At 37.2% G+C, this 144,179-nt stretch overlaps 3 protein-coding genes and 1 pseudogene across 4 annotated transcripts; 2 read left to right on the top strand and 2 right to left on the bottom strand.

Annotated features, from left to right (window-relative positions):
* The first annotated feature begins 20,528 nt into the window (after nt 1–20,528).
* On the top strand, nt 20,529–21,347 carry LOC122013666 (annotated as a pseudogene).
* A 20,456-nt stretch (nt 21,348–41,803) lies between these two features.
* On the bottom strand, nt 41,804–45,414 carry LOC122015378. Its single transcript, XM_042572238.1, has 2 exons — nt 45,297–45,414; nt 41,804–45,070 (listed from the first exon to the last, which is right to left on the bottom strand). Exon 2 carries the CDS (start codon nt 44,963–44,965, stop codon nt 42,137–42,139), a length of 2,829 nt encoding a protein of 942 aa, XP_042428172.1. The 5' UTR covers nt 44,966–45,070; nt 45,297–45,414; the 3' UTR covers nt 41,804–42,136.
* Nucleotides 45,415–60,659: 15,245 nt separating this feature from the next.
* LOC122016227 (tRNA dimethylallyltransferase 2-like) lies at nt 60,660–65,285 on the top strand. 2 transcript variants are annotated; one of them, XM_042573459.1, is made up of 10 exons: nt 60,660–60,980; nt 61,085–61,164; nt 61,248–61,316; nt 61,393–61,465; nt 61,568–61,662; nt 62,819–62,893; nt 63,118–63,480; nt 63,598–63,673; nt 63,762–63,925; nt 65,061–65,285. In XM_042573459.1, exons 1-10 carry the CDS (start codon nt 60,704–60,706, stop codon nt 65,190–65,192), a joined length of 1,404 nt encoding a protein of 467 aa, XP_042429393.1. In that variant the 5' UTR covers nt 60,660–60,703; the 3' UTR covers nt 65,193–65,285. The 2 variants fall into 2 exon arrangements, with proteins under 2 accessions (XP_042429393.1, XP_042429394.1); XM_042573460.1 differs by lacking the exon at nt 65,061–65,285 and adding an exon at nt 64,585–64,986.
* Nucleotides 65,286–73,908: 8,623 nt separating this feature from the next.
* LOC122013665 (tyrosine decarboxylase 2) lies at nt 73,909–136,323 on the bottom strand. Its single transcript, XM_042569905.1, has 17 exons — nt 135,911–136,323; nt 115,654–115,781; nt 115,473–115,591; nt 113,234–113,311; nt 107,072–107,132; nt 106,684–106,703; nt 102,672–102,744; nt 102,267–102,497; nt 96,780–96,943; nt 91,557–91,697; nt 91,086–91,145; nt 90,831–90,995; nt 89,671–89,727; nt 82,112–82,176; nt 81,327–81,450; nt 74,304–74,441; nt 73,909–74,224 (listed from the first exon to the last, which is right to left on the bottom strand). The coding sequence occupies exons 1-17, from the start codon at nt 136,321–136,323 to the stop codon at nt 74,102–74,104; spliced, it is 2,160 nt and encodes a 719-aa protein (XP_042425839.1). The 3' UTR covers nt 73,909–74,101.
* Between the last annotated feature and the right edge of the window lie 7,856 nt (nt 136,324–144,179).

Here is a 144,179-nt window from a genome sequence, read left to right as displayed (position 1 = left end):
GAATCGTTGCAACTTCTTCCATCTCTATGTTTTAGATTCAGACGAAAGTTCCCATAGATTGTGCTAAATTTGATCCTGTCTGAAAGCTGTAGAGATGGCGTGCTGGGTAGGTGGCATTGTTGTTGACTAGGAGAAGACTTCGAACTGGAGAAAAGGCTGTGAATTGGAGCAAAAAAGTTAGGTCCTATTAATATTTAACCTCTGTGTCTAAGTGTGTAGAAACTTAGGAGCACAAGAAGTCGAGCGAAAGATGCAGCTAGTGAGAAGGACAACACGGGAGAGAGCCGACGGCTTGGTGTGTTCGAGGTACGAGGTACTGTAGAAAAGTACGTGGACGAACGAGAAGGAGGCACATGGCATTTCCGAGGGACTAGAAACTGGAGCGGAAGTTTGCTCGAAAGCTGGAAGTTGTGTTCGGGGTGAGTCCTATTCTGGATGGCTGAGATCACCCAAGCAGAGTCGGAGCCAGAGCGGAAGACCCGGACCCAAGCAAGCAGAGCCAGAGTGGAAGAACCCAGACCAAATAGTTAACATGATCTAACTTGGGTCCGAGCGCCCGAAGCAAGCTTTTATCTAGAACACGATGTGACGTGTTCCGTTATGACAGGGATAAAAGTTTATCCCCTCTCAAGTGCCTGGAACCCTTCCAAACGCCCTGACCAGGGCTATAAATACAGTCTTGGTTCCAGAAGGTCAAAACAATACTTGTAATTAATTTCTTTTCAATCTTGTTCTATAACTGAGTGTTTTAATTGTTGTAAAGAGGTTTCTCTGCCTAAAAGAAAGTTTAGTGCGCTTTCATCTTCCTTCGATTAACAACCTCCCCAGTTGTAACCAAGTAAATTCATTGTGCCTCTTATTTTTAATCTCTTATTTTTGTTTATGCAAGTGTTAAGTATAATTAAGTCAAATTATTAATTATTAAAGTTTTTTTCAAAATCTTAATCTTAAGTTTCAAATCATAATTAAATTTCAAATTATTAATTATTAAATTCCTTTTCAAAATCTTAATCTTAAGTTTCAAATAATAATTAATTTTCAAATCATATTCAATCTTCAAAATCTAAATGTAATTATGTTCAAAATATATTTAATATTTAAAATTTTAAATGATAATCAATTTTCAAAATCATATTATCAAAATCTTAATTAAATCTTTAAATCATGTTTTCAAGCTATAAATTTCATGATCTTCATAATTTTAAATGTTTACTCATTTGAAATTTAAAATCAAACTTATTTTAAATATCAATTTCAATATTGATAAAATTAAAATAAAGACAACTCCATCGCACACTCACTCATAAGCTGAACATGCTTGATAACATAGAATGGGTGAGATGGAAAATTAGGAAAATATAAAATAACCTTTACGTTTTTTTTTATGCTTGGACTCTAGGACCCTAAGAATTTATTAAGACATTAATCAAGGGGGAGTGAAGGGAGTCGAGCTAAGTTACTTTTAAAGAAAAATAAATTATCCAAAAAAAACTAAATATTTGTTCAAGTATTTTTCAAATCACTTAGTTAAGTATTTTTACAAGAAAATATTTTTAAGTTAAGTTTTTAACTTTAAATCTAAGAGTCTATCAATTTTTTTTAAAAGCTAAAGATTTTTATCAAAATCGGTTTTAAGTTGAGTAATTATTTTCAAAATCTTAAGTGTTTGTCAAAATCTTTTTAAGTGTTTGTCAAAATCTTTTTAAGCTAAATTTTTAAAATAGCAATTATTTTCAAAAGCTTAAGTTTAGCTAATTGTTTTAAAATTGAGCTAAGTATTTTTCAAAAGCATTTCAAATTTAGCCAAGTATTTTTCAAAAGCAATTAAAATTTTGCTAAATATTTTTCAAAAGCATTTAGCTACGTATTTTTCGAATCATTTTTTTAAATTTAGCTAAGTATTTTTCTAAGCAATTATTTTCAAATGCTAAGTTTTGCTCAGTTTTTGTTGAAAGCGCTAAGTATTTTCCAAAGCATTTTCAAATTTAAGTGTTTTTCAAAATAATTCTTTTTGAAACGCTAAGTCATTTTCAACTGCTAAAAAAAATTGATAAAGTGCTACTCTTCAGGGGGAGCTTAAAATTACACAGAATATTTTTCCTATTTTTCTCTCCACTTATTCTTTTTGATTTATGTCAAAGGGGGAGAGAAAAGTCAAAGTTAAAGAAAATTAAGAATTAAGAATTTAAACATAAGGAGGAGCATAAAGGGGGAGATTGTTTTTACATTCATGCTCATGTTTAAATTTCTTGTTTATTGTCATATTTTTTACTTAACTTTAAACCGTATTGTCATAATCAAAAAGGAGGAGATTGTTGGTGCAGGAAGCATCCGACAATTGAACCTATGTTTTGATTATGTCAAATGATTCAAGTTAAGTTGTTTTGTTATCTGATATGTGTGAATGAGTTTGCAGGAAAGTCCTAGCTGTGGTTAAGCAGGTGGAAAAATCCTAAGGGGTGGTAACCCTAGGTCCTAGGGAGTGGTAACCCTAGGTGGTGGAAAATCCTAAGGGTCGATAACCTTAGGTCCTAGGGGGGTAACCCTAGGTGGTGGAAAATCCTAAGGAGCGGTAACCTTAGGTCCTAGGGGTGGTAACCCTAGGTGAAGGAAAACACTAAGGAGTGGTAACCTTAAGTCCTAGGGGGTGGTAACCCAAAGTGGAGGAAAACCCTAAGGGCAGTAACCTTAGATCCTAGGGGAAGGTAACCCTAGGTGGCAGAAACCCCTAGGAGGTGGTAACCCTAGGCAGAAAGTCCAATCGGTCTGGAGGACCGATATGGCATCAGGTATGCTCTCTTGAGTGGAGTAGGTGAGGATGTGTTCTTCACTGAGGGAATATTAGGCGTCAGTTCGACCTAGAGTTTTCGGTCGGAAATCCGAAGTTAGAACCGGGCAACCCGGTAACTGTCAGATGTTCTTGTTCATGATATTTATATGTTAACTTTATTTTACAGGATATATTGTTGTTTTGTGGACTAACCTATCTTGCAGGGACAAAAGAGCACATTATGGCTTGGGTGCAAGGCAGAAGCTGCGCAGGAAAGCCACATTGGAGGCGCCCTCATAGAGGCTTGAAGCGCCTCGACGGCAGGCTGGAGGCACCCTCATGGTGGCTTGAGGCGCCTCGAACAACATTGGAGGCGCCATCAAGGTGTATGGAGGCGCCTTCAAGAGGATAGGCGAAGACTTCTTCTCATCTTATCCACATGCGGCTGACTCGGCGAATGGAGGCACCTTCAAGGGACTTTGAGGCGCCTCCAACAGCCTTTATATGAAGGTTTCGACCAGTAGCTCAGAAAATTCAATTTCAAGCGATTCTTCTTCCGTGTGCTGCTCAAGAAACGATCCAGAAGTGTTGTAGCAACACCCCGACAACCAGGAGCTTCAAATCTAGTATTTCTATTGTTGGTATAATTTAGTTATTGTTGTACTTATACTTCATACTTGTAACTTTGCGCTATTATAGTTTTTGCCCAAAGTAAACGCTCAACGAGCGTGGGCCTTGGAGTAGGAGTCGCCCTAGGCTTCGAACCAAGTAAATATTGGTGTGCTTCTGCATGTGTGTGTTTTGTTTTAATTTTCGTTGGTTAACTCGATACGTTTTCGAATACGATAAATGAAAGCCACGAGCGTTATTCACCCTCCCCCCTAGCGCTTCTCGATCCAACAACAGGTGGGAATACTCACATTATGGTGCTATAGCCTTCTTGATGGACCATTAAAAAAACATGCACGCATAAAAAAAATAGAACTGTTCCAAGACTTGGTCTTGGGTTTAGTTGTGCGGGAAGAAAAAGTAATAAGAAAATAACTCGAGTGGTATTGCACCAATTTTAAGCATCTAAAAAAATCTCGAACGAAAAGGAACTATCAAAAGGGGTGATTGCACCGATTATAATTAATTACAAAAAATTAAAAAAAAATAAAAATATTGCTCTTATGGTGGTTACAACAATTCAAAGCACTCCTGCTTTAATACTAATTATAGGATTGAGAAACGGTGCTAAGGGGGGAGGTAAATAGCGCTGGTGACTTTTTCACTTTTTCATAAAATCTCGGAGTAAATGCAACAGAAATTAAAGATAGAAAAGTAAACAATGCTAATAGTTTTGGTTTTATTTGGTTCAGAGCTGATGATCCTACTCCAAGGCTCACGATCTACGATCACTTTCATTGAGTAATCCACTATCAGTTCAAATGTTACACAATTTGAGTGTGAAAATATAAGTATTGCTCTAAAGTAAAAAATACTGACAATTATAAATTTTTGGTGAAGAGTATGGTTGTCAGAGCAGCGTCATAGCATAGTAGCATTGGAAATCAGAGTAGTGCGGTGAGCTTTTGAGCTTTGTATTGATCGAAGAAGTGTGTACAATGCACTGTTCGCGCTCTGCTTATAAAGGGCAATCCAAGAGCCTCTATGCCATTGAGGCACTTGGACCAAAGATGATCGACTCCAAACTCATCGTGCCTTATCCTTATTCAAATGCTTCAATCCCTTTGAGACGCCTGGATTGATGTCATGGCGAGCACTGAGTGGAGTTCCTCCTGGTCATCTCTATCTTGTCATATGCGCCTCGATCTCTTTGAGGTGCCTAGATCTGATGTGCACTAACCAATCAAAAGCTGACACCTCGCCTTGCTCTGCGCGCCGAGGTGACCGAGGTGATAGAGGTGACTAAACAACTTTCAAACTCCTATATCTTAAGGCACTTGGATCTATCCAGGGGCATGTATCAGCTGATCCAAACTTAGTTAACTCTGTAAAATTGAGTTAGTATAAACAAATATATAATTTAAAATAAGAACATCTTGACAATCTCGGACTATCTAGTCCTGACTTTTAGGTTTCTAATGAAACTCTAGGTCGAATCGACATCTACTGTTCCCTCACCGAGGAACTCATCCTCACCTACTTCTCTCAGAAGAGATTACCTTTGCCAAACACCTATTTAGACTTTTGCTCAACTCTGATCTTAACCTTCAGGACTTCCACTAGACATCCAATCCTTGACTCACCTAGACTTACTCCTGGTGTCCATGATCCCTAGGACTTCTATCCAATGTCTTCGATCTGCCTAGTTCACCCGACCAGGACTTCATGCTCAATCCCTTAACTAGGTCTTCATGTCCAATCCTCTCGATCAAGACTTCATGCGCAATCCTCTTGACCATGACTTTGTGCCCAATCCTCTCGACCAGGACTTCAAGCTCAATCCCTTGATCAAGATTTCTTACCTAACCTCAACTAGGACTTTCCTACATACTTAGTTAACCTTGTTAGATCATAAATAAGTTTAACTTTAAACCCTTTATCATTATCAAAACCAAGTTCGATTAGCTAGTACTTCCAGTACCAACACAAGTGGATCAAGGAGAATCTCACATTGGTAAAGGAAAGCCCTAACTATGGCTAGGCAAGGAAAAATCCTAACTGAGATTAGGCAAAGTGAAAGTCTATCGAGTGACTAGTCCTAACTAAGGTTAGACAAAAGAATGTCTAAGTGGATCAAGGAGGATTGCACGTTGACTAAGGAAGACCCTAACTATGATTAGACAAGGAAAATCCCTAACTGAGATTAGGTAGGGTGGAAGTCTACCGAGTGACTAATCCTAACTCGAGGTTAGACAAGAGAAAAATTCAAGTGGGTCAATGAGAACCGCACTTAATGATCAAAAGTCCAACAAAAAATTGGCAAAAAAAAAAGAGCCCAAGTTGGACACTTGGTGACTGGAAGTCTAACGGAAGTTGGCAAGGGAAAGTCCAAGTGGATCACGGAGGACCGGACACTTGGTGAAGAAGTCTTGGTAGGTCAAGGTTGATTGGATACTAGACAAGAGGAATTCCCAACAGGTTACAGTTGACCGGATGTTAGGTAAGGGAGCCCTAGATTTGGATCAAATAAGGAAGAATCATGTGTCACCCCTATAAGTAAAGAAGGTATAAGAATTTTAATTTATAAAAATAAAAATTATATCATATACTTTGAGTGTAGACAGTATGGATACTACAAGAGTAAGTGTCCAAAATTGGTCAAGAAAAAGGTTCAAGTGGCACCCAAGGTCAAGGAATTAAATCAAAAGAGGTTGGAACCTTAGTACAGAAGGGCAAAGAGCACATCGTGTATTTCTTGTATAATCACAAGGGACATTATCAGAATTAATGTCCAAAGAGGAGGTTCTCAACTAAGAACAAAGAAGGAAGCTCAAATCAAGGGGAAACTTCTAAGGGTAAAACAAAAATATCATTAATTATTTAAATCTTGCTAAAATGCACGATAGAAATAACTTTCATCATTTTATTACTATTTATTATGAAAATGGAAAGCATAAAAAATCTAGGAAAAATTATAAGTCCTTTCATGCTAAAACTACCTTACCTAAGTATATGAAGGTATAAAATCAATTAGGCAAGAACTCTAAGAAAATTAGTTATATGCCTAAAAGGAAAAAAATATTAAATTCCATTAAAAAAATCAAAAGTTGAGGATTTAATGATGAAAAATCAAGTCTTAAGGTCAAAGACTTGATAAATTTAAAAAGACCCTTAAAAATGATAAATAATATCAAAGGGTCTAAGAAATAAAATTATGAAGGTTTAGACACAAAGTAGATAATATTATATAATTATTAAGATATTTAAATTCTTTTGGTTCTAACAAATAGTACTAGAGTTATGGTCCAAACCAGATGTCCTATGGGGTTGCCTTGAACAAAGTTGAGGGGAGACCCGAAGCAGGTAAAGAGTGACTAGATATTTATGGAGAGACCCGAAGTAGGTCAAGAATGATTGAATACTTGTAAGGAGGTCAAAAGTAACTGAATATTTGCGAGAATGTCCGGAGCAAGGTCAAGAGTGACTAGATGCTTGCAGAAAAAGCCCGGAGTATATCAAGAGTGACCAGATGCTTGCGGGAATGCCCGAGATAAGTCAAAAGTGATCGGATGCTTAGACGAAAGTCTGAAGTAGATTAAGAGTGACTGAATACTTGCGGGGAGTCTTGGACATGAGAGTAATGGTAGTCTTCGTTTGATAGGAGGATTGTTAAGAATACAATTAAAGTCTCACATTGAAAATGTTGGTGCAATATCCTTCAGGTCAAGGTTGACCTGGTTAACCAAGATGAGTCTTGGTTTGGGTTTAGATGTTTGACAATAAGATACTGATTGAAGGAGAGTCAAGTAGGTCAAGGTTGACCGGATACTTGACTGGGAAGTCCTGACTGGGATGTTAGGCAGAAGGAAATCCTGGTGAGTGAAGCCAGGTGAAAGTCCTGACTGGGATGTTAGGCAGAAGGAAATCCTGGTGAGTGAAGCCAGGTGAAAGTCCTGACTGGGATGTTAGGCAGAAGAAAATCCTGGTGAGTGAAGCCAGGTGAAAGTCCTGACTGGGATGTTAGGCAGAAGGAAATCCTGGTGAGTGAAGCCAGGTGAAAGTCCTGACTGGGATGTTAGGCGGAAGAAAATCCTGGTGAGTGAAGCCAGGTGAAAGTCCTGACTGGGATGTTAGGCAGAAGGAAATCCTGGTGAGTGAAGCCAGGTGAAAGTCCTGACTGGGATGTTAGGCAGAAGAAAATCCTGGTGAGTGAAGCCAGGTGAAAGTCCTGACTGGGATGTTAGGCAGAAGGAAATCCTGGTGAGTGAAGCCAGGTGAAAGTCCTGACTGGGATGTTAGGCAGATGAAAATCCTAGTGAGTGAAGCTAGGTGAAAGTCCTGGTGAGTGAAGCCAGGCAAGGGAAATCCAGATGGATCATGGATGATCGGACATCTGGTGTTGGGAAGTCCAAGTAGGTCAAGAGAGTGACCGGATACTTGGCATGAAAGAAAAGTCCAAGTAGGTCAAGAGAGTGACCGGATACTTGGCATGAAAGAAAAGTACAAGTGGGTCAAAGGGATTGACCGGACACTTGTTGGGGAGTCCTGGCAGGTCAAGGGAGTGACCAGATGCTAGGCATGATGTACCAACAAGTCAAGGTTGACCGGATGTTGGTTTGGGAGGTTCGGGACTTGGTTTTGGGCAAAAACCAAGTGCTGGATCGATCAGTGGATCGATCCAGGCTCTGGATCGATCAGTGGATCGATCCAGATCTTTCCCAGCGAACAGAGAGCCTCTGGATCGATCGGTGGATCGATCCAGAGGTCCCAATCGATCAGCCGATCGATTGGGACGCTGCTGCTTCGCGCGATAAGCGCTGGATCGATCCGTGGATCGATCCAGGCGTTTTCCCAGAGCACAGAGACGCTCTGGATCGATCCGTGGATCGATCCAAAGTCTCCCCGATCGATTGGGAACATTCGAATCGATCGGGATCCGACCGTTGGCATCGATAAAGGCCGCAGGCGCACGATTCCTTCGGCATATCTTCTCCGATTCACTCCAGATCTTTCGCCAACTTCTCCACAGCGCTCTCAAAGATCAGATCGCCAGTTCTTGAAGGATCTTGGAAGCTTTCCAAGTCAAGAGGCGGATCAAAGACAAGAAGAGAAGCTAGGGTTAGGGTTTTCTGTACTCATTGTAAGCTTTGCGCTTGTATTTAGTTTCCCTTTCCTTTCTTCTTGTACTGAGAGTCTTGTAGGGCTTCTCCGCCCTCGGTAGTTACCGAAAAGGAGTGTTTTCATAGTGGAGGGTGCGTGCGTGGTGTGGATCCTTGGACTAGTCACCTCTTGTGAGGTGGATACCAAGTAAACCAACCTTGTTAGCGTTGTGTGATTGTTTCTGTTATTTTCCGCTGCATATCCTTGAAGAAACAAGCAACGCCGAGCAACGAGCGAGCAACGAGCTATTCACCCCCCCCCCTCTAGCTACTTTTGGTCCTAACAAGTGGTATCAGAGCGAGGCCGCTCTTCACCGGAATCATCGCCGGAAGGGTCAAGCATATCAAGAAAAGCTAGAGGGTGAAGAAGTTGGAGCAAATTCTTCAAGTTCAAGACTTTATCAAGCTCAACTTCAAGATGCAATTCCAAGATGGGCTTGGATTTGACACAAGGGTGGCTCCACCATACACTTCTACGAGTTTCGATTCTTGGAAATCAAGAATCGAAAATTTTCTTATGATGGAGATAGAGCAATGGTTTGCTCTAATGGAAGGCTTCAAGGCTCCAAGAAATTCAAAGGGTAAAGTTCTCAAGAGGAGCAAGTGGAGCCAAGAGCAAGTCCAAAGGTGCGAGGCTAATGACAAAGTGACCAAGCTTTTGGTCAATTTATTGCCAAGCACCATCCTTTGCAAAATTGGAGAATTTGAAGATGCAAAGGAGCTATGGAGCAAATTGGACAAGCTTCATAAAGAGATCCCCTCCACTGTACAAGATCATGAAGAATCCAGAGAGGGTGACTCTTTGGAGCAAGATCAAGAGGAGGACTCCGAGGTTGAGAGATGCTCAACCTCCGAAGAAGAGGAAATCCAAGAAGCTTCATCCTCAAGGGAATGCAACGAAGGGAACAAGGAGGGAGCATACTCCTTGTTTCATGTTCAAGATGATGAAGCCTCCACCTCTAGGATTGAGGGGGAGCAATCCTTGGTGACGCCGGATCAAGAAGAAGGAGAAGCTTCTACATCCGGGTCAAGTGAAGAAGAAGAAGATGGTGCCACCTCCGAAATTCAAGAAATAGCAAATGGAGGAGCAAGTGCCATCCCTACACAAGAAGGTATAAATGTTTCAATTAAAAATAAAAATCATATAATATGTTTTGAGTGTAGGGAAAGTGGGCACTACAAGAGCAAGTGTCCCAACTTGGCCAAGAAGAAGGGTCAAGTGACGCAAAAGGGCAAGGAGAAGCCCGAGGAGACCATTCCCGGAACAAAGAAGAGCAAGGAGCATATCATATGCTTCTCTTGCAATCAAAAGGGGCATTATCGGAGTCAATGCCCTAAGGGGAAGAAGATGGTCAAGGCTCAAGGAGGAAGCTCAAGTCAAGGGGGAGCCTCTAAGGTAAAAAGGAAGGTAACATTTATTGAGCCTACCCCTTTACATTATGGTAAAAAGCATGATAGTTCTAACTTTTATCATTTTAATGCAATTTACCATAAGAATAGGAAGCATGAGGGCTTTAAGGAAAAGCATGTGGCCCTACATGCCAAAACTACTACACCTAAGGCTAGGAATGTAGGTAAAAGTCTAGGCAAGAACTCTAAGGATTGTAGCTACAAGCCTAGAAACAAAAATGCTCATGAACTTAATGGAAAAACAAAAACTAAGGACTTAGTGATGGAAAATCAAGTCTTGAGGTCAAGACTTGATAAAATGGAAAAGACCCTAAAAAGGATGGAAAATATCCTATTAGGGCAAAAAGAGCATAACCTAGGTTTAGGGGTACAAAAGCCATCCAATGGCCATAAAGGTTTGGGATACAAACCAAAGGCTAAGAAGGATGTGCCCACTTACCATAGAGTTCCATATAGTTATGGAACAAACCCTAGGTCTAGTGGTCAAGCCAAAAATACTAGGGAAGTCATCCCTAAGAGTATTTTTGCAATAAATGTAACTAAGGCTTCTAAGAAGTCTAAGAAAGTCACAAACAAGGTCACAAGGGAGGCTATCCCTAGAGTTGACCTAGAAAGTGTGACCAAGGCCTCCAAGAAGCCAAACAAGGTCACTAGGAAGGTATCTAGGGAAGTTATCCCTAGTAAATACCTAGAGCATCCAAGGAGCACCAATAGGTGTTGGGTTCCTAGGAGCATCTTTTCTACCCCATAGATGGGTTAGAGAGTGTCAACTCCGATTAGAAGGGTAGTTAACCCAACTTTGAGGAAATTGACACTCAAGGAGCATTTTCAAGGTTTTTGTTAACCTTTGAAAATGAAATGGAAGTATTATTTACTCCTTGAAAGAGTAAAATGTGCCTAATGGTGGAAAATTGATTTTATCTTAAAAAGGCATAAATTGGGAAAACCTAGAGAAATACCAAGTTGGGATTTTGGTATTCTCTTATAAATTTTAAGGCACTCCGGGTCTTGATTTATGTGATTACTCTTGAGGAAAAATGGAATATGCCAACATTTGAGGATAAGCTTAATTTCAATTGGCATAAATTAATCAAGAGAATTAGAAATGCCCATTTAGGTTTTGGCACTCTCTTGAAGCACTTTGGGCAATCTAGGGTTTAAGTTTTAGGATTAGCTAAGATTAACGATACTTAGGTAGGTAATCTAGGTATATTTTATTTATGCTAAACCTTGCCATGATTGTTTGCTCATAATATGCCATGACATCATATTTTATCTTATTTGTATTTTGCATTCATGACTTATCATGAAAAATATAAAAATACCATGTCATGTCATACATACATCATGTAGTTATAGGAATCTTTCTTTTGAAAGCTATTTTATTTTGATGTATGCCATAACATTATCATGCATTATGTTTATTTCCTTAAAATTAAGGACATATGGCATTAGTTAAACAAGTGGCATTTGTTTACAACAAGTGGAATAAACAAGTGACATTTGTTTAACAAGTAAATCAACAAGTAACATCCTTTGTGGATGTCTACCTCTCAAAATGCCTAGATAGATATGCATGATCCCTAGAATAGGGCAAAACCAAAATCTTACATCTCACAAAGACCTATAAGATGACTTGTATGTGTTTCAGTGCACATTAGATACAAGTGAGATGTTAGGATGATGAACAAAACTCAAGATGTTGATTTAGTGCATTCTTTTGAGTTTTAAGTTCATCAAAACACATAGTTATGTGTTTTCCCATCATTGGGAAAGCTAATGTACAAGTCATGTGCATTATGCCCAAGGAACATGATGGGATATTGGTTTTGAAAATGTTTTTAAAATATTTTTGGAAAACTTTAGTGAAGGCTATCTTTTGATAGTAATCACCATTGAATAGTTAGACACAAACTTGAAGAAAACGCTAAAGTTTTTGCAAGTTTTCAAGTTTGTGTCAATATTTGAAAATATAAAGTATTTTCATAGAAAGCTATTTTCCATGATTAAGTATGCCTAAATAATGTCTACACGAAATTTCATGATTTTTAGATTTTGTAGAATTTTCTAGGGGTTTCGGTGACTGAAATGGAATTTCAGCAACTATCGAGAACTCGATCGATCCATGGATCGATTGGGTTCTGAATCGATCCGTGGATCGATTCGGAAGGTAAATCTTGCGAGAGGCGCGCTAGATCGATCGTGGATCGATCCACACATACTTGATCGATCAGTGGATCGATTCGGTTGGTTCAATCGATTGGATCCCAACTCCAATCGATCCAAGTTGCTGATTTTGGCTGGGAAGGCCTGACTTCAGCATCTTTGAACCATGGTTAGTCTATGTAACCATTCCAAACCCTTAAAATACATTTGTATACATAAAAAGGGTGTTTTCGTGTTGAAAACAAGGATGGAATGGTAAAGGAAGGCTAAGTTGAAGTTTAGGTTGAGGTTTGTTTCAAACTTTGAACATTTGAACCTCAAAACTTCTAAATTTGGGTTTCCTAAAGGTTTAGGGATTCCAAGTCATTGTTGGTGCAATGACAGAAGTTACCACCATGTCTTTAGGGGGAGGGACTCTTTAAAGGCATGAAAATTATTTTTCATGAACCTTGGAAGGTGGTTAACCTTTTTTAAAGAAAATGCTCATGGACGAGCTTTTGAACTTGAAATGGGGAGTGGATATCCTCATTATTTCAAGTAGAAACTCAAGTGGTTAGAAAATGCTCAAGGTTGGGTATTTGTCTACATTGAGGGTGAAGTTAAGGATAAATGAAGGGTATGGGACCTTCATTGTCGTGTTGATCACAACGAGTGATGTTGTGAACAACGATGAGCAACTCTTCAGGGGGAGAGTTGTCAACAAATGGATTTGTTGATGTATACCCAAAATTGGGGCATGGGTTGATGTATACCCAAAATTGGGGCATGGGTTGATGTGTGCCCAAAGATGGGTTGATGTGTTTTATCAGTAGGGGGTTGATGTGTGCCAATAGGGGGAGAATGAAAGGAAGTAAGGTAGGTTTTCATTACCTAGAGGGAGTTTGCCCTCTTAAGGGGAGAATGAAAAGCTTAACTTATGTGTTCATTACCTAGTGGCATGAAGAAGGAGGCTATAGGATTAGCCTAACTTACATGTGGGATTGTAAGTGTTATTGTGGTATTGTCAAACATCAAAAAGGGGGAGATTGTTGGTGCAATATCCTTCAGGTCAAGGTTGACCTGGTTAACCAAGCTGAGTCTTGGTTTGGGTTTAGATGTTTGACAATAAGATACTAATTGAAGGAGAGTCAAGTAGGTCAAGGTTGACCGGATACTTGACTGGGAAGTCCTGACTGGGATGTTAGGCAGAAGGAATTCCTGGTGAGTGAAGCCAGGTGAAAGTCCTGACTGGGATGTTAGGCAGAAGGAAATCCTGGTGAGTGAAGCCAGGTGAAAGTCCTGACTGGGATGTTAGGCAGAAGGAAATCCTGGTGAGTGAAGCCAGGTGAAAGTCCTGACTGGGATGTTAGGCAGAAGGAAATCCTGGTGAGTGAAGCCAGGTGAAAGTCCTGACTGGGATGTTAGGCAGATGAAAATCCTAGTGAGTGAAGCTAGGTGAAAGTCCTGGTGAGTGAAGCCAGGCAAGGGAAATCCAGATGGATCAAGGATGATCGGACATCTGGTGTTGGGAAGTCCAAGTAGGTCAAGAGAGTGACCGGATACTTGGCATGAAAGAAAAGTCCAAGTAGGTCAAGAGAGTGACCGGATACTTGGCATGAAAGAAAAGTACAAGTGGGTCAAAGGGATTGACCGGACACTTGTTGGGGAGTCCTGGCAGGTCAAGGGAGTGACCAGATGCTAGGCATGATGTACCAACAAGTCAAGGTTGACCGGATGTTGGTTTGGGAGGTTCGGGACTTGGTTTTGGGCAAAAACCAAGTGCTGGATCGATCAGTGGATCGATCCAGGCTCTGGATCGATCAGTGGATCGATCCAGATCTTTCCCAGCGAACAGAGAGCCTCTGGATCGATCGGTGGATCGATCCAGAGGTCCCAATCGATCAGCCGATCGATTGGGACGCTGCTGCTTCGCGCGATAAGCGCTGGATCGATCCGTGGATCGATCCAGGCGTTTTCCCAGAGCACAGAGACGCTCTGGATCGATCCGTGGATCGATCCAAAGTCTCCCCGATCGATTGGGAACATTCGAATCGATCGGGATCCGACCGTTGGCGTCGATAAAGGCCGCAGGCGCACGATTCCTTCGGCATCTCTTCTCCGATTCACTCCAGATCTTTCGCCAACTTCTCCACAGCGCTCTCAAAGATCAGATCGCCAGTTCTTGAAGGATCTTGGAAGCTTTCCAAGTCAAGAGGCGGATCAAAGACAAGAAGAGAAGCTAGGGTTAGGGTTTTCTGTACTCATTGTAAGCTTTGCGCTTGTATTTAGTTTCCCTTTCCTTTCTTCTTGTACTGAGAGTCTTGTAGGGCTTCTCCGCCCTCGGTAGTTACCGAAAAGGAGTGTTTTCATAGTGGAGGGTGCGTGCGTGGTGTGGATCCTTGGACTAGTCACCTCTTGTGAGGTGGATACCAAGTAAACCAACCTTGTTAGCGTTGTGTGATTGTTTCTGTTATTTTCCGCTGCATATCCTTGAAGAAACAAGCAACGCCGAGCAACGAGCGAGCAACGAGCTATTCCCCCCCCCCCCCCCTCTAGCTACTTTTGGTCCTAACAGAAAACACATGGAAAAGATCATAGGTTTTAAAGGATAAAGATATCTCTATTGGTATAAGGTATTTTGAATAAAATCTAAAAATAAAACCATAAACGCTTAGGTCCAAAATGGACAATATCATACTATTGTAGAGATATATAAATTTTTTTGACACAACATTTACTTGGCATCTCGATCTTAATTATCAAACATATTGATTAAATATCAAAATCTAATAATCTCTCTAACTCCAACTTAATTAACTTTAATTAGAGGTCGATTGCATCATAAAGAATTGCTCAATAGAATCTAGCTTCTTAAGTCATAATCATGGTTGGACAATAACAATTCCTACTCAACTATAATATATGTATTTCTTTATACTTGCTTTATTTTGAAATATAGAATATATATTGAACAAATTGTAGGAATCTATCAATTACAAATAAAGCTATTTACTTCAAAGTTGGTCAACTAGATGCTGATAAGTGGACAAATTAAATTATACAGAATTGGTCAACTACATGATTATCTATGGGATAGCTCAGTCAACAATTGACGTGACCAAGGAAAATGATAACTATTAAGATTCACTCTCAGAGGTTATCTAGGTTGGTCAACCACATCAACAAGAGTGGTCGGCCATATGATGATTCAGCCGTTGACAAAGTTGAAAGATAAACTTTGATTTTATTTATCTAGTACTAGTCAACCAGAGATAACGCAGTCAACAACCGATCCAAATGTTATGGAATACATGGCATTCAATCGGATGGATTGGTCAACTAAAATGACAAAGTGGTTGTCTAGAATCATGATAATGGTCTCGATGGATAGAGATCGGATCCTTCGGTCTAATCGACCAGAGCAACCAAATTAATCGACTAGAATATGACTTTTTTTTATAAGGTAAATTATATCAAGAATCAAGTAAGAATGTATAATTTAGGTAAATTTGTATGTACTCTCCATTGGTAAACATAACTTTACATGTAGTCCCCATCCATGAAAAACTTTCTTTTCACTCCCTAGTCAAACATATTTACCTAATTGCTCATGATATTTTTAAGTACAAAAAGTCCAAAAATCAGTATAAATTTTCTTAAATTCAGTATATTAAATTAGAATCTAGTATATTTTCTATTAAATTGAGTACGATTCTTTTTTCACCTCAAAATATACTCGATTTTAGTTTAATGTGCTGAATTTAATAGAAAATATACTCGATTTTTAATATAAAGTACTGATTTTAAGAAAAATTATACTCATTTTCGGACTTTTTGTACTCAATTTTTGACTTTTTGTACCTAAAAAATATGGGGTAATTTCAATAAAAATATACTCGATCCTAGTATAGAGTACTAGATTATAGTGTAAAGTGCTGAATTTAACAGGAATTATACTTATTTTTAGACTTTTTATACCTAAAAAATAAGAGAGATAATTTTGATAGAAAATATACTCAATTTTTAATATAAAGTACTGACTTTAAGAAGAATTATACTCGTTTTCAGACTTTTTGTACTCAATTTTAAATTTTTTGTACCTAAAAAATTTGAAGGGCAATTTAGGTATCAATATTTGCATGAGGGAGTTGAAACAAGTAATACTTTGCAGGTAGGGAGTGGAAACAAAGTTTTTTAGGTATGGGGATTGCATGTAAAGTTATGATTACCATTGGGAGTTTTTCTCTAATTTATCGATAATTAATTTAGATGTTTAAATTATAAACATATGTATTTGGATCTTTATGAATTTAGGAATTTAAAATAAATCTTTATCTATTAGATTTATCAAAAATTTATGTGAAATTAATTTTTATTTATTTTTATAATTTGACCTTTATGATTCCTAATATACTAGTTAAGCATTTATAATTTATTAAACTTAGAATAGCAGAATTTGAATATGTAAAATTTTTAAAAATTTCTTTTTGTTCTTTTAATTTTTATTTTTATCAAATTTTTCTAGTGGGTATGCTTTATCTAAGATGGTTTTCAAATCCATATTATCCTTTTTCAATTTAATATTCTTAGATCTAAGTTTACATAAAGATTTAGACATGAGTTTAATACCTTTATATAATTGGTGAGGTGGTAGAAGACATATCTTACCATATTTGATTCGAAGTTGGATTCTCCCTTTTCATAGATGTTGTCTTCTATCCTTTCATCAATGCTTTCTTCTGTGGTTTCTTTATCATCTAATTTGTTGTGACTTGCCATTAGCGCAAGTTCGGTGTAAGCTTCGGCTTCAGATTTTGATGAAGACATTTCGTCCCATGCTACCTTGAGATTTATGTGCTTTAATCATTTTGGCCCTCCGTCTTTCTCCTTTACTTTGCTTTTTAGCTTTGGGCAACCTTCTTCTTGACAGTTGTAACACCGAACATTTCGTTTGCTCTAAATAAGCTTCTTAACCTGCGACTTATGAAAATTGTTAGATTTTAAAAAACCTTTTGAGTTTTCTTACCATGTACGCTTCTTTATTTTCATCGAGTGAAGAGTTTGATTCCAGTTCATCCTTCTTGTTAGCTTTCATTGCTAAGTTCTGACTCAACTCCTTTTTCTTTTACATCTGCACATCTAGACTCATGTAATTGTAATATAGAAAATAAATCTTTTAAAGTACTTATCTCTAGATCTTTTGAGATGTAGTAGACATCTACTATTGATGTCCACTCTGGAGTTCTCAAAAAAGCATTAAGTGCATAATGAACTAAGTCCCGATTTGTTACCGATTCACTGAGGTTGATAAGTCATGTGATTAGCTCCTTGATCTTCACGTGTAATTAAGCCATCATCTCTCATTTTTCCCATTCGGAGGTTTGTTAACTTACTTCGTAGGATATCCCGTTTTGCTAGTTTTGCTTTCGATTGGTCTTCATGAAGATGCAGAAAAACTTCTCCCAAAGTTCTTTGGCCGAGTTGTAGCTTCCGATGTGGTTGACTTCCTGATGTAGTAGTGCGGTCAACAGATGAAATTATGTTTTTTCGTTGGCCACGAAGCCGGCCTACTCCTTTTTGCTCCAAAGGTGTTCTTTCTCGTTACCGTATTAATCTCTAGGTGTTACAAAACCATATTTTATTATTAATAAAATTTCAAAATTTATTTCCAAAAAATACCTCTATCTTTTTTTCCCAAATCGTGAAATCCCCCTCAAACTTTGGTGGATGTATACGCGCTCTAGTCACCTCGTTGCATCAGTTGGCGATTAGTCCTTCTGAGATGGTTGTGCTCTTATACCACTTTAGGTCCCATTGAGGCCAACTAGAGTGAGTGAATAGTCCTGAAAGAAAGTTAGTACTTCTCACTCTTTCAAAACTTAACAAGGAACATATTTTAGTTTAACAATAATAAAAACATAAAAACAAAGTGAGAGACAGAAGAATTTACTTGATTTGCAACGTGGGAGGTTGCTAATCTAAGACAATAGAAGCTAACTAGAAAATCTCCTTCGATGAAGGCAGACTAGCCTCTTATAGACGTTAAGCTCAAACAAAAACAAAGAACGAATTTGAAAATGAAAATATAATGTGTGTTATCTAACTAAGAGGACCAGAGCTCTATTTATAACTCACTATTCAAAAGTAGTCGTTTGCTGACGTGGTAGATTCCATATGCCTGGACTAGGTCCGAGTGACTCCATTGGTCGCTTTGATCCACTTCGCAAAGGCTTCATGGTAAGATCCTTATCGGTACCCAAGCACCTGGACCGATTCGAGTGCCTGGAGGCTGCTAACATGGATTCCAAATCTGATCCTCACTCCAGCGGTAAAAAACTATAATTGTTACATTCGCATTCCAACAATGTAATTTTTTTTTACCAAACCCAATAAATAAGTTTTTGAAATACTCAAATCATGTACCATAGTTTCAAAATTAGCAAATCATATACCCACTTTCCATTTTGCCCTTGTCCTCAAATCAATTCGACTAGGAAAAAAATCAGTCAACTGATTTTTTCAGTCGAATTAATTTCTTTCTATATGTTTGAAAAATCTATCAGTCAATTTCGGCCAAAATCGACTAATGGACCTAGATACCTCGGAATGACATGAAATCAATTCAGTCGTCTAGTTCTCTTGATTGTAAAAATACTATCAAATATCAATTTGACCCAATATATTAAGAGCGGTGATTTTTTGAACATGAATTAGTTTTTCGAAGACATTCATATTTAAAAAATCACTACTCTTATATCTTAGGTGAAATTGATGTTTGATATCATTTTTACAATTAGGGGAACTAGACGAATATATAGGAACTAGTTTCATGTCATTTCGAGATCTCTAGATTCATCAACAGTTTCAGCTAAAATCGGTTGATGGACCTAGAGACCTTGAAATGATATGAAATTAGTTCCTATGTGTTTGTCTAGTTCTCCTAATTGTAAAAATACTATCAAATTTTAATTTGACTTAATATATAGAGTAGTGATTTTTTAAACATGAATTAATTTTTTAAATATATTTGTGTTTAAAAAATCATTGCTCTCAATATATTAGGTTAATTTGATGTTTGAGGATATGAATATAATCATAAGAACTAAAAGAACTCAAAGGATCATGTTTCACTTCATTCCGAGCTCTTTAGGTCCATCAACTGATTTTGCTTGAATTAACATAAATTGATTTTATTTAGGTTCATTCAGCCATAGTTTCAAAAAATTCATTGTTCAAAATATATTTGGTAAAATTGATATTTGATAGTATTTTTATAATCAGGAGAACGAGACAAATATATATTAACTAATTTTATGTCATTCTAAGATCTCTAGGTCTATTAGTCGATTTTGATCGAAATTGACTGATGAGTTTTTTTAACAAAAAGAAATCAATCCGATTGAAAAAAAATTGATTTTTTACAATCGAATTATTTTAAAGACGAGGGTAAAATGGAAAGTGAATATATGATTTGATAATTTTAAAATTATGATATATGATTTAGATATTTTAAAAATTTATTTACTGATTTAGGTAAAAATAGTTGATTTTTCTTATAAAGCACACGGCGTAGGAGGTACGATACCTAGGCAACGCTATAACACAGTACCACCACTCCAGTGGGGGGCGCCTGCCCAGGCCGCCCCAACTGACCGACCACCGTCAACTCCCCCGCCTGCCCAAACGCCATCACAACCACAGCAGTCATGGCACCCCCTCCAGGGACCGACGAGGCCCACACCCGCGAGAACTTTGCCAAGTTCTTCAAGTGCTGGATCGCGGAGCAGGAGCGCGATCTCCAGAACCTCCGCTCCGCCTTCACCTCTATCGCCGTCGACTCACCTGCCGACTAAGGATATATATCTTCACAATGACATGATATTATCTACTTTGGGCCTAGGCTCTCATGGCTTTGCTCTTAGGCTCTCCCAAAAAGGCTGCATGTCAATGGAAATATCCTACATCCTTTTAAACCCATGATCTTTACTAGATCTTTCCAATGTGAGACTTTGATTAAAGTCTAACAATCCTCCTCTCAAACAAGGACCACAATTACTCTCATGGTTTGAGCCTCCCCGTGAGCATCTGGTCATCCTGACCTGCTCTGGACATCCCCGTGAGCATCCATATCTGGTCACTCTTGATCTGCTCCGGGCCTACCTCCAACTTCGTTCAAGGCCACCTCACATGGGTTTGGTCTAGACTATGACTCTAATACCATTTGTTGTGTAAAACGATATCCACATATCTCCATAATGATATGATATTATCTATTTTGAGACTAGACCCTCATGACTTTACTCTTAGCCTCTTACTAAAAGATCTCATGTCAATGAAAATATCCTATATTCTTTTAAACTAATGATCTTTATCAAATATTTTTAATATGAAACTTTAAATCAACATCAACAACCTTCCACAATTGCAGTTGATCAAATCGCGTCCTCGGGCACTACGAATACTATTACCGCGCCAAGCCCTGTCTGCCCGCGCCGACGTCGCCTCCATGTTCTCCCCATCCTGGATCTCCTCCACCGAGAACCTGTTTCTCTGGGTGGGCGGCTGGCGCCCCACCCTCTTCTTCCACCTCCTCTATTCCAAATCGGGCCTCCAGCTCGAATCCCACCTCGACGACATCCTCGGCGGCGGCGGCCGCATGGGGCAGCTCGGCGACCTCGCCGTGGTTACGCACTATCAGCTCCTGCGCGTCGATCGGCTCCACCAGCGAACCGTGCGCCGCGAGCGGGAGATCTCGGAGGAGGCAGCGCGCGCGCAGGAGACCGTGGCCGACGCGGAGATGGTGGGCCTATCGTCGACGGTGGCTGCCGAAGGGGAGGAAGGAGTAAGGAACGAGGCGGAGATGGAGGCCTATCGTCGAGATGCTGCGTCCGGCACAGGCCGTGCAATTCATGATTTCTGCTGCGGAGCTGCATCTCAAAGTGCACGAGTTCGGGAAGAACAAGGACGCCGCCGACGGCCGTATCGCCGCCGTCGCCTAGTTGCAGAACTCAATCCAGCTATGCTCTTCCCACCCTTTTCGAGGCAAATCGACCGAACAATTGAAGTTTCAGAGCTTTATATATCCTAATACTTATCAATAATTTTGTAGTTGTAGTACTGGTAACCTTTAACTTCTGTCCTCTTTCATTCATCGTCCATGGCGATGATGTCTGTGAACTCAGCGCATCTCTTTTCTCATCTGCAAAAAGCCTTGTTTCCAACCATAAACAGAGAGAAGATCGAGGCATCTCTTGGACCTTCAGGAAGCTTAGAACACTAAAAAGAGGTTAGATATCTTCGCTGGATTGGGGAATAATCGCTAGAAAATGTTTTTAATTTGTCAAACTCCTTGGAATTGTCCTTTAAATTTAATTTCGAGTGAGTAGTGTTCATCCCTGCCGTGCCCTGGTAAGAAGCAATCTTTCATCCGCTTGATTTGACTAAGCCTAAGGAATCATAGGCGATGCGGATCCGTGTCGAAGTGAAATGTAGCGATAGAATACGCCAATCGTCAAAAGCTACCTATAAACTTGTTTACGATTAGAAATAGGGTTGGCCGCCCTATTTGAACCAGGCCTATACAAGAGCATGCTTTAGGATTTACCTGGTAGGATTAATTGGATGCTCAATAATTGGATTCAAAAAAAGAAGGGATTGTCAATAGATGAAATCATTAAAATGATCAACGTATCTCTATTTTTGAATAAGAGGAGTAAATTTTAGAGTATTTTAGTTGAATCAAACATTAAGATACTAAATTTATCCTAAAATTTCTATAATTTTCTTATAAATAATTTCCAATCCACCCCTTTTTCAATAATACAAACAATTCTTAATTCTTTCATCTCATACTCTCAACTCAATCTGTAATTCTCATTCTTTAAATTCGTATTTCGTCTAATTTTCTCTTTTAATATTGGTTATAGTTTGGATTTAATTTGATATATCTAAGGTCAAAAGTAAATTTTGATCAAACTCGGTGATAGTTAACCCAGATCCAGATTCAAACAAATTTGATAATAATTAGAGTTAGAAAAGTCCTAAAAATATAGGAGTATTGTTGTTAAGTGAATATGATAGGTGTAAGTGCATGCGTCCTAAATTTCTCAATGATGTTTTTTTTTTTTTTAAGAAATTCACAAGAGGCTGACTAGGATGTAGAATCAAGATTGATGGAAACGGTTATACTTGGGAAAATTCCTAAAAGGCATGGTGACCAAAATTCTGATTTGGATATGGTTTGGATTGAATTTGATAATCCAATTCCATTAATAAAGTTTTGGTTAAAAATTCATTGATGGTATAAGATTCAAAATCAAAGTTAGATCATGGTTAAGAGTTATAAATACATAAACACTGTTATTGATCAATTATGATAAGTCTAATTCCAATAAACACTTTGTGACCAAGATTGGAATTACTTAAGACGGTATTTTTTTTTTTCAAAATTCAAAGAATGCTCACTAGGGTGTGCAACCAAGATTGGTGGGCTTTGTTCCACTAAAGCGATTCCCTAGAAGACATTGGTCCTAATTTGGTTTGAATCTAATGTGCCTATGGTCATCATTGAGTTTTAGCTAATAACTCATGGCTGATTCTGAATGTTTGAACATAGTAAAAGAGTCCTAGGAACTCATAGGTTTTTTTGTTTATTGAATATAATAGGTTAAAGTCCAACATTGTCTTTGTATCGGAAATTCTCACTAAATTTTTTTCAAAGATCCACAAGAGGCTAACTAGGCTGTGGAACCAAGGTTGGTGGGCATTATTACACTCAAAGAAATCCCTAGAAGACATTAGTCGCAGTTTGAATTGAATCTAATGTGTTTAAGTCCATTAATGAGTTTTACCACAAATCATTAATGGTTGACCAGGGTGGAGATTCAAGAGGTTTGACCATAGTTAAAGTTAGGAGACTCTCATAAATATAGGTATTGTTGTTAAATGAATAGTCTAAGTGTATTAGTAAATATGTGTTATCAAAACTTGACAAGGTTGAAGTTTTTTCAAAAATTCATAGAAGGTTGACTAGGATGGGTAACCAAGGTTGGTAGGCATGGTTACACTAGGATAGTCTTTATAAGACATTGGTCCTAATTTGGATTAGATTTTTTGTGTATAAGATCATTAATGAATTTTGACTAAAACTCATTGATAGTTGATCAGGTACAAATTTAGAATGTTTAAGCTAATTTTAGTCATTAGGAGAGTCCTAGGAATGTGCAAGTGTTGTTATTGAATGAATATCATAAGATTATACACACCACTAAGTATGTGCAAAAACTTCACATAGCATGGGTGGAGCTTACATGGGCCCGTGTGGGCAACTATCCACATTAGGCTTAACAAAGCTCTGCCGATCAGCCCATGAGACTGATTTTAGGGTTTAGGTGTTGTCTCACCTATTCTATGCTCATCACGTAGAAAATTACAATTTATCTAGGCATCATTGATCATCTTAGCTAACATTTCCATGTGTTTTTTTTTTTAGAGTTGACGCCATATTTATGGTAAAAAAATCCACCAATTCAATTGATAATAAACGATTACATTGGTGGTTTTTAAGAAACACACCAATTAGTCAATTGAGCAAATAACGAATTTAAATTGTTAGATAATTAATAATCAATTTAATCAATGAAAATTCATGTGGTCGAAAACCGCTTCAAGATCCAATTCAAATGATAAAAACATTAAGATCAAAATAAATTGAACGATGAAAAATAATAAACGGAGTAGAAGTTTTCTACTACTCTATGAAAATTTTATAGTTAGATCTAAGATTTAATGTCATCGATCAGGGGTGGATCCAGTGAGGGACGGTATCAGCGGTCACCCCCTTTTCTTTGTCGACGGTGAAACCCTTAATATTATGAGGTTTCATCGGTGGAGATAAAGAATATCATCCTTTGTTTCATGTAAAAATCATCCCTCCATATTTAAATTTCTGGATCCGTCATTATCATCAATCAAACATCTTTTTACTCATCGTAAGATAAATGACGTGAACTGAGATTTGGGTCTCTTCTAGCACCCATTAGAAGCGGCGACGGCGGCATTACAGATGAGGCAAATGCCTCAGCCTGCAGGAACCCAGGTCGGATCCCACCGCCAAATCTGGGAGTAAGTGTGGACGTCACCCCCTCGAAAAAAAAAACACTAGTGCCTCCATCCCTTTCCCATGTTAGTCCACTCGCTGAGTTGTAAATTTAAACATGGCATTAATATTTGATGTATCATTTTTATTGTTTTACAAATAATTTTTTATTAATGTTATTATATTTATATATTAACTAATTAAATATATTAATATTATTAAACTGATTTAATTTTTATCTAAATCTAAACTTCTTACTCATCTTCTTCCCACTCAACAAAGAATTCTGCTCAAAGGTAATCCTAATTTTTTTTCTTATTCAACAAAAAAAGATACAAGGCAGTGACATGGTTGCTCGCACTGCCCGACAAAGTAGCGACATGACAGTCTTCCGAGTGACCGCTGCCCCCACAAAGCAATGACGCAGTCATTGTCCCACTAGATAACAACATTGTCGCTCGCGAAGTGGGTGTTGCCCTGTCAATTGCAACAGTAGAAGAGTGTTTTTGCCATGATAATTATGAAAAATAGATTGTGAAATTGAATGAGTGATAATTGGATAAATGATAATTTTATTGTCTATATAAAGAAAGATATATTTCTAATAATTGATAATGAAATTAAAAGGTTTCAAAATATGAAGACTTAAAAAATAATAATTGTAAGGTAATATTTTAAGATTATAAGATTTTATATTTTTTTTATTTTATTAATTATATTATAGTGTAGAAGGAGAGTTTTAGTGCAATAGTAAAATTATTATCATATGACTTAGAGGTCAGAGGTTTGAGTCTTGAAAATAATCTCTTGTAAAATAGGATAAAATTGTGCACAATAGACTCTTCCCAGGGACCTCGCGCTAGTGAGAGTTTCATTCATAGGATTATCCTTATTAATTATATTATATTATTATCTACACTGAATCAAAATCCTAACTCCACTCCTACACATGATGCATGTAGGATGTGGAACCAACTTTAAATTTGTGCCCTCGGGACTATGGTGCAGCGGCAAGGTATCCAGGTTTTCACCCAGGTATTCGCGGTTCGAGCCTCAACTATGACAAATTTGTAGGAATTTTTTTTCCAAGTGGGGCACATAACTAATGGATGTTGGGCTCATGGACTGCTTCCTGATTTACCCTAATGACTGATGAGAAACTTCCGTGGGGTTAAGCTGATCATCCTGACTCAATGTTACCCAACCTGATTAATCATATAGGACGTGAAACTAAAGTTAATGAACATGGTTACATTCAAGATAGTTCCTAAAAGATTTGAATTCAATCTGATGCGCTTAAGGTCAACAACAAATTTTAGTCAAAAATCATGAAAGACTTACCTAGCCTAAGATTTAAAAAATTTAAGCAATATTGTCAAAGTGTGGAGAGTCCTGAGAATACATACGTGTTATTGTTGACTAAATAGGATAAAGTCTAACTACACCAATAGTGAGTATATGATAAAACTTCACAAGGTTGATTCTTCTTTTCAAAAACTTAAAAGAGGTTAACTAGGATGAGGTACGGGCATGCTCGAACTTAGGATATTCCCTAAAAGACAGTGATCCAAGTTGGATTGAATTTGATGTGATATTCAGTGTGTTTTAAACACTGATCCAAGATTCAGAAAGTTCAAGAATGGTTAGAGTAAAGAGAGTCCAAGCAATACATAACTCTTTTTGTTCAATGAATAAGATAAACCTAAATACAATAGTGAGTATGTGCCAAAACTTCACAAGGCATAATGAACCAAGGTTGGTGGACATTATTACACTCAAGATAGTACCTAAAAGACATTGATCCTAATTTGGATTGAATTTGATGTGCCTAAGGTCATTGTCAGGGTTGAAGTTTAGAAATATTGAGCATGGTCCTAATAAGGAGAGTCTTAATAATACATTGATGTTGTTGTTGAGTGAATATGTATGTCCAAGTCCAACAAGGTCATTATTTTTTTTTCAAAAACTCACAAAAGGCTAACTAAAGTATGGAACTAAGGTTGGTGAACATGATCACCCTTAAGAAAGTCCAAACCAAAATTTACTAATGGTTAACCAAGGTCTAGATTAAGAATGTTTGAGCATGATTAGAGTCAAGAGAGTACCAAAAATATATACGTGTGCTGTTGTTGAATGAATAGGATAAGCCTATGTGCACCAATGAGTTTATATAAAAATTTCATAAAGTTGATTTTTTTTTTTTTAAGAGTCTCATAGGAGACTAATTATGATATGGAACGAAGGTCGGTGGATATGGTTAGCCTCAGGATAGTCCCTAGAAGACATTGTCCTAGTTTAAACTGAATCTAATGTGCATAAGTCATTAGTCAGTCTTGGCTAAAATTATTGATATCTAGGCAAAGTTTAAAAAAAGTTTAGGCATGATTAGAGTCAGGAAAGTATCATAAATACATAGGTGTTATTGTTAAATGAATATAATAAGCCTAAGTGCACCAGTATGTGTCAAAACTTCACAAGGATAAATATTTTTAAAAAATTTAGAAGAGGCAAATTAAGTTGTGGAACTAAGGTTGGTGGGCATGTTTGCGCCCAAGATATTCCCTAGAAGACATAGGTACTTGTTTGGATTAAATTTGATAACACTAAATTCATCAATAAATTTTAACCATAACTCATTGGTATGATCAGAGTTGGGAAAATTTCAGGAACACACAAGTGTCCTTGTCGATTGAATGTGATAGACTCATGTCCAATAATAACTCTATGCTAAAATTACTCAAGAGTGGAATTCTTTTAGAAACTCACAAAGAGTTAATAAGGGTGTCGAACCAAAGTTGGTGGACATGGTTATGCTCAAGGAGACATTGGTCTTATTTTTGATTAAATTTCATATATCTAAGACTATTAATGAGTTTTGATCAAAACTTATTGATAGCTACCTTGGTCCAGATTTAGAAAGTCTGAGAATAGTAGATAGATAGGAGAGTTCCAATAATACATAGATATTTTTAAATGGATTTTATAAGCGTAATGCACTAGTGAGTATGTGGCAAAACTTCGTAAGGCTATTTTTTAAAAAACTCTTGAGGGTCTAATTAGGTTGCGAAATCAATGTTGGTGGACATGATTAGACTGAGGATAGTCTCAGAATACATTGGTTTTAGTTTGGATTGAATTTGATAACTCAAAATTAATTAGTGAGTTTTAATCAAAACCCAATAATAGTTGACTAGTGTCCAAATTAAAAATGTTTGAGTATTGTCAAGTTAAGGGAGTCCCTAGAATACATAAGTGATATTATTGAGTAAATATGATAAGCTTAAGTTCTCTAGTGAGTATGTGCCAAAGTTTCACAAGGTTTGGGGCGCATAGTTATATCCTTCTTTGAATTGAATCACATAATACTAAGTTCATTAGTAAGTTTTGTCCAAAAATCATTGATGGTTGTACATGGTCTAAAATCATAGAGTTTTGAGCATGACTAGTGTCAAAAAATTCCTAGGAACACATAGGCATTGTTATTGGTTGAATATGATAAGCTTAAGTCCAACAATGATTGTACCAAGATTACTTAATGTTCTTTTTTTTCCAAAACCTCCCAAAAAATTAACTAGGGTATAGAACCAAGGTTAGTGGGAATAATTACATACAAGCGAATCCATAGAAGACATTGATCCTAATTTGGATTGAATCATACAACCCAAAGTCCATTTGTGAGTTTTGACTAAAATTTGCTAATGATTGATTATTGTCCAAATTTAAAATGTTTGAGTATGGTCAGAGTTACAAGAGTCTTAGTAATACATAAGTGTTATTATTGAGTGAATATAATAAACCTAAATGCATGGTGAATTTGTGCTGAAACTTCACAAGGTTAAATTTTACCAAAAACTTATAGGAGGCTAACTAGGATGTGGAACCAGAGTTGGTGGATATGGTTACACTCAACATAGTCCTTAGAAGACTGGTTCTAGTTTGGATTGAATGAGATAAGTCAAAGTCCATTAATAAGCTTTGGCCAAGATTCACTATTAGCTGAATATATAAGTGTTACTGAGTGAATATGATAAATCTAATTAATTCCATTAGTGACTTTTGATAAAATTACACAACATTGAATATTTTGAAAAACTTACAAAAAGGCTAGATAGAGTTCAAAACCAAAGTTGATGCACGTGATCATTTTTAATATTCTCTAGAAGATATGGTTTTGATTTCAATTGAATATGATAAATCTAAGTCTATTAATAAATTTTAGACAAAATTCACTTATGACTAACTAGTATTTAGAATTGATCCGGCAGTAAGAACAGGGGACCCTCGTTCTGGGGAGTCAACGCCACGTGGAAGTCAAAATGCCAGGTGGCCGACCGGAGAAGGGTGGCCCGACCGGAAGTCCAAGCAAAGGGTGGATCGATAGGCCGGCCGGAGAAGGGTAGACCAACCGTCCGGCCGGTCGACCGGTGTCTGACTGATGACAAAAGGCGCCCCGGCAGGAGTCGGGGTTCTGACGCTCATTGAACAGGATCGCAGGGCCGAGAGGATGTCACGCTCGGCCAAAGACGTAAGGTAGCATACTTCTAACAGTCTCCACAGAACACGTTATCAAGAATCCCCCAAGTAGACCACTATATATCACCGGCCGGACGTAAGGCGAATGCTGGCCGGTCGGACGCCCGGCAAGGAGTAAGGAGAAAAGGACAAGGGACATCTTCTGACAGCGGACATGCTCTATAATTCGGCCATACTCCAAATCTTACGACCAGGGGTTCCGCTGTTCCATCGAAGACGTGCTTGGACTGTAGCAGTATGGGGTCAGGTAAGCTCACTGACAGGCCTTTACTTGGGTATGGGCTGAGGACACGTGTACACCTCGGTATGAGTGCACCCGCTCCTCCACAGCCCTATATAAAGGCTCTCATCCTTCGACGGAGGTACACATTCTACGATTCTTGTAGCCACTTCCTTGTTGAGCTTTGCCTGACTTGAGCGTCGGAGGGTTGCCGCCGAGAACCCCTTCCCGGCCCGACTTCTGTGCAGGTTCGCCGGAGGACCGTACTACCGGTCGGAGATCCACGTCAGTGACTCGGAGAGCGCCACGTGCCCAGCGTCCGTTGGTTCATCTTTCGGACAGGATCAATTTGGCGCCGTCTGTGAGAATCCTCCTGCATCCGGACGGAAGCAATGGACGAGGCTGGACGACAGCACACGGTGACGCTTTCCACGGAGAACTTGACGCTCTGATCGAGTTGAGAGCCGCTAAGTTGGTGGAACAAAAACAGAAGGCACCAGCCGAACGGCCTGAGCAGCAAGCAACGTCAGCGTCTGGTGGCCGAGCGGAGGCACCACCAACCTCAGTTCCATTCCATCGAGCTCTCTTCCGCACTCCTCTTGAAGCTACAGCAGCTAATCGAGACAGAGGCTCTTCGTCAGATGAAGTGCCAATGTGGGATAACAGAAAAGGCAAAGCCCCCCGATCGGACGCCTCGCCCGAGCGGGTCAATCGTCAGTTCTCAGAGGTCATCTTGAAGGACCCTCTACCAAAGCACTATGTGCCCCCGGCGATCGGTGAATACAATGGGACCACCGATCCGGATGATCATTTGGGTAAGTTCGACAATACCACTACCCTTCATCAATACACAGACGGGGTTAAGTGTCGAATTTTTCTTACCACCCTCTCGGGATCGGCTCAACGGTGGTTTCGGAGGTTGCCGGACGGATCCATCACAAGCTTCAAAGACTTCCGTACGGCCTTCCTCCACCACTTTGCCAGCAGTCGGCGTTATCAAAAGACGAGTGTCAGCTTGTTCGCCATCAAGCAAGAGCCAAGAGAGCCGCTCAGAGCTTATATTCAGCGGTTCAACCAGGTGGCCATGGACATTCCAACAGTCACCTCAGAGACAATGATGAACGCATTCACACAAGGCCTCGTGGACGGGGACTTCTTCCGCTCGCTCGTTCGGAAGCCGCCCTGAGATTACGATCATATGCTGCACCGGGCCAACGAATACATCAACGTGGAGGAAGCCCAAGCGGCCCGGAAAAAAGAAACTCCAACCGAGCGGGCTCCTCCTACCGAACGGAAGCCGCACGTTGCTCATCAGCCACCCAGAGGACCAAGGTCCGAAGCCATCCGCTCCCCCCATGCTAGGTCCCATGTCCAAGAAGTTGCAGCCGAGCGGACGCCAAAAAAGAAGTGGACCCCCATGTTCTGCTCCTTCCACCGGACGAATACGCACAACACAAGGGATTGTCGAAGTCTTCCCTTGATTGCTCATCCCGTTCCCCGAAGTGGTGGTCGACGATCGCCCTCATCCGATAGGCGACAGAGAACTCATGAAGCCGATCAGACGCAAGCTGACAGGCGAAAACAACAGACTCCCGATCGGCATCGCTCTCCGAGGCGGGAGAATCGCCGAATGTCTAGAGAACGGTCCCGACCGTCCGCTCGGGAAGAAAAAAATAGAAGTAATACTTCCCGAGGCGAGATCAACATTATTGCTGGCGGGCCGACCGGAGGCAACTCTAACCGAGCAAGGAAGGCGAGCGTCCGACAGCTCCAGATCCATGCGGTCGGCTGCAGCCAGGAACGGCCAAGTGGACCCGAAATCAATTTCGGGCCCCGGGACTTGGAAGGAGTTGAAGTCCCCCACGACGACGCTCTTCTCATCAAAGCGGTAATAGCCAATTAAACTATTTACTGCGTTTTTATTGACACAGGAAGCTCGGTCAATATCATATTCAAAAAGGCATTCGATCAACTGCAAATTGATCGAGCCGAGCTGCTGCCCATGACAACCCCCCTTTACGGGTTTACGGGCAATGAAGTTCAGCCGGTCGGACAGATCCAGCTGGCCATATCACTGGGAGAGGAGCCGCTCAGAAGGACGCGTACTGCAAACTTCGTCGTGGTGGATTCTCCGTCGGCATACAACGTCATATTGGGGCGACCAACTCTCAGTGAATTTCGAGCGATCGTTTCCACCTTCCACCAGAAGATCAAGTTCCCCGTCGAGGACAAAGTGGGAGAAGTACGAGGAGATCAACTAGCAGCTCGGCGATGCTACATCGAGATGGTCCGAGCAGAAGCCAATTCTGCTCGGAAGTTGCCACGGATCGAGGTGAACGCTATAACTGAAAAGCCTCCCTCTTTAGTTTATGAAGAAAAAGAGGAAGTGCAGATTCACCCGACCCGATCGGAGGCCACAACGTTCGTTGCGGCCGATCTGGAGGAAAGCCGGAAAAAGAAAGTGATCAAATGCCTCCAGAGAAACTGTGATGTCTTCGTCTGGTCGACGCACGAACTGCCCGGAATTTCGCCGAGTGTAGCGCAGCACGAGCTACATGTCCGACCGAACGCTCGGCCGGTGAAGCAGAGAAAAAGGGATTTCAGCGCTGAACAGAATGCCATCATCCGGGTGGAGGTTGAGAAGCTTCTGGAGGCCGGCCATATACGCGAGGTTCAGTTCCCGAGCTGGCTGGCGAACGTGGTGTTAGTCTCCAAGCCGGGCAACAAGTGGAGAGTGTGCATAGATTTTCGGGATCTCAACAAAGCTTGCCCGAAAGATTTTTATCCTTTGCCCCGGATCGATCAATTGGTGGACTTCACAGCTGGCTGCGAGCTGATATGTATGCTCGACGCTTACCAGGACTATCATCAAGTGCCGCTCGCCCGTGAAGACCAAGAAAAGGTTAGCTTCGTCACCGCCGACGGCACATATTGTTATAATGTGATGCCGTTCGGATTGAAAAACGCGAGAGCCACATATCAGCGCCTGATGAACAAAGTGTTCAAAGAGCAGATCGGGCGAAACCTAGAAGTATACGTGGACGACATTCTCATCAAGTCCGTCCGAGCGGCCGATCTCTTCGAAGATATGGAGGAAACTTTCCGAACGCTACGAAAATATGGAATCAAGCTAAACCCTCAGAAGTGCCTGTTCGGAGCAAAAGGAGGGCGTTTCTTGGGTTACATAGTGACCGAGCGGGGTATCGAAGCAAATCCCAGCAAGGTGAAAACTCTACAAGATATGTCGCCTCCAAGAAATCTGAGGGAAGTGCAGCGATTGACCAGTCGGATAACTGCTCTATCCAGGTTCATCTCCAAAACCGCCGACCGGAGCCTACATTTCTTCAAAATCTTGCGCAAAGCCAACAAGTTTCATTGGGACGAAGAATGTGATCGGGCGTTAGAAGATTTGAAGACATATTTGAATTCTCTCCCGGTACTAGCCAAGCCAGCTGCGGGTGAGCCGCTTTGTATCTACTTGTCTTCAACCGAGCAAGCAGTCGGCTCGGCACTAGTGACGGCGAGTGGAGAGCAGCCTGTATATTTTCTGAGCCACATTTTAAAAGATGCTGAATCTCGCTACACCGGGCTCGAGAAGTTGGCTTTCGCTCTGGTCCTCGCCGCTCGGCGTCTTCGCCCATATTTCTTGGCTCATACCATCATCGTCCGGACGAATAGTCCACTGGGAAGAGTTCTGCTGAATCCAGAAGTGTCCGGACGGCTCATCAAATGGACTACAGAGTTGAGCGAATTCGACATTCAATACCAGCCCCGTTCGGCGATAAAAGCGCAGTCCTTGGCGAATTTTGTCACCGAGGTACAAAGGCAAGAGCCCGAAGCCATGTGGAAGATATTTGTGGACGGATCGTCCACTCGGCTCGGGAGTGATGTTGGTGTATTATTGCTGTCTCCCCAAGAAGAGAAAATGCATCTATCCGTCCGGCTTGACTATAGAGCTACGAATAATGAGGCAGAGTATGAAGCCCTTATAGCCAGCTTACAGGCCGCCCGACATGTAGGGGCCGGACGGGTGATGCTACATTCAGACTCTCAATTGGCCGCTCAGCAGCTCACAGGTACCTTTGAGATTAACAACGCTCGGCTCAAACTCTATGCCGAAGCCTTTGAAAAACTCAAGGCCGACTTCCGAGAGGTTATTATCCAAAAGATACCCCGAGTAGAGAATCAAGCGGCCGATGAGTTAGCAAAACTTGCAAGCTCAATAACACCGGTCGCCATCCAGCATCCAATTGAACAAGTATCTTTGGTGGCGCACGTCGATCGGATGGAAGGCCTCACGTTTCCGAGCGACTGGAGGACACCCATCACAGAGTTTTTGCGCTCGGGCGCCACACCGTCCGATCGGAATGAAGCCCAGCTGTTAAGAAGGAGAGCCGGTCGGTTCAGACTCATCGGCGATCAACTCTACAAGAAAGCTTTCTCTCGCCCGCTGTTGAAATGCGTGAGCTCGGAAGACTCGGCTTACATCCTCCAAGAAGTACATCAAGGATCATGCGGAGGGCATCCGGGCGGACGATCGCTGGCTAAGAAGATCCTGCTGGCCGGATACTTCTGGCCAACCTTACAGGCAGACGCCGCTCGGACCGTGTCGACGTGCCTTTCTTGCCAAAAGTATCATAACTTCTCCCACCGACCGGCGGAGGAGATGAAGGCATCCACGGTCGCCTGCCCGTTCGATCAGTGGGGAATGGATATTGTTGGTCCATTTCCTATGGCGACCGGGCAGCGGAAATTTTTACTGGTGGCAGTCGATTATTTTTCCAAGTGGGTGGAGGCCGAGCCGCTAGCCAAGATCACCGAGCAGATGGTCAAAAAGTTCATCTGGCAACACATCATCTGTCGGTTCGGCATCCCTCGCCGACTTGTCTCCGACAACGGGCGGCAATTCGCGGGAAAGTTGCTCGAAGATTGATGCAAAAGCTATGGCATCGAGCAACACTTCACGTCCGTGGCGTATCCCCAAAGTAACGGTCAAGCCGAAGTAGCCAATCGGAAAATTCTTCGTATTTTGCGCGCTCGGCTCGACCATTTGGGAGGAAGTTGGGTGGATGAAGTGCCGGGCGTTCTGTGGGCCATCCGGACTACCCTAAAGGAAGGAACGGGCGTCACGCATTTCCATTTGGTGTACGGCGGCGAAGTGGTTATTCCTGTTGAAGTCGGCGTCGAGTCCGCCCGGATCCAGAATTATGATGATGGCAACGCCGAGCGGAGGAACATGGAGCTAGATTTGGTTGACGAGGAGCGAGCCAAGGCGTCCGTCCGGCTGATGGCGTACCGGCAACGGGTGAAGCAAAACTACAACCGGCGTGTCATCCCCAGATTTTTCCAGGTCGGCGACCTTGTCTGGAAGAAAGTGAAGCCGGTCGGCGACGTCGGCAAGCTAGAAGCCCCTGGGGCGGGCCCCTTTAAAATCATCGAAAAGCTCCGCTCGGGCGCTTATTATTTGGAAGACGAAGATGGGCGGCAGCTGTATCGGCCGTGGAGCGCGAATCATCTTCAGCCATACCGAGCTGGGTAAGAGGTGCGCTGATGTAATTTCGTATACGTTTCGGTTGCCCATGTGCCTGTAATGCAGGTAGCTAAAATAATTGAAGGATGGCAAATAGCTTCGCCGAACGGCTGTGTCGAGTTAGCCTTAAAGGCCGTCGAGCTCCGACGTTAAATATCGAGAGACGAGCCGGCGTCTATAAATCCTCCGAGCGGAAGATCGTCGAGCTCTGACGTTAAATATCGAGAGACGAGCCGGCATCTATAAATCCTCCGAGCGGAAGACTGTCGAGCTCCGACGTTAAATATCGAGAGACGAGCCGGCGTCTATAAATCCTCCGAGCGGAAGATCGTCGAGCTCCGACGTTAAATATCGAGAGACGAGCCGGCATCTATAAATCCTCCGAGCGGAAGACCGTCGAGCTCCGACGTTAAATATCGAGAGACGAGCCGGCGTCTATAAATCCTCCAAGCGGAAGACCGTCGAGCTCCGACGTTAAATATCGAGAGACGAGCCGGCATCTATAAATCCTCCGAGCGGAAGAACGTCGAGCTCCGACGTTAAATATCGAGAGACGAGCCGGCGTCTATAAATCCTCCGAGCGGAAGACCGTCGAGCTCCGACGTTAAATATCGAGAGACGAGCCGGCGTCTATAAATCCTCCGAGCGGAAGACCGTCGAGCTCCGACGTTAAATATCGAGAGACGAGCCGGCGTCTATAAATCCTCCAAGCGGAAGACCGTCGAGCTCCGACGTTAAATATCGAGAGACGAGCCGGCGTCTATAAATCCTCCGAGCGGAAGACCGTCGAGCTCCGACATTAAATATCGAGAGACGAGCCAGCGTCTATAAATCCTCCGAGCGGAAGACCGTCGAGCTCCGACGTTAAAAATCGAGAGACGAGCCGGCATCTATAAATCCTCCGAGCAGAATACCGTCGAGCTCCGACGTTAAATATCGAGAGACGAGCCGGCGTCTATGAATCATCCGAGCGGAAGACCGTCGAGCTCCGACGTTAAATATCGAGAGACGAGCCGGCGTCTATGAATCATCCGAGCGGAAGACCGTCGAGCTCCGACGTTAAATATCGAGAGACGAGCCGACGTCTATGAATCATCCGAGCGGAAGACCGTCGAGCTCCGACGTTAAATATCGAGAGACGAGTCGGCGTCTATAAATCCTCCGAGCGGAAGACCGTCGAGCTCCGACGTTAAATATCGAGAGACGAGCCGGCGTCTATAAATCCTCCGAGCGGAAGACCGTCGAGCTCCGACGTTAAATATCGAGAGACGAGCCGGCGTCTATAAATTCTCCGAGCGGAAGACCGTCGAGCTCCGACGTTAAATATCGAGAGACGAGCCGGCGTCTATAAATCCTCCGAGCGGAAGACCGTCGAGCTCCGACGTTAAATATCGAGAGACGAGCCGGCGTCTATAAATCCTCCGAGCGGAAGACCGTCGAGCTCCGACGTTAAATATCGAGAGACAAGCGTGTCCATAAATCCTCCGAGCCGAAGACCGTCGAGCTCCGACGTTAAAAATCGAGAGACGAGCCGGCGTCTATAAATCCTCCGAGCAGAAGACCGTCGAGCTCCGACGTTAAATATCGAGAGACGAGCCGGCGTCTATGAATCATCCGAGCGGAAGACCGTCGAGCTACGACGTTAAATATCGAGAGACGAGTCGGCGTCTATAAATCCTCCGCTCCGACGTTAAATATCGAGAGACAAGCCGACGTCTATAAATAATCCGAGCGGAAGACCGTCGAGCTCCAACGTTAAATATCGAGAGACGAGCCGGCGTCTATAAATCATCCGAGCGGAAGACCGTCGAGCTCCGACGTTAAATATCGAGAGACGAGCCGGCGTCTATAAATCCTCCGAGCGGAAGACCGTCGAGATCCGACATTAAATATCGAGAGACGAGCCGGCGTCTATAAATTCTCCGAGCGTAAGACCGTCGAGTTCCGACGTTAAATATCGAGAGACGAGCCGGTGTCTATAAATCCTCCGAGCGGAAGACCGTCGAGCTCCGACGTTAAATATCGAGAGACGAGCCGGCGTCTATAAATCATCCGAGCGGAAGACCGTCGAGCTCCGACGTTAAATATCGAGAGACGAGCCGGCGTCTATAAATCATCCGAGCGGAAGACCGTCGAGCTCCGACGTTAAATATCGAGAGACTAGCCGGCGTCTATAAATCATCCGAGCGGAGGAGGGCAATAAAAAGGATGCGAGTGTCCAAGGAATTCGCCGTCAGTATTGTTCGACCGTCTCTGCGTTTCGCTCGGCTCAGTACCCAAAGGTACTTCATCAGCATCTAACGAATGATCTCTGCTATCAAAGCGGAATGTTACGTATCTGGAGTATTACATATTTAGCCGAGCGGAAGGGTCACGCCAATTACTTCGTAAAAATCCCTTTTGGATACTAGAGGTGTGATAAGAGACGAGCGGACAACACACATTGACTAGCAAGAGGACAAAGTACGCGAAAGGAAAGCATTGCATTAAAAATAAAACTTTAGGCCGAGCAGCCTAAGTACAAAAAAGGATCATTTTTGGCCGAGCGGTCGTGTTACATACAAAAATATCTACTCTATGTAATCATAAAGATCCTTGGGAATGTTGTCCAGGAGCGCCACTTGATCGCCGGCCGGAATAGTAGTGGACTCCGGAAGAAGACCCTTAGACTTCAGATACGTAGTGGTGGCGGTCATAGCCAAGTCGAAGGCTGTGTACATCCGCTCGCAGATTTTCTCCGAGAATTCAGGCGACCGGATGTAGCTCTGTCTTAAGGCAACGACCCGACTCGGCTCGGCCTCTTGATATTCTTTGAAGGCCGCCTGGGACGCAGTAAGGGAATCCTTCAGATTTTGAAGCTTGTCCGCGTCGGCCGAACGGCCCGCCCTCTCTCTATCAAGCTGCTCCGTCAGCTCCTTTACCTTCAACTCCAGGCCCCGAGCCTCCACATTCTTCTTCTCCAAGTCGGAAATGGTCGTGTTTTTTCGAGTGGTGGCCAAGGTTATTTTTGTGTCGAGCGACTTGACTTGTCGCTCGGACTCGGCCAAGGCATGGGCCTGATCGGCTGTCTTTTTCTGCTCGGCCGCCAGTAAATCTTGAGCTCTCTTCAACTCCTTTTGCAGCTCAGAATAGGAGGGGCCTTTAGAGCCGGACGGACCGACGGCCGCCTTCAGTTGCCTTAGTTCTTCATCTACCAAGGTCAGACGGTTGGAGATAGCAATCTCCTCCACCCATCTCTGACAAAAGAAATAAGAAGTTGTTATTAGCCGATCGGAAGGAATGCATACAAAACACAAAAAAAAGAGAAAATAAACTTACCCCCGTGGCTTGCTGCATATGGCTATTGGCCAAATTTCGGAGGGGGATTAACGCGACGCTTGCCCGAGCGTCGGCCCACATCTCAGCTAGTGGACCCTTCAAAGTGATGGTATGCTCGGGCGTTGTTGGTTGGTCAGCCTCTGGCAGTAGTTCTTCCGTGAGAAGATGAAGACTGACTCGTATTGTACGACCATGACCTTGGGTCGTCCGACCGGCTTCCGGAAGAGGATCAGAGGCCGGCGCCGAAAATTGAGAGTGGATGGTTGAACGCCTAACTGGTTGAGGGGGCGGAAGGGTGCTGACCGGAATAGCCTCAATAGGGACCTCCGGCTCGTCCCATTCCGAAGGAGTCCGATAGGATGAAATGGCTTCAATCTCTGGAGCCTTTCCGCGAGCATTTGCAGTGGCTCGGGCGGAGGGTTGAACAGCAGATGTGGCTGAGCGGACTGGAGTCTCCACTCGGCGCCTTTTCGGATGAGGCTGCTCTTCTTCTGGAGCTGAGCCGTCACCCCGAGCGGAGGGCTCCTGGATGAGGGTTGCCCCAGCCGCTGGCTCTGGGAGAGAAGCCTGAGCGGCCGACTCCCCAGCATGTGTCCCGCTCTCTTCTTCGTGCGAGCCGACCGGCTGGATGCCGAGCGTCTCCATTTCCTTGGCTGCCGCGGCTTCGAGCGCCGCCGCTTTTCTCTTCAAAATGCCGACCATTACCGACTCCATGACGATGCACGCTGTATAGGAAAGAAGAAAAATCAGTTGGCAATCAAAGTATATGCCCAAGTTAAATTCTTACCGAAGCTGCTCGGAAGGGGAGTCCGCATGGGACTCAGACCGAAGATGTACATCACTCCTTCGTGAAGAAGCTTATTGATGTCGAGCCGTAGACCGGCTAGCATATTTGCAGCATGGAGGTAGTCCGGTCGGGTCTTGAATTTCTTCAGCTCAGGAGTGGGGGGTAGGTCGACCTGCCACTTGGTCCGGAAGTTGGCCTGCTCGGGCATACGGATATAGAAAAAATACTCCTTCCAATGTTTATTGGAAGAAGGCAGTTTGTTAAAGAAGACTAGGTCGGGCCGAGCTTGGAACATGAAGGTGCCCGGCTCGGACTGCTTGGGGTAATAGAAATAAAAAAGACGTCCGGTCGGAGGGGAATGTTGTGGATTTTGAACAAAACAACAACCCCGCAGAGGAGGCGGAAAGTGTTGGGTACTAGACTGCCGAGCGGAACACCGAAAAAGTTACAAACATCTATAATGAAAGGATGTACAGGGAAACGCAGACCAGCGGTAAACTGATCGCGGAAGACACAGAAAGCTCCGCGCGGCGGCCTGTGTGGCCGAGCGGAGGGACCGGCTAAAAGAAGTTCAAAATTACCAGGGATGTCAAAATTGTCTGTCAAAACATCAAAATCACGCTGGTCGAATCGGGACTGCATGGTGGTGTACCATGGGCCGAGGGACTGGTCTTCAGGATGAGAAGAACTAGCCATGATCCGATCGGGAGAAATAAAAAAGGCAGAAAGGTTGAAGAAAGACGACAGCAAGTGAAAAGAGGCCCCAAGGATTGAAACCGGGGAAAGAAATGAGGAGCAAACACCGGAAATAAGGAAGAAAAGATATAGAACCTTACTGCGAGGAAAAGGATCAAGGAAGAGGCGCCGGAGAGCATCGGAGAGCAGGAATGGAATCGCCGGAGCACCGAAACACCAGGGACGAAGGTAGAAGTCGCGAAAGCAAATGAGGAGAATAGGGGAGAACGAAGATTTTATATGGCGGAGGCCGAGCGGCCTCCACCGTTGAATCCAGGTCACGGGAATCAAAGCACACATCACGCCGTCCATTTTGAACCGCCTCGATCCCATCAAAGTACCACGCCGCCGCCGTACGATGACGACAGTACGCCACGTGGCATTCAGCCATTCGAGACATTTAATGAGCGCATGCTTAGCCTTAATGTCGAAGATTAGCGCAGATTACGAGGAGATTCGAGGAAGGTTGCTGTTGACTAACCTTACGACCATCCCTGCGGAAAGCCGAGCGGAGGAGGAGTGCCTGAAGGAGCCGCCCGGCTAGGCTAGCAGTCCAGTTAGTCGGACTAATCGCCTCCTTCGACTAGACTTGAAGGGGAGGCAAGTGATCCGGTGGTAAGAACAGGGGACCCCCGTTCTGGGGAGTCAATGCCACGTGGAAGTCAAAAGGCCAGGTGGCCGACCGGAGAAGGGTGGCCCGACCGAAAGTCCAAGCAAAGGGTGGATCGATAGGCCGGCCGGAGAAGGGTGGACCGACCGTCCGGCCGGTCGACCGGTGTCTGACTGATGACAAAAGGCGCCCCGGCAGGAGTCGGGGTTCTGACGCTCATTGAACAGGATCGCAGGGCCGAGCGGATGTCACGCTCGGCCAAAGACGTAAGGTAGCATACTGCTAACAGTCTCCACAGAACACGTTATCAAGAATCCCCCAAGTAGACCACTATATATCACCGGCCGGACGTAAGGCGAATGCTGGCCTGTCGGACGCCCGACAAGGAGTAAGGAGAAAAGGACAAGGGACATCTTCTGACAGCGGGCATGCTCTATAATTCGGCCATACTCCAAATCTTACGACCAGGGGTTCCGTTGTCCTATTGAAGACGTGCTTGGACTGTAGCAGTATGGGATCAGGTAAGCTCACTGACAGGCCTTTACTTGGGTATGGGCTGAGGACACGTGTACACCTCGGTATGAGTGCACCCACTCCTCCACAGCCCTATATAAAGGCTCTCATCCTTCGACGGAGGTACACATTCTACGATTCTTGTAGCCACTTCCTTGTTGAGCTTTGCCTGACTTGAGCGTCGGAGGGTCGCCGCCGGGAACCCCTTCCCGGCCCGACTTCTGTGCAAGTTCGCCGGAGGACCGTACGATCGGTCGGAGATCCACGTCAGTGACTCGAAGAGCGCCACGTGCCCAACGTCCGTTGGTTCAGCTTTCGGACAGGATCAAGAATCATAAGACTTTAAAAATGATTAGACTTAGGAGAGTTCTCGATATGCATAGGTACTATTGTTGAGTAAATTTAATAAACCTAAGTTCATTAGTGACTTTGTATCCAAAGTACATAAGACTGAGAAAAAAATAGAAATTTTTGACCTATTGGAGCAAGTGTTGTGGATGTACTTATTAGATAAGAATTGAATAACACGCATCATTGGATATCAAACACTTCTATTTTATAGGAAATGTGAAAACAATACATTAACAATACAAGAAGATGTGTATTCCATATATATTGAGAAGATGAATTGTGATAACCCTAAATATAGAAACAAGACAAATATACATTCGTAGAAGACAAATAAAATCTACATGTGAAATAGCAGGTCAAAGTTTTTGACAGAAAAGTTTATCTTTTGCGCTACACAAACAATGAGACGTCGATAAAGATTGCAAGCTTTAGATGTCGTCGATGATACAGGATTGAAAGAAATGTATTTTTTTTTTAACTATTGAAACAAGAGTTTAGGATAGCAACATAGATGACAATTTGTGTAAAATGAAATTTTTTAAAAATGCATTTAATCTTCATACTTAGTTGCATAGGTAGCGACTTGGATGAAATTTTTGTAATTCGGTGTGAACAACAAGGACTAAAAAAGTATTTTAAAAAAGAAGTGTGAGATTTGATAAAATTTTAAAAAAATGATACATAATTTGAATATTTGTGAAAGTCAAATGGTGTGCGGTTCAGTAAATAATTTTTCATTGCAACAAGCATTGAACAAATTTAAAAGTATTTTCTTAATAAAATGTTCAAAGCCTAGCAAAACAAAAATTACTTTTTATTAAAAATAAGAAATAGAAAATTCTCTAATATTAATTCTAGGGACCACATCAATGCTCGTTTGTCAAAGAAAATGAGCAGCTGATTAAAACTATACATTTCGTATCCAGAATATCAGCCTAAACTCTTAAATTTTACATAAGCATTCAAACCAATCTTTACCATAAGAAAAACTATCCCCAGAGGGTCAATGAGGCCTCTGAACAAAAACGTTAAACTATATAATGGATAAATTAGATTAATGTGCAAGTTTTAGTATGAACCATATAGAAATAAAAAGGTTGTACATCCTGAACTCTCAACGATCAAAGAAGTCTAAAATACAGGTCAAAAGGTAGTTATTGAAAAACAAAAACCAAAAAGCATCTGGCTAACCAGCCCAACAACTCATTTAGATAAATCTCATTCACACAATGGACGAACAGGTTTGAAGTGTGATGTCAGTAATGGAACATTTTAGAGGTAGAGCTTCAACAAGCAATTGGATATTATGAGCAAAACTGAATGCTACCTCAAGGATCTTTTGATGCTAGCTACAAAGCCCTAAGCCTGTAACTCACGAGGGTGGGTCCAAAGAAACTGTATTTCCCTGCACTGCATAAAGCTGCCTCCGCATCACTACGCTTCTTGAAAACAACTTTAGCATGTTTGTCTGACCGTTTAACTTCTGTATCTGCTTCCATAAGAGGCCCATATTGCCCAAATATCCTAACAAGATCAGTTTCTGCAGGAATATCATCTGCTTCATGAAAGCTCAAAATCAATGCTGTGGGGATGAACTCATCAGCAGCCTTCATCAAATTGCTTGTGGGTTTTCCATCTTCAGATACCTGCAAGTTATTGCCATATCTTGGACCATCCTCTAAAACACGCTCATTCATTTTTTGAACATCCATTTTGTGCATATCATTTTGATTTGAGGAACCATATTGCAAATGTGGTCGACTATAAGGTATGGAAGTGAAGGGAAGAGAAAATGATGGTTCATGTCCATGGCGTTCTCTTTGCTGCATCCTTTGAGATTCATTGGTTATTTTCCAACCTGATGCCAGTTCTTCCTCACAGCTGACAATTATGTCGGACCAGTATGAATCTTGCATGAAAGCCGACATATTTTCTGAACTGACGTTTATGGATTTCCTCATATCCCATTTAACTGCAAGTTTGTCTGTATTTTTTTCTTCTGCTGACAAAACAGACACAACCCAGCTTCTAAAATCAGCAAAGAAAGTCACTATTGTAGGCAGAAAATTGTATTCCTCCAGAGGATTACTTGCGGATATATAGAGCTGTCCAAGCATCTCAGTTGGGGTGGAATACTCATTTGTGACACTTTTGATCAAAACCTCAGGCTGTCTTGCAGGATTAGATCTTGAATAGCTAATTATCAAATCCCCAAGATTTTTATCATTTCTTTTCTCTAATTTAGAATCCAATACAGCAACCTCAGAGTTTCCATGAGATGAGACATCAAATCTAGCATCATAATGATCTCTCTTATCCATGAATTCAGTCCTTTTTCTACATTGCACAATGTTTAGTTTTTCCCGTCTAAATGAGCTTTTCATTGTTGTTGACTTTCCCATCCAAGAAGTAGCAGCTAAAGATATCAGAGTTGAGGGGTCAGCACTTTCTTCACTAGAATTTCTCTTATTAGAAGGCGAATCCTCAATATTATCAACCAATCCTTCACCATGAACAAATACAGGAAGTTCAGAATATCCTTTTGAGTGATAAAAGGACTTCAACTGTGACTTGCATATCCCAAGTTCTAATCTATCAAACCTTGCATATGGGGAACATGCTAGTGCTTGGATATAGTGGAGAAGATTAAGAGGTTCAAAAGAGCTAACAATACGTGCCTTGTCAATGTTGTAGCAACATTTCCCAACTTGTATCCCTGAATTCTCAATCCTTGGTTTCTTGAGGCACGCAGAAGCTTCATCAATGAAACACTGCCATGTTGACCCCAACACAACATGCCTTGACACGTCTTCAATTGCAGTATTCATGGTAGTTTCAAATCCATCTGTACAGTTTTGCTTCTCCATTTGTGATAAGTGTGTCTGGAAGTGCTTCAATTGTGACTCATCACACCAGGCAAATGTTTTATCTTGAAAACAAGCAACCGGATGATGATCCATCTTCTGAAGGTCTAATGCAGCTTCTGATGCAGTGGAGGAATGAAATATCTGACCAGGACACTGCTGGTGCATCCTCACTTCACCCCACACCAAATCAGCAGAAGCAAAACTATCCCCATCCTGAAAGGAACACTGATACACAACACGCTCATTATCCTCCACAAAAGAAAGCCGAGGCGTTCCCCATTTTTTCTTTACAATCAATTCTTGTTCCAGTGACATTGAAGACATGTTACTTGTCTCAATACCAACATTTGGTGCAACATCTGAGCTTACAACATTTTGTATATTTATCAATTTTGGCGGTCTTCCCCTCTTTCTTTTTGCAGTCAATTTTTGTTCAGTTTCCATCAGAGAACTGTCACCTGCATTTGTAGCAGCAGAAGCTGAAATCCCTGAATTAGCATCTTCTGCATCTATCAACTTCTTAGGCCTTCCCCTCTTTCTCTTTGCAGTCAATGTTTGCTCAGTTTCCATCAGAGAACTGTCACCTGCGTTTGTAGCAACAGAAGCTGAAACCTCTGAATTAACATCTTCTGCATCTATCAACTTCTTAGGTCTTCCCCTCTTCCTCTTTGCTGTTATATTTTCTTTGTCTACTCCCATAGCAATGCTACTAATCTCTATATTAACATGGGGGGTGGCAACAGAACTCAAAGAATCTCCTTTATAAGTGGGTTTCCTAGGCCGTCCCCTCTTTCCGCTTGCTATAGGTTCATGTTCGCTTACTGTTAAAGAATGGTTGCCTGTCACTCTATCAGCACCAGCGGCAATCTCTGAATCAATAGGATTTTGCATAACTAATAATTTCCGAGGCCTTCCTCTCTTCCTCTTAGGCATCAGTTCTTGTCTACAGACATTCAAATTTTGATCACCCTTGGTAACTGACTCGATACTAGTATTAAAACAAGCATGATGACTGACACTATCATCTTTGCTCACCAACTGTGCAAAATCCATAAAACTACTTTTACCTACAGTGCCATTCCCGTCAATAAGATTCATTTGCAGGCCAGGTGCACAAGCCTCGTGCGTTGGCTTCACATCGTGAAGAACAGGGCTATAATGTCGCCCCTGTCCATATCCAACTACCCCATTCATGTCTCCGTCAGCAATGCTACCTTGTATCACTGTATCGATGCCCGGGGCTTCCATCTCCAATTCCTTCGCTTGTTCACCAATGAGATTAGGATGGCCGAGCCTTGTTGCAACTCCCATTACTCGTCCGTCCAATCCAAATCTAATTGCCACGCGCTCGTCTGCTCGGAATGGAATTGTGATTGAAGCCGCCGCCTTTGCTCGAGCTCGCCAATCGATTCCAATCTAGACCAACACGGAATAAGCAATAAAACCTAGCGCAAGAACAAAACACGCATAGCCAAAAAAAAAAAAAAAAAACCCTAGAATATCTCTCAGAAAAATAGGGTGAAAAACGAAAGCCAGATCTTAAAACGCGATCAATTCAATGAAGGAACAAGCCATTCAAGTGGAATTCGAACTCCTACAATCAAACAGATCAAGATTAATCCCAATTGCATGCCTGGTTTACCTTGCTTGATATCGCCGCTTTGCTGAATCGACGAAAGAAAGACGGCGGCAGAAGCGTCGAAGGCGGATTGGAACAAGAAGGATCCAAAAGGTCGAGTCACGAGCGAGGGACGTGAGAATACCATTCGAGTTTCGAGTCGAACCGCGGAAAGCCAAGGTTGCCCCGACTTGGATCGGGTGATAACGTCACGGGTCAGGGGTCGCACTGCGACTTCTAATTTGCTAACTAAAATTTTTAAAACGCAACGCTGAATAAAGATTATGAATTATCAATAAATTGACGGGGCGCTGAGTGAGCAAATCATGTTAAATTATCAATAAATTGTAGACATGAGGTGTTATTATATGAAATTTTGAGGTCAAAACTCGACGTGTCCGAGCATATATTTCCCATGCTCTAATGATTAGTAGTCATCTGTGATTTACCTCCTCCGTATTGATCTGAGGATGGATTGACAGAATATAAGGGCGAGTGAATTATCTTTTGTCACATGAATTATCACTAAATTATCTGAAGACAAATGATGCCACATCTCCTTTGTTTTTCAAACATCTAATGATCAAGTTTTAATTCGACAAATTAATAAATGAAATTTTTTAATAAACAATTGACCTAAAAATAATGGACTAATGAATCATTCATTGTGAGTATTTTTTTAATTTATCTTAATAATCGATAGAAAATTTTCATGGAACCATATCAGTCATTCTAATGTTAACTAATAAATAAAAGAATTATCTATAAATTATTGAAGCAATTAACCTCTAGTAATCTTGATCAAATTTGGATTCATTCAAGTTGAATTTCAATATTTATCAATAAATTTATTGATTGAGCCACGGGGCTAATGATGTAGTGGAAGAGCGTCAAGTTATCACATAGGCATCCGCGGTTGAATCTCCGGCTACAAACCATTGGCAGGAATTTTTCTTCTAAATAGGGCACGCAACCACGGGATGTTGGCCTTTTGGACTACCCGTCAGCCTCAGGGCTATGGTGCAATGGAAGGTCGTCAAGTTGTCACATAAGTATTCGTGGTTCGATCCTCAGTTACGAGGCATTGACAAGAGTTTTTTTTCCAAATGGGGTGTGCAACCACGGAATGTTGGGCTTTTGAACTGTCTGTCACGAGCACTTTCCGATTTATCCTAATGGTTGGTGAAAATTTTTCATAGGGTCGGGTCGGCCCCAAGTTTGGTGTTACCTAGTTCAATAAAAAACTATTATTGATTGAACAAAAAGTCAAATAACTCAAAGTTAATCAGATACTTAATAATGGAGAAATCTAACTAAATCATGGTTAATCAAATATTTGATGGTTGGAAGTCTAACAAGGAGTTGACAAGCGGAAAATTTTAAATGAGTCATGGTTGATCAGACATTTGGCGGTCAGAAGTCTAGTAGAGAGTTGGCAAGGGTGAAGTCTAAGTAAGTTATGGAAGACCACTTAACATGAGATAGGTGAAGTCCAAGTGTATCATGAAAAATTGGACACTTGACACATGGATGGAAGCCTTAATAGGTCGTGGAAGACCAGATGTTAGGCAAGAGATGAGAAGTGCAAACAAGTCAAAGAGGACTAGATGTTTGACAATGGTAAAGTACTAGTAGGTTAAAGTTAACTAAATACTTAACATGAGATAAAAAGTTCAAACATGTCTAAGGAGGATCAAATATTTGACAATGATGGAATCCTGACAGGTAAGGTTGATCAAATACTTGACACGAGAAGGAAAGTCCTGGTAGGTTAAGATTAATCATATGTCAGGTGGATGAAATCTTGGTAGATCAAAGATGAACATATTTTAAGTGAGAGAAGTCCTAGTAGGTCCGATACTAGGCAATGTGAGAACCTAGCTTTGGTAAGACTCGAATAGAAGAATTAGTCTATTGCTATGGACTAGCAATTGACTGATGACCTCTAAACTCCTTGAGTTTGAGGTTTGAGGTTTGAGGGGATTTAAGGAGGGTTTATTATATATTAGTTGATTGTTGGGTATGAGCAATCAACTAATAACACTATTGGAGGAAATAGATTATCTGAAACTTGATTGATCAACTTGATTGATTATCATTAGTTGATTGGTAGAGTAGAGCAGTCGACTGCTATCATTGTTCAAGCAAATATAAAACTTGATTACAGTACTCAATTGTTTAGGTAGCAACCAATTGTTAGTAATGAGCAATTGACTGATATGGTCAAAGTTGAGTTAGAAAGAGTCGTTATGAGGTAAAACAATCAAATTCAATGGATCAATCAACTAATGTGCGCTATCAATTGACTATTAGGAGAACATAAACCTCGACCTAAATGTTATAAAGGAAGGTTTCATAGACGTCTTCAATGTCGATTCTTAGGGGTATAGAGGAGAGTGTTGTTGCATGTTTAGACCTTCAAAAGGCAATACAAACCAATAACAAAGCAATCAAAGTGAGATTCATTTTTGTAAAATGTTTCATTTGTATTGTTTATATTCTTTATTATATCTTTGTTTTTGTTGCTTGTAAAGAATATAAATTTAAGAGGCTTATCCTAATTAAAGTATCTGATAACGAGAAAGATAGTAGTGTTATTGCTATAATGGTAGGTCATGGAGTAGGAACCAAAGGTTCCGAACAATATAAAATCTTGTGTTCTTGTACTTACTTTTTACTTCTTGTATTTATTTTTGATGTGTATTAATCTTTTATAGACAAGCACACAAACAATTGATCGAATCAAAGAGAATCAATATTCACACCTTTTAGCGACGTCATCTACCTCAACAAGTGGTATCAGAACCGGACAACCCTGAAGAACTCACAACCGATGGAGCATAGTGTTAGAGGAAGGTGTGATTTTGAGCCCTCTGATACCTAACAAATAGTATCAGAGCAAAGTCGTTATTCATCAGATTGACTATCGGAACAACTCATGCTAGAGGAAGCTATGATTTCACAATGGAGGTCGGAGATGACTTTGTCTATGCCATTTGATTTCCACCGCCTTTCGAATTAGAAGGCTTTGCTCAATGGAAGGCAAGAACATAGATCTTCTTCCAAATGGATATCTAGAGAAATGAAGATCCATCTAAATGCAAAGTGAAGACAAGCTCAAGGAAGGAGACTCGTTGACCCTAAAACAAGTGGACTTAGAGGTTGATAGATGCTCGACAACCAAGATGAAGGAAGATGAAGAAACATCTACCTCAAGAAGTGAGGGGAAGGATAAACAATTAATGTTAAAACCAAAGGAACCCTCAAGATCCAAAGTCAATAGGAAGGCTAATGTCACCTCGACAAGCATAGAGAGTCTAACTCATGAAGGTATAATAATTTTAATTATTAAAAATAAAGCTCATATTATTTACTTTAAGTGTAGGAAAAATAATGCGATAAAAGCAAGTATAAAAAATTGACAAAGAAGAAAGTTCTAGTGACATCCAAGTCAAAAGGAAGTCAACCCCTTGATATAGAAGGGCAAGGATCATATAATATACTTCTCATTCAACCAACAAAAACACTACTGGAATCAATATCCAAGAGGGAGACATCCAAGTAAAGACAAGGGAGGAAGTTCAAAATTAAGGGAAGAAACATGCTAGAAGTAAGTTTTATGAATTTAGTGCTTATTATCATACAAAGAGAAAGTATGATAAATCTAAAGATAATTTTTAAATCATATTATACTAGAACTATCTTATCTAAGGATAGAAATGAAGGGAGTAATCTAGACAAAGAACCCTAAAAAGAATAGGCATATGCCTAGAAAGAGAAATGACCAAGGCAAATATGAAAAATCAAGAATTAAGAATTTACAGGTGGAAAATTAAGTTTTGAGGTTCAGATTTATTAAATTTGAAAAGACCCTTAGGAAATAACAAGTGAGGTTAATGGGTCAAAGAAACAAAGACTACGACTAGGTAGGCAAGAAATATCTAAGGACAAGAAGAGATTGAGTCACAAAACAATGTCTAAGGATAGTGTGTCATCCTATGATAAGGTTCCATATAACTACGGAAAAAATCTTAGATATGGGAGTCAAGTCCAGATTGTAAAGAAGGCTATCTCTAGTATTGATCTTGATGAAACTAGTATAACTATGACTTCTAAGAAGTCTAAAAAAGTGATTAGAAAGGTATCTAAGGAGGTTATTTCTAAAGTACATGGTGCATCCAAGGAGTTCCAATAAGTATTGGGTTCCTAAGAGTGTAATTTCATGGATATAGTATGTATCAACTTAGATTGGAATGGTAGTTAATCTAACCACGGTAAAGTTGACAATTTAGAATATTTTTTAGTTATAGTGATATCTTAACAATGAAATTTCCAATTTTATCTTAGAGAATTTTATAGTGTGCTAATAAAAATTAAGTTCTTAAGTGGATCAAAATGGGTACAATAGATAGAATCCAAAAGTGTGCTAATTTTTGGGTTTTGATGAAGGGAGTTGTGAGCCTTGTATTTTTATACAAAAGTATTCAAATTGAGTTAAATTTCAAGCTTTGTCAGTTTCACTCCTTTTGTCACATCAATTAGTATCAATGTAGATCTCTTTGTAAATCTGATCTAACAAATCAATGGAGATGGCATTGCAAGAGGATATCAATACAACAAGGTCATTATTTTTTGATAGGGTAAACTTTTCATATTTTAAAAAAATCTAAAATGCAATATTTTTTAATGATATAATTCAAGTGGCAAAAGGTGATTCACTCGTCCTCAGCACCCCCACCAACCTATCCCTAGGCCAACACGAAAGAGATATACGGGTGACTTCTAGCCATTAGTGCAGGTGGTAAGGCATGAGAGGAGGCATGCTCGGACACGTCAAGTTTTGATTCCAAGACCTCATGTGACAACACCTCATACCTTAACCACTAAACATGATTAATAATTTGAGCCACCCATCAATAAATTTGAGATCTCATACCCTATAAATAATGGAGTATTCAAGCTAAAAGAGGAAATAAAAGCCAATGTGAAAGCTACCATCACCTTATATTGTGAGTTGTCAATAGGTCAATTAAGTTTGGACCTTTTACAAGCATGAAAGAACCCTAGTACAAACTCATGGAGTTAAAAGAATGTATGCCTACCTCCAACATAGCTAAGTGTGCTTTATTAATGAGTCAATTATAGAACTTCCAAATAAAGATAGAGAATCTGTTAGCATAATTCTGAACAATTTAAGGAGATTATAAATGGACTTCACAAAAATTGAAGAATTCGTTGACAACCGAGATAACATGAGGTATGCATAAATCTTCTTATGAATTTCACTTTGGGTATCCATGGTAAATAAAAAGAGGATAGTTTGGTGTACAAAACTCTCGTAGATGTGGAATTCTAAAAAAGAGTCGATCACATTGAGTTTATTATATGCTATTTTATCATGCATTGTAATAGACTATTTTAGCGACTTGAACTCATAACCAAGTTATATGGTAACAACTTTACCATTGCATCAAGACTTCTCTTCTAATACACATGGCAGATATATACAAAATTTGCTCTTAGGATTTATCACTTGCTAAATTAGATAAATTCTTTTGTGACATAGAATTGCATAAGTTGTCTAGTCAATTGCTAAAAGAAAAGCAAACTACAACTTTCGTCAAAAAAAATGGATAAGTAAAAAATAATTATTGCAAAAAAAAAGGTCTAGAAGAAGACTCCTTAAAGCTTATACAAGATTCTAAGTAACAATGATTTATCAATGAGTTGGCAAATTATGTGAGAAAGATGATGAATATAAATTATTGGAATAATTAACCCTAAAGCAATCGAGTTCAACCAAAATATTTTGATGTGCGGCAAAGAATTTAAATTAGGTGTGTTGTTTTTTATCTGACATGTGCATTGAATTTGTAGAGACACAAAAGGCTCCACATAGAGTTTGGTTGATATAAGTAAAGGATGGTATGAGACATTTGATGGACCAAAAGTCCTAAAAGCGAGGCCTTTGGGCAATTGGTGAAGTCCTAAAAGCACAACTTTTGGGCAAAGAAAATTCTAAATCTTTGAGCATTAGAAGTTCCAAAAATATGTTTTTTGGGGGGCAAATAGAGGAAGTTTTGTAGGTTGATCCTTGGATATTGGAAATCCTAAAAGAAGGATTTGGGGCAAGCACGCAAAGGAAGTTTCGGGAGGTGTGACTTTTGGGTACATATGCAAGTCCTCTAAACAACTTTTGGGTAGAAGTTCTAAAGACATGGAGTCTTTGGGCAAATCAATAAAGTCTTAAAGATAATGATTTGTGAGAGATTGTGTGACTGTATTAATATGGCCTTGTAGAGAACCTCTAACCAAGGAATAAGGAGTTCTAGTTGTACTCAATGACCAAGCTCAATCTTGAAGCTTTAAGAAGGCCTATGAAGGGGTAAGCAAGTAAAGTCACGATCTCAATGTAGGTCGAATTGACTGAAAGTGATTCTAGTCGATTAATGAGTTGACTTAACTACTTAATCGACTTAAGACTCCCTTCTCAAATATAGAGTAGAGCAAATCCTCTCGTCCAGGATCTTTTAGATTAGGGAAGCTCTGTAAGTTCATTAGTGAGGTGAGTCGAATCCCACCTATTTAATAGGTAGAGTATAGTTTACCCTACTAATGAATGGAGAGGAGTCCAGAATTGGTCCAGAGATTCTGAACTAGAGGATCCCTGCTCAATATAAAGTGCTCTTTAGTAAACTTAAGTCGATTGAAAAAGGATCTAGTTGAGTTGTCAACAACTATTTTAATTGAGTTCCAATCAATTGAAGATGGTTTTTAGTATACTAAATTGTGGTTTTTGGATGCCCATGTGAGGTTCATCTATATAAGCAATAGTTGTGCTTATTCTTGGTATCCATGTGCAAACATTATATCCACTTTTCTACTGCATCTACTTGAGATAAAAGTAACTAAGAACTATTTGAAGGTCTCTTCTACAAGTTTTAGTAAAACTTCACTCTTATACTTTGTTCGTATATCGTGTGTAGAGAAGTATTTCTATTGTATAGGGTTTTCCTACATCCAAAAAGGAGATTTTTGTTAGGATTAGTGGTGATTCTGGCAAGGGGGTGAATACGAATAGGTCCGAAGCTCAAAAGAATTTTCAATGCAAATATAAGACTTAAAATATTTGTGTTAGTTAATCAAGAAAAAGCATTGAAAATATAAAACAATAAGCATAAGCTAATATAAATTAATTCAATATAGTTTAAAATCCTTAAGTTCCTACTCCACAACTTGTGAAGTTGTAAGATGAGTCATCCCTCGAAACTCTCTATTTTTCTCCTTACTGAAGGAAATAAACCTCTTTTAAAAAGTTTTGTACAATGATAATAATCAAAACAAAAAACTAAGGTTGTATTGAAAGCCAAGGCTAGGTCTCTTGGAATGTCAAAGTCTTGCTGAATCAAGGGTGACACTGTATAATTGGTGAAGTTCTGAAGACAATCTCTTGGTAGTGGAAATCTTGGTAGATGAAAATTAACTAATATTAAACAGATGAGAATTTGGAGACACGATTTCTTGCCCAAGAAGTCCAAGAGACTAGGTCTTAGCAAGGCAAAGGAATCCCAAAGGCATGACCTCTCGGTAGGGAAATATAAGTGAGACAAGAGTCTGAGTGACTTGTAGTTTGAATTTTGGGTAAACTTAACTTAGAAGTGAATTTAACTTAAAGAGTTGTCGAAGTTGATGATTTAGCCGACTGAAGGTGTCAACTAATGGATGAGTTAACAAGACAATCAACTCAAGCTAGGTAGGTAGTGAATTAAATATTTTTGTCTGTGGATTAATTGACTGAGGCCAAGATCAGTCACCTGATAAGTAAAAATAGTTAGCTATTAGAACAACAAAAATCCAAGAAGAGAGCCATTGATCAAATAAGATTGGCTGTAATTGTCAAACAACTCAATGAATTCAAGTGTTCAATGGGAGCTAGATAGTTGGCTAGATGCAGGTTACATTGGGAATAAGGAGCTATTTAAGGGGAGAATTTGGTAGTTCTTATAAGCATTCAAATGACATAAAAAAAAAATACAAGTAACAAGTGAAAGCAAGCCAAAAGAAGAGCTCTATCTTGTACATGTTGTAAATTATTTTTATTTAACATTATAAGTTCTTGTTTATTGTAAGATCAAATTGTAAGAGGTTTGGAGTTGGTGAAAGTATAGAAGGATTCTAGATGTAACTCATTGACCAGCCATAGATCATGAAGTAGAAACCAGTGGTTTATGTAAAAATGATAAGTGTTTATATTTTGTGTTTGTTTTATATTTCTATTGTGTGTTAATACAATTATAGAATTGAGCAAATCAAATGAAAAATTAGCCATTCACTCCCATTTATCTTCATTAATCGATCCAACATATTGAATTTCCAAGCCATTGAGCATGTTGTCTTAAGCATGCTAAGTCATCATTACCACTCAACCTTGTCGAGTTACACACTTCTCGAGCTTTGTATGTGTCTTGCTAAGTTTCTACATAACTCAAACACATACACACAAACATACAATCGAAGTTAAACTCATTGCACAAACATCACAACAATGGTCAAAGCTAACCATTGAGGGCACGATTGCACTAATAGATATATAGGCTTAAAGAACTCAAAAAACAAAAACAAAAAATTTAAAACCATAATGAGAGTCAACATGATTTATAATTGCTACTTATTTTGTGATTTTATAGGTTTAAGTCCATCTGGCATTTGTTTTTTTCAAAACTACAAGACTAGGGGATCTTCTAGGATTACAATAAAGGAATGACTAATATGAGGGCAAAGCATATAAGACAAATATAACCCTAAAAAGTTCTCTTGATGAATTAAAATCCTTAACTCTTCATTGTAAAACCTTTCAAGCATTTTTTGCAATGACATTTGATGGATTGTTCACAATGCAAAGATGCCTCCCGTGTAAATTAGTAACTTAAACTTGTCGAGAGGTTGAGACAATCTTATTGGGTGGTGGTTGGAATGACAAAAGCCAAAAAAAAAAAACAAAGAAAGATTCTAAACGGCTATGGGTAATGTGATGTATGAGTGGTGTTTGAGAAAAGACAACATTAGCATGTTTGTTTGTTTGAGGGTTGATCAATTTTTCTTTTTCCTTTTTTTTTATATGCAAGGCTGCCCTTTCAAGTTAATGATTTAGCAGTTTAGATGAGTTTAGGAGCACTCTTTTGATGATAAACTTAAAATTGTACAACTTTTAAATGTTTATTTTTAAAATGAGAGATGTCTTTTTTGTTTTTTTTTAATCTAAGAGGAGAAAAAAATATGATAACGGAATAGTTACACAAGGAAAATTTCCTTAGTTACAAAAATCAAAGGGCAACCTAATTAATTAATAAAAAAAATATTATATATATATATATATATATATATATATATCATTCAGTATAGTTTGTAGATAAAGATTTTTTTGGTGCAATTATATCCTAGGCGTTGAATGTTATTGTTAATAATATTAGTTATCTAAGGTCATATTATTAACCTACAGGAACAATGGCAAAAAGGCACTAGCAGAGATCAAGGTGGTGGCACGGGGGCTCATTCGACAGTGGAGGAAGAGGGGCTTCAGCATGGGACAACCGTAGGGCTCATTTAACTGTGGAGACAGAGGGAGTGATGGAAGGAGGCAGGCTGCGGGGGAGATGTTAGGGTTACATAGGATAATTTTGGGAAAAAATTTGATGACTCCGGAATTGTGAAAAACCTTAGGCTTCCAAGGTGTCATGATTTCAGGCTGTATTCCCAAATTGCTAACGTTGCGAGAGTCGTTCATTACTAGGAGTCTCTTATTACTTAAAGCAAACGAGGTTTTTTGTTGATAACCTATCAAACTTATCAACGATAACCCCCTACCAAACACCCCCTAAGAGGCTTGACTTAAAGAGGAGATTGTTGGCATACTCATCCCCTAAGCATTCATGACAAGCATTGTACTTTACAAACTATTGGTAAAAGGTTCAAGTTAGGGTTAAGCATAGCCGAGCTGGTACTTGGGTTGTAGATTGCTACAACTTCAGCTTCAGCTATCTGATTTGATAAGTGCCAAGTATGCAAGTATAGAAATTGATAAGAATTGTAGGTTGGCAAAGTCCATGTTGGTTAAGGTAATTGGAAATTTAGCGGATGTGAAAAAGTTCAACAAGTGTTGGTAAAAATTCAAGAGGTTCTTGGTAGATGAGGATCTCTTGGAAGAGTGAACTCTTGATAGATGTGGAAAGTATTGACAAAAGTCCAAGTGTTGGTCGCATAGACCGCGAAAGCTTAAGTTGTATCACATATTTTAGCAATTTTCTTCAAAATTGTCCATCATGCAATTCTATATTGAAAATAATAACAAGTATGTAAAAAAGCATACCGTGACAAGATTTGTGATCTTAAGTATAACCTATAGTGCAGAATCCTTGACACCGTAGTTCTTCCACACCTGCTCTCTAGTACCAATGAACGGACATATGGGTCTCTCAACTATTTGACCTTCCTTATCACTCAAAAGCATTGATTTTATTATTGTAATCTCCCAATTTATTATTTTTTTAACTCTTGAGAAGAAAGGAAGTATATTTTACTTGGTATGATTATTAAGAATTTTCTTAAAATCATAATCTATCCGATCTTTCCATATCACTAATATATATTTTATATATAATAATATTCACCTTCCATACAATAATGTGATGAACATGTGATATAAGAGAAGATACGATATCTACACAATTTTATATATAATTCATAAATGTACCATATATATATGTATGTTAATTATATCCAAAAATTTACCTTCCTTTTTCTTATTTTATTATAAGACAATAATTATCATGAATTATGGATTTATTTTACAATTCCATATATATATATATATATATATATATATATATATATATATATATATATATATATATATATATATCATTCACTCCCTTTTGAAGGAGTGTTTGATGTGAATGGTGATGGGAATAAAATCTCTTCCATAATCCTTTTATTATGTCCTTTGAGTTCAAATGTTCATCCAACAAACATTGAAAAGGTAAATATTAATAAGTCAAAACTTATTAAGTGGAATGGATATAATTTTGTGATCTTTATCACAAAATAATAAAATTCAATTAATTCAAAAAATTGATTGAACGGTAGAAAATATAAAATTATAAAAGGAAATATTTTTCATTTATAATTTCTTACCCACCCAATTAAGGATGTGTGGTAACTTAAAATTCAATAATTTTAAGTTAATAAATCTAATACTTTTATCATAGGTGTTCAATGTAATTAGGAGATAGCATGGGGAGCTATGAACCTATAATCTCGAGCTCCAATAATATTGATTAAATTAAACTCTTTAATTAGTATGCCAATATCATTAATTCTAAAGTTACTCCACTATAAGTTTGGAATTGCACTCTTGAAATTATAGATAGCAAATTATTCAAGAGTAAGGAATAATCCATTAATATAGTCGTTACATATAACTTGATCCTCCATTAATAGTTCATAATCAAAGCTATGTAATTTTCGTTAACCTCTTTAATTATATTTTTTTCCTTAAGTCCCATTGATTTTCTAATGAATAATATATTTATGATCTGATCACACTCTTATTATTCAAATCTCAAATCAACACTTAAGCGAACTGGTCATCTGATTTCTTTATGAAGAAATGTATTCCATCTTGTATATTAATATTTCTGGCTATTTATTTTATTATATTTCTAATATATCAAGATTATTTGACACTATCTTATTTGTGTCATCACTTTATAAGTAAAAAAAATATATAATATTATAAATAAGAGTCTATTAATTATGTAGAATTAAGATCAATTCATATATGAGAATGATTAATAATAAATAATCTATTTATCACAGAATTAATTTACTAGAGATTTAAAATTAATCATGTTCCAGTCCTATATAATCAAATTATATAAAGTGTTTTCATTACAATAATCTCATTATCAACAATAGGATAAAATTGTTTCATTTGGAATGTAATGAACCACGCTAGTAATTTTAAATTAAAGATCTCAACTTTAATTTCTAATTACGGGTAAATTAGATCATCATACTTTAAATATTATCCTCTTGTATATAACGTTTTATATATAATATTTAAAGTCATACAATAATAATTTAGGGATTTTTGATATTTATAAAATATCTATAACATGCAAGCAAAGAATTATTATTAAAAAATTTATCAAATAAAATTAGAACATTTCTTTATGAGTATATATCCTATCACCAAGATATTCTTGGACGATAGGCAAGTTTTGAAGGAGTGGAGTCATGACATATGTAAAAAAGTTGAACAGGTATTATTAGAAATCCAAGAGGTCTTTGCTAAGATGATGAAATTCATGAGTGAACTCTTAGCAAATTGATTATGCAGGGAGATCTCCATGTCTATGTGGATGTTGGTTCAATGGCTACCTCCTCCGTGTTAACCTAGGGACGGGTTAACTGGGGCGCTGGGAGCGAACGAATCGTCTTTTGCCACATGTTAGTTCAATGGCTTAAAAACTTAGATTGAGCATAAATCAAGCTAGATCAAGCTCGGCAAGCTTGGTACTCTAAAAGGTTGGAGAGCTTCCGGGATTATGGTGCAGCGGCAGATCATCCAGACACCCGTAGTTGATGAATTTGTAGGAATTTTTCCTTCAAATGAGGCACGCAACTAAAGGATGCTGGGCTCTTGGACTACCCTCTATGAGTGCTTCCCGATTTATCTTGGTGGTTGATGAAAAACTTCTATAAGGTCGGATCGATCATCCCAAACTCAACGTTATCCAACTTAATTAATCATATTTTTTTCTAAAGGGTTGGAGACTCGTTGAGAAAAACTCAAGGGAGGAGCGTTGTATCTTATTTTCTCAAGGCCTTTATGATGACATGTGAAATGAGTGATGATGAGTAAATGCCACTTTTGGGTATTTTTTTTTATTTAGGTGTATATTTAATTAGAAAATAGTTGTTCTGGGTTTTAGTCGATGAATAAATTTAAAATTGAATAGATTCAATTGACTAGAGAATTTACTGAACAACCGAGTCGACTCAGTAATTGATTGTTGGCTTGTTGTTCATGGGCATAAATATTATGTTCTAACTTGAGTAAATTGAAGGATAATTCAGTCGGCTAACATGGCTTGATTCGATTGTCTTTGCATTTCAATTGACTGGAATGGTCATGAGTTAACTCAAGATTTTCTCTTTGTAGAATAAGGTGGTTCATGGCTACAAGAATTGAGTCAATTAGGATGCAGAGTCGACCAAAATTATATTAATAATGAAAATTTTGAAAATGTCATGAATTTTTCTAAGTGAACTAAAGGATGATTGAATCGACTAAAGACATAATTGTAAGAAGGAAATGTAAAAGATATATATATATATATATACAGAATTGTTATGCTGCGGACAAAGCTGATAAAATATATATATATATATATATATATATATATATATATATATATATATATATATTAGAGCCTTTTACGTATACGGTTATTTAATTTTTTAATATAATATTTTCTCTTTTTTTTTATTATTTCTTCCTTCGTTCTCGCTACAGACTCACCACGCCTCGCTCGTCACCTCGCCGCACCTCATCACCGCACCTTGCGCCGCCTCATCACCGCTGGCCACCCGCCCGTAACGCTCTACCCTCCTGCGATATATGAAAGGACGGTGAAGTGATGCTGCTCGCCATCATCCTCTCTCCTTCCTTGAATCGGTCCTTTTTTCTTCCTCGCTTTAGGGTTTGATATCATATTTGCTTTTCGATGCCTCACTGCTCCCAGCTTTGGATCCTCTTCAGTGGATTTGAGGTCAAGTATTGCAGATAGCTAGTAATGCATTCGTCCGCTCTCGATCGATATGCCTTTTTTTTTTGGGTTTTTGATTGTGGTACTGAGAGGATGATTGCTGCAGCTTGCGATAATGGATGCCTCGCTTTCTGCTGCTGGCAGATGTGCTTGTTTGACAACGAGAGAGAGCACGCCGGTCACGTTCAAATTCCGGCGTGGTCACGTCCGGAATCCATCGTGATTGTCGCGCGCATGCCCAACACGGCTCTGATCACGCCGGATCGTGGCTAGAATCGAGGCTCAGCCTAGCGGGTGGCCGGCGGCCAGGAGGGTGGCCGGAAGTCGAGCGGGTGGCCAGCGGTGACGAGGTGCGGCGAGGCGCGGCAACAAGGTGCGGTGTGCATGTAGCGAGAACGAACAAGCAGAAGAAATAAAAAGCGAGAACGAACAAGCGAGAACGAACATGCACGGTGACGAGGTGCGATGTGCATGCGCGGCGACGAGGTGTTGGGCAGGATTCCGGTCGCCTGCCCAACATGGACGCGCGTCCGGAATCCCTCGTGATCGTCGCATGCCCAACACGGCCATGATCATGGCTGGAATCGAGGCGTGGTGAGTCTGTAGCGAGAACGAAGGAAGAAATAAAAAAAAAGAGAGAGAAAATATTGTATTAAAAAATTAAATAAGGTGACATGGTAGGTCCGTAAGAATATGTAGGATAGAGTCCGTAGTATAATAATTATATATATATATATATATAGTATTGATATTGTGCGCGTCGCGCACAATATCAACGTCTTTTTTATTTATTTTTTTTAAAATTTTAAATTAAAAAATAATTAAAAATTTCTTTACGATTTTATTTATAGGGTTCAGGCTTTTGGTATAGTGTTAAAGTTATTTTTTTTTTTAGATTTTACCTATAGGATTTAGGCTTTCTAATTAGGTTATAATGTTTGGTTTAAAAAAAAAATTAAAATAAAATTAATTTAAGTATTTATTGAGTATTGTAATGTGTTTAGGGGATATATCTATATATTAAATTTTAAATAAGGAAATGTTGAATTTTTTAAATTCAAAAAACTAAAAAAAAAATTAAAAAAATAAATAAATAACACTGATATTGTGCGCGACGCACAGTCGCATATGAGATTTCAAAGAATATGACTCACCTTAAGAGTTAGTAAAATAAAAATTTGAGATTTTGAATCATATTAAAATTTTATATTACCTTTAACTTTTTTTTATTTTATTTATCTTTGTTGTTTACGTATTTGATATTTAATTGCTAATATATAATTGAGACTTGCATTTGCAATAATATTTTTTTTATAACTCTCAAAAAGATTAAAGTCGAGCATTTGTTTTAAATAATATAATATAGAATTTATTTTTTATAATTTTATTTAAAAAAAACATTTATCATCGACTTTTAACTCTAAGATATGCAAAATTAATAATTATTTATTAGTTTATTTATTAAAAAAAATCACATACGAGAGTTGACCTTCATAGTTTGATATTAATCCGATTATAATATTTGTTTTAAATGAATAATAAAATGTCGGCTTATTGATTTCGGCTTTCCTGCATCTGCTGTGTTGGGGCCTGGGGGCCGAGATGGCGGACACGAACGGAGCCCCTTTGCCGCCGGAGGAGGAGGCGATGGTCGATTCCGACGAGCACATCCCATTCTCCGGCAATCGCACAGACGAAGGTGCGAAAAGCAAGAACAAGGTGGTGGTTGTGATGGGAGCGACTGGGGCAGGGAAGTCGCGCCTGGCCATCGATCTCGCCTCACACTTATCCGGCGTGGAGATCGTCAACGCCGACTCTATGCAAGTCTACCGAGGCCTCGACGTCCTCACTAACAAAGTTCCCGTCCCTGAACGCAATGGTTTGCTGTCTTCCTCCTCTTTACCCTAACGATGTAAGTTGTGGTTCGTTGAACCCTCTTCAAAAATTTATGCAAGTAAAGAAGCTCTCTTGTTTAAACTTTAGGAGTTCCGCATCATCTGCTAGGTTGTATTGATCCGTCTGTTGGATTCACTTCCAGAGATTTCCGTGATCTGGCGATTCCAGTAAGTCTTGAGGTTTTTATAGTCTTTGTATATGCGCTTTATGCAATATATTACGTCTTTTATTAGTTTTTTTTGGTACAAAGATTATAGATGACGTTCTGTTACGTGAGGGCCTCCCGGTTGTCGTTGGGGGTACGAATTACTACATTCAGGTACGTTAATTTTAGAAAATCGTTCATCTTAGCATTCTAATTCTAGTTTCTTCTAAGTATTGTTTCTGTTTGATAGGCTCTTGTGAGCCCATTCCTTGCGGATGATCTAGTGGAAGATGTGGCAGCATGCTCACGGGATGAACCTCGAGGTGATATGAGATAGCTTCGTTTGTTCTGTGCTGTGAATCCTTTTAGAAGCCGTATTTGCCATGTTTACTGCCTTTTTTGCTGTTTTAACTTCTGCGGTTCAGAAAACTGTGGAATTGATAAAATTGCTAGCTTTGAGCGGCTGAAGGAGGTTGATCCAGTTGCTGCGAACAGAATCCATCCAAATGACCACAGAAAAGTAAATCCCTTATCAGCAATTTCCTTTTTTGTCCTCCATTAATTGTTTTTTTTTCTAAGTAGTGCTTTCCTTTGTTGATCTTTTGATGGTTCATTCATATACATATACTTGAAAACAATGTTAATGATCATTTATGCCTTTAGTGTTTTCTAAGAGATACTTGCAATATAACAAATTTTAAAGAAAAATTTATTAGAACCAAAAATATTTTAAACTCCAAAATCTTATCCAGAAAACTTGAGAGAGAGCTTGTTGAAAAGGCTGAGAGCTTAGAATGAGTAGGCCAAACAGGCTAGGTGGGTTGATTCGATGGCCAGAGTTTCCTGCACCAATTTGCCCTTTATCAGATCATCTATTTATCCATCTAGCCATACTTATCCATCCCTTCATTTTTTTCATCCTTTGAAATAAACAGAGCTAGAACCAATTAGAAGTAGCAGAATTGGTGTAGAAAGCAGACCCTTGCAAGGAATTGCTTATCATTGTTCTACTACCATGTTACAAGAGGTTTGAGAGAGATGCTTATGTTTTATTGGAATTCTCTTCCTTTGTACATTAGATAATTAAATCATTTGCCTCTGAATGTGAGCACATTCAGTATGGACTTTTATGACTTAAAGGGCTTCTATTGGGCAGCTGCATTTATTGTAGGGCAGCCATATGGTGTAGGTTGTCCACAAACTATCTAACAGTCAGCATAGTTCATGTCAGATTGCATTTGAAAACTGAGTAATAGTTCATAGAACAACTACTCCTTTCCCTTTATGGTTGGCAATACATTTAATCAGTTTAAATCCTTAATTGTTATCCCGTAATGCTGTTTTTGTTTTGCTGTTTTGCGTTAATTAGCATCTGGATGTTTTTCTTTCTTTATACAATAAAAATAACACTATAATGTTTATCTTCCTTTTTTATGTTTGTGTTTTTTCCCCATTTTTTGTTGAACAAAACTTGCATGTTTTCTTTAATGTGTGTTGAACTTGCCAATCTTGCGCATGAGGCATGATTTTCCTTGTGTTTGTCTGTATAAATTATCCATGGCATGAAAATATCAAGGTGCCCATTTTTTATGCCTATTAGTTTTTTTACTCATGTATTTATATATTAGTTTTAATTTCTAAATTTCTCTCTTATTAATTTTTTAGGATTTGTGCAGATAAAACGTTATTTGGACTTGTATGAAAGCTCTGGTGTCCGGCCTAGTAATCTTTTTCAGGGAAAGAATGCTGAGGTATACAACAAATTGGGAAACACAAATTCCCACTGTTGTTTTTGCTCCATTGCTTCTGTGACATTCTGCACTTTGATGCATATGCAGTGTACTGTGCCTGTTTGCATCTTCTCCTATTAATTTTAGGAAAGCATCTATTATTGTAAATATTTGAAAATAAACTAAGTTGCAATGGAACGGTGATCCTTATTTGTTGATCTTTGAATTTTCTTGTGGCATTGCAGAAGAGGGGACGTGCTGATACTTCTAGATATAATTGTTGTTTTATATGGGTGGATGTTTCTCTACCTATACTGGATAGATATGTGGAACAAAGAGTTGACTCCATGCTTGATTCTGGACTGCTGAATGAAGTCTGTGGTATCTACAATCAAAACACAGATTATACCCAAGGCTTATATCAGGCTATTGGTGTCCATGAATTTGGGATGTTTTTTAAAAGCTACTTCTCCATTAAAGAGTCAACTGAGGTCCCATGGCCATACTTCTCAGAGATTGGCGATATGAATGGTGACGTGCTGAAAAAGTTGTTAGCTGAAGCCATAGAGAAGTTAAAATCCAACACATGCAAACTTGTTCGCCGCCAAGTAAACTTGTTTTTTTGTACTATCTTCTAATTGTGAAACTCATGGTTATATATTTTCAAAAAAATATAGAAATTGATCACTATACAAGCTTAAGCTGCATGAATTCTTTTTTCTCAGAAACGACGGCTTAATCAATTGAAGTCAGTTTTTGGATGGAACTTTCACCATGTTGATGCAACAGAAGCTTTTACCTGTCTGCACCGTTATCTCACTTGCTCATTTAATGAATTTTTTTGGAGCTTAAACATCTTTGTTTATATGTAACATGTGTACTCCTACAGCCAACTCGGGTGATCTATGGCAGACGACAGTAGTTGAACCTTGTGCAAAAATTGTGAGAAATTTTTTGGAGGAACCGGGTTCTTTGACCAACAATAAAAAGCTGGGTCATTTCGAGCAAAAGGGTCCAGTTTTAAGGGACTTGTGGACCCAATATATATGTGAGGTAAGTCTATCTTGCTCTTCAACTATATGGTTAATTTTTCTGATACTAGGATGTAAAGCGTTGGTGGACTTGCTCGACAAGCCAATATGAGCTCTATTGTGGTCTTTCTCCATTTACTGGTTCAGGAACTGTTTCATTTTCCTGAAGCTATCTAAAGAATGTTAATGTTTATTCTAATTGCTAATTATATATTTTAAGATACAAATCTAGAGTTCCCAAAGACGGTCAATATATTTTATAATTAGACCAATTCAATCAATCAGGTCCGACAATGGGAACTCAATGCATCTATACTTAAACTTATTTAGAGTAATTTAATGTTTGCATATTACTGGTGATAATGTAATAAGAATCTAATGATGAGACAAGTTCTGTCTAGTCCATCTCAAATAGTTAGGTTTCACCATTTGTTAGTCAATTGAAGTTCTCAATCGACCATTTGGTCGTCATTTGATTTATTTTAGGTACCTTCTGATTAGATGTGAATCAATTGATGTTTAAGAGTATTTATTCTCACGAAATTGAATATAATAAGAATATAATAGGAATAAGTATTAGTTAGGTATATAGAATAACAATTCATACGAGTATTTTTGAGTTTGATGTAAAGAATAGATGAGTTCTAGAGGGAATAAAGATTGTGGAAAATGGTATTCCAGGATCATTAAAGAGCCACAATCCTGGAATTGCTGTTCATTTTGCAAGAAAATGTTGCAAAATCTATCAAGAATGGAACAAATATTTCAACCAACCAAATTACACAGTAAGTGTTATTATTTCTTTGGCGAACAATGTATACCATTTCAGAGAATGATACTTTTAACTATATAGTGTTCCCATCTTCCACAACATGTTTTTAACTATTTTGTCTTATTTCTGCATTCTTTTTCCAAGAATGCTAATTCAAGTTCAAGGATGCGCCGAGTTAGAATCTTCTTTTAATTCAACTCAGTTTAGTCTCGAAATAACCTCTTGTAAAGTAGGATATGGCTGCATATAATACCATTCCTCGGAATTCTACATTGAAGGGGTTTCGTGCAACGAACTGTCCCCTTATACAGGCAACTTTACTCATCGTTTCATGCTCTCTTGGGTTTTCTTAGCATAAATATAGTGATTATGTTTACTTTTGCAGGCGTGTGGCAATCAGGTTTTGCGAGGAGCACATGAATGGGAGCAACATAAGCAAGGTCGTAGGCATAGAAAAAGATTGTTTGGCCTGAAGAAGCAATTCTATATCACCCAACAAGTTAGAACGGTGCCTTAGTTTGTAGGGTCAACTGTCTAGTTATTGTACCTATTCGTGACATGATGATATTCATTTACTTGGTTTTAATTCTTACTATCCCATTTTTAATTTCCTGGATGATGCACCCTGTGGAAGTGATGTGGGCGCTCTGTCCCCTCAGTCACTGACGATACTAATGATATAGGAGGCCGGGGGGCGCTGGAGTGAGCGTATTTTTCTTTTGTCACCATTTACTATACTTTTATTGTATAATTTTTTTTATTTTTTTATTTTAAGTTGCGGATATATCATTTAGGATTTCATCTTTAAAATTTAGATGGGTTATAATATTATATATATAATTTACAGTTATGTAAAATATTACAGAATATTCCTGATTGCTTGTATAAAAATTTAATGGCGCCTTCTTATTTTATAATATTATCTATAAGTAGAGTGATAAAATCATCTATGTAGATCTCTAAGTGTATATGAAAAAATTGGGAGTTGTAATAAGTTGTTAGTCAGTGTCCAACACAAGTGAATATTTTATAAATTGATCTTTCAAATTATTAACTTAATATTAAGTTCGTTGAAAAGAACATGTTGAATGTTATATATATATGTAAGAGATCTTATGTTGTAGGCAGGATAAATATAAATATTACACTAATTTTGATTTTACTAATATCAGTTGTAAAATAAATATTATATTAATATCGATTGTTTTAGATTTGAAATTTGAAATATGAAATATAAGAATGTGATAAAATAATAGAGATAATAAATATGATGATTAGAAAAATTAATATTTTATATATATAAGAAATAAAATACAAAGTAGAAAAGATAGATAATAGGAAATTTTGGTTTTAAGTTATGATATATAAGAGTAAAATAAGAAATGAAGTCAATATTATTTTAGATAGTTCTTTAAAGAATATAGTAGCAAGTAATAAGAGATATATGATTATAATTCTTAAGGTAGTGATAATAAAAAAAATTACTAATGTAATTATCATATATCTATTCAAGTACAATTAGGTATCGATTTTGGAAAGACATAGATAGATGAAGTAATATAAAATAGAGTAATGATATGCAAAGGGAAAAAATCTCAGAGAAAAGTTCAGGGATACATACATAAAATAATGACCAATTATTTTTATTTTTGTGGGTCCCATCATTTTATGTGTCTATCCCTTAAATTATTATTAGAAGGGGAGATTATTAGTATAATCAACCTCGGATCATGATTGACTAAGCTTAGTTTAGATTTCGATGGTTGATCATGTAGGTTAAGATTGATCGGATACTTACTAGTGAAGAAGTCTAAATGTGTCATGATTGATCTAACACTTGATAATTGGAAGTCTAACAGAGAATTAGCAAAGATGAAATCCAAATGGATTACTGTTGACTAGACACTTAGCAATTAAAAGTTTAACAAGGAACTAGCACAGGAAAAATCTATGTGGGTCACGTTTGACCAAACATTTGGTAATATTAAGTGAAGTCCTAACAAGTCATAGAGGACTGAATGTTAGACATGATATAAAAGTCCAAAAAGGTAAAGGAGGATCAAATGTTTAGTAATGATGAAGTCTTGATAGGTCAAGGTTGACTAAATATTAGGCAGGTGAAGTCCGGGCAGGTCAACATTGATCGCATGCTAGCTAGGCAAATAAAGTCTTAGTAGAATAGAGTTGTAAGTACATCGTGGTAGTTTTGATGTAGTCAACCGAATTAAGTTCGGTCCTGTTTGTATTTGATGTCTTGTGTCTAAGTGTGCAGAAAGTTGAAGCACAAGAAGTCGAGCGGAAGACACAACAAACAAGAAGGATGGTACGGGAAGCGAGTCAACGAACTTAGTACATCTGAGGGACGAGGAGCTGCGGAAGAGTACACCGGTGGATGAGAAGAATGCGCCCGACACTTCTGAGGGACGATAAGCCAGAGCGGAAGTCCGCTCAAGGAGAATACCAAAAGATGGATTCGGGTGAGCCTAATTCTGGATGGCCAACATTACCAACATGAAACTGCTGGAGTCTGCTCGCAACTGCTGGAGGTGCCTTTAAGGAGATGGAAGGAGCCTTCGAGTCATCATGGAAGGCGCCTTCAAGCATATGGAAGACGTCTTCAATACCCATTAGTCGAAGATAAAGTTTTATCTTCGACAGATAAAACTTGTCTTATGGAAAACGCCTTGGACCTACTTGGAGGTGTCTCTGAGCAATGAATAGGTTTTTTCAGGGACAATAAAAAAACTCTTGGAGTTAGAAATTAAACAACAACTTAACTACAACTTCTGTAATAACTTCCTAGTCTTTTTCTAAAGTTGTCAACGTCTGTAAGAGGTTGCTCCGCTTTTAACAAAAAAGATTTCTTGTAGAGCTTTTTCAACGTCTTGGATTAACAATCACCTAGGTTGTAACTAAGTAAATCTAGCATTCTTACTATTTTCTTAGAAGTTGTTAATTTTATGCATTCTTATTTTGTTTAATTAATTGTGCATAACTAATTAAATCCAAAAGATCGCGAAAGGACTTGTTAAATTTTTGTAGGCAATTCACCCCCCTTTTGTTGGCCCTACCGTGAACAACAAAAGTTAACTAGATATTAGGCAAGATGAAAGTTCAACCTTAGCAAGACTAGAATAGAGGTATCAATCGACTAATATGGAAATAACAATCGGCTAATGAATCTTAAACTATGAGTTCGAAATTTGAGGGGGTTTACCGTGTGATCAATACACTATTGTGTTTCATTAGTCAATTATTTTACTAGTTGAGTGATGCACTTAACTGATGACACTATTAGAGCATAAACATAATATTTTATAGTCAATCCGGGGACTCGACTGATGAACATCAATCAATTGATAGTGGTATAGCAGTCAACTATTGTAGAGTTGGATGGAGTTGTTGGGTTGACAAAGCAAAGCAATGTTCGAATTCGGATAGAGCAATTGACTGGGAGATGCTAGCAATTGGTTGTTAGGTGAATTGGTTGTTAGGTGAATGTTAGGGAATTCCTGGGTTTGAAAAATAGATTTTATCACCTAAAATAAGTTAGGGAATTCCTGGGTATCAAATTTTTTTTCAAACCTTCCTATTTGTTGTTTGTCCCGTAGGAGGTTGAAAACAAACATTAGATCTTCGATACCCTAACCCTTCCTTCCTTCTGTCCTTTGACTACCTATTAGTATATTTAAATTGTTTTAGACAATAAAGAATTTTTCTAAGAATATTTTAAGGGTTTATGCCTGTTCCCTTAATCCTAGGTTTTCAACCTCTAATTTCATAAGATCATCCTTTTTGGACATGAATTTTGTAACTTAGGTTTTAAAGTACCTACTAATTCTTTCAAATCAAAATATTTACTCCTAATTTTATACTTTTTTTAACAATGTAATTGTATCATAAATTTTTTCAAAGGGTTGATTTATTACCTCACTTACCATGTTCTCTGATTCCTTAGGTGTAGCTCCCCCGGCCCTTCACCAAGGTTACCTTGGCTTTCTTCATCGGATGAGTTATTGAGTCTGTAACTTACTCCTTTATCTAATGCCATGAAGACAATACTGAACTGGTGATGCATCCCTCCATTTGATGCTTTTGATGAGGATGTAGTGTCATCCCAATTGTGCTTTCAGATTTTGAACCTTGGACTTTTCATCTTTGAATTTTTATTTCTTCAGTTTAGGGCTTTTTTTATATGACCTTCCTCACAATGAAAACATTTTACCTTTTTTTTACCCCTTTTTTTTTTCCTTAGAAGCTTCTTTATCTTTTGTTTCTCATAATTAGAGTTTGTAAATAGCTTTTCTATTTTTCTTAATAGAAAAGCCTCTTGGTTGATGTTGTTGGTGCAATTGCCCCTGGACTAGGCTCATATTGGATTTTAATATTTAATCGATATGTGTTGGTGGTGAAGTGATATATCAAGTAGGTTAAGATTGATCAAGTATTTAATAGTGAAAAAAGTTTAAGTAGATCAAAGTTAAATAAACATTAGACAGCTAGAGAACCAATTTAGGGTTGGTATGAAATGTCTAGGTAAGTCAAGAGATGATTGGACACTTGATAGTTGATGTGAAGTTCTAATAGGTTTTACTAGGTGATGAGAAGTCCTAAGAGGTACTGAATGATTGGCAATTAGATAAGTGATGAAAAGACTTCACAAGTTATGGAAGATTGGATGTCAGGCAATTGATGGAAAGTTCAACTAGATCAAGAGTAACTAGATATTTGATAGTGATAAAAATCCAAAAAGGTTATGGAGGACTATGCTTAGTAAGGGATGAGGTTTTGATAAGTCAAGAAGATAATTGAATGCTAGGAAGGTTGAAACTCCTAGAGTGGTAGGATTCTATGTAGTGGATGTCCTAATAGGTCAAGGGTGATTTAAGATTGGGCAAGTGAAAATCCTTGTAGGCCCATAGTGATTGGATACTAGGAATGAGAGAAGTCCCAAAGACGAAGAGTCTCTAGTAAGAAAAGTTCTATTAGGTTAAGGTCAACTTAATACTAGACAAGAATGAAATCCTAATAAATCAAGATCGAATTGCACTAGGTATAGAGAAAGTCCTAGAGAGATGAAGTCACTTAGCACGAGGAAATTTCAGTCTTAGAAAGACTAAAATTGGAGCACTAGTCAACTTCAAATAGTATTAGTCGATCAGGAATAATAATAGTTGACTAGGCATTTTTAGCATAAAATTAACTATGAATAGTATTAGTTGATTGGGAACAATTATAGTCGGCTAGTGTTTTTTTTAGCACAAAATCAACTTGGAATACTATTAGTCAATTGGAAATAGTATTTTTAGTATAACAAGCAAAATGAGATGAAAACAAATAGAAAATTTTGTAGTTGACTAGGACAATGAACTAGTGTCAATGTGCAAGAGCATAAAATATTTTCTAGTTGACGGGATTAGTCAATTGAGGCAATAGCCTGATACCAGAATAGAAAGTTGTTGACGACTCGACATACAGATAAAGCATCAACAATGATTTGATTCTTATCCTCTATAGTTGAGCAATTCAATGGGAAGAGGATAACAGTCGATAAATCATCGAATTTTGATCATAAATAGAAACCATAAAAAGTTTGTTTCATGGAGGTTTAAAAACCTTTGTGAGATTAATTTTAGGAGGTTTTAGGATGAGTGTTGTTGCATTCTAGTGTTGGTACAATGGATCTTAAGTTTAAGATTTTAATAATTGGCATTATGTAAATATGTGAGTATGGTCAAGGTTGATCAAGAGTTAAGAATTGGTAAAAATTTAAGTAGGTTAAGAATGACTGGATACATTATAGTTAGTGAAGATCTGGGCAGATCAAAGGGGACCACATGTTTGACAAGTGAAAAGTCATAGCAGGTTGTAGGGAATCAGATGTTATGAAAGATTGAAAACCCTAGAAAAGTGAACTCTAGATAAGTGTAAAATCTTGACAAGTCTAGGGTAATCGAATGTCTAATAAGGAAAAAGTTCAAACGAGTCAAAGGGAGATCAAATGCTTAACAAAGTGAAAAATTTTAGAGTGTAATCTAGATAGAGGGAAGGTTTGGAGTAGTGAACTCTAAAGAATGAAAAAAAAACCTAGAGAAGTTAACTCTAGATAAAGGGAGTCTTGGACAAGTAAACTCCAAACAAAGACAAAACAATATTGATTGTATACTTTTGGGCATTCTGTGCTGCAGGAAGTTAGAGTTAACAAGTCAAACTCGGAGGGTCCGAGGGATCAGAACATATTTGGGTAATCTAAAGGTTGGGAGATTAGAAGTAGTCTAGGTGACTTGAAGCCAGGATAAGTCGTCAGTCGGGATAAGCGCTAACATGGCCAAATGGTATTTGAGTCTAGGCAACCGATAGTGGTCTGAGCAATCGAAGTGCTAGATCAAGATCCAGTCAGCAGAGGATGCGACGTGAACGAGGATGCGATAGCTGACTAAGGGAGAGTCCAAGCAATTGGAAGGAGCTTTCGGGATACCAAAAGTGCAGATCTATGTGGCGACCAAAAAGGCTTAGGAGCTGGGAACATCACTATTTAAGTAATTTCGAGTAACTAGTTTAGACAAGTCAAACATTTCCTACTGTCAAAGTCCTTACAATTCATGTGATCCGAGAGCTTCCAGGAAAAGTTCAATTGCATTCAAGTCTTCCAGCGACCATCAAAATCTTATTACCATTTACTTTTTTTTAATTTATCGTTTATATTATTTGTTTCACTTGTTTGTTTATTTGTACTTATAATTTGTAAAAGATTTCTTTATCTCCGAAAGATTTTTTTGAAAGGAGAATATTAGTGGCTCGTGATCGAGGTACAAGCTATGGAGTAGGAATCACGAGGGGTGCTGAACCATGTAAATACAGTATTTTTATTTTGTGTTTATTTCTTTTATTATTCCGTTGCATTAATAATACTTTACAAATAAGTATGAGAATATTTCAAAAGCAAGTAAAGAAAATCTCGATGAAGCACTGTTCACCCTCCTTTAACCCATCACGATCCTACATCTAGGACTTCCAAAGTGCTTTCCAAAGCGACCCAAGTGATCAAGCAATTAAGTTTTTTTACTACATTGCTTTTATTATATTTGCTTGTATCTTTTATATTTGTGTTTTACTATAAAAACATGTAAAAAAGATAGTGGTGTTATGATGTTAACCCACCAAATTAAAGGGTCATAGGCTATGACGTAAGAACCATGAATTTTAATCACCTATTTCTCCTACCTTTATATAAAAAATATTCGATTAATTCAGTTTATAAATTAATTAAATTAATCAAAAATTAATTTAATATTAATTAATCAAATCGAATCAAAATTTTATTAATACGGGAATAATCGAATCAATTATTTTAATTAATATTGAATTAATCAATTTTTTTTAAAAAATAATAAAAAAATTATATCAAATTAATATCAAATTAATCAAATATTCACTACTAGTTCTAGAGAAACTTGTATGTGCCCTTTTATCATATCATAACTGCACTATTAGCATTCCTAGGATTAGATGTGAGGTGCTTCAGAGAAATACAATCAGACTGACTTATAGTAGTTGTCACTAGCTGGAATGATTGAGAGAGATCATATCATGGTGATAAAAGGTGAATACATGGTTGGAGGCCTGGATGTTAGATGGTCACGAGCACTTAGATGACGACGATGAGGATCACCTACCGCCATAGGCTACACTATATGCTCAACATGACATCTCACTGTGCCTGAGAGAGACAAGCCAGGAGGAGAGAGTCAATACTGGATTTCAGATCCTCACCACTAACATTAAGGAGCTCAAACATGAGTTCTCGACATTTTAGCGTAAATAAGATGAGCTCCTCAATTTGATGAGGTCATGGAACATGAGCCAAAAACCACATGAGGATCCAAAAATACTTCTACTATTTTTAATAATAATTTTCAGATTTTTTTTATATCTAGTATTTTCAATATTTTCTATTTTTTAAAATTAGGATATTTTTTAGTCCGTTTAGAATCTCTCTTTGAAGGCAACGTGCTTCCCAGAATTGTTCTGAGTCCAGTATAATTTGTTTGTCATTTTTATACAACTTATTCTCTTTTGTTGCTTATCATTGTACGTTGTGTTTTTACAATTTAATATTCTTGTTGTACAAGATGTTTTTGAAGAATTTTTATCTATTGTAAGATTAATTTTTTAAAAGTTTCTCTAGTTTTGAAGGATTTCAAAAGAAGAAAATTAATGAAGTTTTGAAGAGTGATCCCTGAACGAGTCATTGGCGATAGAGTAAGAACCTGAATATTCCGAACTACATAAAATATTTGTACCTTTTTACACATTTATTTAATAAATATTTTTGCAAACAAATTAATTTTAACTTTAACTCAGATTATGAAAACGTCTTTAAAACTAATTTTTCTACTGCATAATTTTCTATTTCAAACAATAAGTCTTTAATTTTCAAAATAACATTTTGAAAATATTATTATAAAAGATTTTAAATTAAAAATATTATTCACCCCTTCCAGCGTTATCTTCAATCCCATAGTTATCTTTGATCCCGTAAGTTCTTCAATAGTTTGAAATTAATCTTTAGTCGCTTGAATTGACTACGATATTAAAAATCCTTGTTTCCTGGTCTAGTTTAGTTTTAGGTAAAAAACTATCAAGAGATCTAAGATTTTAGATGATGTCTCGTAATCTCTCACATCTCACCAGGATAACATCAAGTCATAACTTCACATTGCTTAGTAATACACGTGCACTCAAATCTTTAATCCTCTCAAATATGCCCCCAAGACGTAATACAGACAGTGAATGCATGATATTTTTGACATAATGACGATCAATTTTTAAAAATTACCTAAAATTTATTCTACCATGTGCCTAATACATGTATATTTATATTCACCTCCCTCTATATTCATGGATCGATACTAAGAATGCCGTTAAAGTAACATATCTATCTTTTTTTTTAATCCCCTCAAATACCCTAAGCTCTTGATTCGTTCCCCATCTCATTATATTTGCTAGGTTAGTTATGCAGTTCACTATTTGCAACTGCTGTCAAGGTTGTCTATTAGGCCACCTTCATAACAGAGTACCAGTCATTTTATCAACTTTTTAACCGAACTCATGATTGGTTAAAGTGAAACACTTTTAAAGGACTTCTTTTGAAATTCAATAAGAGGTCCAGCTATGTTGGGCAATTGCCCTAGAATTAAAAGAGTAATTTAATTGAGATACAGATGGTAGACTTTTAAGCATAACAACAGTTGCAAAATTATAACCAGAATTCCGGCCAATTCAATTCGGTTTGTAGGGTCAAAATTAAAATGGTCCGAACAAACAAAACGAGTTCGGAAATGCAGAACTTGCATGCTGATCAAATTGGATCTATTATCTAGATTGAAATGATCAAATAAGTAGGAAAACATATCGGATAAACTCCTATAAGTCCTTTAGAAGCGACGTAGCCTGATCCTGCAACACCTTCCATGCCATTGTGATATGCTTGTCTTCCGTAAGTGGTGCTCCTACTGCAAAACGCAAGATGAATTTGCCCGACAGAACCTGCTTACAAATGAAAAATTAAAGCCATCACGAAGCACAAGGAATTCTGTAGCTCAGTGATTGCGACTGAAGAACTTACAGTATGTGACATGAAGATTTTGCCGCTTGCATTGACAGAATTCAATAGACTTTGATTCAACTTAAAGCCATTATCTGGATCATTTTGTGGAGGAATAAGGCGAAAACATACTAGTGAGAAGGTTCGAGGAGTCACAACCTATGAATGTCAGTTACTGGTGACAATATTCTGAGGATGCTATGCAGGAATCAGAAAAATAAAATAGCAAATCCTAGTCAAGTACCAGGGAAAAATGAATTTTGAAAAAATTTCTATTCAACCAACCAAATCATAGTTTTAACTTTAAGAACACCCCAGTATCTTGGGGCTGCTTTAGCATGAAACCACATACAAAGGAGATTCAGCCATATACTGCATAGAGTATAAAGTCATGCATAATTATGGATGTCTTTACCAAATTCTTTGTAGTTACAAGTTGCATCTTAGGGCAAGGGTAAAGTATGGTCATTTTATAATAGATTACAGAAGTCTACCAAATGTAATTATTTGGCTCAGACCTCAAATTGAGAAAGCGACCAAATTTCATGTTGAGCTCAATCAAATAGATTAAGGACTAGTTGAGTAAGCTCGAATTAGTTGCAGTCGATTGAAGTAGTTCAGGTTCCAGTTGAGTTTGCCCAAATCAGATGCAGTCTTGTCGAAGTAGATAGAAGTTCCATTGTGTTCGACCTAAGCAGGAAGCAGTTTGGCTCAAGATGAATGAGTTGTTTGGGGATGAAATTTAACTTGTGCAGACAGACTAAATGTAGTTTTAAACCAGTTGGAAGAGTGGGGGGTGAACTTGATCCTTTTTACTTCATGATGCCTCTTATGATCTAAATCTTTATTCAATTAAGATCTAAGAGCTTGTGAACCTTTTGTTTTAGGATGTCTCTTGGGACTTTTGACCCTTTTCTTATATCATTTTCATTTCAAGAAGCCACTTGGGGTCTGTGTCTTTGACTTACACAACACAAAGATGACATTTTAGCCACAACTAACATTTAAACATTTGTCACTAAAAAATATTTTTGGTGATGAATCTGTAGATAATGACTATATATGACAAAAAAATATAATATATTTTTGTTATTTTTGTGTCATTTAGTTACAATTACTTTAAGATATATTGTTAATTAATAATGAAAAAAAATCTGCCACTAATGTCACATTAAGTGATGAGATCCATTAATAATATCATTAATAGCTTTAACCACAAGACTTAGCCCAACGAGTCTAGTAACGAAATTATTGATACCAAAACTACTAGTGATAATTTTTTTGCCATTAATAACCTTTTATTGGTGTTGGGTTGAAGATCTTATGCCCTTTTTAGTTTATCACATCTCTTGATCTCTTGATCTAAGGTATTTTGCCTTTCTCATTTCAGAATGCCTCTTAGGTCTAAGTCTTCAACTTAGGATTGAGGTCTTATGCACATTTTAATGTAGTATATCTCATGGACTCTGGACTTTAGGGCTTATGCACTTTTTTACTTCAAGATGCTTCATTATCTAAATCTTGGGCTTGGGTCTGAGCTCTTATTCCCTTTTCAATTTATGATGTCTCTTGGGACCTTGACCAAAGGTCTTATGCTTTTTATTCTTGGATACTACTTAAGGTATAGGTATTCCTTCAATTTGGATTATAGGTATAATACCCTTGTTATTTCAAGACTTCTCTTGGAACTCTTCATTTGAGGTCTTATAGCCTCTTTATTTTAGAGCTCCTCTTAGGATGTTCTTTTAAATTAGGATGTCTTTTAGGATCTTTAACCTATGTCTTATACCCTTTTATTTCAAACACTTATTACAGTCTAAGTCTTCTTTTGATTGTGTCAGAGATTTGATGCCTTTTATTTTAGTATGACTCTTGGAATTCTTGATTTGACGTGTTATGCCTTTTTTTTTCTAGAACACGTCTTGGGTCTAAGTCTTTAACTTGGATATAAGGACTTATACCCATTTTATTTTAGAATGTCTCTCAGTTGCTTCTGTGTTCTATGTCCTTTTCAATTCAAGATGCCTCTTAGAACCATTGATGAAGGTCTTATTCCATTTTATTTTTAGGAAGCTTGTTGGTGTTAAAGTGGTTATAACTTTGGGAATCAAGTTCTATTAACTTTAAGGAGCTTTTGTTATAGGATTTGAAATTAGTGCTATTGAATTTGCTCAAATGGACAACTATAGTGTCATGGTTTAAAATTTCATACCGTGATGGGCAACACAATCAAACGTATCGCTCCAATAAATTACAAAAGCTTGGTACTACTAAGTACATGTAATTTATCTTGTGTCGCTGTGTCAATCATATTGATGAATATTGTGTCATGGCATATTCAATATCCCTTGGCATGCTACAATAGCATCAAGATGGATTGAAATAATATTTGTTATTTTTTTTTTCTTGTCTTCATCCACAACAATGTCAAAACTATATAATTCTAGATGGAGCATAAAGTCCGAATTTAGGTATATAGTTGTGTCCTATTCTTTTTCTTGTTTATCTTTTTCCTCCTGCCCACTCCTCACCACCAACACTACATGTTGTAATTCTGGTATGGTACTAAAACAGTAATGATCTAGTCAAATATCGAAACACTGACATAGTTTAAGATTTTAAACCTTGATTCCTATTGAAATTTAGATCCTCTATAATAGTCGTTTGATTATATAACACATATAAGTTAATAGACCTTTTAGTTCCGTGTTTGTTGATAATATATTTATCAAGTATGAATAACTCTTTTTAAAGAGAATCTTGATGCGAAGACATGGTTACACAAGCTTAATTATGGATTTGATGAATCAAGTGTGGAGTCATGTGGAGTGTCTACCTTGTTAATAGATCAAGCTTAAGGAGCTGAATAGATTTGAAGATATCTTGTTTTGGGTTTATTTCAGGTAAAGATTCTAATAGTAGAATTGAGCTTCTAGGTATGAAGTAAAACCTAAAGAGCTTATTCTTATAGCCTATTTGGTACCAACAAACAAGGATTGGCCAGTTATTGGTAGACAAAAAAAAATGATAGTTTTAGGCAACAACCAAGTTTCGAACAACTAAAAATTTCTAGTCAATTTCTAGTCAAGCAACTAGACTAGCACAGATAGCTAAGACTTTTGTTAGTCAAACAAGATTTGAGTAATGACTTCCAATTATCATAAATGATTAGTTTTGGGGGTGACTAAAGATTTTTCATTGGTTGATCAATGAATAAAAGAATAAAACCATTAGGCCTCATTTAAATGCCCATTTTAGTGATTCTTTGGCATAAGAACTTGTATAAAAATATATCTATCATTTATCCATCCTTGTTAAAGAGTCAAAGGATCATCAAGGGGCTTTGAAGGCTTATTCATGGTTCATCCTTGCATCAAAAGCTCTATAAGAAACTCTTTTCTCACCTCACCTTGGATTAGATCTATATCTATTAGGGTTAGTTGTTAGGATTTGTCTCTAGAAATTGTTTTTTATTTAGAGAGAATGAATCTGAAATCCGATTTGTTGGGTCGATCTCTTTAGATCTTTGAGATCTTATCCTTGTTGAGATTTATCCTTGTGTGTAGAGCACTCTAGCTCATTGAGGTATCGTCTTGTTCAGGTTTCATCTTCAATTGTAGAGGATTCCACCGTTTCCTAGGGTGCAAGGAGTCACTTATTGTATTTTGGGTTATCATATCAAACATAAAAGGATTAAAGATATACAAACATGGAGTTCAAATCACATAAAAACTTTAACACTTTGTGTTGTGTTATTTTTTATTACATCTTATTTTTATTGAATACTACTGTCACTCTAATATTGTTCATATGCATACACATATAGCCAATATTTAAATTGAGTTTTGTATTTGCAAGAAAAATATATGATCACCTATGCACTCCCTTTAGCCAATGCCCTTTTACCACACACTTCAGTTCACCTCAAGTTCACACACACACATATATTACCAATATTTAAATTAAGTTTTGTATTTGTGAGAAAAATGGACGATCGCCTATTTACTTTGTCTAGCTAATGTCCTTTGATGCCACAATTTTCACCTAAAGTCAATTATTTTACTTGAAATTAGCTTGCACTAAACTAACTTAGTCAAAGTCTCTTCCTCAAAGAGAACATGGAACATTTTGATATTATAGACAGAAAAATGTTTCTTTATGAAGTGGAAAGGCATCAAAAGTTCATTAGTTCTTAGAATTTTATGCTTCTAAGTTGAACATAGATTGTTAAAATTAATTACAACATTGAAGATCATATAAGTCTTCTTTTCCTTCTAACATGCTCAACTTGTCGTCTCATTTCTAGCATTATCGAGTATGACACCTCCAAGTTCATAGTTTGTTAGGCTCACGTTGTTGTTACTAATGATGGTTGTTCAGTTGTGCGGATACATATTACTTGACATTAATATTGCAGGTGTCATGGATGAAGTTCAAGTGGGATGAGTTCAATCATACGTTTGATAGAAAAAAAAGTCCAATAGGTATTGGAAGATGAATGAAGTCTAAGTGGGCGTAATCAACCAAACATTTGGCAAAGGAGAAGTCCAACAAGTGCTAACAAATAAAAAAATTCAATAGGTATTAGCAAACAAGGAAGAACCCAAGGCGATATCTCTTGGCAAACGAGAAGTCCTAGTATGTCGAGGACAACCAAATACATACACACGAGAAATCTTGGAGGTAAGATCTCTTAGCATGCAAGTTGTGAAGGACTATGAGTGACTTGTATTTTGACTGGATTGGATAATATGCCTCAGTCGAATCTTCTCTTGACATGCAAGTTATGAAAGACTGAATGACTAAGATCTCTTGGAGATTGAATCTTGGAGGCAAGATCTCTTAGTCAAGCGAAGATTCGACTAAGAAACAAATGATTCGAGGTTGAAGTCGATGACTTCACATTCAGTCAACTAATATGCCTTAGTCGACCAAGAAGTTGACTAAAGATGGATTGTTTGCAAAGAGAAAGGTCCTATTTTGGGTTGAGTCGACTAGATGAAAATATGCTTGATTGCTCAACTAGGCAGTTGACTAGAGATTCACTTCTAGAGAATATAATGTTCTTGTTCTAAGATGAGTCAATTAAACCTTAGATTAGATCAGTAGACTAATGAGGATGAATCAATCGATTACATCAAGGTTGCCAGACAAGTTTTGCATAGATCAAGCTCCAGTTGGCTAATGGCTTAAGCCAATCAGCTCATTAATTTAGAGCAACTAAGAGAGCTTATCTATAGTTGTTTGGAAGACTATAAAATGAGGTGCAAGGCATGAAATAACAACAATTCTTGGATAAAAAGATCTTGCTTTCTTGTTTTCTCCACAACAATTAGTTTTACTGTTCATTTTTATTTGCTTTCTTTTGAGCTTAAAGTCTTTAGCTATAGCCTCCAAATTTTTGCAATTTTCTTACTACACTTATTTCATATATTTTATAAATGTTTTGCAAAAGGTTTCTCCACCTCCAAAAAGTTCCATGAAGGAGCAAGTTAGTAACTTTCAAGAGTTGACTCATCATATGAGTCCATAGGCAGTGGAGTAGGAATGAGGTTCCGAACTACGTACAAAGCCAAGTCTTCTATTGCTTTCTTTATTTACTGTACATTTATATTTCAACTACTATAAATATAATTTCTACTTTTTATAATTGTATTCAATTGCTTTAGGTTTAAATTTCCTTATTGCACTATTCACCCTCCTCCAGCGTCATATTCGATCCTACAAGATACATTTGGTGCTCATCTGATAATGTTTTAATGATAATTTTTTCCTTATATAAATTGTTTTGTTTTTGATTAAGGAACTAGTCATTTTCCATATGTTGTCCCGATCCATCTACCATTAGCATCTTCTCTCATCTGTAAGGACCTAGGTTGAGCTATGCCTAGACTTTAATAGATGATTTTGTTGTCTCTCCACACTAATTGAAGACAATTATTGGAGTGATGAAGATTCTCATTATATTTCCAAAAAGTTGTCAATCAGCACAAATTTATTAACTAGGTCTCTTTTTAGTGACAATTCATTTTGAGTAATTAAAGATACACCGTGTGATAAAAAAAAATAATTAACAAGGTATTTTTTATTTGCAATCATGTGACTTTGCTTTACTGAGACATTATCTTTATTTTGAAGTATTCATTTTTTTTATACAAGTTTGTAATCAGTTATCCTAAATGACTTGATGATACTTGTATTCTTCTTTTGATAAATCACCCGAATCACCATTCTAATATTTAATTACTCTTCTCACTGCACCTCTTGCACATCTTATCATCAAGTTGTGTCACACCTTTGTGAATATATCTTTAGGATGAAGTATTTTGGCTTGAGCAGAATGATCAGTTTTTCTTTTGTTTTAACTGACATTGTTAACCATTCAATGACTAGTTAAAATGTTTAACTAGGGCATTTTTTCCATTCTCGATCTACTTTACATAGATGTAGCTAAACTTCACTATACATCTCATTCCTCATACTTTGCCTTGGACCAAAAAATGACACTTATGCCTGAAGATGCTATAAAAGTAATGAAAGAATAATGAAAGATTATTTTCATAACAATAAAACAAAAACTCCTAAAAATATTGAATATTGAGATGTCGTATATGCTAGTCGGCCCAGATGGCCATCCTCAAAATTTAGCTAAACTATCAATATGAATTTTAATCCTATTTGAGATCAAAAGAGGGACAAAAATCATATAGTCAACCAAATAGTTGGGACAAACACAATTGATGATGATGATTATGAGGCAGGTAGTAGTAACAACTCATTTATTTCATTAAATGTTGAACTTTCTCATCATAGGTATTTACCAAAAGAAATCCTTAGAAACCAAACAAACAATATGAAAATAGAATGTCATATGAGGTATAGAAACATTAGTTTTCTGAGCAAACAAGACAAAATAATTTAACCCACATTATTATAAATAATAAAATGTTGCTTCAACAATCTGAAAATCAAAGCAGTATGTATAAATAAATGTCCACCAAAATGATAGCTCCACCAGATGTCAAAGACTTTTTGGTCTTTTACCTCAAATCTAGAGTCATAGCCGATAAGTTGTTCAAATAGTTCAGCTAACCGTATGTGATTCCTAATGTAGCTTTGCAATTTCTCCACACCATAAAGCCTCAAAACCAACCATAGCTTTAGAGACCTGCATGTTTTATTGAATAACAGTGAAATTAATGATCTATGTGGATCAACCACTTTTTTACTTCATTTTCATATTACATCAGGTAAAGACACAAGGAAAAAGACCAAAGAGAGTAAAGATTGATTAATACATATCATAGCTCTATAGGTGGAGACCTTGAGGGTTGCATTAGACTTTTCATCATAATTCATAACACTAAGTCAGCAATCCCACATTGGATCTTAACAATCTTAGAATAATAGTCCCACATGGAGACTTTTAATGAGCCTTTTATTCTATCTCCTTTTCTACTTTGAGTTCAGTTAGGCTCTCTTGATAGCTAGCTCCAATTTAAGGAGGGTCAGAAGTCTAGTAGTCCCACAGCTAGTTTTTTTTCTTGTCTTGTCTAGTTGTCTTGCTACTTTATTACAAATGGAATGACACAATGTATGATGAATACTCATTTTCTTGTCCCCTTTGTTTCATCATCTTCTAATTGTGGATAATATCCATGTAATCAACCCCAAGGTTGGAACTTACAGCGGTTATTTCGAACAACTTAGCTCTAAGTAAATGCATATGGCAGACCAATGCAGTGTACACAGAGAGAGAGAGAGAGAGAGAGAGAACAACTAAAAAACATTCATAGAGGGAAAAAGCACTACTAGTATTGAAGCAAAACCTGAATCTGCGTCCAAGAGGAATCTGCCAATCTTTAAAATCCACCACGGCATTTTCCTCTGAGGCCTAATTCACATAATAGCAAAATGCATAAATGACTGGTTCTCACGATATCAAATATATTTTACACAATCAAAATTGAAGAATCACACTTCTATATGATTGTTGGCATAATAGAGAGAGGCACAGGAAACTGTAAGCTTAGGGCATTAAGTGTGCAGTATTGCTGACTTTGCTTCAGCAAATATTGTTAGTTGTAGTTCCTAGTAAATAATCACTAGTATCAAAAAACAAATTCAGAGAACTTCATCTGTCCATAAACCATGTATTGTTCCTGTCAAGGAACATAAAAAATAAAAAAAATGTGATAGGCACACTGTGTGCAATGATATTTTGTTCTTGAAGGGTATAAAAAAACATATAGGCAATCCATGGGCATTGGCACAGGCAATAGAGAGGTGTGTGGCTAAAACCAACTTCCATCGGAAGAGACAGAGGATGTAGGGATAAATTATTATTATTATTATTATTATTATTATTATTATTATTATTACGAAACACGCAAAACTAACATTAAAGAGATTTGAATTAAACAACCCAACTCCAAATATTATGTATTACGAACTGGTTCAACTTGAAACCAAAACAAATTTGTATTTGAACTTTATAATAGTAAATAATTTTTTCAAAAAAGCAGAAAGTGCAACTAACTAGTGAAAGGAACTTAAATCGACTATCAATCACATAACTCGACTCCGACTAGAGGACCAACATCATCATGCATGTAGAGACTTAGACTAATAAAAGAGGCCCTCGGGTACAAATGAGCTCATCCATCAAGTCCCTCCGACTATAAAAGAGGTCGTCTCTTCATTACCTGTATCATATGGATCTAGTGAGACTAAAGACACCGCAAGTTCAATCTTTTATAGAAATAACATCCGATCGCATTTAAGAAGAATATTTTGATAAATTACCATTTTTAAATAATAACGGAGAACAACTTCCGACACTAGTCTCATGAGCCTCCACACTGCCATAAATTAACATTCAATTTTAAACCTTCGTTATCTTTTTTTTTTTAAACCTCATAAATTACAAGAATTCAGATCATCAAATGTAGTTACTTTATACCTCAACCTTAGTTCGTCTGGCCAAACTTTTATCCTAGTACTAGGTTGGTAAGGTTCACCGGACTTAAACCGGATTCCCAAAACCCTTCTTAAGCCGGATTCCCAAAACCTCTTTTATTTTGATTAGGTTCATCGGATCCTTCTTAAGCTGGGTTTCCCTACCCGTCACATACAGCTCACATTATTAAACAAAACTTTATTACTCTTCATGCATAGAAAGATATTGTTAAATAAATAAAATGGTTTACTTTGCATGCTAAAACAAACAGTTATCTTGCGTGCATCAACATCATACTAACAGTGATGATAACAAAGTTCAAGTTGCTAATATATGGGAGGTGAATAAAAATAGAAATGTTGTGTTAAGGATCATGCCCCCGTGCTTTCCCATCCATCCTTCTCCGAACACTAAACCTCAGCTCACAATACCCACTCGACCCCTTCCTTCTTCACTCGATCAACCCAGCAAAGGCCCTAGGCCTATCCCCACCGGTCTTCCTCCCTCACTCAAACAACCTTGAAATCCTAGCCCGCCGGTCTTGCTCCCTCACCCGAACAGCCCCAAATCGACAGCCTCCAATGGCAACACCTTCAATCCCTACAACCTCCAACCCTCTCCTACTACGTCTCAGCACCTCCTCAATCCCTTGAATACTCTCCCAACACACGGACAAGACCTCCGACTAAGCCCTCGACTATCCAAAACACCTCTACCCCGAACGCAAGCCCTCTCTATCACATAAGCCACACCCGATGCAATTCTGGACTAAACCCATCTTCCAGCCCTTCGACCTTCCATCCCAAACCTTCTAACCCACGAATTCACATCCGAACATCACCTAGACATCATCCCAAAGAGCCCTAAACGCAGCAGCAACCCTTGAAATGTCCAACATCAAAACTCAACAAGAACAATCAAGAAACATCAAGAACATCAAGAAACGTAACTTTCTTTGACAAAAACATTATTCCAAATATTTTTCATGCATAACATCAATTAACACACATAATATGATTTGAATGGTGCAAAACAAATGGTTTAGAACGTGCAACAAGAACCCTCAAGAAACAATTCAAAAAATCATCAAGAACTTCAAGAAAACGTGACATAAAATTTGTAAAACATAATCATAAATCTTTTTCATGCATAAAATCATTAAAACATACATAATATGATCTGAATGGTGCTTCTAGAAAGATTTAAAATGTGCAACATACATCAAAATATCATACTATGATCCATATGGTGCAATAATTGCAAAAACAAAAGAAAAACCTTGCCTTGGTGTTTTGCATACAGAAGATAACCAGCAAAACGTAAGAAAAATGACCTCAAGTGTTCCAACGAGGTTCTTCTTCTATCTCCTCCAAAGTTATTAGGGGTCAGATGGGGGGAGGTCGGCAGCTTCAAGGGTGAGGGGAAAAAACTCCCCAAGGCATGTATTTAAAAGGGTAAGCTGAGTCGGGTTGCTAGCAAATCGGGTCGGGTTCATTAACCTATTAACATATAATTACTTAAACCCTTTAATATCAATCCATAACAATAATCTTGATTTATTTAAGTGAACCGATTTTTTTTAAGCACTACACTTGTGCATGGTGGTCCGAGTAGGAAAGAAGAGGCAAATTTCATGACCAAAAGTAGCACCGACAAAGGTGGCGGTGGAAAGGAGTTATTCATCCCCTGGGGATTATCGTGGCCCACAAAGAGGTGTGTCGCTCAAATGTGTTGGTGAGAGGTTGTGCATCCAATACCAACACTGCTAGGAAGAAATGGACGAGTGGATTCAAATAGTGGAAATATAGTGCATTGTCGCGCTCAATGAATAGAGGTAACCTCAAGACAACATAAATCTACCAAAGGGAGAATAAGGCACTATCATGTAAAGGGAGAGGGAGGCATCATAAGCAAATGGCTTTAGTAGTAATGGGGCAGCACAGTCGACATATGAAAGGAGATGTAGCATCAAGCAGCAAGAAACAAGGTGGGAAGTGGGTGGCTAGGGCCACAAATGAATTAGAGGGATGAAGGTCTTTATTGTGGAGGGGAGAGTTGCCAGTGACTCTCAATTTGAATTTTTTATGAGCGAGATTGACTGCTATGGAGGAATCTAGAGACAGACTCAGAATATTCAAACAAGGAAGTCTAAGAGATGGGAGGTGGAAAGGGTGACTCATAAGTAAGTTCTTAGAGATGACTTTACTATGGTTGATAAGGATGTGTTAGTTGCATCTTAAGTTGAAAAGAAAATCTCTCGAGGGTGTGATTCCACTGCTTGAGGAACTACCCTGTTTCGAAAAATTCCTTGACTGGTGCGTAGACATCAAAATGAATGATGGTCCAGCCCACCTTGAAGAAATTTGGGTCGTATCCATCCGGTCCCGGAGCTCGAATGTTGACAATGTCGAAGAGGGTTGCACATATGTCATCGGAAGAAATTGGAGCAACCAAACCTTGTTGTTGGACCTCTATAAGCACCGGCCCATCAAGTTGTATGCTGCTGTCCAGCAGCGTCTAGTCCCCTCTTGTGCACTCTTGAAATGTGATATGAATTCCTCTGCAACCTCATATATGCTAGTGGTTTGATCCCCGAACATTTTGGTGATAGTTACCAATGCATTTCGCTTGTTATTCCTCTTGACTAGATCATGGAAAAACTTGTTGCACTGGTCAGATTGCTTGAGAAATGCACACTTGGCCATTTGTTGATAAAATGATCGTTCCACCTCAGCTAGCCTAGTTGTCGCTGACCTTAAGCTGTTGTAGTACTCTGGTGCGGGCTCCCCTGCAAATATTTTCAATTGGGTAGCCTTTAGTTCAGCCGCAGCTCACTTCGCCTTCTCCGAAATGTGCTGGAAATGCAATCTATTAAGGTTTCACAGTTGCGGTTTGAGTCTGACTAGCTTTTGTTTGAGTATGAATTGAGTTGTCCTTGTGATCGGCTCCTCCCATGTCTCCTCAAGCTGTTCATGGAAGCCCTCATGCAGTGTCCACATGTTGTGGAACTTGAAAAGCAACGACTTGGGTTGTTCTCTGAATAGAAGTGAGACAATGCAGCCGAAATGATCCAAAAGGCAGCGAAGCCAAAGAAATTTTGCATCGCATGCATAGTCTTCAAGGAGCCACTGCGTGTTGATCAATGCCGGATCAAGTTTGCTTGAAACTAAGCCGACAGACAATTGACTGAAGATCCACCAAGTTGCATTGTTGCGCCGCAGCACTAGGTCACTGATTTCATAGTGCGAGACCGGCATGCTACCTTCCTTGTCTTGAGTTGTCATCAAGGCATTGAAGTCACCAATTACCATCTAAGGCTTCGTCATATCATCTGCTATATCAGTGAGAGATGTCCACCGAGGCCTCCTCATCACAATACTGTGCAATCCATAGACAAATGTCACCAAGATGCTTCTTGCAGTGATTTTGCAGCTAACTGAATGAGTTGCTCTTCAGTCCGCAAGATGGCCAAGTCCACATGATCTAGCTTCCAAAGTAGCAAGATGCGTCCACGATTAGAGAATTAAAAGTTATGTTCAATCCCCATGCCTAGAAATCGTAGTTGGAGGGAGTTGTTGACGTCTTCCTCCAATAGTTTAGTCTCTAAGAATCCCAATATGGTGAGCCGACGACTATGAAGGAGGTGTTGGAACCCCTTTTTGTTTTAGGAGCTTGTAGAAACCCCTAACGTTCCAGCTAGCAATCTTCATATTTTGTTGCGAACACCGTGTGTCCGCCGTCGCCCATATGTAGTCACCTCCTTCCATTCTATGTCTTTGCTTGGCACGCCCATGTGTTGCATGTTCTGTTGTGCACTAGATGGTTCATTGACTCAGCTCTGTTGTGTATTGGCCTAGTCGTTGCCTCCGCTGATCCTGTTGTCTCGGAACAATCCAGCCCACGTCTTCCAATTATCTTTGTTCCGGTTGTTGTTGCTCGTTGCTGGTCCCTCTGGTGCATGTTCCTACCAACTATTTTGTTTATTGTGAGGTCCTCTCCTTGCTCCTTGCTCCTTGCTCCTTGCTCCGGTGATCACCAAAAAGGGGGGCAACTATGGCAGAAGGTGGTTTGGACGCTGAAACTCTGAACTGGTGCTACACATGGCTTGCACCACGCCACAGCTTGCCCCGGGCGCTATAAGCTCTCTGCTCTGCTCCTCTCCTCTCCACGTTGTTCCACAGCTATCTTCGGCACCTCAACCGCTTTAGCTTCCAGGTGTAGCTCCGGCGATCAAAACGCCTCTCCTTGTTGCATTGCATGCCTGCAGCACTACTGTCTTCTCAGCACCGCATGCAGCAGCGCAGCACCACATTGCTTCGTGCAGCAATGCAGTGCTACCTCTCCTCGCTCCGGTGAAAGTCCTTGCAACTCCGTCGGTGCAAGTCCTCGCTCTTTTGCACTAACCCAGAGGCTGGCCGATTGGCCGGCAACCACCGAGGCTTCGCGTCTCTAGTTTCTAGAGATAAGGCAGAGATTCTCTCACTTGTATATGAAATTTTAATCTTTAGAAGATGAGGATGAGGATGAGGATAGGCTTCTTACATTTTATATCGAGTGGATTGCAAGCTGTTCAAAATGCATCTTTACCGGATAGTGTGAATTGCATTAATGTCAGAATAAAAAAAAACAAAAACAAAACCTAAAAAATATATACAAAAGCTAATTAAACTAACTAAATGCATACATTTGATAAAAGAAATTTTGCATTTGCATTATGTACAAATATTGGTAAACAACTTGGAAGTCAAAAACTCCAAAACGTGAGCAAAAAACACAAAATGGGTATAAAGGAGAATAGCAATAAATAACGAAGGTAAGGTTATCATGTTCTTTAAATTTTAACCTTGTAAAATTTGTAATCATAGTTTACTCTTAAATTTTTCTTAGATAATTTCATAAGAGGTTTTTTATTTTCCTCTTTCACTCGTACGATTTTTCCCACTGTGAATGATCCACAATTCACCCTATAAAGGATGCATCGTATATAAAAGTGGATGACCAACAATCCACCCATATAAGATATATTATAAATATGTATAAGGCAAGTCTAACTCATGCGGGGTGGGGCATGACACTTGACCTTTGTTTGAAGGTAGGGCAACCTTGCCGGTTAGTAGGCCAACCTCGATTGTAAATTCATCTAGAAGTTTGTGTGGTTGTAGGTAAATCTTGAAAATTAAGCCTTATGTTAGAAAGTTAATTGACTTAGGTGTGTGGATGATTGAATTGGGAAACCTTTTGTTTCAAGGAAAGTCAACTGAACGTTTTTGGTGAGTCAACCTAAGTTGGTAAATTTTTAATAGCTAACTTTTTTTAAAAAAGTTGGATTTACCTTATCTTTTGGAGGTCAAACTAAGGATGACTGAGGCAACCGATGACTGAGCCAACCAAGCTTTTATAAGTTTACTTGGAATCAAACTGTTGGATCCTAACAATCATAAATGCTTGATCTAAGTCATTCTAATTATATATAGCTTGATATAAATTTATTTTCCAAAACTACGTTTTTACCATTGTAATCATGGTTCAAAAAATAAAAAATAAAATACAATAAAAAAAAACACTCCCTAAGCTCTCATAGTGTTACTAGAGTTTATATATAACAAAGGAGCTAGGAAGTGCCAATCGAATGTTTCATCTTTTGAATCTAAAGTTCTCATAATTTCTTTCTCACCTATGGCTAGATCTTTATCTATAGAATGAAATGGAAGTGCTTAGACTCTCTTATACTCATTTTTATATCTTTGAAAAGAATGATTATTTGCATAGGGTATCTAAAATTAATTTGTATCATTGCTAAAGGTTATCTAATAATGAAGGTTTGCTTGGATTGTTTTATGAGGTATCTAGAGACAAGAGCTTGTTTAATAGGTAGCTCGATGCTTTGATTATTGCTACAGGGTATCTAGTGACAATGATGTGCTCATATCGTTGAGTGGTTGCTCAATTTGTAGAGATTGTTCTATTGCCTCGTTAAAGTAGCTTTTAGTAAATTTGGTATTTGGTACCATAGAGTAGGAATGGGTAGTTATAAGCCATTGTGTTATTGTGTGTTATATTTATTGTTTTTCTTGCTTGATACTTGCACACATTACACAATTAGATAAATTTTTTACGGCTATTTGTTTGAGTTTGCACAAGTGCAAAGAACATTTAGTTGGCTATTCACCTCCCATCCCACTCTCCCAATCCTCAGCTAGGTCATCAATCCTCTACATGATCTTGCTACAATACTATTAGCACATTTTCTATTATGGCCTTCCCCACATGCATCTATACTAGTCATGTTGATTAGTTAAGATAAAAGATCAATGGAAGAGTGACTCCTATAAGTTAGTTAAAATGCATTAATTATATTCAAGCCAACAAAAACTTGTCTTGAGATGTGTCCAAGGACAAAGCATACTAATATATATGAAAAAAGCAAACCTTATTCTTTAGAAACTCAGGATATGTGGAAAGGCATTGGATCAAAGCACTTCGGTCCTGTTGTCAAGTAATAATATTATTAGCCACAATCAAACTTTATCATCTCAAAAAGCAATTTCAGTGTCAACTTCTTAAAAGTATGCTTCTGCAACGATTTATAATCCAACAAAACATCTTAGTTGCTTAAATGGCCAGTTTCAAAGTGGAAAAAGTAGTCAATGAAGTATAAAATAAATAAGATGACTTCAGCTGGCAATCTATTGGAGAACATTCGAAGACAAGGAATTGAGGGTAGGTTAAAGGAAAGTTAGAAATTAGGACAAGGAGTATTATAGAAATCTGCTTTTCTATCTAATTATTTCTTATGAAATGAATTTCCTACTCATTATTCCACGTTTTTAAAAGTACATTCTTCTGGTATTGCCTTAAGCAAATCTATACTATAAATTTAGCTGACACTTTCTTCAAAATTATGAAAAAGCCATGTACTTAATTTTGATCTAATGATTTAGCCATAAAGCAATAAAAGACTGATATATTTGTTTGGATGATCATTAAACAGTTATTGCCAGTTGAAGTAATAATCCAATCACTACATCTTTTTCCAACTCCCAATATCTGAGAGACAAAAAGGCAAGAAAATTCTTCTATTAAAAACAGCAAAAAAGAGAGATCAGATGGATTTTCCAAAGGCTAAGTTACCACACATGTTATGTAAACTACAATGGAACAAAAAAAGCATTCTACTAAATAAAGCATTGTACCAAATTTCCAACATCAGATGATTACTTTGATCAATTAATTTTTGTTCAAACAGACATGATGTACAAAATTTACATGAAGATCCTCCTTTGAAACTAGTTTTTATCAGAGGCATAAGGCACTCACACATCCCTTCATATGTACCATGTTCCCAACCCCAAGAAAAATTAAACAATGAGTAGCAGATGCACAAGTACAAAATAATCAAGCATCACAGAAAGATCACGTACAATGTAAGATTTTGAAGTAATACACATGGCGAGATCATTAGTCAGTAAATTGACAAGCACACAGTGATGCAACTAGAATACTGAATTCCAATAATGCTGCTTATCTTTTCAGTAGTATTGCAAGATAATGCAGTTTATTTTATCACAAACAACCATTTATGGACACACCTTTACCCAGAGCACTGAACAATCAAAATTTGTAAGAAACCATTTATGTGCATTCATGCCAAATGAATCTGCTTCTTCAACACCATTGATATGATAACGGTACTCTGGACAAATGCAAACACTGCCAGCATATGCAGCATCCACATGAAACCACAAGTCAAATGCCTAAAATAAAGACAAATAAAAATAAGTACCAATCATCAGTGATTCCAGGAGTAGAATGAAATATTAGTAAGTTTCATTTCTTATCCATACCTTTGCTAATTTTCCAAGCTCAGACAGTGGATCCACAGCTGCTGAGGAAGTGGTGCCAACCTGGTATTGAGATATCATTCTGAGCATATATATATATATATATATATATATATATATATTTTTCTCATTCGTATTTGTTGTAAAGAATAAAAATAAAATGTTCCTTAGAGAATTCTGCATCATACTCAAGTGAATGTCAAATGACTTTCAGTTAATTCCTTTAGCATCTAGCTTAAGTTATACAGAAGTAAGAACATCAGATGAGGGTTGAAGTGGAAGTGTGAACCAGTGAGAATAGCACAATAATTAGTTGCATGTCTGTCTCTACCAGTCATTTGCTCCAAAGAAATAGAGCTCTGAAGCTTGAAAACAGTGTTTATTAACAAAAATAGAGAGCTACTTAAGATGGAAAAATAAAAAATGATATAATAAAGAAAAGGTGGATACATAGGAAAGTAAATTGCTCCTTACTGTGCCACATAAAAAAAATGGTATCAATCCAGCCAATAAGTCATCAGAAATAGCTGTGGAAACTACTTCAGGAGAAAGAGCATAGTTTGAACTAGAGTCGGTCTTCAGAACTCTGACATTCTCAGAAAATATTCCTGCAATCTTCAATTAAGGAATTTTAACAACATAACAAGTGACATTACAAAAAGATACTAAAACTAATGAAAAATATAATACTACTAAATGCTTAAAAGGTTTCTGTATGATATTCATATCAGCCATCATCATAATCCTAGTTTAGTATCCAATATATAGCAGTAAAAACTTCACATATTTCCAATACCTTTTACTCCCCTTGTGACTCAAACATACTGTTAAATACAAATGCACACATAATCAATATTAAAGTAAACATAGAATACAACTAATCACAACAAAAATTATAATGTGGTTTGCCAATCCCGCTGCTACATCCACTGCCTACAGCACATTCAACATTGCAAACAATAAGATGTAATGTGGTTCAAAGATTCTACTCCTATATCCAATGTGTTACTACTAAATCCACTAAATCATTCACTAAAACGAAGTAATGAAGTAAATCTCTACAAGGAATATGATACAAAGCTTAACCTCCTCATAACAACAAGCTACAGAGCACTTAGTGAAACCCCTTAAGTAGAATCTTCCTAGTTGAGTCATGTAATATTATTTTAATGAGAGGAGATTTAAATGGCAAGTAGGAGTGAAAAATGAGGAATATACTAGAATACATGGGGGTTATGGGTTTGGAACAAAAAATGAAGAAGGGAAGACTATATTCGATTTTATGACAACATATTATACCAACTAATACGTTTTAAGAAAAGAGAGAACATTGGTCACATTTAAAAGTGAGAATGATAGAAAAATTTGTAAAAATTGCAAGGTCATCCTTAGGAGAAAATTTAACTACCCAACATATCATACCTATAGAAGAAAAATATGCATGACTCCTACAATTAAATGGTTGAAGTTAAAGAATGAGAAGAAAAACATATTTAAGGACGTGGTAGGATTACAAGTATTAGGAGAAATATACGGCGAATCGAATACGACATGCGATAAGATAGTATCAAAGTTTAAATAGTAGCAAGGAGTGTACTTGGTGAGTCAAAGGAACATGCACCACCATCTAAAGAATCTTAATGGTGGAATAAGAAAGTAGAGGAAAAATGAAGGAAAACCAAATAGCCTATAAGAAATTTACTTTCATGAACAAGGAAAACTTAAAAAAATATACTGCAACTAAGAAAAAGGCCAAGAAAGCATTGAATGGAACTAAGAATGGAATTTTTGAACGTTTACATCAAAAATTGGATACAAAAGACGGGTAAAGAGACATTTACAGAATAGTTATGCCGCATAGAGGAAGATAAAAGATCTTATCCAAATAAGATGTATTAAAGATCAATACAATAGGGTACTAGTAAATGCTAAGGAAATAAAAGAGCAATAGGAAGTATTTTTATTAACTTTTTAATGAGGGTTTAGATGACCAACTTAATTTAAAAAATTTAATTGTATAATTAGTATATAAATTTAAATTTTTATTGTATAATTTAAACTTCAAAAGTAGGGCAAGCTTTAAATGGGATGTAAAATGGAAAAACAGTTGGACCAGATGATATTCTAATAAAGGTTTAGAAGTGTCTTGGAAAATAAGGTATTGAATGATTCAAAGTTATTCAACCTGATATTGAAAATTAAAAAAAGTCTAATCAATGGAGAGTAAGTACTCTAATTCCCTTTTATAAGAATAAAAGAGACATACAAATTGTGTAAACTACAGGGGCATTAAACTAATAAGTCATACCATGAAACTTTAGAAAGAGTAATAGAAAAATAACTAAGGAGACCCGTAATCGAAAATTAATTTGGATTTATGACGAGGAGTTTGACAATAGAAACTATACATCTTCTCAGACAACTATTGAAACGTATCGAGAACAAAAGTAAAACTTACACATGGTATTCGTCGATCTGAAAGAGTCTTGAGAGAAATTATATGGAGAATACTAGAAAAGAGAGGTATTAGCATAGCGTATATTAAACTAATTAAAGATATGCATGAGGATGTAATGACAAAAGTGAAGATTTATAGCGAATTAACCAAAATATTTCCCATAAAGATAGGATTACATCAAGACATCCAAGATACAATATCACGATGCATGTTGTTTGCAGATGATATTATTTTAATAGATGAGACACGTGAAGGAGTAAATGCTAAACTCGAATCTTGACAAAAAAAAACGATAGAAGTGAAAGGTTTTAGGCTTAGTAGAGTAAAGACAGAAAATATGAAATTTAAGTTTAGCAATATTAGATATAATGAAACAATTGTTAAGATGGGAGATGACGAGTTGTTTGAGAGTTTTAAGTATTTAGGATTATTTTTGCAAAAGGATTGAGGGATTAAGAGAGATGCCTTATATAGAATACAAGTGGCATGGTTGAAATGGAGGAGACCATCAGGTATTCTTTGTAATAGTAAAATACCTTTAAAACTTAAAGGAAAGTTTTACAACATGATTATTAGACCTACTATGTTATATGGAGTTAAATGTTGGACTATGGCGTGAGCACATGGGGAGAAGATAAGAGTAGATGAGAATGTTAAGGTAGATGTGCAGGCCAAAGTTTGAAATGTCATGTAGTGTTGCCCAAAACAGGTTGTATTTACCGTTCCGATACGGGACTGGCATGGTATAGCGACTGTGAGGGTGTCGCGAGGTCGCGGAGAGTGCAGCAACCCCACGACATCCCTCCATGGGCGTCGTAGAGACCCCGCGGCGTCCCTCTGTGAGGGTCGTGGAGGGCACTACGACTTCACAGCATCCCTTAGTGGGGATCGCGAAGGGCATCACGACGGAGGTTGTTCTCCAGCTTATGTGGCGAAACGCGTGAGCGCGAAGGAGATGGGTGGCTCGAGTAGTGGGGAGACAAGGGAAGCAACGCCGAAGTTGGCTACTCGCGTGGACAGCGCCAATGGTCGACTGTAGAGAGAGCGGACACACAAGGAAGATAATAGCGGCACAGGAGAACTTTATGTTTTAAAAACTTAACATTTAATCAGAATAGATCAATTAACTCCTAACTTAAATAGATAGTCTAAATAAAAATCCCATAAGAATTCTAAAAAAAAATAAATTTTATATATTCCTAAAATTTAGTTTTTTTAGTTTAGTTAATTTTTTTAAAATATATTTTTTTTATTATAAAATATTTAAAAAATTAAATAATTTTATAAATTAATAAATATTTTATAAAATAATTTAAAATTTTAAAATAATTTTAAAATTAAATATAAATTAAAATAATTTCTTTTTTAAAATATAATTCTTAAACATTTCAAATAAGTTTTTAAAAAATTCAAAATTTACAAATACATTCAAAAAATAATTTAATATTTTCAAATAATTTTATAATAATTTTTAGCCTTTCAAATGATTTTATATAATTTTAGATTTAGTTTTGAATTTTAAAAATTACTTATTTTTAAAATAAAAAAAATAATTGGCATTATCTTATGAAAAAAAATATTAAAATATAAATTCAAAATCTCAAAATATAAAATATATTTAATAATCAAATATTAATAAAACTAATATACATTTATATTTAAAATTTTAAAAAATATATTGAAACTACATTAGCATAGCACGATACGGTACCAAAAATGTATTGTTCCTGTGCGAGACCGAAATGACATGGGTTGAGATTTTAAACCTTAGTGTGGACATACAAGGATGGACAGGATAAAAAATGAAAATATTAAAGAGAAAATCCAGGTTACGCCTGTTAAGGAAAAACTTTGGGAGATACGTTTAAGATGATACGAACATATACTTAGACGACCAATAAATGCTCCTGCTAGGCAATGTGAAACTATAACAAATGTTCATATCCAATGAGGAAGAGGTCTTATAAGATAAAATTTATTTAAATATAAATGATGATATAATAGGGAATATCGCCCAATGGTGTAGAATTATTCATATAGAAGACCCCACCTAATGGGATAAGGTTTGGTTGTTGTTGTTATTTTACTTTTACTATTTTAGCATGTTAAGCATACTTTGCATGAGTTCTTGAGAGAGTCCTCCCACCTATTATTGTTCTAGTCATTCTATTAAAAAAAATACAAATTTATTCACCAAGTAATACTCTTTATTTTGTAAGATTGTCAGCCAAGGCATGCTATTGAGTGCATGGTTTAAAATTTCATACCATGTCGAACAGCACAAGCGGAATTTGTCTTTCCGCCCATTGCCCGACACTGCGGGTCATTGTGATCCCATGCGGACCTCAATGCGGTCGCAGCGCTCGGGGGTCTTGCAAGCAATCTTGCAATTTTTCTCCTTTTTTAAAATAAATATTTCATTTTTTATTGTTTTAGATTTTAATATTTAGGTTAAAAAATTATTCTAAAAAATATTTTCAATTAATATATTTTATATTTTAAAAATATCAAAACCATATTGGCACGGTACGATATAGCACCGAAACTATATCGTTCCAATTATAAACCGAAACTACGATAAGTTTGAAATTTTAAACCATGATTGAGTGAAATTGCCGAGGCATACAAATTTTGCTCCTTTTGCATCAATTCCTATATTATAACAAATGCTTCTTGGATTGTTCAAACATGTATAATCACATTCAAATCATTTTAAATCATAAATCCTGTCTCCTCTAATATATATGCTAGACTCTTTTAAAGCTGGATCAATTGCAAGTCATACCAAATCATTGAATTGAATGACCAAAAATAACACAAAGCACATAAAATGTGGATTAGAAAGTTATGCTTAATAATCATCACGGATTCTGCCTGTCTAAAATCACAATACCCAGCCAAATTTGATTTTTTTGTCCCACAAGTTAGTCCATTTAAGTTAACATGCCTTCAACCAACAGCATAACAACATTGAGAAAAACACATATTAAAACTCTAAGAAGATAGTATTAGCAAACCCAGTCAATAATATGGGTCTCTATACTTACAGATAAGCCAATTAAGGTTTCTAATGTAATGCATAAGTATCATCCAAATGCTTTATACTTGGAGAAGTTTAATAGCAACGGTAAGTAACATGTACGGAAGTGATTTTCTCAATATGTAAAGCTACAGAAGAGTGCTTATTGGGTCCCATATAAATTTAATGAAATTTTTTATTGCTTCAAATCGATAAATACCTGGCATGCTTTTTGTAGAGCAGAATGTGTCTGGTCAGAAGCATAAACCACTAGTTTTTCTAGGGAATTCTTCCCTACCTTTCTCAAAATCTTATCCCGAGCAGCTAAAAGAACAACAAGAATTGCTTCACTAGCAGTGCCCTGGATTACCCCACCTCCCTTCCCTGCAAGGCTATCCCGAATTATCACCAAAACAACAGAACTAGCCATAACTAAAGATTCTAACATAAGTCCACAAATTGAAAATAGTTCTAAATTAAGCACATGAAGCAAATGCATATTTTCCCAAAGGTTAAGAAAAAATCCGAATCAAAGTAGTGCCCTGGAAATGAAATGGTTATTGTTAAAGGAAAGAAAATATCAGTTAATCTCATTCCCAATATGCTCAAATTCCTTCCTGATTCACTTTTATAATTATAAACTAGCATCTACTTCATATATTCTTCCCATTATTATCATGACATCAGCTCTATAAAAGAAATCTAATGTAATATCATCATGATATCAAATACACTAATATTTTGTCATAATCTATGATGGGATTCTAAGCAACAATTGTCTCCCTAACCCACCATGCATGCTGCCACACATGCCCCATGCCCCATGCCCCATGCATCCAACTCCCGCTATTGCACACTATTGCCCATAGTCATCTAGTACTCATCTTCTTCTCCCCTATTCTTGTTCTCTCTTGTCTCTTCACCTTCTCCCCTCCCCTCCTTTTTCTCTTCTCTCTCTTCCATTATTTTGCCCCTCTCCTCCCCTGTTTATTCTCTCCCTCTTTCACCACCATTATAACACATGCAACCAATGCCAACTCATCTTGCATGCCAAGCAGGGCTGAATGGTAGATTTTGCTCATACCAATCAGCACAACTCAGCATCAGAAATTATGGATGAGGCAACATGTGAGTTGATTGGGTGATGCATCCATAGTTATTAAAGGCAATCACCTGACTACGCCTAGGTGTAGCCAGGCGAGCCTCTTGCACCTGGTCGCCTTAAGCTCGCGCTTTGTGATTCTTTGCTTGTGAATGAAACTAGAGTGTCTTTTAACATGTAAGTATAAATATTTAAGGAAATATTAAATAAATTTATTATAAAAATAAAATTAAAATAATTTTTTTGTGTGTGTGAAGGTTCATTTCAAAAGAAGAAATAGGTTGAAACAAAAAAGACTAAATGATTTAGTTTTTATTAAGCATAATAGTGCTTTGAGGCGTCGATATGATATGTGTGACATTGTCGATCCTATTTCTTTGGATGAGATAGAAATGATTAATTAGGGGATTGAATAATAACACTGAAAAAAAATGATTTAATATTTGATTGTGACAATTTAACTTGGAATGAAATTGCACGAGCTTCTAGAATTGGTGAATAATTCCTACATTTTAGATCTAGAATTTCATCTTCTTCAAAAGAAGTAATGGCAACTATAACAAAAGGAACTAAGAAGATATTCTACAAGTCAACTTATTGATGAAGAGGAGGAAGAAATGGGTCTTGAGGAAAACGATAAAGATTCAATTATACAAAATCTAAAATATCCGATGATGATGATAATGAAATGATTGAGGAAGATGACGAAGATTTTGATGATTTAGATATTTAAAGTTTTTTTAAAAATTTTGAATTATGCGTATAATGTATTTATTTGCTAGTGAATTTTATATTTACATTATTGTTTAATATTTTATGGATTATAATTTTGTTGATGAAATATTTTGGTAGAAATTCCCTATATTTATACCTAGGGCACCTTACTTTTGTAAGCATATGCCTTACTTTTGTTAAGCGTGCGCCTCACCTTGTGTTGTGCGCTCGGTCCCATAGTACTTATGTGCTTTTAGGCACCTCACACCTTAAATAACTGTGGATGCATCCAACTATTGTATCGTTTCTCTAGACACTTTCAACTTTTCATTGGATTGCTACATACTTGTACTTTCTACTGTTAGTGCAGGAAGCATCCGACGATCGAACCTGTGTTTTGATTATGTCAAAAGGTCCAAAGTTAAGTTGTTTTGTTATCTAATGTATTTGAATAAGCTTGCAGTAAAGTCCTAAGTGTACTTAGGCAAAATTCCTAGCTGCGGTTAGGCAGGTGGAAACCCCTAGGGGGCGGTAACCCTAGGTCCTAGGGGATGGTAACCCTAGACGGGAAGTCTTGGCGGGTCGAGGACTTCAGGCAAAAGTCCTAGAGTCGAGAACTCTAGGTGGAAAGTCCTGGTGTCGTGAACAGGTGAAAGACTGGGCGGGTCGTGGAGCGGACGCCCAGTGATAACCATGATTTTGGCTATATTATATTGATTCATAATACATGTTTTTAATGATATTTTCATAGTTTAAAGTCATATTTACTCTACATTTCATAATTTCATTTTATCTTGGACCTAATTGCAAATTAGCCAATTATCATGGTATTTGATGCTAATCTTTGGTTATTATTTTGTAGGCATCAAAAGGGTCATGGACCCGATCAAATCAGACCGCATTTGGGCTTAAATCAAGGGCTTAATGAGGCGATTACACCTTGGAGCTATTTGGACCGTTCATCTACAATCAAGCAGATCTGAGCCATCCGTCAAGCATCTGGTCCATCCGACCTAATAAGGAGCAGATCCAGTCCATTGATGAAGATCCGGAAGTTTTGATTCAGATCCGAGATGATCCAACCGTTGATCGAGCCCAAATCAATCTGGACCGTCCGATTAGATGAGGAGAGGTTTAAAACATTTGAGAAGCTACAGTGCTTCCCGGAGCTCGGTTCGCGATTTTGCGCTACAGTGTCTTCTTCTCCGCGACCGCAGTTTCCCGTTCCTCAATTCCAGATCTGAGAGCGAGCTTCTTCATCGGCGGCGATTGCGAGCTGATGGCGTCCATCTTCCGAGATCAGTGAGTGCCAGAGGGAGGTTTCTCTGGTGCGATTTTGGATTTGTTCACTGCCGCGATTCTGAAAGAGGGAGGTTTCTCAATCAGCGATCTTCGCGTCCACCAGAGCTTCGAGGGAGGTTTCTTGGAGTTTCTGATCAACTTTCCGATCGTCATTCCATAGCAAGACTGGCTCGATCTGATCAATCGGATTGGCTTGCAAACCACAGATCCATCCTCTGTTCTTCGGCTGTTTGGGATTGCCAGATGATTGCGAGTTTGAGGGGAGGTTTCCAAAGACTGTGAGCAATCCGTGATAGCTGTAAGCTTGTGCATTGCTCGTTGGGTGTTGAGGGGAGGTTTCCGATTCACCTCTGTTTCACAGCAGATTGTGGAGGTTTAAGCTTGGATTCGGATGAGGAATGTTTAGGTTTTGTTTTTCTTTATCTTATCTTTGAATTGTGTTCAAACTTTGCTCAGATCTTCGGATCTGAAACCTTCATTTGCACTTTCAATTTCTATTTGAGAGTTTGTGTGTTTGATTTCAATTTCTTGCTTTTAAAACCCCAAATCTTAGATCTAATTCTGATTAGTTTAGTGATTCTGATACTAACAGGTTGTAGAGTTTTGTGATTTAGTTAGCAATTTAATCTTTGTGACTATGATCTTGTTTAGGTGTTGGATGCCTAATTTGATGATTAGATTGCTATTTCTATTCTATGTTATTGTGAATGAATTCTTGAAATGGCTGTTGAAGTGATTGACATTAAGGATTGTATGTAGTTTGGTCAATTAATGATTTTATGATTCTTGATTGATGAGAATGCCTAATAACTTTGTTAATGTGAGAAATCAATTTTGAATCAAATCTAGAGTTCACACACACATTTTGCTAGTAACCCTTGGAAAAAAAATACGACTTGGGACTCGTTGCTACAACGCTTGTATTAATTTTAATGAGTTTCAATTTTAATTAATTTGATGTGCCTTGTGACATGCAAAAAGGCAAATCGTGAACAGGTGAAAGACTGGGCGGGTCGTGGAGCGGACGCCCAGCGGAAAGTCCTGGAGCCTCAGGGGTTGAGCAAAAGTCCAGTTGGTCTGAAAGATCAACTGGCAACAGGTAAACTCTCCTGAGTGGAGTAGGTGAGGACGCGTTCCCCGGTAAGAGAACAGTAGCCGTCGGTTCGACCTAGGGTTTCCGGTCGGGAATCCGAAGTCAGAACCGGACAGTCCGATGACTGTCAAATACTTTGATTTTACATGTCTCTATTATCCTAACTTTGTTTTGCAGGGTATGTTGGACTAACATATTTTGCAGGAAGTGAACCTGGAGAAGCAATCTCGCTACAAGGCGTGAGGGCGCCCTCATAGAGCTCCTTGAGCGAGGGCGCCCTCATAGAGCTCCTTGAGCGAGGGCGCCCTCATAGAGCTCCTTGAGCGAGGGCGCCCTCATAGAGCTTAAGGGAGGGCGCCCTCATGGAGCTTGAGAGCACCCTCATGGAGGTTGAGGGTGCCCTCAAGCGGATAAGAGGCGACTTCTTCATATCTCATCCACGTTGCGAAATCAGCAGGGTTGAGGGTGCCCTCCAGGGTGTTGGAGGCGCCCTTAACAGGCTTTATAAAGTTGTCTCGAGCAAGAGCTGGACACAACGAATTCTAAGTGATCTTTCAGCTGCGCACTGCCAACGAGACGTTCCGACGAAGCCAGAACTTGACCTCGACAACCAGAAGCTCTGAGTTTGAGATTACATTATTGTCGGTATAATTTATTACTGCACTCATTGCACTTGTTTGTAATTTTCCGAAGCTATAGTGTTTGCCTATCAAAAGCACTCTTACGTACGAGCCTTGGAGTAGGAGTCGCCCCAGGCTCCGAACCAAGTAAAAAATCCTTGATGTCTTTTCTGTGTATTTGTGTTATTATTCCGGTGCGTTTACTCGTTAAGTTTTCCGAAACGAACGTGAAAGCCACGAGCGTTATTCCCCCTCCCCCCTAGCGCTTTCGATCCAACATCTACTCCATATTTATTTTATTTTCTACTCCATATTGACTTGAAATGTTTTTGGTGTACACATTGATATAGTTTTACTATATTTGCACATTGTGCTATTATTGTTATTTTGTTTTGGGATAATCATTTCTACCTATTAATGATAGTGTGAGGACATGCCTCCATGGCAGTCTAATAAGTGACAAAAGGCTGTGTCATTGGAATTGTGCAGTGAATAAAATGATGAAATAAATATAAAAAACTACAGATGATGGACTGTTATACTGGCCTTTTTTCAGTGAGCCAAAAAAGGAATTGCTTCTCTAATTGATACCATTAATATCATAAGCATAAGTTTGTTTTGTAAGTGAATGTGGTGAGTCAGGATATCATAGGATATCATACAGGAAAAGCATCAATAGAAGCCAAATCAGGCATACGCCTAGAATTTTACCCAGAAGCTAGCAAGACAAATGTGGAGTTAAAAACATGATGGAATAATGAGAAAAAAATCTAGAAACATGTCCTCGGAGAAATGGAAAAGGAAATAATGTGAATGGATAATTATATTAGTATCAAGAAATCTTGCTCATTTGATCTTTGAAGTCTGAATATTTACCGGTTGAAAGGAACTGGTTTGGCAGCTTAAGCAGTTTTGCTAGCCAATCAAGAATAATAATTTCAAGTTCTGTGGCAGCAGGAGAAGTGACCCAGCTGAAACCCACAATATTGAATCCAGCACTAAGCATTTCTCCCAAGAATCCAGCTGTGCTGCTGTTGGATGGATAGTATGCAAAATATTGAGGACTTTGCCAATGGGTTATGCCAGGTACAATCTTTTGTTGGATATCTGCATATGCAATCGTGATATTTTCCATTTTACAATTGTAAAGACTTTGTTGTATTGAGAAAGATTAAACAAAAATATCAGAAACGATAAATGAAGTTAAGAAACTGAGATGTTGTGAGAAATACTTGCATCGAATCATGTGTTAATAGATTTTAGTTGAGAATAAAACTTTACCATCAAAAACATCTTGCAAGCTTTCAGAATGATCGGGTGCAGAATCAGGTAGAAGTTCTCTAAGATACCCAGGCTGCACAGATTTGAATATCACCAATACATCAAATGATAGTCTATCACAATAAGTTGAAAAAAGAATATATCTTGTTAGTATAAAGTTCAACCTATTATGTACTTAGACGATCAATAAATGCTCCAGTTAGACGATGTGAAACTATGATAAATATGCATATCAAACGAGGAAGAGGAAGACCAAAAAAGACTTGGTTAGTAACAATAAAATAAGATAAAATTTATTTAAATATAGATGATGATATAATAGGAGATAGAGCTCAATGACGTAAAAGGATTCATACAGCCGACCTCACCTAGTGGGAAAAGGCTTGGTTGCTGTAATATAAAGTTCAACCTATTAGCATGAAAGTTCAAAATATTCACCCAATGAAGGAATAGTTAGACCTTGTAGATCGTTTTCTCACCCATTTCATCCCTCAAAAGACTGAAAATGCAAATGAAGAGTTATCCAAATTTCGACAAATTACTACGGTAACAAAGTACCATAGCCATTCCTATAACCCTTTAACTAAATTCATGGCTGATCAGAATGAGAATTGTTGAATAGTTTTATTTAAGGACTTTATCCTGACATCCAAAAATAAGTTAAGATGCTTAATCATTGCACCGTAAAAGTTGTAATGTCTTTTGCACGAGAAGATCTTTAAAAAACAAAAGAGAAATAACAAAGTTGAGTAGTCATTGACTGAGATGATTTCTAATAATACAAATTTGAAGTACAAATGAAAAAAAATACTTGTAGAAAAGAAAAGATAGAACAAGAACGAACAACAAAATAACTATAAAGGTAATTCATATGAAAATCTAAACCTTGATAAAAAAAAATTAGAACAATTCATCTATCTTAATCATTGCAACGCCTAAATTTAAAGTAGCTCTTCTTCATCTACAACAATCTCTACTTCCAACGTTCAAGAGAGGAGGAACCCTAATTGGTGATAGTGCTGTAAAAAGGATCGAATCATGCAGATAGATAATCAAGAAATTCAACAAACTTCATATATTCAATTTTTTCCTACAAAAAGTGTAAAACATCATATGAAAAGAACAAAAACACAGCAAAATGAAACTAAATCAGGGATCAACAAATCAAAATCTCTTAATAACTCCATGTACTAACTAAAGACAACTACAATTTCAAGAAAGTCATAATTATATATTACAACTTTAAATTCTCATTCAAGTTGTTTAACAAATATATTTATATATATCTAGCCAACTATTATTTTCTTCATTTCAATTATTTAACAACATTTAGAGTCACTATTATTTCTCTAAATTATCATCATTTTTTATCTAAATTTATAATTTTTTTTTAAATTATCATTATTCAATCATCATTTATAAATCTGGAAACAGCCTCTTGCAAAAAGCAGGGTAAGGCTGCATACAATGAATCCTTTCCCGGGACCCCGCATAGCGGGAGCTTCGTACACCGGGCTGCCTTGCCCAATCATCATTTATAAATCCATCACCAATATTATATCTGTAAATCCATCACTAATAAATCCACTAAAAAGTAAATCACCGAATCCAATGTTCTCAAAGAGTAATAATATCATCTCACATATGGGCTAATGCGCTCATGAGTGACATATAACAATATACTCCCTCATGCAAATAGATAGTAATAAAGGGCGATAACTCGCTACCATAACCTGATATAGACGATTAGATAATCTAGTATAAGGTTAGGTAAGAATTTTTTCTATTTAAATTCACTATATATTAGCATGAGATGTTAATTTCATTATTTTAATCCCCTTTTTCAAAAAGAGTAATAGAAGTGTAAATATATAATCATTTTGTATTTATATTAATGCATAAGGGAATGTAAAAAAAAATAGATTTACCTTTATATACAATAAAAGTTCAAAGTATCTATAAATCAACATGTTCTACTTGAATGTGTATCTCCAAATATAATATGAAAATAAATCTCTAATAATAATAACATACAACAATAACAACACTAAGAGGGGAATAATAATAATGACATAAAATATAAAAAGTAACTAAAATCGGATGCCCGTAGATCAAGTCTTGATCTCGCTACCTCAATATAATCCCAATTTTAAACAAGACACATAGCAATAATCTATTTTCCTCATCTTAAATTAGATATGTCAACCTAAATTAAATATAATAAAATAAAATATTTACCTCGACTTAAATTAGATATGTCTAATTTGAGCCAATCGAACCTAATTAATACATCTAGTTAGTTCGAACTAACCAATCATTTACGAATATCAACCATATAATTATTCAACAATTCCAACCTTTATTGGTCGGTGGACAAACAACAACCTTATTCAAGGATACTAGGAATCTCAGAAAATGAGGAATGACAAGACCAACTTAAAAATAGTCGGCTAGTGGTTGCAATGTCGAGGCAGCAACATGAGAGAAAGAGAGAAGGAAAGGGAAGTAGGCCAACAGTGGCCCTCTTTAGGATTTGGTTTCCCTCTTATCTTCAAATGATAGGGCACTACAAAGGAGAGAAAGTGAGGGAGAAAGCAATGATTGTTGGTGGCTAACGCAGTGCGTATGCGTGGTTGAGGCACGACAACGAGGCATCACTCGTATGATGGCACAAGAAGGAGCAATAAGAGAGGAAGGTCGTCGGTTGGGGAAAAAAGTGGCATTGACTGCTAGAAGAGAGTGATGCTCAGTGAAGTAGGAGCTAGTGCTAAAATAGAGGAAGAAGAAAAAGGAGAATATAGTGTTAGGTGGGGAAACTGGCTCATGGAAGAGGGGTAGGACGCATGGGAAAACATCGCACATGAGAGAAGAGAAAGAAAAATTAATCCCTAACTTCTCAGACAAAAAATCCCTAATTCGTTCTAGCCTAAATAAACTAGTTTATCGCTACTAAAAGTTTGATTCGGCTATAAATTGCTCAAAACAAATCCAAATTGACCCTAGCTAGAACCCACATAACCCTAATCCCCACGTCTACTGAATGATGGGTTCAATTCAAACCCAATTTGAATTTCCTCAATGCCCAACTTTTATTTAACGATTTAGTTTGGCTTATTTTATCATTTACAAATTTTAGAAAAAAAGTAAATTTTAAGAAACGAAAAATTATAGATAAAATTAGGTATTCAACAAGATGTCACAAGAACTCTTAGTGCTCATGGTGCAAAATATTCTTTTGTTGTAACTCGATGAGGACTCGACGCAAGTAAGCGAAGGAAGACTCAATGCAAAAATTGCTCTTGCAAAAAAAAAATAATGTATTAGTATGCTCATAAACTCTCAATGAAGACCAAACACAATACACTTCTTTATTAAAGGAATTTTCAGACTTAAAGAATAAACATTGGAGGTCACGTGTCTAACATAATTTTCAAAAGGAGGTCTCAATTAGTTAGCAACAAGAAGAGATTTTATGCAATGCAAGTTAGTGAAAGAAAAAACAAAGATCAAGGAAATTTCCAAGTAGTTTTAAAATACTTTTTCAAACAATATTTTCAAGAAAATATTTTTCAAATTATTTGAAAGATATTTTTCAATAAATTTTCAAATTGAATTTAAAATCTCCCCCTTAAACAATACTATGATACCACTTGTTAGGATTGGGCGCACTAGAAAAGGGTGAATAGCGCTCGTTCGTTTTTTTTATTCGTTCTTATTTATCGACAGAGTTAGTTTACATTGGAATATAAAAGGAATAAATAAGGACACGAGAACATACTCAGATTTACGTGGTTCAACAACCCTAAGGTTTATATTCCACGGCTATAACTCGAACACGAACCCCAAGTCTTTCTCCTTTCTAAACACCTTCCGGCGATGGAGAAACCTCTTACAAATTATCAATCACACAAGCAAACAAATATAACAAAATAACGAAAATATAAAATTAACACAATCAAATGTCACTCAAATCTTGATCGCTTCTAGAAGTCTTGAGTGCAATTGCACTCACCTTGGCACTTCCTAGATCACCTGAGCATAATAAACTTCAAGAGCACAGAATGTAGAATGTGAATATTGTTATATTGATGATGATAATCTAAACCTCAAGCTTCTGCCCTTCTTTTACATTCTGTCGACATGGCACAAATCTAATCGCTCTGAATCCTTCCGGCTGCTTGGATCCTCATTAACTCAACTGTCAATCTAATCCTTGTGAACCTCGGATCTCGCTGATTTGGCATCTTTCGATCACCTAGACTATCTCTGGTTGCCTAGAGCTTGGTCAACTCTGATTCATTGACCACCTCGCCCTAGATCTAGACTTCGAGTCTCTTGGACCACTTTCAGTCGACCAATCCTTTAGGTCAACCGGACTTACAGACGATCGGACCACTTACAGTCAATCAGACCCTTCATGTCGCTCAGATCCTCTAAGTCCGTGTCATCAATCCCAGCTTCCTACAGCACAAGATTAGTCCACAAAAAACATATAATATATGTTATATCTAGTATCTGGTCTTCCTAACCTATTGGATGGTACTTAGTGTTAGACAATCTATTGCTGGAAAAAAATTTTTTTGAGAAAAATATTGAATTTACAAACCAAATTCAGATTTAACTGTTGAGATGACCTGGGCAAATAATCTCAAACTGTTAGCCTTGAAAGTCAGGCTGAGCTACTAGGTTGTCACGAAAATTGTTGCTTCGTATTGCCGATTCTAAAAGCAGAGTCGCCAAGTCTGGAGTCGAAAGTTGAGTTGGGAGTCGAAGTCGGGAAAGAAATTTACCGAGGGAGATGCCGAGGCCTGCGCTCAACGTAGTTTCTTTGAAACAAATTTGCCCCACCTCCGGCCGTGCTTTGAGGTTCTCTTGGGTCGTCTGTTTCCAAGATACAACAGCAAAACCACGCACATAATCAAACACTGGTTGCTTGTGGCAAACTGAGAATGCACTCAAGTGCTATCACGAGTAGTGCAGCCGAACAAATGCGCGACTGAGAGAAAAGAATCACGGAACCAAGGTAGAGGAATTCTTTTACATTCGCTTTCACTTCCCTCCGTCTGCTCTTGTTCACTGCCTCAATGTTGGGTTTAATATCATTTATTATTGCCGAGACGTCACGTAATCACCATTAATGGGTTTAATGTCGAACATTATTACCGAGATGTTACAGAATCATTATTAATGGATTTAATGTCGGTCATTAATTTCATATTAATACTTCTGTTACACTCTTGAGCAGGTAGCAAAGAGAGATTCAGATGGTAAAACATTGGTTCATTCACTAGGACAAATTTTGCCTCGACTAGTCCGACATTCGATGCGCGCATGTTGTGCTCTCACACAAGTGAACTTGGTTCAGTGCAAATCCGGATCCTGGATTTGCACCCTTGTACACCCACGCATGAGAGAGAGCCTCTCCATGCATTTGTTCACATCATCAATGCATATGCAACAATATAAACCAACTATAGTGCCTTGAAACTTCTAATGTAGGACTAAATTCATACACAAAAGAGTCTCCTTCCTTTCCACCTCCTCCATTTATATTTATAACAATACCCCACATGAATAGAAACAGAGTATGTGATAGCATTCAACAGTTGAGTTAGGTAGATCTTACCCTTTAAATCTTGCCTTGTAAAGATCTATTTACTTATTGGCTAACAGTAGACACAATGTCCTTAAACCGTGCTATCATCTGTATAAGTATTGACATATCTCACCCAATCAAAATAATCAAGGTCTTCTCGTTGTCGGTATCCTTTGATTACCAATCATGTCATCTGATTTCATTGTCTTCTTGAAGATCCACTTGAAACCTAGTGGTTTGCTAAGGAACATCCACAAGTTCCTAAGTAAGATTTTACAATATAGAGTCTATCTCAGATGCAATTGTCTCTTTCTATTGAGGTCCATCAGAAGAGTTTACTGCTTTTAAGTAACTATAGAGCTCACTTTCCAACATGAAAGTGATAAAATCCATTCCATAGGATTTTTCCACCCGAGCTCTTTTACTTCGTTTGAGCTCAACCTCAATTGGTTCATCATCATCTTCTTCTTCTTGTGTTTCATATACCTGTTTTGAGGAACACTCGGGTCTTATATGGAAACAAATGCTCGAAGAACGAGGCATTTCTCGATTCTATTATCTAGTTTTTGTGTATATCCAATATTTGTGGCTCATACAAATAAAACTGATACGCACTACTGTTATGTGCATATCCAATAAATATATAATCAATAATTTTTGGTCCTATCTTAATCCTTTTCGGATTAGGCACCAAAACTCTAGCAAGACACCCCCACATTCGTAAATATTTATAGAACGGTTATCTTCCATTCCATAACTCATAAGGGATTTTATCTATTTTCTTTCGAGATACCTTATTTAAAAAGTAATTAGATGTTAACACAACTTCCCCCACATAAACTCTGGCAGTCCAGAGCTCAGTAAAAGAGCATTCATCATTTCTTTTATAGTGCAATTCTTTCGCTCAACAACTCTATTTTGCTAAGGAGTATAAGAAATTGTTGTTTCGTGTCTGATCCCATGTTCAGCACGCAATTCATGAAACGGTGAACATATTCATAGCCTCGGTTACTTCAAAGCACCTTAACCCTTTTATTAAGTTGGTTTTCAACCTTATTCTTATAGAGAATAAATTTCTGTATAGCTTCATCCTTACTTTTGAGAAGATACACATAATAGTATTTTGTGTTATCTTCTACAAAAGTGATGAAATATTTATTCCCACCACGTGTCGGTGTACCTTTGAGGCCGCACACATTAGTATGAATTAAGCCTAGTGGTTCGTTGCTTCTTTCAACATGCTAAAAGGATGACCTTGTCATTTCGCTTCAATATAAATTTCACACTTGTGTTTCGGGTCAAGGTGGAATGTTGGTATGCTTTGCATATTAATTAATCTCATAATTAACATGTCATAATCTACCATACCACAAACATGAAGACTCAAGTATATAAACGGAAGGGTTTGCAATTTTATTAACCTTAAGCATAATCACCATTACACTAAGTTTAAACGGTTCATCAGTTACATAACTCTTTCCTAAAAATATTCCATTTTTGACAGAACAACTCTGTCCAACTCAAAAATAATGCGGAAGTCATACCTGCTTAACAGTAATCCGGACACTAGATTCTTCCAAATATCTGGAACATACAACACATTGTTGAGAGTTAACTCCTGGCCCAAGGTCAACTTCAGCACCACTTTTACTTAACCTATGTCCGAGGTTGCTGAGTTCCCCATGAATAGTTTCTCTCCATCTTTGATTTCTTCAAAGTTGTGGAGCAACTCCTTATTATCGCAGATATGTCTGGTGGTCGATCCACCATTCCACGGGTTTGAACCCACTAGGTTCAGTTCGGACCACGACGCAGAGATCGTCCATTTTTTGTCCCTCATTCAGGTTGGCCTCTTGCTACTTCTTTAGCTTTTTGTGCTCCGAAAATTTGTAACCGACTCGGCCACAGTTGAAGCATTTCCCATAGAATTTCTTGCTTATGCCTCGTCTGGGTCCCATTTTGGAAGTTTTGGATTCTTCTGTTTCGAGTTTTAACCGTGCTCGACCACGTTGGCTTTAATAGTAGCCTAAGAGAACAATTTCTCTATGAACTCTTATTGTCTTCTTCAATTCGAACTCTAACGATAAATTCTTCCACGTTCATCTCCTTTCACTTATGCTTCAGGTAGTTCTTGAAGTCTTTCCAACCAGGAGGCAGTTTCTCAATGATTGCAACCACCTAAAAGGTTTCACTTAGAACTATACCTTCCGAGTGAATCTCGTGCAGGACCACCTAAAGCTCTTGGACTTGGTATATCACCGTCTAGAAGTCAACCATCTTCTAGTCCAAGAATCGGCCCACAATGAATTTCTTAGCCCCTGCATCCTCCACCTTGTACTTCTTGTCCAAGGCTCCCACAACTGCTTAGCTGTTCTCATCATTCTATACACCGCGTACAGCGAGTCGGTAAGGCTATTAAGGATGTAGTTTCGGCATAGGTACTCGTTATAAGTCTAGGCCTCTACTACACTGATGGTCTGACCATCAGCATCCTCAACCGACTTGGAAGGGTCCTCGGTCAAGAACCGAGTCAGATTGAGCATGGTCAAGTAGAAGAGCATCTTCTGCTACCACATCTTGAAGTTCATTCTAGTGAACTTCTCTGATCTTTCCCCATGATTGATTAGAACATTTCCAATCGAGGCGGCAGGGCCTTCATGTGATGAGTTTGTTGCACCTAAAGACTTTCTATGGTCATCTCAACAGTAACGAATCTGTTTCAAGATTTGTTAGACAATTTGTTATCGGAGATTTGGTTGAGGCCTGCACTGAATGTAATTTCCTTGAAATAGATTCGCCCCACTTCCGTTGTGCTTCGAGGTTCTCTCAGGTTGTCTGTTTCCGGGATATAATGGTAGAACCACACACACAACCAAGTACTAATTATTCGTGACAAACTGAGAATGCATCTGAGTGTTATCACGAGTAGTTCAACTAAGCGGATGCACAGCTGAGAGGAAAGAATCGGGAAATGAAGGTGGAGGAATTCTTTTGCTTTCGCTTCTCTCCCTCTGCTCTTGCTCACTGCCTCCTTTTATAGGAGGGCTCACCCATGGCTGCAATGAATAGGTGAGTTATAGTCATTCAATGTCGGTTGTGTCGGCCATTTTTGCCGAGATGTTACGAAATCACCATTAATGGGTATAATGTCGGGCATTATTACCGAGACGTTACAAAATCGTCATTAATGGATTTAATATCAACCATTGAAATTAATGTTTCAGTTACACTCTTGAGTGGGTAGCAAAAAGAGATTTAGATAACAAAATGTTAGTTCATTCGCTTAGATAAATTTTGCCTCGACCAGTCTGACATTCGACATGCACAGATTATGCTCACACACGAGTCAACTTGGTTCAGTGCAAATCTAGGCCCTAGATTTGCAACCCTACGCATCCAGGTGTGAGAGAGAACATCTCCCCAAATATATAAACTAACCATAGTGTCTTGAAACTTCAAATGCAGTACTAAACTCATACACAAAGGGGTCTCCTTCCTTTCCACCTCCTTTTCCATTCACATTTCTAACACTTAGTCTACTGATCAAAACTTTTCACTTGTTTGGCGTTCACTCCTCTAAGACTTCCCTTTTACTTGGAATTCACTCCTCCAAAACTTTCCTTTTTCCTTTCGTAAGTCACTCTTGTCCTATCGAGACTTCTCACTCTACCTAGGCAACCTTGACTTATCAGGACTTTCCACTCTGCCTAGGTATACCTTGATCTATAATGACTTCTACCCAACTGTCAAGTATCGAGTCACACTTGACGTGCTTGAACTTTTACTAACTTACTTCCAAGCAATTGATCAACCTTAACCTACTTGGGCAAACCCTTAGTCAACTTTGACTAGACTTAGATATATTATCAAATATCAAAACTGTTGATTGCACCAATAAGGAGCATAAAAGATTAAACACAGGTCTCTTAAGCTCCCACCCTAGACTCGAGGGACAATGAGTGACCCAATTTTCCTTACCAATGTACAATGCTCTCTCCTTGAACACTTTAAGGGCGGTCAAATGGGAGAAGGCCCTTGGACGTTCAAACCGCGAGGACTCATTCCACAAGGTTGGGAGCCTTCCCTCATCTCTCTCTCTCCATTGGTCGGCTACCTTCTACTTCTGCCTTAGCCGTTGAACCTCCTCCACATTAATATATTTCTTTGTGCGCCAGAGGAGTTTGTCATAGTTCGTAGGAGGTCTTTTCACCAAAGACCAAAGAAATCCCCTTCTTCATTTCTTGGGAAAAGATGTTGGTCAATACTTCAGTATAGCAAAGGGGACTTCCAGTGCCACTTTAGTGAAATGTTAGATGTATTCCCGTAATGTCTCAAACACCATTGCTTCAAGCTAAATAGACTGAGTTTATTGGTACTTCTTGTAGCTAGTGAAGTGATGTAAGAAGGTGGAGCAAAAGTCGTTGAAAGAGTAAATGGTGTCAGGCTTCAAGGTGTTAAACCACTACTGTGTAGGCCTCACTATGGTCATTTAGAAGACCCGATACTTTACCCTTTCGGTATACTGATGAGAAGGGTGGCATTTTTGAACTAACACAAGTTATCCTCTGAATTAGAGGAGTCATTGTACTCCCTGACCTATGGGGGCGGAAGTGGGCTAGAAGCTCTTTTACTAAATGGGGTAACCCCCATTGAGACCCCCTTTGTCACCCTCTTCCGCTCTAGAGGATCTTCCTTGCCTCTTCGGGACCACGCTACACTAGGAACTCTGTGTCGTGGCTTCCTAAAGTAGCTTTATTCAAGGAACCTAATCTCTAATGCTAGGGGAAGGTTTTAATAGCGAACGACCTCCTCCACCATGGTCATATTGAGCTATGTGAGTTGGTCGCAGATAAGGGACCCCACAATGTCCTCCCCTATGTCGGTCAGGGCAACTACCACCATCCCAAAGTACTCTCTAGATCTTCTTAGCTACTCCATCTTATGTTCACCATCCTCAACGTCTTACCTTAATATTTCCACAAATGGTGTCAATTATAATGCATCCAAAATCCACATCCTTGTTGGGCATTGAGGACGAAGCTTCCTGCGATGACATCAGTAGGAAGATGGAGATGTCTAGCAAAGTCCCTTAGGGAATAAAAGAAGAAAGAAAAGTTCAAAGGGCATGTGGAAACAAAAGGTCACCTTACCATTGCAAGGGGTACTTCTCATACCAACAACTAAATCCCAAAGTACGAATGTTGATGAAAGGAGCATGTCTAGGGATAGAGTCGGTCAGGGCTTACTGTAGGGTCTCAGTACTATGGCATCTCCATGCTATGGTCTTTCCGAACTATGGCTCGTCTGTTCAAGCCATAATTTGCGGCGACTACTTCTACTAGGAGACTTGCCACATCGTGGGTCAACCTTTCAAGTCGTACCATACAGGATGTTGGGTAGGTCTCATCAAGGGTAGGTCCCTAGTAACTAGTAGGGCTTAAAGTAGAGGGCAATGCCCTTCTAGGTAAAGGATGCTCAGGAGGCAAAGGGTGCTCAGCGCAATCAAGCACTTCCAAGGTAAGATGCTCGGGTGGCCGAGCATGGTTAGCTGACATGGCTAGGTGTCATATGTCATCGAGCCTGCTAATATGGAGCATCTCATATGTTTTGACTAGGGTTTCTCTCTGCACCCCTTTTGATGAGTTGGACAAAGGGCTTATTTAAGGGTATTAATACGTATCTTTTTTTACCCTTGCTATACTATACATAGTATGACTTATATGATGGATACTTTTATTCTTGTCATGCTACACATTTCCTATGTTTATCATTCCATAACTTGCATATTTTTGGTTTGTGTCATGTTAACTATATTATGATCATGGAATAACATGTGGTTTTCTTATATGTTCTTAGTATTGTCATAATGGTTTTCTTTATTTATATCATAAAAAATTAAAAAATAATTTATATTTCATGCTTTACAAGTATCTGAAATTAAGGATACTATCATCCATTGGCATTGTAAGTTGAAATGTTAATTGGGATGGCCATAAGGAGATGTGCATCATCACTTAATGCAGGAAGAATATTAATACAGCTAACAAGAATCTTAGGATTAGCTTGTATTGTGTATTTAGACACAGAACAAGTGATATGTTAGGAAAAATCATTTAAAATTACATTTTGGAAATCGTGGTGTTGTCAAGCTATTGGTAGAAGTCACCATTGATGGTTTTGAAACAAAGTTTAGGTAAAGGATTGAAAATTCCAATGGTTTCTAACTTTATACTAATTTTTTAAAATTAAGGTATACTTTCTTAGAAAATTATTTTTCCTATAAATTTTAATATAAATAATGTCTATTGAATTTTTCATGACTTCTCGAGATTTATAGAATTATTTATAATATTTTGATTTCAAATTGCAGACAGCCATCAACTAATTTAAAGAATTTAGACAACTAATAAAGGGAAAGACATTCAATCGACTAGCACAGTACAAAAAATATTTAAGTAAATATAAAAGAGAATTTATTAGTGTAAACTAAGGAGAAAAGTGTTAAGAAAGAGAAGACCTTAGATTAAAGTTTAAGCTTGAATTCTAGACCTCATAAATACAAAATTGAATATTACTAATGATCAAGAATTTTTGAAGCAATACTAAGGAGAGTGTTGGTAAAAGGAGATTGTTGAGCAATAATAACTAGGGAGATCCTTTTAAAAGGTACCCATGAGAGCCTTTCTTGAAAGTTTTGTAGACATGAGGCCTCTTGGCACAACATAGATTTTAGTTTGGTGTGGCTAGAGTTATAGTCAACTGTTTCGATACGATACAATATCAAAACTATATTGTTTCGGTCATAGACCGATACTTCAATATGGCTCAAAATTTTAAACCATGTATATATAATAATAAAAATAATAAAAATAAAAATAAAAACCATTACATTACATTTTATTGTCCAACAAAACAACTATAAGGATGAAAAGAAAAGAGAACAGAAGTTTTAACCTCTTTTCTGATGGTCTCGACTAGCTCCGACAACAAGAAAAGGCAAAACAAGAGCTGCTCTTATTGAAGAGGAAGAAGGACTAGGGTTGCGCTTGGTCAGCTGAAAACAACAAAATGAAGTAAAGAAGGAGGATTGTTGCTCTTGAGATGAGGAAGAAGAAACGAGAGTTGTTGGAGAAGGAGAAGAGAAAAACAACTAAGCTACGGTTGGAAGGGAAAAAATAGGGAGGAGAACAAAAGAAGAAGCTGACGCGTGGAGGCTTGCACGTGAGGCAATAAGAGCGAGGTTGCGTACGGAAAAGCCATTCAGAATTGGTCATAGCTGAAAGAAGTGTACCTGAAAAACCTGAAACTGAAGTATCTGAAGAACCTGATGGCTCAGTAGACAAGCAATTCGATCTCGTGTTCAATAAGCAAACGATAGCCGAAGACCATCAGGGGAATGAAGAAGTAAATCTGAACAGTTCAGATACTGAGAATGATCTAGTCGGTTTGAGTTAAAACCATAAGAAGCAGCAAGAGTGCAGGATCGCAACAGGAAAACAGGAAAGACAAACCAGCTGAATAGAGAAAGAAGAACAGAGTTAGTGGAAGAACACACCGTTCAGCTTGAGATGGGAGTTTCTGTGTCGGAGCTGTGGCGTGTGGGAATGAGATGAGTGGTAGAGCGGACCTGAAGAAAGGAAGGAAGGAAGGAGAGGAGGCAAGTTGGCGTTCCACGTGTTTGACGGCCAAAATCTACTGAGGAGTGTCGACGGTCAACGCTAGGAATCTTCCACGCCGTATCCTCGTTCTTGGCGTGCAAGTTTTTGTAATTTATTTATTTCGTACAGGTGAGCGATTGAAAGATAGGTTTGGGCATTGAATGTTTTTTTTTTTCAATTCAGGTACATGCACTTTCGATCGAATTTGTGGATTTTCCAGCTTCACGGATCGGCTATCAATTCGGAAACGCGAGCGATTTTTTTCAGCAATTATCTCAGATTTTTTATTTCACTGGAACAAAAATACAACTCTATAATATATCTAGTACCTCACCTTTGCACCGTAGGCCGAGACGGTGAATCTTGAATACCTAATTAATCGCTAATCTAGAGCTATTGAATGCTGCCTAGTTGATCAATATGGATCGCAAAGTATGTATGATATTTTTGTTGGAATATCGACAGTTGTGTGGTTATTTCGCCGACGGCAAATATTAATGTGTTCTGACATGTGAAAATAAATTGTAGTACTTTTTTTAAAGTCAAAATTATATATGATGAGATTGGAAAATGCTGTTGAGATACATGGATGATTAAATTGATTATGACTTTTGATGAGTGATGTTAAAGTCAATGGGGTAGAGATCCTGGGATGCTAAATAGTAAATATCTAACCTGCAAGTACTAGAAATAGTATTAAAGGGACTAGCACAACAACTGCTCTTGGCTTGTGGTAGAAACTTGCGATGACTCCTCATCCAAGACTAGTAGATGACGATCTTGACCGAGTCTTGTAGCTCGAACCTATTCATGTCACATGCCCAATTTTAACACAGAGCCTACGCCCGATTTAATTTCTAAATCCTAACTAACTCTCTTCAAGTCCCGTTGATTCTACAATTGGGCGGACAAAACAAGATTGCAACGCTTGTTTTGTCTGCGCAATTTATTTTCCATATGACATTAAATCTAAAAAAAATTAAAATTGCAATTAATATCCCTAATCTCTTTTTTACTCTTCCGTTTATTTTCTTTTTCTCCTCGTGTCTTTCTTCCTGCCGACTCATTACTCTTGCGATTCTCACGATTACTCCTCCATGACTCCGTCAATTTCTTTTGAGTTCCGCCGACCCCTCTTTTCCTCTTCAATGATTGCTAGTTTGCTTCGCGATTCTTGTCGCTCTCTCTTTCGATTGTTACACAATATTGTAATTGCTCCACCAATCCTTCATCCTTATCTCTTTTTTTTTCTTTCGCTGTTGCTTCGCGATTACTACTATTCTACAACTGCATGCTGTAAGTATAAACAACTGCTATATCTATTTTAATATTCAATCAAAATGTCTCTTATTTTACTTTGATAGTTGATCCCATGAGTCTAATCAATAAATTAATTATAAGATTAAAATGCATTCTTAAATCCATCATAACTAAATGTTTAGGCGAATCAAACAACTAATTTGAAATGTTACAACAAACGGAAGCTGTTTGCTTTTATATATTTACTTATTTTTATTTTTTAATTTTTATTCTATTAATTATTTACTATCTACAATGGTAAAAATAATAGTACTGAAATTGATAAATATGCATGATTAAATACTTAATCAAAGTTTTTAATATAATATTAAAATTAATTGAAGATTTTTTTACTAAATATACTGCCTAGCTTTAATTTTTAATATGTTGTTATGCTTTATAAAGGGACAGCATATTTCTATTTCTTTTTATTAATCTTGTTCTTACATAGAATTTAAACTAGTTAATTTCTTAATTATTTTCTACTTAAATAATGTTGAATTTTTAGCCAACTGATGTTAAATCATGTCATAGAAAGTGAGATTTATATTAAAAATTTATTAGAAATAGTTATTTAAATTCATGAAATTCTAAGTTAATCATGTCAAAAATTATTTGTCCTAGATTATTTTAATGTTAAATCAAGAGAGAAAAGGGGAAGCAATATTTTATCATTTTTTAAATAAAAAATTAATAATCCTTCATCATTCGAGGACTATGACTAATATATCCATTTCTAATGAGGAGTTCGAACCTCCTTCTAAATCTCAAATAGTTGAGTTTGATGAAATTTCATTTGATCGAGATCCTGGATTATGTATTTCCATGTGGAGACATCATCTTAATTATAGTGATGAAATTAGATGAGCTTATATCAAAATGGGATCATATTAATCCAAATTGCAGGAGTACCCACGATCTGAATCAGGAAAGTAACATAGTCGAGTTCAATATACATGGTTTAAAAAATTTCTATGGTTAGAGGACTCTCCTTTAAAAGGATGCAACATTTTGTTTTCCGTGTTGTTTTTTAAATTAAGTGAAGCACAACAATCTGCATTTATAGTTCAAGGGTTTAAAAGTTAGAAATACGTTAATGATGGAGCCAAGTGTACTTTTTTGTCTCACATGAGAAGTTACAACTCAATGCATAATAAATCTACAAAATTTGTTGATGATGTGATGAATGTAACTGGGCATATAGATAAAATTATGAATTGAGAATTTTCTAAACATATTCAAAAGAATTAATTAAGGCTTGCGACAACAATTGAGACCGTCCGTTGGCTTAGTTTGCAAGCATGTGGATTGAGAGGTTATGATGATTCTTCATACTCCCAAACTTATGGTAATTTCATTGAGATGCTAAAACTTTTGGGAAAATGGAATGCTAGTATTGACGATGTTTTCTTAGAGCAAGCTCTAGGAAATGTAAAATATATCTCACCAGAAGTTCAAAAAGAAATCTTGCATAATATTAGCACTAAAGTTAGAGATAAAATTCGTGATGAAATTGGAGATTCTAAGTTTTGTATTATGGTGGATGAAGCGAAGGATAATATCTAACAAAGAACAGATGACTTTAATTTTAAGATTTGTTGATGGCCATGATTTTTTACGGGAGCATTTTTTTCCCAAATTGTGCATATTCATGACACCACGGCTGCAACACTTAAGAAAGAAATATGTGATGTTCACACTAAATATAATCTAGAAATACACAATGTGAAGGGTCAAGGGTATGATGGTGCTAGTAACATGTGTGGTGGCTTTAATGGATTGTAAGTTTTATTTCTTAAAGATTACCCCTATGCATATTATTTACATTGTTTTGCCCATCGACTCCAGCTAGCGTTAGTTGCAGTTGCTGAAAATAAGATCGAATATGATGACTATTGTTAATCTTGTTACATCTTCGTCCAAACACAATGCTAAGTTACAATCTGATCATGTTAATGAAATTGCACGTTCTGTTGTCGTTGGTGAATGCGAGACTGGATGAGGAGCTAATCAGATTGGTACTTTGCATCGAGTAGGAACTACTCGTTGGAGCTCCCATTTTCATTCTATTTCTGACTTAATAGATAAGTATAATGTAACTATTAATGTACTTGAAAATATTATCACTGATGGTTCCTCTACTTCGATACATGGGGAAGCTGGTGGTTCCTTAATAGTGATGAAATCTTTTGATTTTATTTTTATTTTGCATTTGATGCATAAAATTATAGCGATCACAGATTTACTTTGTCATGCCTTACAACAAAAATCTCTTGATATCGTAAATGCAATGGATTTAGTCTCTAAACTAAAACACTTCTTTTGCCATTGATAAATGATAGTTTTGATATTCTTCTTTCATATGTCAAATCATTTTGCACAAAATTGGATGTTGATATACCAGAGATGAGTGCTCGTTATAAGCATTCTAGTCATTCATGTCAGCAAAAGGATGTTATCACAGTTGAGCATCACTTCCATTATGATATATTTAATGTTGTAATAGATTTTCAATTTGAAGAGTTAAACTCTAGATTCAGTGATGAGACGGTAGAACTTATGCTTAGCTCTGCTTTGAATCCAAAAGATAATTTTAATTGGTTCAACATTGATAAGATTTATACTCTCACTGAGAAGTATTATCCTGAGGACTTCAGTGAACAGGAAATGTATAATTTGAGGTGTTAGCTACAACATTATGAGCTTGATGTGGTTTGTCATGAAATTTTTCAAAAAATGTCTACTATCTCAGAATTATTCAAGGGTTATTTGAAACAAAAAATTATAGTACTATAATTTGATCGACAAGTTGATTCGCCTAATTTTAACTGTGCTTGTTTGTACGACAACTACAAAGTGTATATTTTTGACTATAAAGCATGTTAAAATAGTTCTTCGTAATAGAATGAGAGAGGATTTTCTAACAAATTCTATGATTATCTACATTGAGAGAGTTTGCTTCAAGTATTGATTCAGATTCTATAATTGATGAATATTATACTTTGAAGAATCTTAGATCACAACTTCAATAATGTGTATGTATATATGGATCATAAAATGATTTTTTACTTTGTGAGTTATATGTGCTAACTAATTTTTTTCTACTTTTATTTAGGAAGTTGATGGTGTGAAACTGGAAACTGCAGTTGGAGCGGCAATTCGAGTAATTGGTTGATTAGATACGTTGTCATATTTGTCACATTACCTGCTAAATATTTCATTGGTCACTCAACCTTTCAAGACTTTTTATTTGTTTGTGTTTGCTATACTCCTAATATTTTAGATTAATGAGGTGAGATTAGTTTTCCTTTTCATATTATTGAACTTTATACCGCTAACATTTTTATACTTGCGCTCTCGTGTTTTGCAGGTACTTCGAGGTCATCATTGTTGATGCAGCTCATAGTATCACTTTCCGCAATGACCCAAGGATTAACTCTAGAGTTACCAACTTGCTTTTATAGTTACCTTTTGTTTAGAATTTGATGTGATTTCAACTCATACTTTTAGTTACCTATTTGATGCGCTTGTCTAGTCTTTGTAATTCTACTCAACTTTGGACTTCTATAAATCTTTTGATAATTTGCATTTTGTTATATTTTTAGTACCTATCATTTTCCTATCTAGTTGATAAATGAGTTTTTGTATGGATTTGGGTTAAAGTAATAGATACAAGTTATAGTTGTTCTATTTGTCTTATAAAAATTGTTTTCTAAAAATATTTTTATGGGATAATATTACATGTTTTTCTTAATATTTGTTTTTTTAGAAATATTAAGAAAATTAACGACGGATATTAAATTTCATCGCTAAATTTAGAGACGGATATCAAATTTTATCTTGGATAATCACTAAATTTAGTGACAGATAGTAAATTTCATTGCTAAGTAATAGATATTAATTATTTAACCGCTAAATTTAGTAATGAAATTAAATTTCCTTCACCAACTGCATTAGCGATCAAAATTTTTAGAATGACAAGTTCGATATAAGTTTCTAATGGTTATTTGTTCCTGTCTAATGCATATATATAATTTTATTTTTTGTTAAAAATTTTTATCCCGAATAGATTATAATTCCTGGCTTCGTTATTGGGCTAGACATGTAGTCGACTATATCACTTACAACAAATTTATAATAAATTTTCTAATCGATCAATTCAATCAATTGATGATTTGATTCTAACACATCTAATGGTTGAGTCCACCTGAATTCTACCTTCCCTTAAATATATGTTCTAATCCTGTCTGAGAGCTGGAGATGGAAGGTTGGGTAGGTGATTGCAACATTGACTGCGCGAAGACCTCTGGATTGAATTGAAAAAACTATGGGCTGGTGTGGCAAACTCCCTGCACACACTTGAACGAGCAACAAATCGTCAGTGCCAATGACCAGGGAAGGGGTCTCTAGCAAAGACCCTCCGACGTTCAAATCAGTGTATTGCCCAAGCAGAAAATAGAACAGTAATTGAATAGTAGCATGTGTGTGAGCATAGCGAAGAGTATTGTTTGCATACCATTTTTGGAGAGGACCAATAATCAAACCTGAGTTTTTATGAAGGACAAGTGGATTAAAGTTAGATATTTGTTGATCTAATCTTGTTACCGAGTGCGCAGGGTTAATTAACTTGATGGGTCAAGAGAATCACACATCAGGCATGAAGTCCAGATGTGGGATTCTGGCAGGAGGTTTAGATGTTCAATTCCCGATGGGTTAAAGTCTAGATATGTGATTCTGGTAGGAGGTCGGGATGTTCGATTCCGAATAGATGAAGTCCAAATGTGTGATTCCGGTATGAAGACTTGGTGGGTCAGATTGGATGTCAATGAAGTAACTTGACACTTTTTAAGTGGAGGTAAGTCACTGGAGAAGAGGGACTCAGTGAGGACATGTCCCAGTTGAGGGGATAATAGGCGTCAGTCCAATTTAGGTCCATTTCAAAAGCCTAAATTGAGATCTTGACTAGTTCTTGATTTTAGAAGAACATAAGCTAATTATTACTACTTATTTTTATTGTACTAACTTTGTCTTATAGGGTATATTATATTTGTATTGGACTAAAATATTTTACAGGACAAAAGAGTACAAAAAGCCTCGGGTGAATAGTACTCGAGATGACTTCCAGGCGACAGAAAGCGCCTTGAGTATTGTTCATGAAAGGCACTTTCGGGAGCTTAGAAGGTGCCTTAACCTCATCCACAAAAAGAGCCTGCTTTTAAGGGATAGAAGTTGCAATTGAAAGCACCTTCAGTACTATAGAAAGCTCCTTCCATTCTTATAAAAGAGGCATTCGACCAAGGCTTTCACAATAATTATTCTACAAGCTTTACTCTTCTATTTGACATTCTGATTGCTCTGACTTCCTACTGCTATCCTGATACGACTCTACTACACCCGACTACTACTAAGGAGTCATCCAACACTGAGCTCGAGCTGATTGTTTAAAGAGTGTCGGGTAATGAAGTTTGATTTCTGTAGTTAATTACTATAGAAAAGGAAAGTGTAACTTATTATACTTTTCCTATTATTTCTTTTGTACTCGATCCCTTCTTTAGGCGGTTTCAGAAGAGATTATTAGTGAATTATCCATCGATAGATCCGCGGGACTTGGATTTTGAAGTAAGAGTCGTTGAAGGTTACAAACCAAGTAAAATTGAACGTGTCTTTTTCTTATTTTCTCGTTATTCCGCTGTATTCGTACTTAGTTTTATTAAAAAGAAAAATTTTAAAATCACGTGATTCACCTTATCTCACATGTGTCTCGATCCAACACTTCCCCTTTTATATACCACCTCTGTAACCTCTGTAATCATAAGATGACAAGGAGTGTCAGGTCTCAGTAGTTGTCGAGTAAGAGAATATGTATAAATTAGGAGGCATATAATTACCATTCGAGGAATTTTTTGTTGCCCGTGTGCATTCTTGTTGTAACTGACATCATTAATGAGGCGGTTGGAGGAATATGCTATAATAAAGTGTCAGATAATGGATAGTATAGGGTCACATTCGAGGAAGGTTCTATTGAATACTCATGTTATTATAGAGGAATATTCTCTGGCACACAATTATTATCTTTGATAGACTGTTATGATTCTCTTATAATGTTGTTTCCTAAATATATCTCGATCAATTGTTTAATTCAGCTAGACCAGTCATATATTGGCAGAGGGTGATAAATGGAACCTTGAGTTCTGTAAGACTGGTCGGCCTGGAGGACCACCCTAATATGAATATTGTATGATATTGGAGGTTTAGTGATATAGTAAGGGAGAGCCAAGTCTTCTAGGTCCGGGCGGTTCCATGACTGACTGATTATTTGCAGGGCTACTTGTTCCTAAAAAGCGGGATATTGACCCTTGAAAGTCCTGATCGGAACTATTAGTCGACCGTCCTTGTGCTTGGGGACTTATCCCCATGGCGCCAGCTCGAACTTTGCAAACCCGACCATATATCTTTTGAGATTCGTCCTGCATGCTCAAAGGCCAAAATATGGAGTATAACCTTAGTCGATTTTTTGCCCAGTTGCTTATATGTAGTGTTGGAACAATCTCAATGGTCCGTGCAGCCATGTGTTTTGGTGTTTGGGCAAAGGATTTAAGTTAGGTTCACCCTTGTATTTGATATGTGTATTTGAGTTGTGCAGGTTTGTAGGATACACATTTGACTCAGGTTGATGGCTTCGAGTCCGGTGAAGGATGGAGCATCCGAGGGACCGTGGACAAGGGCCGAGGGAAGCGACTTCAAGGCATACGCAAAGGATGACATTGGGGACGAGCCGCAGGCTTGAATGCATCTGAGGGACGAGAGCCAAAGGAAGTAGGCTTGAAGGCAAGAGGTCAATGCTGCAAAGAAGCATCAAATGAATCGTAAGGGTGAGGGTCCGAGTGCTGAGAGATTGTACTTGGGTACCAGTCGACTGGTGGTTCCATCAGTCGACTGGTATAGTCGACTAGGCAGTCGACTAGGAGCGAACAGACTACTTTTGTTCGCTCAACCAGTGTGGAGCAGTCGACTGGTACTTTTACAAGTCGACTGGTATAGAGCCGCTGGGATGTAACGGTCAAATCTCCACAGAGGACAGTTGGCTAATGGTTTTGACAGTCGACTGGTAGGCGGGGTTTTCCAACCCGTGGCCTATATAACCAAGGCTTGGGAGCTTGGTTATAGTTTACAAAATTAGTGGTGGTAAACCCTAATTAGTAGTATACTAGTTCTCAAGTGCTTGTGAGTTTTGTGGTGAGGTTTCTCCACCCACAAGGAGTGACTTGAGATAGCCAGAGTTTGCCGGGGGCTAATCCACTGACGGATAGGGATCGCCCACCTTACGGACAGCCGTAGAGTAGGAGCAAGATATCTCCGAACCACGTTAAACAACATGTATTGGTTTGCATTCTTTTCTTTAGTGTTTAGCTTGTTTGTTTTGTTTATGTTCCGCTGTGCAAGCTAACATCGTAGGAAGAGCCATTGATTTGGGGGCGTCGTCTATCCAACCCCCTTTCAAACTGGCCACCGATCCCCTACATGTAGGAGGACGGGAGAATAAACAGTGAAAATTCATGTGCTTGTCCTATCCTATATTGCTTGCCTGGAGGTGCGTTAAGTTGTGTGCTGAGTGGAGAGTTGGACTACTGAAGCCTGGAAGAATATCTTCCCTGACAGTCTTGTGGCAGAGCAGTATATTACCGGACGAACTTACTAAACTCAGGCATCTCAAGGGCATCTATATGTCAAGTGTCCTGTTACAACGCGCCAAGCTCTTCAGGCTCGGTCGATCTTAAGGTTCGATTGATCTCAAGGGCTGATCGACCTCGTCGTGGACTCCTCCGAGATAAGCGAGGAGTCGAGCCCCTTGAAAGGGGGATCATTTGACTGCCACCTTTTCTTGACTTGGACCATCACCTCATCTTGACTCTATCTCCCACTTCAGCCCGGGGTCCACATCTAACACCCTTTATCATATTTCGTTCAACCCTTATCTCATAGTAGTTGCCTTTTGTCATCTCCCATAGTCTTCCACTAGGCTTTTCGTCCTTTAAATGTACTGAACCTTTTGGTTCTCTTTCCGTATCATCCTTTTGCTCAACCTGTATTCTCTTCTATTAATCTCATGGTCCTTCAAAAGCAACGAGCCTTTCGGTTTCCTTTTCATGCCATCATTCATACTCGCTTGCGTCTTCTTCTACCCAACACAACTGCCTCTAATGCTTCATGTTGCCTCTGATGCTTCATGTTATGCAGTCTCTTAAGTGTCCTATACCACCCTTCTCGAATCTAACTCAGACCTTGAGCTATCAAATACTCTATGCGTATGTCTAAGTCCTCACACACTTATACACACAAATCAAACTACAACATAAGGTCTAACTTAAATTCTATCCAAACATCAAAACCCTTGGTTGCATTGGACCAATTGAGAGCTCCTACTTTGTGAGGAACTTGTGACAGAGGCATTGTCTTAGCAAGCTGATAGGCTTGACAAATAGCCCAAGTAGACATGTATAGTAAATAGCTAGCTATAGAGATTAATGCAATGGGTGTTTCCCTAGATGATCTTTAGGGATTCGAGTGCCATTAAATTTGAATATGTTAGTGATATGTATCATATCATTTGAACTCGGGCATAGCTGAATTGATCATTATATGGTAGATTTGTAGAAATGGACAAGGATTGATTCCCAATGAAGTCGACAGAAAATATTCTTCCACATAGTGGCCTATTTGGTTTTTGACTTTTCTCTCTACAAATGACTGTGAAGTAAATTGTATAAGACACCCGAGATGAACATATGATCTTTTATAGAAATGTATCATATCATTGAGGGTTTGTTATGCAACAATTATCATTTGATCCTTTGAGGTGTCTATGGATTGATTGGTGGGCATACCCCAATCATCAGATCGCTTTGGATCTAATGGTTAGGGTCAAGAAGCACTCTCAAATATAAAGTCTATCATTGGCAAGATTGCCCAAAGACTATTATCTTCTGCTCCATTTTTGTTGTCTTCTAGTCTCTCGTATCTTTTTCATACAAAAGATCATTGTGGTAAGATAAAATATCTTCGTGATTTACTTGTCTGTATCTAATCGAGAGACCGACGATACTAGAACACTTGAGATGAGTATTATCACCTTTTACTTTAATAATCTATTGCATAGTCACATATCTATTTGTAAACATTTTCCATGAGTTCTCTCTTTATTTATTTAGTATTATTATTATTATTATTATTATTATTATTTTAATTAGTACTACATATCCAATTTTTAAAACTGAATGATAGTTCAATCCCATAAAATTTTTATATCAGTCATTAAAATAAATCTAAAAAACACTCATAGTACATGACCCAACAATCCAACCTTCCATATTTGTGATTCTCCTAAAAAAAAAAAATACCCTACCATAAGTTATAATTAGGAACCAAATCGTAACAGCGTTTTGCCACTGCACTGTAGCCAGAGGGGCGCCGATTCATCTAGATTTGCTCTTTTTGGGTTTCCTAGAGGATCTAGAGATACATGTCTTCAGGGGCTTTAGTTGGGGTTTTCTGTGAGGATTGCTCAACCTCAGTCAAGCGATTCTAGTTTGAAACCACCCTCACTCAGTATACTGATATAGAAGGGACCTCTGCACTCAGAGATGTATCGTATTCTCGAGGACTTCAAGATCATCATCCATAAGTTCTCTGATCAACCACATCTCCCTCCCCTCGACAGAGTTACTTTTTTCCATGGCCAATTTAATAATGGCCTTTGTTAGCTCCCAACTCTTTCCATCTCTTAGTTGAGGCAACGGTAGTCTTTCGCCATTTCAACCTCCCCCAAGTCCTATTTTTTACTCACTTTTCTACCTCAAAAGGGGCGAGGTTGGGGTCTTCTTCTTTGCTGCTCGTCCAATTGCCCAACTCTTGAAAGAGTATCCAACTCTCACAAGAACCGGAAGGAATTCTACTTCATTTTTTTTTATTCTCCCATCTTCGTCTTTCTTGTTCCAATCTATTTGGCAAGAGAGTTTCCCTGTTATGCCTAGTTTAGGTAGGTATAAAGAGAGTAAGGCATCTAACCCAATATCTCGCATCCTCAATGGTCGACATTTTGATGTTAACTAGCTAATCGAGGAGGATATGTTATTTTACTTCATGCTGAGTTAGGTGGAGATCAAGCTCACAGAGCCCTAGGTTGTATTTGGTGGGTGCCTTGCCTTTTGTTTTACTTTAGAGACTAAGTTCTAATTTGTTCTTTTTCTATAGCTTGGAAAATGTTGAGGTCCTCCCAGCATATGAAGAAACAATCCCAGACTCCTGCGTGAGCCTCTGGTGTTAGCCATGCTGGTACAGGTGGCTTCCATGTATAGTTCCCTAAGCTATTTCTACATTAAAGACCGAGGGGTTGCCACTATGGAGGAAGAGGGCTAGTCCTGTGCAATTGCCCTTCAATTTGGACGCTTTAGAGGGTTCCTTTAGAGTAAAATCTAAAATTTAAAATAAATAAATTATTTTATTAAATTTAGATGGCCATTTTTTACTTATACAATGTATCAATTTCTCTAAAATTAACTATATATTTATTTTTGTTAATATTTTTTTTTTCTGTTTCCTTTATATTGTTTATTATTAGATGGAGGAGAAAGAAATTTTTTTATTATTAGAATACTATTTTATTATTTAAGGAATGAAATCTATTTTCTAAATTTAAAAAATTGCTATTCATGAGATATATATTTAGGAAATGAGTAGAGTAGTAGATGTAGATATTTTTTTATGCAAAATATAAATTTTAAGATAAGAGTTAAGTTTAGGATAATTAATATAGATGCTCTTAGCAATTAGGTGGCTCACTGATGCTATCGGAAATGCTCAATCCTGAGACTAGGGGTCTAAAAGAGATAATCACCCTGTTTAGAAATAACTTAAGTCATGGAATTGAATTGAATTCCATTATGAATTGAATTCCATAAGGAATTGAATTCAATTCTCATGTTTGGAATGAATTGCAACTTAAGTTATGAAATTCTTATGTTTTACCATTTTATCCTTCTCTCTTTTTTTTTTTTTTTTTTTACAAAGAAAAGAGAATGAGGGCACAATGGATATAATATGGAGAATTGAATTCCCTATCTAAATCACACATAAAGAGGTGTGATTTACTTTTGCCTTGTTTAATGGAATTGGAATTGAATTTCATATCAATTCTTAGCTAAAAAAGCATTTCAAAGTATGGAATTCAATTCCAATTCTAAAAGGAATTGAATTCCATATCATTCCAAACAGGCTGTAAGAGAGAAAAGCTCGATACCGAATAACCGAAACCAAGGTGAGAAGACTAATAATGACTATAATTTGGTACAAATATTGATTATATAATGTCTAATTCATTTATTTCATATGTTATTAGTACGTTGGAGGTATTTGTCTTTTCAATTTTAACTTAAAAACACGCTAGTTTGAAGAGCATTCCCCGAAGGAACAACCATAAAACAAGCATCAAGATCCAGATCACTAATGGACGTCCAGTCCTTCTAGTGGATTAATTGTGGTCACTAAATGAGAAATTATCTTTGGAAATATTTTAGAGGCTCAAGACTGAAGTCAGTCAGTTGAATATACTGCTGCTTTTGTCAACATAGAAAAGAATGAAGTCTCTACAATATGATACTTAGATTCAACATGTAGGATGTATTCTTTCTTCAGAAGGAAGTTGGTTTTAGGCAATTTATGTAGGTTTAGTTAGGCCCATAAATTTGGAAAATGACCCAAAGGTTGAGTTCCAAGGAGTCATCATGGTCAAACTTAATTAATTTCTCTATAAGACCACAATAAATCTTTAGTTGAGTGGTTTTCATCCTAAAGATAAGGAAAGAATAATATTTACTAAAGCAACTAGATTTACATGATCTAGTAAAGTTCTAAGAATGGCTCATGATAGGCAATCTACATGTCTAAAAGATCACAAAGAACATTTTGATCTAGAGAAATTTCTAGGACGCATTAAAGGGGTAACATGTGTAGAGCTCTCTCGAGTGGTGAAACACACCTTTAGGAAAAGAGTGTCTACCACTTATTTGCGATCAGAGATTTCGTATAGATGATTTTGATGTGTAGTGATAGAGCAGAACGGAAGGAACGTGATTGCTTTGGAGGATCACTTTGGCACCTTAGATAGATAAATCAATGGAATAGTATCTTACTAAGATGAATATTTGTATGTTCAATGAGCTTCTGGGCAAATATCCTAGCGAGAAATGTACCAGTGTTCTTAGTTTTGTGGCCCAATTGCATCCTAGATAGGAATAATTACCATTTTAAAATTGTCTTTTTTATGACTTTGGATTGTAATTTTCACCATTGTGGTGCTTGTTGGAGACTAAAGTTCTTGTAGCGAGCAATGTTTCTTATGGTGAAAAGTTTTGGTGCTCAAGGGGTGCTAGAGGTGAGGGTTTCCTTTGCTTTCTCCATTGGTGTTGTGATTTTCAACAAAAGGAGATGATTCCACATCTAGAGGAATTGATTTTGATCTTTAATGATCTCTCCTTGGAGGACTTGTAGTGAGTCAAGACCTTGCATGAATGAAGGTCAGAGATTCTGCAGAAATATTTTATGTACTAGGCCTGATAGAATACTTGTATGAATGAAAATGCATTTTGAGGTTCATCAATGGAGATGCCTAAATCAAAAGTAACAGAGGGATGCACACAATCTTTCCGGCCTATGAATGATGCAGGTGGAAGCAATAAAATCGCTTCATCAAGCATAGCAAAGTCCTTGTACACTAATGCTTGAGATAGAGGGCAAAAACAATAATGTAACTTCGACAAATCAGATTTCAAGTAAAGATGATCAGCCAAAATACGAGGCTAGCTCCATTGAACATACTCATTTCCTATCATTTTGACAGTAGACTTCAGCTTCTGGCCTTAGGAATTCTTGAGCATTGCATTGCATAGTCGTTAATCCCGACGAGCATTACTCTGCAATACTGAATGAAACCTGAAGAAACCCGATCATCTCCGGCCTAACATGAGGGCCAGAAAGCAACATGTAGCCAAAGACAACTTGCCAACATCCTTCTCCAAACTTCCTCAAAGGTGACAAGGAAGAGCAAATCCAAAGAAAAGGCCGGCAAGTCATCCTTGGCTGCACCTCACTTCCTGAACCTAATGCTAAGCAACCGATGAGAATCGCGATGCTGAAATCCCACTAGACTATCACCCAACTCCTCAGGGCCTTAAATAGATGTACTCAGAGAACTTAAAGTTGAGACTGAGACTAAGTTTCTCTTAAATTCATTGAATCTGCACAGTCCAGCCCATGTCGCACCATTAGCTCCGTATACATATATACTGCAATATCAGCCAGAAGCTCCCCACCTTGTCGAACTCAAAGCAGAGAGGAAGACAATTGGAGTAGATTTCCTATTTGTGCCAGAAGTTAAGATGCCATGGCACACATGCGACAAAGGAATACTTTCATTATATATTATATATATAGATATGTTTGCTAATTTACACAAATAATTACATAAGTTTTTGAGCTAATAACCTTTCAGATTCACCAATGGCCATGAATGCCAAGAATGGCAGGCCAAGCAATCTTTAAGCTTGTCTCTATTAAAGAATGGAGGATCTGTCTAAATTTAAAGTTTCATCCATAATAGCAAAAGAAACGAGGCCAGGAACAATAATATATCATTGTTTTGACAGATTCGAACAAGGAACTGCTGATCCATGTCAGCATTACTGTGCAGTACATCTTGACAAAGAACACATGAATTGTGGTGGGGGCAGAGATAACATATCTTATTCATTCGCTCTCTTGTGATTGGAATTGTGTCTTTTTTGTACTCCAATGCACTCTCAAATCGAAAATTATCTCGTGTATTCTATGTGATATAGGAACGCTTTGTGATTGGAGATCCTAAAAGCTCATCATCCAATTCTCTTTCTCATCTCTTGCATTTGAAACACCAATCAATATACTTAATATAGCTCAAACGATTGAAGAATAAACTTCAGCACTCGCTCTAACAAACCACTACATTATATATATATAAATTCTTTGGCAAAAAGAAAACCTTATAGAAAGTGTTGCACCATAGACATCTATGTGATCTCATACTGAGCAAAGATAGATAGATGAAGAATTATTTTGAAAGTGTCGTACAAAGTAGCATCTTTTAAAAACATTAAAGAATGATAGATGAGATCCAAAGAGGAGCAGCAAAAACAATATCATATTCATTGACAAACGACAGTGGCTTTTTTATACACTGAATAATGCATTGTTTATTGATGTGATTGCAGTACATTCCGGCAAAAAACAACCTAAAAGAAAGGCTTTTATGGAAAAGTCACTTGAATGAAATTTTATTTCTCATCTATGTTCACCAAATTTATTTAAGAAAAACTAGAATGAGATTTTATATATTTTTGATAAATAAAGATAACTTTAAATTTCTATGAGCAAGATTTATATTTTTTTAGTTGAATGAGTTGTCTTGAAGCATTAAGTAATTTTAATCAAAATTATTAGAAAACTTATTTTTTAATCTTACAGCTTTGTAAATTGTTTTAGTGGTTGAAGCTTGTATCACTCATTTTATGAGAGGTAGATCTACAGAAAAATAAGTTCAAGTTAACATAAATTTTATTATTTTATATAAATTATGACTATTGAATTTATAATTTAAATTTGATGAAAAAATGACCCTTAAGTAGATTTGGTCAAACCTACTTAATGGGATATTTATGATTAAACTACTATTGGAAAGAGTCTTTTATAGTAATTTAAATTTATCAAATTGATGATCGTAAAATATTCTTAGTCAAAGGTCGATTGTAGATCAAATTGACAATTGTAGAATATTTGAAATTACAGGATGTTTCAAGAATGCTTGAAATTTAAATTTATGTCTATTAAATACTTTAAGCTAAAATTACATGAGTTATTTCAACTTAATTTTTTATATAAAATTTCAACCCTAAAAAGTCAACACTCTTATTTCAACCCTAAGCTTAAAAAACAAGTAATTTTGGTCATACCTTACTAAAATTTAATATTTTTAATCAAATTTGGACTCTTAGACGTGCCAAGATGAACAATTAGCTTTCAAGTAATACTTTTGACCTAAATAACTAATACTACTTGAAATTAATGTCTTTGACTTGTTGTAGATCTATAGCATTGGCTAACAAGTTATGAAAAAGTGAGCTATATATTAGCTAACAAATTGTGAAGACTTAATTAGTAGATTAAAATAGTATTGACAAAGTGATGGATCTCTAGAATGGTCAAGCAAGTGAGAAAACAAAGATAGTAATTAATAGATTTTGTAATTGTTGACTCAGTGATAGGTAAGCATTGCATACAGATTATCAAAAACTAATTAATGAATTTTTATAATGTATTGATCTAGTGAAGAAACTCCTAATTAATATATTTCTAAAGTAGAATTGAGAAAGTATAGAAATTTTTTTATTGTTCTATATCCTTTTTAGTATTTAAGAACAATTAATAAGTCATGAAATAATAAGATAGGAGAGTCAAAATATTAATGCAAATGACATTTTCGCCGAAACTTGATTGTAGATAGCTCACCACAAACTAAGGGAGATCTACTCATGATAGAAGAGCTTAAACCCCCATTCAGGTTGCAACCACAAACCTATTTGCCATCACTCACTTTATTTGGCAAAAAATAGCCTGAATTTTGTCAAAAGATTAGGAGGAAATATATAGTTTAGTTAGCTAGGCTAGCTTTCAAGGTCCATTAATTACCAGATAAGAAACTCTTTCTATATAGTTCTTGACATCCATATTAACTAAAGTTAGCCTCCACTTCAATGGAGGATGATATCAAACAAGGTTCATTACACACATTACAAGTTTCACCTTCACAATCAGTTTCATTAAAATATCATCTCTTACTAAGCATATAGTTTGGAGTGCATATGAAGAAACAGGAGAAATAAAAATTCAACTCCATGTTCTTCCAAGGATTTGGTTCACCATTCTTGACACTTAGCACATGTCTGAATAATAATTTTTCAAATTTGGTATAGATAGAATCCTTATACTACTCAAGGAAGATTATACATGTTGGTGCAATTGTTCCCTAAGTGGTTGAGTTCAATGAATTGAGTGATTCAATCACACCCAAGTGGTCGAGTTCAACCAACTAGTCTTGATGTTTGGTTAAAAATTTAAGTAAGACTATATTGTGTGGTTACTAATATGATTTGTCAAGTGTGCATGTGTTTGTTGCTTGACAAAGTTATTGCAAGTACAGTGAATAAGGTTCAAATAGGTTAAGATAGACTAAACACTTAACAACTCGAGAAGTACAAGTAGGTTGAGGATTAGTGTCAAAATGGAAGTTCGGAGAATGTTAAGAATAATCGAATGCTTGGTGAATTGAAGTTTTAGAAGGCCAAAGATGATCAAATACCTAGCAAATGAGGATGACCAAGATGCAAAGCTTATTAGAATGAAAGACCTAGAAGTGAGGCTTCATGGCACACCAATAAGTCTCGGAGGTACGACCTTTTGACGAATAAAAGTTAGTGAGTTGTGAGTCATGTGAACTTATAACTTGTTAGTTGGCTACCTCAGTTGATGGCTTTTGCCATTAGTTAATTGATCTCATATACACCCTAGGCCATCTGACCATTGCATCTCAGATTTGTCATATCAATTGACTATATTTGACTTTCTCCCTGAGTCATTAGTTAACTAAACACAATCAATTGACTATTTCGTTAACTAGTTTTGAACATAAAAATTTTGTTTTGAGCTACCCAACCTGAATTGAATCCTTAGTCAACTTAGATCATTAGTCACTTGCCACAATTGTTAACACGTCTATGTAATATGGTTTTGAGGCCTTGTTCATACTTCACATCGTTGGCGAGTCACTCCCAAAAGTCCATTATTTTTTCCTTTGAATAACATTAGTAGGTGATGCAATCCACTGCCAATCGATTAGTCCACTCTAGCCCTTTGGTTATCCGACTTTGTTAGATCAACGGCTCATTTCGGCTTTCCTGTCATAGCATCATTTGACTAGAAATCATTATCAATTGACTGACTACAAATTAGTTGACTTCCTAGTCGACTCAGTCACAAACCAAAACATTAGCTCATTGGTTGATTAGCTTGAATTGGTCCTTAATGGACTCAGCTCGTCACTTAATTAGGGCATGATTTACATCAACACCATTTCATTTTTCTTGGATTTCCAACAGACCTCTAGCTATAAAGTCAACCAACTTGGTCATCTCCGTGAGTAGCTACAACACCGCTTCAATACTTTTTGTCCCTGGATGCCTCATGCAATATTAAATTTTCATTAAACTTCCAAGCTATTGGACATTTAGTCTTGGACACGTCAAGTCATTATCCACATTCGGTACAATTGATCTTTAGGATTTGATATTTAATTAATATATTTGAATATGTTTAGTGGAAAGATTGTTGATATAATTATTTTTCATGATTTGATTGGCATGGTTCAAGCATTGATGGGATGCTTGAAATTGAGTTGGTAAAAGTTTAAATTTTGATGGAATGTTGGTGAAAAGTTCTCACAAGTTAAAGTTGATCTAGGCAAAGTGAAATGTCTTAACAAATTAAGGGTGGCCAAAGTAAGTTAAGAAGTTTATACATGTCAAAGGTAACCTAGATAAAGGAAAATTCCAATAGATCGAGCGATTGAATATTTAGTAAAGAAAAAATTTAAGTAAATCAAAAAGATCGGTACTTAACCAAAGAAAACACTAAAGGAGTGAACTCTAATAATGATAAGATTTGAAGGAGAAAACTCTTAAAAAAAAAAAAAAGTTTTGGAGTAGCTCCCCGATAAATCAAGTAAAGTAAATACCAAACAAACTAAGTAGAGCTAGATAGATCAAATAGATCCAATAGATGATAGACCAAATACTAGGCATATATTATTATGACTTATATTGTATTTGAATGAACCTTTGTGTTTTAGGAAAAATAGATTTTTAGACGACCAGAAAAGATTTTTAATTGATCGAATATTCATCGAAAGAGGATTCGGACAATCCAAAGTCAAAAATAAACCTAGGTACTAATGTGGTCATATGACAATTTAATATATCAAAAGTGACCATCTAATTGATCCAAATAGTAGATCAATAGCTCACCAAAGTGTGCTGAATTTAATTAGACAAAGATTTTGTAAAAAATATAAAATAGGATTTTGAATTAATACAATCAAATTAACTTTCATCCCTAAATTGTTTTTCCAAGCTCCTAACTTTTCAACTTCATCTATCAGGTGATCAAAAATATTCACAGCAATTATTTGTCGCACTAAAGATTAAAAAAATATATATTGATATAAAAAAACCGCAACCTTCTGTAAATCATTTTTTTTTTAAAAAAAACCTTTAATACTTTTTTTCAAAAATATACAAAGAAAACCTCAATATGTTATCCATCAAGCATTCCTTTTCAATCATGTACCAAAACTTCATTCTAAATGAAAAGATATGATGAAGCAGAGCAAAATACAATTCACATACTTCAAACACAAAGTATTAACCAAGTATCAATCTACAGAAGATATTAAGTATATTAATAGCCAAAACATAAGTTCAAGTAACAGCGTGTGCCAAAGACAGTCGGATTCCAGCTCCTAGAGCATATCATAAATTTGATCCTGCCTCCGACTATAATGTCCAAATTGCTGTCGAAAATCATCAAAATCATGGAGGAACTTGTCAAATCTGGTAATCAGCAAATTCATCCTCTCCTCTATAAATGCCAGTCTATCTGATACATTGAATGGTAAACATGATGATGATGGCACCGGGGGCACTTTTTCACCTTCATCCTCCTCCATGTGTTCGTTGGCTGATTGATCCTCCTCTTCATGTTCTTTGGCTCGCTGCCTCACTTGCTTCCACACAATGACTTGATTCTTGACGATGATGCCTGCGAGGGCAAGTTGTCTGGCTCCAATCTGATCGTAGTCTTTAGACAGTGGCTGAAGGGTCCCTTGTGAAATGTCTTTACTCATGTATGCAAGAAATGCAGTGATGACATTGCCAAAGGGGATATATATTTTTCCATGCATGGGGACGGAGTAGTGTACAATGGACTTTATGTAATGAAATGTCGATGTCCATCTTATGATCTAGTGCATACATCATAAAAAGATGAGGAAGCCTAATCTTTGCTTGACCTTTAGAAACAATAGGGAGGAGGCATGCAACGACAACCTTATAAAGTACATTGTCCCGGGCAGACAGATCCAAGAGAGAAAAATTAGTATGGGAAGAAGGTTCATGTCCATGGTAGTAGTAGTTATACATGGAGTCAACCGTGACTCTATCAAAAGGCTTTGGTAAGGGTTCACCAAAAGTAGGAAAACACACAAAAGTGTTCTTCGACTTCTTACATCCAAGATACTCTCTAAGCATAGCATGAGTAAACTCAAAATCTTTAGATCCTACCCTAGTTGTATATGCATCTTCAACATTAGTCGATCGTAAATTACTGTAGAATTCTTTGCAAAGATCGACATTGATGGACTGACTGCAATAGACTAATTTATGCAATCCATAAAAATCTATGATGTCAGTCACATTTTTACAAAATGTGGTAAAAAATTCAGTGTTCAAATATCGAGCACTAATGAGTTTGAACACTTGTTCAACATTAGACTGTGAAGCACCCACTCTATGTGATGGACCCTCAGCGAGTCCACCAGTGCAACGATTTTGCCTGCTAATCAAACGAATGAGATTAACAAGCCATACATATGACGAATGATAAAAACAAACAATTGTAATTCAAAACTAAATTAGAAAATTTTTAAGCAAAAAAAACAACAAATTCTAGATGGTGAGATCCATTACCTAGGTCGCATGGGATGGAAAATGATATTTAGGATCAAATATAGGATAAACGGTCAAAAAAATGTCTGGAAGAAGCTTCTGTGGGGAATCGTTGAGCTAATATAAGAAGTAAATGCATTAGAGTCACGGCCTAAATAAAAGTAAGTTGACATGTTAAAATGTCAAACATGTTTATTAGCAAAGGCACAAACATGGTAATGCATTTAGAAAAGAGATTCAACTCATTGATTGTTAGAACAAAATGGATGCATGAATTTGAATAAGCCAAAGATGAAACATAGATATTACAGTGGCATCATAATAACATTCATACAAGTTTTTGAAATAAATATGTTAAAATTCAAGTTATAGAGTTTGTAAAACAAATCTTCTGAAATTCAAGTTATAGTATTTTAAAATAAATCTTTTAAAATTCATCACTCAATATTTTATCATGCAAAAAAACACCTAAACTAATTCATGGTATAATCTGACCACATGTCATTAGTCATTCTATCCTTGCCTCTCATTGCCATTAACATCATTACTTGACATTATAGTAATTCAAAAACAACTGTTTATCTTGAACTACACATATTAAAAAAAATAATGGAGAATACAACAACAACAACAACAACAACCAAGCATTTTCCCACTAAGTGGGGTCGGCTGTATGAATCCTTTTACGGCATTGAGCTCTATCTCCTATTATATCATCATCTATATTTAAATAAATTTTATCTTGTTTTATTGTTGCTACCCAAGTCTTTTTTGGTCTTCCTCTTCCTCGTTTGATATGCATGTTTATCATAGTTTCACATCGCCTAACTGGAGCATTTATTGGTCGTCTAAGTACATGTCCGTACCATCTTAAACGTATCTCTCGGAGTTTTTCCTCAATAGATGCAACTCCGACTTTCTCTCTAATGCTCTCATTTCTTATTTTGTCCATCTTCGTATGCCCACACATCCACCTTAACATCCTCATCTCTGCAACTCTCATCTTCTGCTCGTGTGCTCGAATCATAGCCCAACATTCAACTCCATATAACATAGCAGGTCTAACTGCGGTTTTATATAACTTACCTTTAAGTTTAAGAGGTACTTTACGGTCACATAAAACACTCAACGCTCCCCTCCATTTCACCCATCCTGCTTGTATTCTATGTAAGACATCTCTCTCAATCCCTCCATCATTTTGTAAAAATGATCCTAAATATTTAAATCGCTCGGTCCAGGCAACTCGTCCTCTCCTATTTTAACAATTGTTTCATTACTTCTAATATTGCTAAACTTAAATTCCATATATTCTGTCTTTAATCTACTAACCTTAAAACCTTTCCCTTCTAGTGTTTCCCTCCAAGATTCTAGCTTAGCATTTACTCCTTCACGTGTTTCACCTACCAAAATAATATCATCTGCAAACAGCATGCACTACGGTACTGTGTCTTGAATGTGCGCAGTGAGTTCGTCCATAATTAGTGTAAAAAGATAGAGACTTAGAGTCAAGTGATGATAGAATAATGAAATTCTATTCTAATAACTGTGGTCAAAAATTTCTTCAATACACTGAAAACTCTCGTTGGTGGTTGAATAATACTTGTGTATTTTGTGGATCTTGTCGTGTGTATTCCTCAAGTGATATCAAACACATTCATAAGGGGTTATAAGACAACTCTTCAACGTAAACTCAAAGTAAACTAGATAGTATTTACGTATTCTGAAATGTAGTGATATTAAGGTGTTTTCAATAAAATATTAATCACTAATATAAACTTAAGAATATACCACTTAGAGAATTTTTTTAGTTATCAAGCCTAATGAATGCATCCTTAACAGTTCAAGGATTTGATGCAAAGCCTTCTCAAGAACATATGTAAACTGCATATTGAACAAGCAATGCTGCAAATACATCAGTAATTGGCTAATTTTCCCTTCGGCATTAGGTAGCTAACACTTAAGTGAATTCCTTCTACTAAATTTATACAAATCCTAATTTGGTTCCAGGCCATTTTTGCCTTAAACAAAAATATGAGAGAAAAATGGAAATAATTGAAGTTTACCTGGAGATGCGAGCGCGGTGAAGTAGAGTTGGAATGGAACGCTGATAGTTATAAAATGCGTGAGTAAGAGGCTATAGTGCACACTTCTGCATGAAATACGAAGGGGCTGGTAGGGCTGTAAATGAGAATTAAACTGCTCTCCGTTGGTTATTGGGCCACAAAACGGGCTGACTTAAAACCAGTCACGTCCAAGAAATCAGTTGCTTACTTATTCATAAAAGGACACTCTGAGCCTAGCAGAGTTGTCAATCAACAAAGCCTTCGAACGAATCTGATATGTCTTATTAAATAAATTTGAATAATAAAAAACGTTTAGCTTACTTATACCTCTAAACAAGAGGATCTAAATGGGATTAATATCTTAGATGTGATGCATTAATAAACAGAGTCTTTGATAAGCGTGGAGGATGACGACGAAGGTCTGCAGAAATGGCGCGGTGCCCATCGTAGTCGCATCGGATTCGCTGCGCGGTGCGAGGATAAAGGAGATGGGGGCGCACTTTGCTCAGCGTGCCATGTTACTTTTGCCTTGGGCATGAGAAAAGACGAATTTGCGGTGTGAAAGTTTGTCAGAGATTTGTAAACCGACGCCGTGTTAATCGCCTCTGACACTGACACAGTGCTTTTTACAGTACCGAAGAATCCTGAAAAGATTTTGTTGCCAGATTTTCTCTTAGATTTTTTTCATTCTTTTCTCATATGAAAGCATTTTGTGTTTTGTTTTTCTTCTTTCGCTCTCTTTCTCTTATTTATGGTTGACAGGACAATAAATTCGCTTTTTATATATTTTTTTTTACCGTTGACAAATTTTAAAATATTTAAATTTATTTGATATAAAATAATTATTCCATCCTGACTTAATTTAGTTTTTTTTAATTTAAATTTATTTAAAATTTAATTTATTTAAATATTTTCCAACTTTCAATTTAAGTTTAACTTAAACTTAATTCGAATTTGATTTATTTTGATATGTGATTACTTAGATAGTGGATTAGTGTTAGCCGTTAACTCGATGGCAAGATTAGGTACAAGGATGGGTTCGTTGCTCCTTGGATCGAATATATTGAGTATGTGCGTAAGGTATGGTAGATATTATAGTCTATAGTGCGGCAACCTTGGTAACTTAGACGACGACAACAGCAGTTTTAGTAGCAGCAACTTTTCTTCTCCTTTCATCAACAACTCTTTTCCGTCAACGACAGCAACTTCGGTAATGTCAATCGTAGCAAGTCAGAGTTGCTATTTGTTCATTTTTTTCTTCTTCTTTGTTTTTTTTCCTTCTCCGTCTTCGTAAAAAAAAACAAGAAAAAAAAACATGAAAAAAACCAGAGTCTTCTTTAGATTATACTGGATCTATGTGCCATCACAAAATAGCTCTTTCTCTTTTCATAGGGTTCATTCTTTTTCTGTTAAATTTGATCATGATAGCTATTTACTATAAAAATTATAATTTATTCCGTTACTTTGTGTTCATGACTTACGTAGTCATGTTGATGGTACTTCATCCCCACCTCAAAAAGATGATTCATCCTATGCTATTTGGTTTAAGAAGGATCAATTAGTCTTAACTTGGTTAATCTCATCAATTACTGAGCCTATACTTCCCATGCTCATTGTCCTCAATACTTCTCGTCAGGTTTGGGAAGCTCTTGATCATTCTTTTACATCCCACTCTCAAGCACAGGTTCTCCAACTTTGTCTATAATTACAGTATGTACAACGAGAATATGCCTCTACCAATGACTATATGTAATCCGTGAAGATCATTGCCAACAACTTAGCTGCAATTGGACATTCGATCTCAGATCCAGAACTATTAATGCATATTCTCGCAGATATAAACTAAATTGAAACTAACTTTTAAATTAAGTTTAAATTAATCAATAATCAAACAAATCAACCTATAACCAAAATATTTATAAAAAAAAACCAAATTCTTAACCAAGTCAATTTATGTAATCCTTTATTAATTAGCTAATTATTTTTAACAAATAACTTTACAATTCCTAAACTAAACGTTACCATCAACTTAATTACTAATCCATTTCAACCTAAAATTAATTTAATCAAGGTTCAACTAAAACTAAATTTTAACTTAATTACAACGAAACTCACAATCAATAAAGTCATCTCACACAATTATAGAATTACCATACTTGAAAATTTGGAATGGGTGAGAGGCTAAGAAAATTAAAATTAATTTTTTTAAAAAAAATGTTTTTGAAAACTTATAATTCTATTTTCTAATGAAATATTTTTCAATTCTTGATTGATGATTGATTGGGTGTATTATATATATAAATTATTGTTATTCACCGGCTAAGTCTTTAGAACCTTAAGTCAATCGTGACCCTTAGACACACATAGAAAAGTCTTCCTTGTGAGTAACAAGGATATCTAAAAATAATGTCTAGTTAAGGGGGCTGAGACTTGATTGAAAGACATATTTTTTAATATATTATTCAAAATCATGCCTTTGGAAACATATTTTGAAAAATATTTCAAAACACTCTTTGAAAAATGCTTGATAATACTTCTTTACAAATCTTTTTGAAATTATCTTTAAAATATCTTAATCAAATACTTTTTGAAAATCACTTTTACAAATTTATTTAAAGAATTCTGATTTTGGCATTAACTTAAAATTTTTTTTGAAAAATTGCTTACAAAACTCAAAATACTATCTTTTAAACATAGCTCAAGCATTATCTTTTCAAAATCATATTCTTATTTTTGTAAAAATATCTTAAGTCTTGAACATTTTTTCAAAAAAAAAATTAGCTTAAAAATATTTTGAACCCAACTTTGAAATAATCTTTGAAAAGAAAGCTTGAAAAACTATTTTCAAATATTTTTGAAAATATTCTTGAAAGCCCTTATTTAGTGCATTCTTCAAAAATATATGAATCGTGGACTGATGCTTTTTCAAAATATCTATGAATCATTTTTTTAAAAATCCAAATATACATCTTATCTTTCAAAAAGGGTAAGGGAATACCTTAGGAATATCTTGAAAATGTTTAAAAGTATTCCATCATTGTTGGTGCAAAACTTAGGGACCCTTAGCAATTAAAGTCATTTATGAAGAGTTCTTTTTGTTGTATGGCAAAAGGGGGAGAAGAAGGGTTTAAGTTAGAAATCTAAATCTTTTTGAATTGACCTAACTTAAACATATTTGTCAAACATCAAAAAGGGGGAGGTTGTTGGTGCAATCGACCTCCAAGGTTTTAATGTCAGACAAATATATTTACGTATGCTTAAGTATATTTAAGTATGGAGCTTGATCAAGGGAAGTCCTAGTTGTAGGCTAGGCAAGGGGAGAAATCTCGGTATATCGTGGAAGCCAGGGGAATAGGTCTGGAGGACTTGATCCCTGGGTAGCCGAATACTGAGTCTTGGTGAGTGAAGCCAAGTGGAGAAAATCCTAGGGGGTGGTAACCTTAGGTCCTGGTGAGTGAAGTCAGGTTGAGAAAACCTAGGGGGTGGTAACCTTAGGTAACGAGAAGTCTTGGAGGAGTGAACTTCAAGCAAGGTTGATCGTATGGTTTCCGGTAGACCACGCGCGGTCGACCGGACCAGCGGATCTCGGTAAATCTAGGTTTAGGTTTACCATTATTTTCTGTATTATTATTGTTGTTTGCTAATATAATATTACAGAAAAAGTCTTAGTGGATCAGGCGATCAGACACTGAGTAGACAAAAGTCCAAACAGGTCTGGAGCAACCACATGAATTCATCCATTCGCAACTTCCAATACATGTATGTCAACTTCAGAAAATCTATATATGGTCTTTGTCAAGCACCTCGTGCGTGGTGGATGATGCCAATGTGAGTCGAACACACATGGTGAATGATGCAAATGTGAGTCGACAGGAAATTGATACTTGGGGTTTATTGATGAAGGAAATGTAAAATCAATTCCTTCCGAACAACTCCTCATGGATTGTGTGAGATGGATTAAAACATTTTAAATAGAACAGTTCTGTGTGAGACTATGTCAAAGAATTTAGTTATTTGATGATAAATATTCAAAATATGTCCGAAGATGACAAATTGTATAATTTCTTGTATGGTTTGTAGCCTTAGGCACAGGTTGAACTTCGAAGGTAAAATGTGAAGGACTTGCCTAGTGCTCTTGTTGTTGCCGATGCTTTGGTGGATCTTCGCATGAACAAAGACAGTCTACATACTTCTTCGTCTTCCAAATCCAATTTTATTCGAAAGGATAAGAAGGGAGAATGGAAGAAGGACGAGAAAAAGGATGGCGAGAAGAAGGATATGGGTAACCAATGGAAGGTAAGGATAGAACATCCTACCGCTTAAACCAAAGATAACTGAAGAATGAGAATGAATCCTCTAGTCCACTTTTTGTGAACCATGGGATGGTCCACAATACAATTTACGATCGAATTACGGTCATAATTTGGTAGCAATTGGTTGCAATCTCTCCTTGAGTTTATTTTTCCATCTAGATTATAGTTTGAGTCAGGGTGGGTGGCCGGAGGCCACCCCTGCTTGAATCTTCTCTCAATGATGACGAAACGACGTTCATGGTAAGGAAGTTTAAAAAGTTATTTAAAACTAATAAATTTAATCAAGTACAAGATAAAATAAGAAGAAGAAAGAAAAGATGATACCACTGCAATAAAGAAGGGCACGTGAAAGACAACTGCTCAAATTGAAGAGCAAGGACAAGAACAAGGACAAAAGTAAGGATAAAAGACTAGTTCAGACAAAGCATCAAAATTTAAAGACGACATGGAACAAAATGTCGTCCGAATCGGAAATCGAAGCCCTCGCCGGACTTACGCTAGTGGCAAGTCACCAAGAAGATAAAAACAAAGCAAGCTCGTTCGAAATGAGCATCGAAAGAATGAAGGGGGGATGACATTAGAAGACAACAACACTTTAAGGGGAGCAACAAGATAAGTCAGGTACAGTCTCTACCTCTTGATAAATTATTTTAGTTTATAAAAATATTATTAAAAAATTCCTATAAATTAGAAAAAGAAAAATTAAAAGGATTTTTA

The sequence above is a fragment of the Zingiber officinale genome, chromosome 8B (assembly GCF_018446385.1).
Source record: "Zingiber officinale cultivar Zhangliang chromosome 8B, Zo_v1.1, whole genome shotgun sequence".
In the NCBI taxonomy this organism is placed as follows: Eukaryota; Viridiplantae; Streptophyta; class Magnoliopsida; order Zingiberales; family Zingiberaceae; genus Zingiber; species Zingiber officinale.
The sequence above is the reverse complement of the archived record's forward strand: the minus strand, read 5'-3'. Positions and strand labels throughout refer to the sequence as shown.

Bases quoted from the DNA above. Each gene is read 5' to 3' on its own strand.
- LOC122015378 (XM_042572238.1), bottom strand. From the start codon at position 44,965: ATGGGAGTTGCAACAAGGCTCGGCCATCCTAATCTCATTGGTGAACAA.
- LOC122016227 (XM_042573459.1), top strand. From the start codon at position 60,704: ATGGCGGACACGAACGGAGCCCCTTTGCCGCCGGAGGAGGAGGCGATG. The intron at 61,317-61,392 runs GTACGTTAATTT...TCTGTTTGATAG, and splicing joins GTACGAATTACTACATTCAG to GCTCTTGTGAGCCCATTCCT. The intron at 61,663-62,818 runs GTAAATCCCTTA...GGATTTGTGCAG, and splicing joins ATCCAAATGACCACAGAAAA to ATAAAACGTTATTTGGACTT.
- LOC122013665 (XM_042569905.1), bottom strand. From the start codon at position 136,323: ATGCATGGAAAAATATATATCCCCTTTGGCAATGTCATCACTGCATTT. The intron at 113,312-115,472 runs GTCAGCTTCTTC...ATGTCATCGCAG, and splicing joins TCACGTGCAAGCCTCCACGC to GAAGCTTCGTCCTCAATGCC. The intron at 74,442-81,326 runs GTAAAAGACCAA...TGACATTCATAG, and splicing joins GCTATGACTCTAGATTTGAG to GTTGTGACTCCTCGAACCTT.